Below are 144,179 nucleotides of genomic sequence, written 5' to 3' on the forward strand. Positions count from 1 at the left end.
GGGTGTTGTTATCATGACCAGTGAGCTGAGATTAGGCGGAGCTTTACCTAACAATGACTTATAGATGACCTGGAGCAAGTGGGTCTGGCGACGAATATGTAGCGAGGGCCAGCCGATTAGAGCATACAGGTCGCAGTGGTGGGTGGTGTATGGAGCTTTGGTGACCAAACGGATGGCACTGTGATAGACTGCATCCAGTTTGCTGAGTAGAGTGTTGGAGGCTATTTTGTAAATGACCATGAGGTCAAAGGAATTGTCCATAGAGTTCCGAGACAGGATTGTTTTGAGGCACAGATCTGGGGAAGAGTACGAACAAAAATGCTGCAGCATTGAAGGTCCCCAAGAACATGGCCTCCATCATTCTTAAATGGAAGAAGTTTGGAACCACCAAGACTCTTCCTAGAGCTGGCTGCCTTTCCAAACTGAACAATTGGTCAGGGAGGTGACCAAGAACTTGATGGTCACTCTGACAGACCTCCAGAGCTCCTCTGTGGAGATGCAAGAACTTTCCAGCACTCCACCAATCAGGCCTTTATAGTAGAGCAGCCAGAAGGAAGCCACTCCTCAGTAAAAGCAACATGACAGTCCGCTTGGAGTTTTCCAAAAAGCACCGAAAGAACTCTCAGATCATGAGAGACAAGATTATCTGGTCTAATGAAACCAAGATTGAACTCTTTGGCCTGAACGACAAGCATCACGTCTGGAGGAAACTTGGCACCGTCCCTACGTTGAAGCATGGTGGTGGCAGCATCATGCTGTGGGGATGTTTTCAGCGGCAGGAACTGGGAGACTAGTCAGGACCGAGGGAAAGATGAACGGAGCAAAGTACAGGGAGATCCTTGATGAAAACCTGCCCCAGAGCGCTCAGGACCTCAGACTGTGGTGAATGGTCACCTTCCAACAGGACAATGACCATAAGCACACAGCCAAGACAACGCAGGAGTGGCTTCGGGACAAGTCTCTGAATGTCCATGAGTGACCAAGCCAGAGCCCGGACTTGAACCCGACCGAACACCTCTGGAGAGACCTGAAAATAACTGTGTAGCAACGCTCAACATCCAACCTGACAGAGCTTTAGGGGATCTGCAGAGAAGCATGGGAGAAACTCCCCAAATACAGGTGTGCCAAGCTTGTAGCGTCATACCCAAGAAGTCTTGAGGCTGTAATCGCTGCCAAAGGTGCTTCAATGAAGTACTGAGTAAAGGGTCTGAATACTTGAAATGAAATGTGATATTTGAGTTTTAATTTCTAATACATGATTTCTAGAAACCTGTTTTTTCTTTGTCATTAAGAGGTATTGTGGTATAGATTGATGAGGGGAAAAAACGATTTAATCCATTTTAAAATAAGGCTGTAACATAACAAAATGTGTGAAAAGTCAAGGCTCTACGGTTGTCACCAGTTACCACAACCACAAAGTAATAAACCCTGACGATTTCTAAAATGTCTCTTCCTCAGAGCGCGAGGCTTCCACCGAGGGTCAGGATGAAAATGAGTTTGTGACAGTAGGAGTAAAAAAAATATATTTTAAAGTGGACCTTTGCCTTTTGGCTGATCCATCTGTAGTTTCAGGGTGGGTGCTGTGGAATCAGTGAAGGTAACCAGATGTGGTCTTGTGATAATTGTTTGTGTTTCTGCTGGTCAGACGGAGCAGGCACTCCGCGTTAAACGAATGGGGACAAGAGAGGTGAATTGTTTTTCTCTCAAGGAAAGGGTGCCATTGAGATGAGTGATTACTGGGGTAGGGGTAAATATGAAAGATGACCAACTGAAGGGGAAGATTCCCGGTGTTTGTGATGCTCGTTGTTTGCTGCGACGGCAGACAGGGTGGCATGAGTGGTGTCTGTCATTTAGAGTTGTTTTTTTTGTTGTCTTTGCCCGACAAAGTGATGTTAGGATATATAGGTTATCCCATATGAGCTTTGTGTTGAATACATTACGCTGTTACAGGTGTCACGCTTATGGGTATGTGGCAACAGTGTGTAGGAGGGAGGTTCCTAGGTGGGAGCATTGTGCAGAAGAGCATGATACAAAGGAATGTGTAGTATTGGGGCAATTAGTGGTACAGTATCTGTTAATTGTAGGGGTGCCCATGGGGCTGGGGATCAGAAATGTCCAGCACCAGAGAGGCAGGATTGAGGTTTCCAGGGTTAGAATAGCGCAGAAGTTGTTGTATGCTGAGGCAGTGAAGAAAGTAGAGGAAGATGGATCAAGGGGGAGGGATCCTGAGAGGAGTGATGTGAGTAGTAGAGCTGTACCAGCACAGAGGGATAGGCCAACAAGTGATATATGCTTCAGAAAGATTGGATTTTTAGCATTTATAGCAATGGCTATCAACTGAACTGCAGGGATGGAACGTATGAGGTGGTGGTGTGCAGAGAGGTATTTGGGTGTGCGAGACTTGACGTCAGGAGAGTTACAGGATGTGTTAAGTGGTGGTATCCTATCCTTTCAAGCAGTTGTCCTGAGGTAACAGTACATAGATTTAAATAGTGGAGTATGGTGGTAGGTTTTAATTGAGTGTAGGGTTAATGGTAGGGTATTTGTTTTTTGTTTTTATTAATATTATTATTTTATTTGTTATTAGGCTTTTACTCTTATGTTCTAAACTCAACAAAAAAATAAACATCCTCTCACTGTCAACTTCATTTATTTTCAGCAAACTTAACATGTGTAAATATTTGTATGAAAATAACAAGATTCAACAACTGAGACATAAACTGAACAAGTTCCACAGACATGTGACAAACAGAAATGGAATAATGTGTTCCTGAACAAAGGGGGATCAAAATCAAAAGTAACAGTCAGTATCTGGTGTGGCCACCAACTGCATTAAGTACTGGAGTGCATCTCCTCCTCATGGACAGCACCAGATTTGCCAGTTCTTGCTGTGAGATGTTACCCCACTCTTCCACCAAGGCACCTGCAAGTTCCCGGAAATTTCTGGGGAGAATGGCCCTAGCCCTCACCCTCAAATCCAATAGGTTCGCTGGCCATGGCAGAACACTGACATTCCTGTCTTGCAGGAGATCACACTCAGAACGAGGAGTATGGAGGGTGGCATTGTCATGCTGGAAGATCATGTCAGGATGAGCCTGTAGGAAGGGTACCACATGAGGGAGGATGATGTCTTCCCTGTTACGCACAGCGTTGAGATTGCCCGCAAAGACATAAAACTCAGTCAGATGATGTTGTGACACACTGCCCCAGACCATGACGGACTCTCCACCTCCAAATTGTTCCCGATCCAGAGTACAGGCCTCGGTGTAACGCTCATTCCTTTGACGATAAACGCAAATCCGATCATCACCCCTGGTGAGACACAACCGCGTGAATGTGCCTTAGGCATGCGTCAGTGAAGAGCACTTTTTGCCAGGCCTGTCTGGTCCAGCGACAGTGGGTTTGTGCCCATAGGCGACGTTGTTGTCGTCAGTGAAGAGCACATTTTGACAAGCCTGTCTGGTCCAGCGACCTTGGGTTTGTGCCCATAGGTGAAGTTGTTGCCGGTGATGTCTGGTGAGGACCTGCCTTACAACAGGACTTCAAGCCCTCAGTCCAGCCTCTCTCAGCCTATTGCGGACAGTCTGAGCACTGATGGAGGGATTGTGCGTTCCTGGTGTAACTCGGGCAGTTGTTGTTGCCATCCTGTACCTGTCCCGCAGGTGTGATGTTCGGATGTACCGATCCTGTGCAGGTGTTGCTACACGTGGTCTGCCACTGCTAGGACGATCAGCTGTCCGTCCTGTCTCCCTGTAGCGCTGTCTTAGGCATCTCACAGTACAGACATTGCAATGTAATGCCCTGGCCACATCTGCAGTCCTCATGCCTCCTTGCAGCATGCCTAAGGCACATTCACGCAGATAAGCAGGGAGCCTGGGCATCTTTCTTTTGGTGTTTTGGTGTTAAGCAGCATGTCAAGTAAATTTGACGAATGTTCTGAACGGACAACAGTAATATCAAAAACTGGAACAAAGAGGATAATTGTCTGAAATTGGAGTGGATGATGCGTGCTTAAATGATAATGAATCACTTCTTGTTGGGAAGCGGTTGTTGAGTATGGATGCAGATGTGGGAAACCAGTTTGAGGTGTTGAAAATAAAGTTTTTGCTTGGAAAAACTGGAGTCTGTCAGAGTGACCAGGAGTGTTCTTATTTTGATTAATTGTATTTCTGACGAGCAGAGGCAGATTGCAGTTGGCCTCAAAAGAAATCCGGACAACAGAATATTGTATTTTGAACTGCGGAGTAGAGCACCCGTCAAAGGAGTCATCTCAGGAGTGACGACGGATGTTTAGGTTAAATACCTGAAGAGAATTCCTAGTGTGGTTGGTGCCTGGCATCTGACCCGCAGGCTGAATGGAGAAAAAGAAGAAGGTCTGTCGGTCCTGTCGTTTATTGATTAAGTGCAAATACCTAAGTATGTGAACCTTGGTTTTGAAAGATTTGCCGTAAGAGCTTTCGTCCCCAAACTACCGCTGTGTAAAAATTGTAAAGGATTTGGCCGTGTTTCAAGTGTGTGCAGACGAACAGAGTATACTGAAGAACGGCGTGTAGAAGAACGGCAGTGTTGCAGTTCTGGCGGAGATCGTGATCCTGGGTTCCTGGAGGGCCCTGTAAGGGTGAAGGAAATTGTGGTGGCAAAAGTCAGAGTGGTCAATCGAACTATAGCAAAAGTTTGCTGCCAGACAAAATATACCCTATGTGTTAAAAGTTTTTTTTGCTGATGTGAAGCGGAACTGAGGACGGGACGGAAGATGGCGGAAACTGAGGTTTTGTTTGCAACTGATAGTGAGTCAAGTGAAGCTAATAGTAAATAAAGTGAGAATGAGTGGGTTACATTGGCGATGAAAAATGAAAACAAGATAAGTTAAGAAAGCTGTGTTGGAAAATAGGAAACCACTAGACTCGTTTTTGGTCGGAGTCAGGGTTCTGGATCAATACTACTTGGAAAATCTGTTTAACGTCCCCAGGAAAATCTGGAACGTGTTGGAGGAAAGTGTGGATTTGGTGATACTAACAAGAACGGGTCTTATTTTTTGTGTGAATGTTTTGGAGCGGAAGAAGGGTGTTTTAAAGACTGAAAAAGACATTGGAGTGGAATGTTTCCTGCATGGATTTCCGTAGCAAGGTGCCTATCAAGGGGGTTATTTCTGGGGTGGCGCAATAAACAAAGGTAGAGGATATAACTGAAGATATCGATGGAGTGGTTGGTGCACGTCGATTGACCTGTATGGTGGATGAACATCCTACTGTTCTTTGATGAAGAGTCTCTCCTTTCTCAAATCAAGTTAGGATTCATGAGTTACCCTGTAAGAGCTTTTGTGCACAAGCCCCTTCAGTGTCATAAATGTAAAAGAGTTGGTCATGTGTCAAGTGTGTGCAGAAGGGAAGAATATCGTATGCCAGTTGAAGGGAATTGCTGCAACTGTGGATGTGAGCAAGCGCCTGAATTCTTGGAGTGCCCATTTAGGGTGAAGGAGAATGAGCTGGCAAGGGTAAGGAGTGTCCAGCGTGTGTCCAATTTGGAGGCGGCGAGAAAATTGGAAGGTCTGAGTGGCAGGGAAGAAACAATAGTAGTAGAGCCACCACGACCAGTGAAGGTTTCTCATCAACCGAGGGACAGTGAAATGCTACCTGTTAAAAAGGTGGACTTTGTATTATTTATTGCAATGGTCATAAACTGTACAGCACAAGTGGAGAAGAAGTCTAAGAAAATTGGAGTCACTGTGAATGCTGCTGAACGTTTTTAGTGTCTTCATGATTTCACTGCTGAGGTGATGCAAGAAATCCTGTCGGTGAATGTACCATCATCACAGGCCCCTGAGCCTGTTTAGGGATGTATTTTGGAGTGGAATGTTATTGAAGAAGTGTGATGGGTTTTCTTAGTTGATGTGCTTTATTTTGTATGATGTCCTTTACCCTTTTCCCGAAATGTTTTTTTTTTGTTTCTTATACAATACAGCGTCCAGCTGGTGGCGGTAGTGCGCAATTACAATTGGATGCCAACCGTCGTTAAACACCTATCGAAGAAGAAGAAGAAGAAGAAGAAGAAACGCTGTTTCCACGACGCATAGTAGGTGGTGGGATGTGTAATCGCCAATATACCATAGAAAATAAGTGTAGGTGGTGGTAATGCCACATTTATTGGATGCCAACCGCCGTTAAACTTCATCGAAGAAGAAGAAAAAAAAAAATCTTAAAATGTAATTTTAAACCTATCTACACGGTTAACCTTATGCCTAACTCTAAATTAAGACTAAAAAGCACATTTTTGTTTTCATACGTTTGTATAAAAAAAGTATACGATATAGCCCATTTTGACTTTGTGGCTGTGCCATCTAGTGGAAAGCATCACAATAGGAGTTAGGTTATGTAACTTGGCGATTTGTAAGTATCACAGCTAGGCTAAAGACATTAACATTACTTGTTGTATCTCGATGTAATTGTAATGCAAGTGGTGAAATGGGCGAACTTTGAGACGTTATATCAGCCTCGTTTCATTGATCGAGACTAGACTCTTTTCTGTCAACAATGCATTTGCTCTCGACAACGTTCCTTACACAACTATCTAGCTAATTAGCTAGCTACTAGCTCGGGAATGTAACTAGTTAGTAAGGTTGCAACTTGTAGTTTCTAAATAAAACAAGAGTGAACTGCTAACGTTATTGATACTAGCTATCAAACGTTACATAGCTAACTAACGTTAGTTAGCCAACTCTGCTAACGTTCAAATTATGAGTTTGTAATCTAGCTAACGTTAGCTATTGGACCTAATCTAGTAGAATAACTACAGCAGCTAGAGAGAGCTAAATTGATCATTTTCAAATCAAGTCATGACATATTCTATTTAGTTATCTACCTGTTGGTAAGTGTGTAGTTTAGTGCTGAAATAGTCTCTGAACTGGATAGCCATAGCTACAGATCAAAGAGCTATGTGTAATTTTGCAATCTGTTGACATCTCTTTCCCCGTGTGTATCTGTATTTGCACTGCAGTTGAATCAGATGGTTTTACCTTTCTGTCTCAAGATGCAACAGGATGCCAGTAGAAGATACTGAGAACCAGGTTCCTCTTATCCTCTCCAACCCGGCTAGTGCTGCTCTCACCCCGGGAGGAATGGAGGAGGATGGGGCCAACAGAGGAACTGCTGGATGCTCAATCTCCATCACTGGGACCAGCCAGGGGGACACTGAGCAGCCTGCAATGGCCTGCCCAGATAGCACTGGATCTGGGGAGGGCAGCAGTGGTAAGAAGACGGATAGTCTGGATTCACAAACTCAAATGTTCCAGTGAAGCGCTTACTTACAAGCCCTTAATTACCAACAATGCCGTTTTAAGAAAAATAAGTGTTAAGTAAAAAAGAAAAATGATAAGTGAAAAATAACAAATAAAGAACAGCAGTAAAATACCAGTCGCAAGGCTATATACAGGGTGTACCAATACAGAGACAATGTGCGGAGGCATAGGTTAGTCGAGGTAATTGAGGTAATATGTACATGTAGGTAGAGTTAAAGTGACTGCATAGATAATAACAGAGTAGTAGCAGTGTAAAAGGGGGGTACAAATAGTCTGGGTAGCCATTTGATCAGCTGTTCAGAGTCTTATGGCTTGAAGGGATAAGCTGTTAAGAAGCCTTTTGGACCTAGACTTGGCGCTCCAGTACCGCTTGCCGTGTGGTAGCAGAGAGAACAGACTAGGGTGGCTGGAGTCTTTGACAATTTTAGGGCCTTCCTCTGACACCTGTCCGGTATAGAGGTCCTGGATGGCAGGAAGCTTTTCCCCAGTGATGTACTGGGCCGTACGCACTACCCTCTAGTGCCTTGTGGTCAGAGGCAGAGCAGTTGCCATACCAAGCAGTGATGCTCTTGATGGTGCAGCTATATAACTTTTTGAGGATCTGTGGACCCATGCCAAATCTTTTCAGTCTCCTGAGGGGGAATAGGCATTATCGTGCCCTCTTCACGACTGTCTTGGTGTGTTTGGACCATGAGTTTGTTGGTGATGTGGACACCAATGAACTTGAAGCTCTCAACCTGCTCCACCTATAGCCTCGTCGACTAGAATGGGGGCGTGCTTGGTCTTCCTTTTCCTGTAGTCCACAATCATCCCTTTTGTCTTGATCACATTGAGGGAGAGGTTGTTATCCTGGCACCACACGACCATGTCTCTGACCTCCTCCCTATATGTTGTCTCATCGTTGTCTGTGATCAGGCCTACCACTGTTGTGTCATCGGCAAACTTAATGATGGTGTTGGAGTCGTACCTGGCCATGCAGTCATGAGTGAACAGGGAGTACATGAGGGGACTGAGCATGCACCCCTGAGGGGCCACTGTGCTGAGGATCAGTGTGGCAGATGTGTTGTAACCTACCCTTACCACCTGGGGCTGCCCATCAGGAAGTCCAGGATCCAGTTGCAGAGGGAGGTGTTTAGTCCCAGGGTCGTTAGCTTAATGAGTTTTGAGGGCACTATGGTGTTGAATGTTGAGCTGCAGTCAATGAATAGCATTCTCACATAGGTGTTCCTTTTTTCCATTTGGGAAAGTGCAGTGTGCAGTGCAATGGAGATTGCATCATCTGTGGATCTGTTGGGGTGGTATGCAAATTGAAGTTACGTTAGTCTTCTTGGGCACATGGACTATGGTGGTCTGCTTGAAACATGTTGGTATTACAGACTCCGTCAGGGTCAATTTGAAAAGGTCAGTGAAGACGCTTGCCAGATGGTCAGCGCATGCTCGGAGTACACGTCCTGATAATCTGTCTGGCCTTGTGAATGTTGACCTGTTTAAAGGTCTTACTCACGTCGGCTACGGAGAGCATGATCAAACAGTCTTCCGGAACAGCTGATGCTCTAATGCGTGCTTCAGTGTTGCTTTTCTCGAAGCGAGCATAGAAGTGATTTAGCTCGTCTGGTAGGCTCGTGTCACTGGGCAGCTCGCCGCTGTGCTTCCCTTTGTAGTCTGTGAAACATAAGATATTACAGTTTTTAATGGCCCGTTAGTAGGATATTTGTGATCGTAGCTCGTCTATGTTGTTATCCAAGTAAGTTGGCTAATAGGACTGATGGTAGAGACAGATTACACACTCGTCTGTCGGATCCTTATAAGGCACCCCGACCTACGTCCCCGATATCTGTCTCTTTCTCATGCGAATTACGGGGATTTGGGCCTTGTCGGGAGTCTGAAGTAAATCCTTCACGTCCGACTCGCTAGCACGAGGTTAGTAATCGTTGTCCTGACATCTAGAAGCGATTTTCGGTTATTAGAGACGGTGGCAGAAACATGTACAAAAAAGTTATAAATAACAATTGGTTAGGAGAACGTGTGGAGACCTACGGTGCCATTATATCATTACTCCTCTGTTGTTCTTAGTGACAGTGACTGTGTGTGTCTGTACTCCGTTCTTAGCCATTAAGAAGTCTGGAGCCCTGCTACACATTGACCGCCAGCTTATCCAGGCTGTGAGTGCCAGCTCCGGGGCTGCAGAGCTACAGGGTCTGGGTGTCGCTGTGTACGACCAGGATGTGTTGGAGCAGGGGGTCTTGCAGCAGGTGGACCAGGCCATACACGAAGCCAGCCAGGCTGCAGCCAAGGCCGAGGCGGAGAAGGAGTACCAGTCTGTACTAGACGATGTCAGGTATGGCCTTTGGCTAGGCTGGGTGACAATTAATCTAGCTAAGTCTAAGGGTTAGACCTGGGTTGGTAGAGCAGTAGATTACAGAAGAGGTGCTGGGGTATAATTGTAGTTGGAGCAGGTATCGGTCAGGCTGCACATGTGTCAGTTCTGTACTAATGTATGTGTGTGTGTTCCAGGTCATGTATGGCAGCTCTGAAGCATATTAATAAGATAATAGAGCAGCTGACTCCCTATGCTACTTCCAGTAAAGACATTAACAGGAAGATTGAGTCTGTCAGACGGCAGAAAGAGAACAAGGTGAGGAAAACTGCTGTAAGGAATGCGGCTGTGCTATGCAAGCCGTGATCCATTGTTCTTCAATGGATTAGCTCTTGTTAAGTTTACTAGTGTCCGCTTGTTGCAGATCCTCTTGTGGACAGCACATTCTGTCTCCTGATTTGATGCTCCATCTGCCCTTTATAAGTGATGATGGGGCTGGTTATGATGATGATGATGAGGATATTCAAGATGAAGATGTCTCTCTGCAGGAGAAGCAATTGAAGAAGATCAGAGCAAAGCAGAGGAGACTACAGGCCATCCTGGGGGGAGAAGACACACTGAAGATAGAGGCTGAGCTACTGCTGGAGGACGATGTGGACGAAGGTGAGTTACTTCTCACTAGAGGGATCTGGATTGCCCTGTCCCATTCTTTGCACATTTGCCGTTATTTTAAGAATATGAAATGTTAGAATAATAGTAGAGAGAATGATTTATTTCAGCTTTTATTTCTTTCATCACATTCCCAGTGGGTCAGGAGTTTACATGCACTCAATTAGTATTTGGTAGCATTGCCTTTAAATTGTTTATCTTGGGTCAAACGTTTCGGGTAGACTTCCACAAGCTTCCCACAATAAGTTGGGTGAATTTTGGCCCATTCCTCCTGACAGAGCTGGTGTAACTGAGTCAGGTTTGTAAGGCCTCCTTTCTCTCACTCGCTTTTTTAGCTCTGCCCACACATTTTCTATAGGATTGAGGTTAGGGCTTTGTGATGCCCACTCCAGTACCTTGACTTTGTAGTCCTTAAGCCATTTTACCACAACTTTGGAAGTATGCTTGAGGTCATGGTCCATTTGGAAGACCCATTTGCGGCCAAGCTTTAACTTCCTGACTGATATCTTGAGATGTTGCTTCAATATATCCATATAATTTTCCTCCCACATGATGCCATCTATTTTGTGAATTGCACCAGTCCCTTCTGCAGCAAAGCACCCCCACAACATGATGCTGCCACCCCTGTGCTTCACGGTTGGAATGTTGTCCTTCGGCTTGCAAGCCTCCCCCTTTTTCCTCCAAACATAACAATGGTCATTATGGTTAAACAGTTCTAGTTTTGTTTCATCAGACCAGAGGACATTCCTCCAAAAAGTACAATCTTTGTCCCCATGTGCAGTTGCAAACCGTAGTCTGGCTTTTTTATGGTGGTTTTGGAGCTGTGGCTTCTTCCTTGCTGAGCGGCCTTTCAGGTTATGTCAATATAGGACTCGTTTTACTGTGGATATAGATACTTTTGTACTTGTTTCCTCCAGCATCTTCACAAGGTCCTTTGCTGTTGTTCTGGGATTGATTTGCACTTTTCGCACCAAAATACATTCACCACTAGGAGACAGAACATGTCTCCTTCCTGAGCGGTATGACTGCTGCGTGGTCCCATGGTGTTTATACTTGCGTCCTATTGTTTGTAAAGATGAAGGTGGTACCTTCAGGCATTTGGAAATTGCTCCCAAGGATGAACCAGACTTGTGGAGACACATTTTTTTTTCTGAGGTCTTGGCTGCTTTCTTTTGATCTTCCCATGATGTCGAGCAACGAGGCACTGAGTTGGAAGGTAGGATGTATTTCAAGGTCTATCAGAAGCGTCTAAAGCTATGACACAATTTTCTGGATTTTTCCCAAGCTGTTTAAAGGCACAGTCAATTTAGTGTATGTAAACTTCTGACTCACTAACAGACTTGCCAAAACTATAGTTTGTTAACAAGAAATGTGTGGAGTGGTTGAAAAACGAGTTTTAATGACTCCATCCTAAGTGTATGTAAACTTCCAACTTCAACTGTATGTGTATATATATTATTACCACAAGTTTGGGCACCTACTCATTCATGGGTTTAAACATCAAAACTATGAAATAAAACATATGGAATCATGTAACCAAAAAGTGTTCAATAAATCTTCAAATTAGCAACCCTTTGCCTTGATGACACACTCTTGGCATTCTCTCAACCGTTCTCTCAACAAGCTTCAGCTGGAATTATTTTCCAACAGTCTTGAAGGAGTTCCCACATATGCTGAGCACTTGTTGGTTGCTTTTCCGTCACTCTGCGGTCCAACTCATCCCAAACCATCTCAATTTGGTTGAGGGCGGGTGATTGTGGAGGCCAGGTCTTCTGATGCAGCACTCCATCACTCTCCTTCTTGGTCAAATAGCCTGGAGGTGTGTTGGGTCATTGTCCTGTTGAAAAACAAATGATAGTCCCACTAAGCGCAAACCAGATGGGATGGCGTATCACTGCAGAATGCTGTGGTATCCATGCTGGTTAAGTGTACCTTGAATTCTAAATAAATCAGACAGTGTCACCAGCAAAGCACCCCCACACCATCACACCACCTCCTCCATGCTTCACTGTTGGAACCACATGTGGAGGTCATCCATTCACCAACTCTGCGTCTCACAAAGACATGGCGGTTGGAACCAAAAATCGCAAATTTGGACTACAGATGAAAGGACAAATTTCCACCGGTCTAATGTCCAATGCTTGTGTTTCTTGGCCCAAGCAAGTGTCTTCTTCTTATTGGTGTCCTTTAGTAGTGGTTTCTTTGCAGCAATTTTACAATGAGTCGAGTGGCGCAGTGTTCTAAGACACTGCTTCAGTGCAAGACGCGTCACTGCAGGACCTAGTTTGAATCCAGGCTGCGTCACATCCGGCCGTGATTGGGAGTCCCATAGGGCGGTGCACAATTGGTCCAGCATCGTTCGGCTTTCGCCGGGGTAGGCTGCCATTGTAAATACGAATTTGTTCTAAGCTGACTTGCCTAGTTAAATGAAATAAATACATTTATGGCCTGATTCACGCAATCTCCTCTGAACAATTGCTGTTGAGATGTTTGTTACTTGAACTCTGTGAAGCATTTTTTGGGGCTGCAATTTCTGAGGCTGGTAACTATTGAACTTATCCTCTGCAGCAGAGGTAACTCTGGGTCTTCCTTTCCTGTGGCGGTCCTCATGAGAGCCAGTTTAATCATAGCGCTTGATGATGGTTTTTGCGACTGCATTTGAAGAAATTTTCTAAGTTATTGAAATTTTCTGGATTTACTGACCTTCATGTCTTAAAGTAATGATGGACTGTCGTTTCTCTTTGCTTATTTGAGCTGTTCTTGCCATAATGCCAAGAATGTGCAAATCTGTCATCAAGGCAAAGGGTGGCTACTTTAAAGAATCTCATGTAAAATACATTTTGATTTGTTTACCACTTTTTGGTTACTACATGATTCCATGTGTTATTTCATTGTTTCCCACAATTTAGAAAAAAAATAAAATAAAGAAAAACCCTTGAATGAGTAGGTGTGTCCAAACGTTTGACTGCTAATCTATATACAGTGCCTTGCGGAAGTATTCGGCCCACTTGAACTTTGCGACCTTTTGCCACATTTCAGGCTTCAAACATAAAGATATAAAACTGTATTTTTTTGTGAAGAATCAACAACAAGTGGGACACAATCATGAAGTGGAACGACATTTATTGGATATTTCAAACTTTTTTAACAAATTAAAAACTGAAAAATTGGGCGTGCAAAATTATTCAGCCCCCTTAAGTTAATACTTTGTAGCGCCACCTTTTGCTGCGATTACAGCTGTAAGTCGCTTGGGGTATGTCTCTATCAGTTTTGCACATCGAGAGACTGAATTTTTTTCCCATTCCTCCTTGCAAAACAGCTCGAGCTCAGTAAGGTTGGATGGAGAGCATTTGTGAACAGCAGTTTTCAGTTCTTTCCACAGATTCTCGATTGGATTCAGGTCTGGACTTTGACTTGGCCATTCTAACACCTGGATATGTTTATTTTTGAGCCATTCCATTGTAGATTTTGCTTTATGTTTTGGATCATTGTCTTGTTGGAAGACAAATCTCCGTCCCAGTCTCAGGTCTTTTGCAGACTCCATCAGGTTTTCTTCCAGAATGGTCCTGCATTTGGCTCCATCCATCTTCCCATCAATGTTAACCATCTTCCCTGTCCCTGCTTAAGAAAAGCAGGCCCAAACCATGATGCTGCCACTACCATGTTTGACAGTGGGGATGGTGTGTTCAGCTGTGTTGCTTTTACGCCAAACATAACGTTTTGCATTGTTGCCAAAAAGTTAAATTTTGGTTACATCTGACCAGAGCACCTTCTTCCACATGTTTGGTGTGTCTCCCAGGTGGCTTGTGGCAAACTTTAAACTACACTTTTTATGGATATCTTTAAGAAATGGCTTTCTTCTTGCCACTCTTCCATAATGGCCAGATTTGCACAATATACGACTGATTGTTGTCCTATGGACAGAGTCTCCCACCTCAGCTGTAGATCTCTGCAGGTCATCCAGAGTGATCATGGGCCTCTTGGCTGCATCTCTGATCAGTCTTCTCCTTGTATGAGCTGAAAGTTTAGAGGGACGGCCAGGTCTTGGTAGATTTGCAGTGGTCTGATACTCCTTCCATTTCAATATTATCGCTTGCACAGTGCTCCTTGGGATGTTTAAAGCTTGGGAAATCTTTTTGTATACAAATCCGGATTTAAACTGCTTCACAACAGTATCTCGGACCTGCCTGGTGTGTTCCTTGTTCTTCATGATGCTCTCTGCGCTTTTAACGGACCTCTGAGACTATCAGAGTACAGGTGCATTTATACGGAGACTTGATTACACACAGGTGGATTGTATTTATCCTCATTAGTCATTTAGGTCAACATTGGATCATTCAGAGATCCTCACTGAACTTCTGGAGAGTTTGCTGCACTGAAAGTAAAGGGGCTGAATAATTTTGCACGCCCAATTTTTCAGTTTTTGATTTGTTAAAAAAGTTTGAAATATCCAATAAATGTCGTTCCACTTCATGATTGTGTCCTACTTGTTGTTGATTCTTCACAAAAAAATACAGTTTTATATCTTTATGTTTGAAGCCTGAAATGTGGCAAAAGGTCGCAAAGTTCAAGGGGGCCGAATACTTTCGCAAGGCACTGTATGGTGCATTTGGAACGTTTTCAGACCGCTTCACTTTTCTCACATTTTATTATGTTATAGCCTTGTTCTAAAATGTATAAAATTAAGCCATAAAGTCGAAGGAATTGTCCGTTGATCTCCGAGACAGGATTATGTCGAGGCACAGATCTGGGGAAGGGTACCAAAAAGGTCCCCAAGAACACAGTGGCCACCATCATTCTTAAATGGAAGAAGTTTGGAACCACCAAGACTCTTCCTAGTGCTGGCCGCCCGGCCAAACTGAGCAATTGGGGGAGAAGGGCCTTGGTCAGGGAGGTGACCAAGAACCCGTTGGTCACTCTGACAGAGCTCCAGAGTTCCTCTGTAGAGATGGTTGTCCTTCTGGAAGGTTCTCCCATCTCTGTAGCACTCCACCATTCAGGCCTTTATGGTTGAGTGGCCAAACGAAAGCCAGTTCTCAGTAAAAGGCATATTACAGCCCGCTTGGAGTTTGCCAAAAGACACCTAAAGGACTCTCAGCCATGAGAAACATGGGACTGGGAGAATAGTCAGGATCGAGGGACAGTTTAGCAGAGCAAAGTACAAGGAGATCCTTGATGAAAACCTGCTCCAGAGAGTTCAGGACCTCAGACTGGGGCAACGGTTCACCTTCCAACATGACAATGACACACAACCAAGGCAAAGCAGGATGGCTGATAGTCCTTGAGTGGTCCAGCCAGAGTCCGGACTTGAACCCGATCGAACATCTCTGGAGAGACCTGAAAATCCCTGTGCAGTGACGCTCCCCATCCAACCTGACAGCTTAAGAGGATCTGCAGAGAAGAATGGGAGAAATACCAAAATACACAGTGCATTCAGAAAGTATTCAAACCCCTTGACTTTTTTTCACATTTGTTTCATTACTGCTTTATTCTAAAATTGATTAAATTGTTATTTTCCCTCCCTGTGTAATGATCATGCTGTTTAATCAGCTTATTGATATGCCACACCTTTTTTAGGTGGATGGATTATCTTGGCAATGGAGAAATGCTCACTAACAGGGATATAAACAAATTTGTGCACAACATTTGAGAGAAATGTTTCTGGGATTTTTTTTATTTCAGCTCATGAAACATGGGACCATTTTATATTTTTGTTCAGTGTATATATAATGGTGTGTGTATATATAATGGTGTGTATAGACAGTATATGAATAGAAAATGTGTGTACAGCAGTAGTTATAGTAGGACGAGCCATGACTACAATACAGTATATACATAAAATGTGGGTAAAACAGTATGTAAACATTAAAATATTGAACCTGTTTTGTTCTAACAGAGCCCGGCCCATCTACTCTGGGCAGTATGCTGATGCCGGCTCAGGAGACGGAGTGGGAGGAGCTAATCCGGACGGGTCACATGACACCGTTTGGAACGAGGGTCCCTCAGAAGGAGGAGAAGAAGGAACCACGCAAGTTCATGCTGTCTGAAAACTCTGGCTTCGACGCTGTAGGTGGATCATTTTTTTCATTGATTGGTTGATTGGTTGATAGGTTGATTGATTGTTTTATTGTTCAGTACCTGGCGGACCAAGCTAAGATGGCGGTGGACAGGAAGAGACCTGCACCCCTAAAGCAGAAGAAGAAGACTGCTGTGGGCAAGGAAGGGAAAAAGACCAAAGAAGCGGTGGGTGATTTTGTGTGTGTGTGTGTGTGTGTGTGTGGAGATTTAGGTACCATTAATTCCTGAATCTGTGACTCTATGGCTACTTATGGTGAAAAGCATTATATCTTAATGCATTTCATGATTATTATTATTATTATTATTATTATGACTATGCTTATCATCATTCATACCATTACTAGGCTCTCCCCTCCTACTCTGTGGATAAGAAGCTCCAGAAGCGAATGCGTAAGCTGCAGAGGACCGCTCTGAAGGCCCACTCTAAGGCCCCGGCTAAGAAGGTCACGCCGATCCCCAAGCCCAGGACGAAGCTTGAAGCTGGAGGAGATGAGATGGACAGCGAGGGGTCTGAGTACCTCCCCAGTGATGAACTGATGGACCCCGAGAGAGAAGAGTGGGAGGACCGAGATGAGGGCTGGGGAGAGGAGGATGAGGTTGACTACTATGAGTTAAAGCCCTACAGGAAGAAGAGTGAAGAAAAAGGGGGGAAGAAGGGGAAAAGGAGAGAGTGTGACGAGGAGTATTACCCTGACAGCTCAGAGGAAGACAAGGGTACAGGGAAAAAGGGAAAAGAGAAGATGAAGAAAGACGACGGAGATGTGGAGTTCTACAAACAGAGGATACGGTAAAAACACACCTTCTACCTGTAAATTTACCTCATTTATCCAGGCTGCCAACACCAACTTTAGAACATTCCTATGAAAACGCATTCAAACATAGATGGGCAGGGCAGGGCAGTTTGTCCCATCTAAGTAACATAGGTTGTAGTGGAAAAACGGATGGTAAAGGTGTAGCTTAATCACTAGTAGGTTAGTCCTTACCTCTTAATTGCCCCCCCCCCCCGTGTCATAGGTTAAATTAATTGAATTTATTGAATTTCAAAGTAAATTCAAACTACAGGACTAACCTACCAGTGACTAGCTACACCTTTAACATCAGTGTTATTGTAATGTAGGCCTGATTGGGGTTGGGAGGGATGTTTTCGGAGAGACACGAGTATAATCTTTGAGCTTTTCAAATCAAAGCGGTGCGGTTTTATCAGTTAGGCTGTATGAATATGTTGAAAAGTAAGTCTAAATGAACGAGCTACGCCTTTATTGTGTTGCCATACTTATTTAATTACAATTTGACTTTAATATCGTAAATATGCACAAATTGCAGTCTGTAGTTATCTAGTCATGAACGGTGTGAAACGATTATATCGGATATCGAGATATTTGGAGTAGCATGTTGTAGAAGAGTTCTCCCCAAATATCCCCCAACCCTACTGCACACATTTAATATTAAGACGCTGCTAACAAGATGACGTATTTATAGACACTAACTAAATAGTGTTGGCATGTGTCCTTTCTCTGCACTACAAGCTACACAGTTGGAATGATAATTCAACATCACTGCTCTGGGTACTGATGGTAGGGGGGGGGGTCATTCCCTGTCATTTCAGCAAGCCATGACACCCAACCTCTCAGATTGTTCTGAAATAGTTTCTGTAGTTATTAACAAATACGATTAGCAGTCCTGAAAATATTATTTTGTTGAAATGTAATTTGATCTCTATGAAGTAAATGTATTGCACCCAAATTGTCCATTTAAACTTAGAATATTCATATAATCTTCAATAAATGGTACTGAACATTCGATTTGGACCATAATTCTTCATAACAATGAGTAAGCAGGGTTCTGCTCTAACGTTTTCCAAATGGTGGCACTGGTGTTACCAACTTTTTCAGTTGGTGGCACCAGCACATGGTTTGATAATGACTTGGCCTGTGTCCCATAATGTGCCTGCATTCCATACAGAACTGGGCTAATAATGACTGGCCGTCTTTTTAAATTAGCATGCCCTTGAGTTCTTACATTGATTTGGATAGATTTACTGTAACGGCATAGAAAATAGTGTTAAAATAACGTGCAAAATGTATTTATTTCAGATTTCTAAGTGCCATGTGTTAATTTCTGCGAAATCCTCTAGAGGGCAGAATTGGGGGGAAAATGCGGGTTTTTGCTCTCAAAACACAATTGAATGTTCTAAATCCACAATAATGCTTAAACCACACTAGGGGACCATTGTTTAGGTCTGGGGAAAATCTAAGAAATTTAAAAAAAAACAAACATTTTAAAATGGTGTAGTTACCCTTCGGTTAAGGTGTGCACCAGCCAGACAGTTGTGTTTGGCTAGCAGTGTTTCTGTAGCGCGCTTGTGATGGAGTTTTCAAAACAAATGGCCACTCGATTGATTCAAATGATCATGATTCTGCCAGTAGGGCATAGGATACCTTTCTAGTTCTTCTGCTGATGTGTGTGCGTCTGGGAGCGATACTCTATCTATTCTACCATGTTCCTTTCGGCAGGGTTAATACTTGCCTGGCCCCCGAACAAAACTCTTTATCTTTACCCCCCCTTTATCGTTCAGTTGCGGGCTGATCTAGTAGCCTATGCATGGTTCATACAGACATTGGCAAGTCAAATTCAAGGACTTTAACAGACTTTTTCAAGCACTTCATTGTAATCTCCTATTGAATTGTTGTAATGGCCTATAATAGGCCCAAAATGTATATTTAAAAAAAACAAACATGCATAATAATTTTAATAGGCCTACCCGCCGCATTGACATTCACACTATTTTTACGTTCTAAAATATGTTGAAATAATGCTGGCATTGTCTGACTAAATCGACTGCATGCTCCCGACACACACACTAATGAAGTCTGTCCAGGTGGTAGCTAGTCAGTCTCGCCATTTGAGATGTTGAGGGAATACTGTATCATGTGTTAAAATGAAAAGCTATTAAAAACCCGATTCCCTTTGTAATGGAACGCATTGTATGGAAAACCAAGTTGAAGGCAACATTCGATGTTGTCTTGCTTATAATAACCACATATGGTTTTTACCGCAACAGACTAGGGAAAACACCCTTCATTTGAGACGGCGAGAAACAAACAGAAGTGCCAATATCTCTCATAAAATCTGATAGAAATGAAATTGCAGAATAATTATATTGGAGCAGTAAAACTTCTAAATTGGATACGATAACTTAAATTACTTCAAGGACCAAAGAGCCTAGAGGCAATGTCGGATTTTCAAGATAGGCTATTCCATGATGACTGAATTGCGCATTGCAAATATTCTAACGAGACGGAACTTTTTAAATTCCTGATTTGCATACACATTCTCGCCTTGGCATTTACTGGTAGATATCAGAACTTGGAACGTCTTTCCTACCCCTACCGCTCTCGGTCTTCGCTCCACGCAACAACCAACTGCCCGACAGAATATCTATAGGCTATATGAGTGCAGCGAGCGTGTGATAAGTACTCGATATAACAAACTTTCTAGGCACAAACTGTGTTCAACATCGAGTCCTGACACACACTGCCATAGGCAGTCCCGTGCTGTTGTTGGTTTATTTTTGGTAAATTGCACATTACTGTTTAAATAAATCATGATGATTAAAAAAGTAAATTGTGAACCAAAAACTAACCAGATTATCAATGTTTGTCGCATTGCCAAGTCAAACTGGTCTCAGTATCGAAACCTGGTAAGACATTAGGAATCCAATAAAATGGTCAAAAGCTATCCACGGACCCCCACCCCCCCACACCAATCCCACCCCAATCACCAGTATACAGTATCAGTTTTCTATGTTTAACAAGTATACTGAACAAAGATATAAACGCAACATGCAACAATTTCAAAGATTTTACTGAGTTACAGTTCATATAAGGAAATTAGTCAATTGAAATAAATGCATTAGGCCCTAATCTATGGATTTCACATGACTGAGAATATAAATATGCATCTGTTGGTCACAGATACCTTTTTTAAATAAATAAAAAGTAGGGATGAGGATCAGAAAACACACCAGATACTGACTGGACCACCATTTGCCTCATCCAGCGCGACACATCTCCTTCACATAAAGTTCATCAGGCTGTTGATTGTGGCCTGTGGAATGGTGTCCCACTTCTCTTCAATGGCTGTGCGACGTTTGTGGATATTGACAGGAACTGGAACACACTGTTGTACACGTCGATCCAGAGCATCCCAAACATGCTCAATGAGTAACATGTCTGGTGAGTATGCAGGCCATGGAAGAACTGGGACATTTTCACCTTCAGGAATTGTGTACAGATCCTTGTATCTCTGTGCATTCAAATTGCCATCGATAAAAAGCAATTGTGTTTGTTGTTCGTAGCTTATGCCTGCCCATACCATAACCCCACCGCCACCATGGGGCACTCTGTTCACAACATTGACATCCGCAAACCGCTCGCCGACACGATTCCATACACTTGGTCTGTGGTTGTGTGGCCAGTTGGATGTACTGCCAAATTCTCTAAAACAACGTTGGGAGAGAAATGAATATTACGTTCTCTGGCAACAGCTCTGGTGGACATTCCTGTAGTCAGCATGCCAATTGCACGCGCCCTCATGTTTAGTCATCTGTGGTGTTGTGTGACATAACTGCGCATTTTAGGGTGGCCTTTTATTGTCACTAGCACATGTGTAATGACCATGCTGTTTAATCAGCTTCTTGATATGCCACCGCAGTCAGGTGGATGGATTATCTCGGCAAAGGAGAAATGCTCATCAACAAGGATGTAAACAAATTTGTGCTCAACATTTTTGAGAAATAAGCTTTCTGTGCGTGTTGAACATTGTTGGGATCTGTTATTTCAGCTCATGAAACATGGGACCAACACTTTACGTGTTGTTTGTATTTTTTGTTCAGTGTGGTTTAAAGATGTGGTTTGCAGTATTGCTTCTTCATCCCTTGTGATGTATTTCCTGTGAATCTGGTTGTTATTTCCCCCCGCATTTAGAGAAATTAGCCATTGAAGTCACTTGCATTATTTACCATAATTGAGTGTTTAAGTACCAGGTTTTTCCCACTAGATGCCGCTTTCCCTGCTGCTGCCAGCACACCCTTTTATACATTTATCTGGTCTCATGTGTTTATTAAATGGATCGCAACATTTTCTTTGCAACTTTGGGTAGAAAACCAATAGCTTTTGCTCATGATGAAAATAAATTGTGTGGTCAAGCCAGTCCTCTATGAAAGCAATTCAGTTTGTCCTTTTCTGAGCAACCTAATGCTTCAACCCAACACTCCTTAAATAGTCCAAATGGCAGTTCATATGAAGGCTTTTTCTACAAGCCCAAACCTTTGATGGAGAAATGGGCTAGTGTCTCTAAAATGTTGTGAGTCCTAATAAAATAATACAATTATAAACCATTGCATGGCAGTTGTATGTTTTTCAATACAATTATTAGAAAACATCTCTATATGTAGTGTGATTTAGTGACATTTACCTTTACACCCAGCCAAATACAATTACCCTTGCAGAAAACTATACAGTGTATACAGTGTTTGGGACTTTAACTCTTTGAAGACCATTAGATAACATAACATTGAAACCATTAGAACTGCTGTTGGTCTAACTAATCCATACCTTTTTTTTTAAAGAGAAGGACAAACTGAATTGCTTTCATAGAGGACTGGGTTGAATTGTGAGGATGACAGCACAATTTATTTTCACCATCAGCAAAATATATATATATATTTTTTACTTAAAGTTGCTAAGAAAATGTTATATCCATTTAATACACACAGGAGACCAGCAAAATGGGTAAAAGTATCAGGAACAGCAGCATCTAGTGGGAGAAACTTTGTACTTTCACACTAATTTCTGGTAAATAATGAAAACACTGTTTTCCATTCGTGCCGGCTGCGGCTAATCAACCGGTTACTTACTCGTTTTCAACCGGCTACCTTTTCCACTTAATATTAACTAGGCTATTTAGAGAGAGCCGGTGAGAGGGCCGCTCATTTGGCTCCCTAATTTGCATAGGCTGCTGGTAGGACTACCTTTTTGCAATTATCTGCAGATAAATTATGAAAATATTCGATGACGACAGTGAATCATCACTGCAGCAATAAGTAGTGGAGAGACTCATACTGGTCCATGATAATTAGGGCCCTCACAGAATCCAGGTATTAAAAAGGAATAAAACAAAAACGTCTTTTTTTTTTATTTTTTTTTTTTACCTTAGTTACTGCTGGGCGGTATACCGGTATTGATGCACGGACAGGTTTGTGTTTTTTACTTTACCTCCTATACCGGTATTTGAATTTTTGGTTTGTTAAATGTGATAGGCAGTGTGTAACGTCATTTTTTTTTACAGTTTACTTCGCTACTTGGGTCATCTCTATGCCGCTTTCCACTCAGACCTAGCCACGCCCCCTGTCACTCAAGGAGCGCATTTGATGTTCCTCAACCACGAGACTAGTGATGGGCATTCCAGCTCTGTTCAGTGAGCTGGCTCAGCTCACCAAAAAGTGCCGGCTCTTTTGGCTCCCAAACGGCTCTTGAAAAAATACAAAACTTTTTTTTTTTTTAAAGTCAAACAGTTTGCAATGATTTTAAAACAATTCTAATGATATTATTAAATGAAATCAAACTCTACCTTAACCACAATTTATTTAAAAATGCATTGGTTCGTTGTTAAAAATAATGCTATTAAACATTTGCATTTACAGTAAAAAAATTATACTTTATATAAACAAAGTGCATATAAATCTAACCATTCAAAACTAATACAATCTGAACAGCATAATAATAGAATATTGCACCATATCAGAGAGAAATAAATAAGGTGCAAAACTGCAGCATCCCACTTTAAACATTAAACTGGTCCCTCTTTTCTCTCTTCTTTATTGCCATGTTATAACCAGCAGCACACAGCTATGCTGGCCATATTTTGCTTCTGAGAGATTGGCATTCAGAAATGCAAGCTGCCTCACTTTCGAGGGGCTGATTCAGTTTCTTCTCTCGGTAATTATTTGTCCCGTTTTCGAGAAGACCCTCTGAGGGAACGGATGTGGCCACTATGCAGTCACCCTGTCATGATTTTAGTAAGCATTGGGTAGACAGAGGCCTTGTTCTTCCACCAACTCAGAGGATCTGCGGATCTTTGGAGGAGTGGCTCCTCCAAATAGTATCGTACCTCCATTATGGCATCTGCTGAGGGATTCCTTCATGCTGCATCCCCAGTTGCTCTCTCGTCAAACAGCATCCAAACAGCAGACGTTTGTGGCACTACTGCTGGTGCTTCTGCTCCATCTGATCCCTCTTCTTCCTGTTGCCCTGGTTGTGATTCGCTGCAGACCCTTACACAGGAGTATAATTTTTTAGGCTGTCACATAGTTGACAAGAGAGAACAGTAACTTATTAGTTCAGGTTCATGTTTTGTCCACTGATACTACATTATCATCTACTGCTCATATACATATATAAAACAGGGTTAAATAATGATGTAGTAATAACTGCTTACTGTACCTCTCTCCACTGATCTCCACAGTGACCTGCTCAAAGGGTTCCAGGACTCTGCACACCTCCTCCACCACCTCCCAATCCTTTTGGGTCAGAGCATCAACAGGTGCATTGGCAATGGCCAGGGTATAGATGATGGCATATACCTCTTCAACATATACCATGTTGAATTCCACCTTGTAGTGCAGTCTTGTTTAGGCCTCAGCTCAGGCATCCCCATCTGGCATTTTTCAGCACCTAAAAAATTATACTCTTGTGTAAGGGTCTGTGTAAGGGACTGTCTTGTTCTGACTGTCTGCTCAGACTAACAGCCTCACCTGTTGTTCCTGTCAATCAGACACGCAGTGTCAACCAATGAACCAGAGATGCGTGAGGGAGGGCCGAGCCAACTCACTCACAGTCACACACTTAGCAGCTGAGGAGAGGAAGGACAGCTGTGAAAACAGCTGGAAAATGAGTTGGAAGCAAAGTAGCATTTGGGTGCATTTCATTAATGTAGACAATGTTAGAGCACAGTGTAGAATTTGCCAAAACAAGATCTCATATAAAGCCGGTTCTACGTACAACCTACACCGGCAGATGCGACCTGTGCACCCAACTGTGAAGCTAGCTGTAGTGGAGCGTCGAGAAACTAGCGGGCCTGCTAGTGATAGTGGTGGAGCCAGCGTTTCCACTCAGTCAAGCAGGCCTACTCCGCGACCCACAGCAACGCAGTCTTCTATGGACCAGTTTATACCAAAGTCTATGTCTGAGGCAAAACAAGGCCAAATTGATATTGCACTGGCTAAAATGATTGACACCGATTAGCAGCCATTTTTGATTGTGGAGGACAGAGGTTTTAGAAATTATAGCAATAGTCCAATGTACACAATTCCAAGCAGGAAACCCTTTCAAAATCACTTATTCCACAACTGTATGAGAGCACACAGGCTTCAGTGCGGGAAAGAGTCCAAATATCTACTGCAGTTTGCCTTACCACTGACTGCTGGACATCAAGGGTAACCACTTCTTACATGTCGGTTACATGTCACTTCATTGAAGGTTTTTCGATGTCTAGCTGTCTTCTGGACTGCTTTGAGTTCAGCGACAGACACACCTCAGAGAACTTGGCAGAGGAACTGTTGAGAGTGGCCAGAGAACGGCAAGTAGATGGAAAAGTGGTCTGTTGTGTTAGCGACAATGCAGCTAACATAACCAATCAGCCTGATTGTAAGAAATTCTCTGAAGGTGATGAAGCCTACTGTGGACAAAGTGAAAGCAGCTGTGGAATGCTTCCACAGGAGCACATTAGGTGCTGAAAAATGCCAGATGGGGATGCCTGAGCTGAGGCCTAAACAAGACTGCACTACAAGGTGGAATTCAACATGGTATATGTTGAAGAGGTTTCTTGAGTCAAAGGATGCCATCATCTATACCCTGGCCATTGTCAATGCACCTGTTGATGCTCTGACCCAAAAGGATTGGGAGGTGGTGGAGGAGGTGTGCAGAGTCCTGGAACCCTTTGAGCAGGTCACTGTGGAGATCAGTGGAGAGAGGTACAGTAAGCAGTTATTACTACATCATTATTTAACCCTGTTTTATATATGTATATGAGCAGTAGATGATAATGTAGTATCAGTGGACAAAACATGAACCTGAACTAATAAGTTACTGTTCTCTCTTGTCAGCTATGTGTGCGCTTGAGCATTTAGGCCTATATTATTATTATTATTATTATTATTATTATTATTTATTTATTTTATTTTATTTTTTCGTTCTTTGAATTAGTTATTTCTATTCATTTAAATCTTTTGATTATTCATATCTTTATTTTTTTTATAAGTAGATTCGGCTCTTCTGATATACAAGCCGGCTCTTAGAGCCGACTCGTTCTCAAAAGACCCATCACTACACGAGACACTTGCGTTCAGTCTGCGTGGTCAGTGCAGCATATGCAACACTGTTGATGACAACGATGCAGTTGTCACTTTGCTTCTTAATATAAATCTACTAGCATTCTATAATTACACTGTTAGCTTGTTTCTTACATCTGCAAAGAGCTAGTTTGTCTTTTCTTAGCAAGTTGTTCCTAAATCTTGTTAGCCGCTAATGCTAATCTCTAGTTAGCTAATACATGTACTGAGTAAGAGCAAGCGTACTTAGCTATACTGCCTGATGTAGACCTAAATCAGCATGTTTGTGCAACAGTGTCTTCTAAATTAAAGAGGTAAACACAAAGAAAGAATATTTTACCTACATGAAGTTGCTAAGAGAGAACATTCAATGTAGCCAAAGATTATAGGGTTCCCTAAGAAACAGCTATCCTAACCTGTCACAATAACTCCTCCCTGGCATTTTCATTCATTGTAATTTCAAACAACACTATTAAAAGTGCCCACTATTATATTCTAACTATATAATTAGAATAGACATTCTATTCCCATGATTCCAACAGTTAACCCAAGTGTTTTGCTCTAAATTGCAAGACAAATTGCAACATTTGGTTAAAAATAAGGCCCAGATTACTTGCCCATATCGTGCAGCCCTATGTGGCAGTGTGGAAATTATCTCAAATGCAGGAATTGATGAAAATTATGACTTTTTGTGGGTTGAAGTTGAATTGAACGCTATAAAACAATCAGAATGGAGAAAGACCCATTGAAATCACTTAGAATGTATGTGTTGCCACCCTAGAGTCACGCACTACTCATAAAGCACATTTAGAACTTTTATTATAAAAAATAAAAAAAACATAAAATACGTCATACTGTAAAAAAATATATTTAAAAAATACGGTGATATAATATTTTGGCCATATCACTCAGCCCTAACCTTAGTAGGGAATCAACTAAATGCATTAAATGAATTATCCCAAGTTTATCATAAGACTTGAACAGAATGCATCCGTATTTCCTGCAACTTTTTGAAGAGGCAACGAGAGTGTGTGTGTCTCAACAACTTTGTGTAGCTTTTAGTGTTGATGCTAATGAAAACATTATTCTGGCACAATTTAATGATTATTTTCGTTAATCCAGTGGGTATTTGGTTTGAAAACTCTACCATCACATGTGCTCTACAAAAACACATCTAAAAAAAGGTTTCTTGTTAGGTGCACACTTCAATTAAAAGGTTTCTACACCCAAAAATCGAAATTGGAATTAGGCAAAAAATATAACTCATTTTATAGGGCCCTACTTAATGATAATTTTAAAATAATTTTACCTTAAAGATGCAGTCAAACGTGATTTGCCTGTGTTTGATATACATTTCGTCACTATGAAGGTGGAATAGTATTGTGAAAATTATGATAGCCCTTTTAGTGTAAGCGCTGTTTGAAAAGACTGCCTGAATTTTCAGCATGTTTTGGTGGGATGGAGTTTTGGCCTGCCCAGTAAATGAGTTAATAGACCAATAAGAAATAATTCTAAACCTCTCTGCCAATGACAGCTAGATTTCAGTTTCCCCTCCCCACTCAGACTACTCCCCGACAGTCCTAGCGAAATTCTTGCTTGAGAAATTGCTCTTTGCTAAGATAAAAAAAAAAATGTTCTTCGCAAGTCAGCGAAGAACAAATTCTTATTTACAATGACGGCCTATCCCGGCCAAACCCTTGCCCGGACGACGCTGGGCCAATTGTGTGCCGCCCTATGGGACTCCCCATCACAGCCGGTTGTGATACAGCCTGATATCGAACCAGGGTCTGTAGTGACGCCTCTAGCACTGAGATACAGTGCGTTAGAACGCTGCGCCACTTGGGAGTCCAGTAAGAAGCACATTTTTTTCCATTTTAATTGAGAACAATCACAGTAAGGTACTTAATTGTTACCCATGAAATGATTTCATATTGAGATAAAAACAGCTGCATTGGACCTTTTTTAAGATGTGTATGTATAGCCCTTTTATTTTAAAATTTTACCTTGAATTTATTTTTCAAGATAATGTGGGCTGTTTACTTCATTATTCTGTTTTAATAAAATCCATAATTTGAACAAACATTGTGGCATTTCATATCTTAAATAAATAAGACTTTAATCTCAAGAGAAGACCGGTTAAAGGTGTAATATTCTCTTAATTAGAAAATAGTCCTGGTCATATAGACCTAGACGATATTCAAAATGACTAACTATTTGTATTTATTATGGATCCCCATTAGCTGCTGCCAAGGCAGCTTCCTGGGGTCCAGCAAAATTAAGGCAGTTTATACAATAGATTGAATTCATACATTCTCAGTAATTTAATTTGTAAAATCATGTCTTACACAATACCACAAATGAGAGGAGGCTGCTAAAAACACAGCTCCTTCCACAATTTTGTTTAAACCGAGTGGAACACACTGATGCAAGCGGCTTCATTGGCTAATTTCTCTAAACAGGGGAACAGCACCAAATTCACAGAGAATATGTTATAAAATATGAAGAAGCAATACTCCAAGCAGCAGCGTGTCAAAGCTGATGGTATACTGGTTGATGGAGTGGGATTGGCATGGGCTGTGGGTGGTTCGTAGGTGGCTCTTGACAATTTTTTATTAGATTCCCCATGTCTTACTCATTGTTAGGAAGAATTATGGTCCAAATCAGATTCATTGACTATATGAATCCTATCAATTTAAATTGACAATTTGGGTGCAATCAAATAGCTTAATTTCTCAGATCAAATTATATTTCAACAAAATAATGCTTCAGGAATGCTTATCTTATCCGTTTCTAACTACAGAAACGATTTCAGTACAATCTAAATTGGTGGGTTTCGAAATCCTCTTTCTTGTGCTTTTTGAGGTGGAATGACTCAGGAGGCTGAGAGAGCGGTTAAGAAGAGCGAGAGGGACGGGAAGGGAGTGAGAAAGGACAAGAGAGGGACAGGGGGAGAGAAAGAAGGAAAGGAGAGAGAGGAAGGGAAGTGTGTAGAGAGAAAAGCGTAATAAACTGAGCCGATGCCTTGACTTAATTAGTGTGGCTGGTCTCAGCAGGCCAGCAAAGAGCAGCAGTCTCCCAGCCTTAGTGACAGTACCAGGACCAAATGAAGATGGATTCCGGTCCTCTCCCTCTCACACCTTTCCTAGGGAACCCACTCCACTAATTGTCTGTATCAATCTTCATTTGCTGTGTGACGACTCTGCCACTAACTGCCCTCTCGCTCTATGCAGCTAGTCTATTAAAAATACACGTGTCCTGGCTGGTCTAGTGGTAATCCCGTAGCCTCCGGCACACGTCTATGCGTTTGAATCCGGCCTACTGCACTTTGACACAGGCTCTAGCTTTCCTCACTATCACCTTTTCTCTCTATCTGTTCAAGAATGTCAGAAAAGACCATGTAAATATATATATATAAAAATTCAACTGCCTTAGATTGCCCTCCTTAAAACGGCTTAAGAATTCCCTATGCTAACTGATAGTGATTACACCAATTACTCACACATCCCTTTGGGTTTTAAAGAGCAAGGTTCGGGCCGCAAATGTTTAGTGGTCTTGTTTCAGCATGGGACATCTCTGCTGCTCAGATGCACATAAGGGTCTGGGCCCATATTCATAAAGCGTCTCTTAGTAGGTGTGCTGATCTACGATCAGTGTAATGAAATTAGAGGTGGGACCTGATCCTCGATCGGCAGTCCTACTCTGAGACACTTTGTGTTGTGGGCCTAAGTGTTGTAGGGGGAGAGATCCAGATGGGACTGTTGGGCCTTGGGGAGATTTTGCTGAGTCAATACAAGAGTGTGTAGAGGGGGGTGGCGGGGCTATAGTGACTTATGTGACAGTAGCACCTGCTCCCCTGTAGGAGGAGGAAGAGGAAAGGGAGAGGATGACAGTAGTGATGACTGTTTTCTCTTTTTACAGGCGGTGGAGGCGGCTGCGGCTGAGAGAGAGGGAGGAGAAGAGAGAGAGAGGAGAGGAGGAGAGTGACCAGAGTGATGCTGAGTTTGATGAAGGATTCAAAGTGCCTGGATTCCTCTGGAATAAACTCTTCAAGTAAGTAACAAACAAAGTAACAGCTTTTCCCAATTGTCACTGTATTTTGTAATGTTTATGACTAATGTTTATGTTGATACCTGTTGAATATGAACTCTGATAGTGTAAATGATTATATACATAAAGTATGTCTATAATAAGTTGTGTGTGTGGACCAGTTTATAAAAAAAAAAAAAACACATTCAGTTTTAGATTTGGTTTTATCATCACCACAGAACATCATTGTAAGTATAAGTGAAGCGTATTGAACTCAAAGCAGGCAGATTGTTTTGGACTGTATTCAGTTGAGTAACTTGAGTCTGAGTTGAGTAAAAAAGTACTCAAGTAGAAAGTGAGCAAAGTGGCTCACAGCTGATCAGTCTCTACACTTCCGGTCTCTTTATCTGGAATCGTTACTGACAATGACCTAACGATTAATTTACCACCACACACACTGTGCTCTTTGTGTTTGGGCGGGGGTGGATTTTTGACAGACGGGGATGTTTGTGTGTGTGTGTGTGTGTATATTAACAGCTGTGTGTGCACGTATGTGTGTCTTTTGTCTCTTTCTGTGTGTGCGTGTGTTCCAGGTACCAGCAGACAGGTGTGAGGTGGCTGTGGGAGCTACACTGCCAGCAGGCAGGGGGAATCCTGGGGGATGAGATGGGTCTGGGTAAAACCATCCAAGTCATCGCATTCCTGGCTGGCCTCAGCTACAGCAAACTACGCACACGAGGGTCCAACTACAGGTACACGGGCATGCACACACGTACACCTGACCTGGGTTAAATTATTATTTGAAGTCTTTCAAGTACTTTAAGCATTTGCTCTAGCCTGCCGAGAGGGCCAGGTGGGTGGGGTCTGCATTATTTGAGCTTTTATATTAGTTCCATTGCAACAGGCAAGCTCAATCAGGCATAGATCAAGTATTTGGATCCTAGAGATAGATGGAGGTCACTCCTTGGAAATAACAAATTTTTGCATGGACATTGCCATTGAGGACTTTTTAAAGTAGTCTTCTGGGTAGAACTTCCTATGGGTTAATGAAGGATCACACAATTCCATCCAGCTCATCAGCAGGGATCAGCCAAAGAATTATACTTGTGAGCAAACATTACATTACCGCAGGTGGTTTAAATCGCCAACCATGGCTTTATACCTGTTCAAACAACAGACTCCAGGTGGCAGTATGCACCCTTTCAGTTTGTTTACCAATTCAGTAGTAGTAGTAGAAGAAGAAAATGAACTACTTTATAATGGAGATGGCCTCAATTGTGCTGCTCATCCCCACAGATGCCATAATGGAACAGTTACAAAGATTTGTCGTCTAACTAAGTCTATGATTTGGACCCAGGTCTGACGCTCGCACGAACACACACAAACTCTAGCCGTTATGGTGTGTTCAGACTGGGAGTCTGTGTAGTAATGAATATTTCATTAGGGTGATTTGTGCTGGAGAGTTTTAGTCTGAATTATTAAACATGTTTCAATTATTAGACTCCTCTCATTCTCTACTGCAGACACCAAAGGAAACGTGGACATGACACGTGTGTGTGTGTGTGTGTGTGTGTGTGTGTGTTTCTTAGTGGACGTGGTCACAGGGGCAGAGGGGGCCAATTAAACGTGAACCACATTAAAGCATGTTGAAGGCGGGGCCCACTGGTTCCATACACACACTCCAGAGGGATTGAACCTCTCTGATGGTCAATACTCTGTCTGCTGTCAACGTCCACAAATTGATTGTTTGCAAACTCAATTATGCCTCTATCAATGGTTTCCACCAAGCAGAGGTTCATGGCAGTTAGGGCTGTGACGATAATTTAATAACCGTGTAAAACCGTTTCAACGTTATAACGTTCTTTATCCATAACCGTCAAAATAGGCCTACATCATTTTTCGGATAAAAAAAAAAAATCGTATTTACTCTGTTGTTAAGGGCACTGTACTGCAGCGCCAGCTGTGCCACCAGAGACTCTGGGTTCGTGCCCAGGCTCTGTTGTAACCGGCCGCGACCGGGAGGTCCGTGGGGCGACGCACAATTGGCATAGCGTCGTCCGGGTTAGGGAGAGTTTGGCCGGTAGGGATATCCATGTCTCATCGCGCACCAGCGACTCCTGTGGCGGGCCGGGCACAGTGCACGCTAACCAAGGTTGCCAGTGTTTTCTCCGACACATTGGTGCGGCTGGCTTCCAGGTTGGATGCGCGCTGTGTTAAGAAGCAGTGCGGCTTGGTTGGGTTGTGTATCGGAGGACACATGACTTTCAACCTTCGTCTCTTCCAATTGGATACCACGAAAAAGGGGGTAAAATTTAAAATAAAAAAAATTATTAGAAAGCTCTATTGTCGTGTAGCTAAACTTTGCCTAATAGTGGGGGTGTTTACTAATGACTATAATCAATTGTTTTGCTAACTTAGTCTATCCATTAAACGTTCTACATCCTCCTCTTTTTAACTGTCCTTTTGATGCTCAAGCAGCTTTAGAACACTATAGGCTATGACACTTCAATAAAAAGTGTTTTGATTTGTCGACTTTCTTTAATACAATGCACGTTTTCATTGCTTGCTAGTAAATAAATAAATACATATATATTTTTTAAAGCAGTCGACAAGGTTGTTCTGGCTCTGAGGCCTATAATGCGGTAATGTTATGTCAAATGGACAATGTGCCAATCCTCATATCTGCCCGGTCCTGGCCAATATACCGCCCTATGCGAGTAAAATAAAATTGCCGCCCCTCTTAAGTAGAATAGTAGTCTAGACTATACAGTGTTGGCCCGCAAAGCACTTTTATGAATGCCCATGTGGTAGCCTACCATTTGTAAAACAGACAATTTATTGATAAACCCTGTCATTCATTTATAGTTCTCATTCTCGGAGTGGAAATGTTGTTTGCTACATTTATGGAAAACACATTTTGGTTTATTACATAGCATAATTGACATGCTCCATGTAAGCAATGAGCGTGTGTCTTGTTTCTCTTTCCTGGTAATTTTTACGCAGTGTGCGGCCTGAACGCACACACAAGTACCTGGACGGCAAATGTAGGAAAGTGCCCATTTGGGAATGTCTGATTTCTGATTGTCTTAACTCACCACCACTAATAAGCTGGGCTTCTGTCATTTTTTTTCTTCCCGTCACACAGTAAGTCAACAAAGTCATTTTTAATTGTATTATTATTTTTTACATCCATTCACACTGAACGAAAATATAAACGTGACATGCAAAGTGTTAGTCCCGTGTTTCATGAGCTGAAATAAAAGATCCCAGAAATGTTTCATATGCACAAAAAGCTTATTTCAATCAAATCTGGGGCACAAATTTGTTTATCCCTGTTAGTGAGCATTTCTCTTTTGCCAAGATAATCCATCCACCTGACAGGTGTGGCATATCAAGAAGCTGATTCAACAGTATAATCATTACACAGGTGCACCCTGTTCTGGAGACAATAAAAGGCCACTCTAAAATATGCAGTTTTGTTACTCAACATAATGCCACAGATGTCCACTAGAGCTGTTGCCAGATCATTTAATGTTAATTTCTCTACCATAAGCCGCCTCCGTTGTTTTAGAGAATTTGGCAGTACGTCCAACCGGCCTCACAACCGCAGACCAAGTATAACCATGCCAGCCCAGGACCTCCACATCCGGCTTCTTAACCGGATCGATCATCTGAGACCAGCCACCCTGATGAAACTGTGTGTTTGCATAGCCAAATCATTTTTGCCCAAACTGTCAAAAACCATCTCAGAGAAGCTCATCTGCGTGCTCGTCATTTTGACCTGACTGCAGTTCGACTTCGTAACTGAATTCAATTGGCAAATTCTCACTTTCGATGGCCACTGGCATGCTGGAGAAGTGTGCTCTTCACAAATGAATCCCGGTTTCAACTGTACAGGGCAGATGGCAGACCATTCATCTGCTGCCATCACCTCATGTTTTAGCATGTTCATGCACGGCCCCATGTTGCAAGGATCTGTACACAATTACTGGAAGCTGAAAATGTCCCAGTTCTTCCATGGCCTGCATACTCGCCAGGCATGTCACCAGTTGAGCATGTTTGGGATGCTCTGGATTGATGTGTACGACAGCGTGTTCTAGGTCCCACCAATATCCAGCAACTTCGCACAGCCATTAAATAAGAGTGTGACAACATTCCACAGACCACAATCAACAGCCTGATCAACTCTATGCAAAGGAGATGTGTCGTGCTGCAGATACTGACTGGTTTTCTGACCCACTTCCCTATGACCAACATATGCATATCTATATTCCCAATCATGTAAAATCCTTAGATTAGGGCCTAATTATTTTTATTTCAATTGACTGATTTGCCTATGAACTGTAATTCAGTAAAAAAAAAAGTTTAAATAGTAGAATGTTGGGTTTTATATTTTTGCTTAATGTATATTCCTCACAGTATTTGAAAAATCTTTCCAACACTCTCCCCCTCGATAATCGGCATCGCTGATAAATAGGCAATGGGCATGTTGCATGTATTTCTTTCTATTTTAATCGTTGTCAATTACATCTTCATACTATAGCTTGTGGCATCAACACATGTGGCATTGATTGACAGGTGCTTTTATGGGGGGGGGGGGGGGGGTGTTTCTTTAAGAATCAAACGCTCCTGTCATGATTTAATCTTGGCTTTTTCAGTAGCTTAGGCTACTTTGTCTCATTACTGCGTCCTCTCTTTGAAGGACATATTTCTATGCCACTGCCATCGAATGGATTTCGATGGCAGGGTTTGTGACATTATGTGAATATTTTGGGAAAAGTAGAAAACCCATCGGATTTCATTTGAATGGTTTTGTGCGTCAAAATAGGATCTGTGTTGTTTTTTTATTTTTTATTACAGGAAAGTCAACTGATAGGCATACAGTACCGGTAGAGACACACTACCGGGTCAAAAGTTTTGGAACACCTACTCATTCAAGTTTTTATTTTATTTTTTTACTCATGACAGCTTTGCACACTCTTGGCATTCTCTTAACCATCTTCATGAGGTAGTCACCTGGAATGCATTTCAATTAACAGGTGTGCCTTTTAAGTTAATTTGTGTAATTTCTTTCCACAATGTGGGTGGCAGGCAGCATAGTGGTTAGAGCATTGGGACAGTAACCGAAAGGTTACTAGATCGAATCCCCGAGCTGACGAGGTAAAAATGTGTCGTTCTGCCCCTGAACAAGGCATTTAACCCACTGTTCCTAGGCCGTCATTGTCAATAAGAATTTGTTCTTAACTGACATGCCAAGTTAAATAAAGATTAAATAAATTAAAATGTGTTTGAGCCAGTCAGTTGTGTTGTGACAAGGTACGGGAGATAGCCCTATTTGGTAAAATGCCAAGAACAGCTCAAATAAGCAAAGAGAAAATACAGTCCACCATTACTATAAGACGCAAAAACCATGTGTAGCTCTGTGATGAAACTGGCTCTCATGACGACCGCCACAGGAATGGAAGACCCAGAGTTACCTCTGCTGCAGAGGATAAGTTTATGAGTTACCAGTCAGAGTTCAAGTAACAGACACAGCTCAACATCAACAGTTCAGAGGAGACTATGAATCAGTCCTTCATGGTGCAAAGAAACCACTACTAAAGGACACCAAGAAGAAGAAGAGATTTGCTTGGGCCAAGAAACACAAGCAATGGGCATTAGACCGGTAGAAATTTGGCCTTTGGTCTGGAGTGCAAATTGGAGAGTTTTGGTTCCAATCGCCCTGTCTTTTTGAGACGCGGTGTGAGTGAACGGATGATCTGCATTTGAGTTTTTCCCACCATGAAGCTTGGAGGAGGTGGTGTTATGGTGTGGGGGGGTGCTTTGCTGGTGACACTGTCTGTGAATTATTTAGAAATCAAGGCACACTTAACCAGCATGTTTACCACAGCATTCTGCAGTGATACGCCATCCCATCTGGTTTGGGCTTAGTGGGACTATCATTTGTTTTTCAACAGGACAATGACCCAACACACCTCCAGGCTGTGTAAGGGCTATTTGACCAAGAAGGAGAGTGATGGAGTGCTGCATCAGATGACCTGGCCTCCGCAATCCCCCGACATCAACCAAATTGAGATGAGTTGGACCGCAGAGTGACGTAAAAGCAGCCAACAAGTGCTCAGCATATGTGAGAACTCCTTCAAGACTCTTGGAAAAGCATTCCAGCTGAAGCTGGTTGAGAGAATGCCAAGAGTGTGCAAAGCTGTCAAGGCAAAGGATGGCTATTTGAAGAATCTCAAATATAAAATGCATTTTGATTGGGGGGGGGGGGGGTTACTACATTATTGAATGTGTTATTTGATAGTTTTGGTGTCTTCACTAATATTCTACAATGTAGAAAATAAAGGAAAACCCTTGAATGAGTAGGTGTTTCAAAACTTTTGACCAGTAGTATACAGTTGACTTAGGTTGGAGTCATTAAAACTTGTTTTTCAACCACTCCACAAATTTCTTGTTAACAAGCTATAGTTTTGGCAAGTCGGTTGGGACATCTACTTTGTGCATGACACAAGACATTTTTCCAGCAATTGTTTACAGACAGATTATTTCATTATTTCCAGTGGGTCTGAAGTTTACATACACTAAGTTGACTGTGCCTTTAAACAGCTTTGAAAATTCCAGAAAATGTCATGGCTTTAGAAGCTCTGATAGGCTAATGGACATAATTTGAGTCAATTGGAGGTGAACCTGTAGATGTATTTAAAGGCCTTCCTTCAAACTCAGTGCCTCTTTGCTTGACGTCATGGGAAAATCAAAAGAAATCAGCCAAGACCTCCACAAGCCTGGTTCATCCTTGGGAGCAATTTCCAAACGCCTGAAGGTACCACGTTCATCTGTACAAACAATAGCACGCAAATATAAACACCATAAAAAAAAGCCAGACTACGGTTTGCAACTGCACATGGGGACAAAGATCATACTTTTTGGAGAAATGTCCTCTGGTCTGATAAAACAAAAATGGAACGTTTTGGCCATAATGACCATCGTTAAGTTTGGAGGAAAAATGGGGACGCTTGCAAGCTGAAGAACACCATCCCAACCGTGAAGCACGGGGATGGCAGCATCATGTTGTGGGAGTGCTTTGGAGCAGGAGGGACTGATGCACTTCACAAAATAGATGGCATCATGAGGCAGGAAAATTATGTGGATATATTGAAGCAACATCTCAAGATATCAGTCGGAAAGTTAAAGCTTGGTCGCAAATGGATCTTCCAAATGGACAATGACCCCAAGCATTCTTCCAAAGTTGTGGCACAATGCAATGGCTTAAGGACAACAAAGTCAATGTATTGGAGTGGCCATCACAAAGCCCTGACCTCAAACCTATAGAAAATTTGTGGACAGAACTGAAAAAGCGTGTGTGAGCAAGGAGGCCTACAAACCTGACTCAGTTACACCAGGTCTGTCAGGAGGAATGGGCCAAAATTCACCCAACTTATTGTGGGAAGCTTGTGGATGGCTACCTGAAATGTTTGACCCAAGTTAATCAATTTAAAGGCAATGCTACCAAATACTAATTGAGTGTATGTAAACTTCTGAACCACTGGGAATGTGATGAAAGAAATGAAATCTGAAATAAATCATTCTCTCTACTATTATTCTGACCTTTCACATTCTTAAAATAAATGGTGATCCTAACTGACCTAAAACAGGGAATTATTACTTGGATTAAATGTCAGGAATTGTGAATCTGAGTTTAAATGTATTTGGCTAAGGTGTATGTAAACTTCCGACTTCAACTGTATATCTTTCTTTTGACTCCGTTTAATGTTGTGTCAATATGCAACAGATCCTCCATCCTGGCATTTCCGTATTTGTAATAACCTGAATAATAAGAATAAAATGCCATGATAATAGGGAAGTGTTAATTGCTTGTTTCAAATGGGTTTTATTAAGCTGCATGTCCATGTAACAAGTGTACGAACCGGAACGGTTATGGCCAACTACCGTAACCTCATTTTCCAAGTCTGTCACAGCCCTAATTTGGCTATTTATGTCGGTATAAACACCATGTGAATGAACCATAACATGCCAGCAGCCTGACTGAAACACAAACCCTGAACTTTACCTGATCCTGTGTGTGTGTGTGTGTGTGTGTGTGTGTGTGTGTGTGTGTGTGTGTGTGTGTGTTCCAGGTACCAAGGACTAGGTCCTACAGTGATAGTGTGTCCAGCGACAGTCATGCACCAGTGGGTCAGTGAGTTTCACACCTGGTGGCCCCCATTCAGAGTGGCTGTCCTACACGACACGGGATCCTTCACCCAAACAAAGGTAGGGGGTGTGTATTCAGGTGTTTTTCTTGTGCTGTATCTTTTCTCCTGTCAGCATTTTGTGGAGGATTCCGCTCTGAGGGAGATGTAAATTAATTAGTGGTACACTGGTAGATATTAATTACTTTACACTGTAGATCGCACCCAGCAAGTTGTGTGGGTGTGACACAGTGATTAATGGGTGATGCAGTCTGGGCTGGGGGGGGATACCTGCTGTAGTCAGTTGTACAACTGAATGCATTCAACTGAAATGTGTCTTCCACATTTAACCCAACCCCTCTGGGGGCGCAAGTTTTTTATTTATTTTTTTAGTATTTAAAAAAAAAAAGGGGTTTCCTTTGGGGGGGCACCAAAGAACGGTTTATGCAGAGTTGGCTCCTCATGCCTCCCCCTTCTTTAATAGTGAAGAGCTACAAACTCCACATGCACCTTTAATTAACCAGTCTCTATGGTACTGAGAAGTAATGCGTCACCATCAGCTGGCGGTGTGAGGACTGGAGTTCAGTGAAGGTGACATGATAGAAATGTAATGAGTAGAGCTGACACAATTCCCTCTTCTTCCTGAAAGACAAGCATATCTGTTCTACACAATACATACATTTTTATTTTTATTCTCTGTAATACCAATTTACCCCACCGAAAACATTATTTTTAAAGGGCAAATAAAAGTCACCGAATTAAGTAGCGTTTTATATCTTCCTAACATGCTGACCACACTGCTCGCGTCGCAAAATAAATGGACACATACATGTTATTCAATCATTGCACCCACACTGCTCCCGCGAGACAGCGAGCGAAAATAGGTGGTTCTATTTGTGACACTCAAGTCCAGCCTCTCAAATCTCCTCATTGGTTTTTAGGAGACCACGTGGGTGATTGAAAGATGAACTGATGTCCACACTCCAGTCGGTTGTAGTAATGCTGTAAAGTTGGTTGCCAACTGCCAAATTAAGTCCAACGAAGAAAAATAAGCCTGTAGGATGGAGGAGCAATGATAAGAAACAAATTCGGTTAAGGTTTTATCTGAATTAATTATCGGAGTAGAGTACCTTGTGTATTTCAGGTAAAATAACCCAATGTTTATATCCCAGCACAAATTAGCTATCAACAGCAAGCTAGAATGTCATAAATGTTTAATGCAAATTTGACCTGTCCACAAATTATTATAATTGGTTCAGAGTTTGAAATATCAAAACAATCTGCGTGTCCTAATCGCTTCTGATGTGGCTGAACAAAGTCAACGTGCGCATGCAGACGGGCGCGTCTGGTTTGGCCAGCACGTAAGTCTGAGGGTGGTTCCAGACTTGGAATTGTATTAACACACCACCCAGGGCTTTTGCTTGCGACATGTACACTCAATAAAACAAAAGAAACGTCCCTTTTTTAGGACCCTGTCTTTCAAAGATAATTGGTAACTTCACAGATCTTCATTGTAAAGGGTTTAAACACTGTTTCCCATGCTTCAATGGTTCAATGAACCATAAACAATTAATGAACAAGCACCTGTGGAACTGTCGTTAAGACACTAACAGCTTACAGACGGTAGACAATTAAGGTCACAGTTATGAAAACTTAGGACACTAAAAAGGCCTTTCTACTGACTGAAAAACACCAAAGGAAAGATGCCCAGGGTCCCTGCTCATCTGCGTGAACGTGCCTTAGGCACGCTGCAAGGAGGCATGAGTACTGCAGATGTGGCTAGGGCAATAAATTGCCATGTCTGTACTGTGAGACACCTAAGACAGCGCTACAGGGAGACAGGGAGGACAGCTGATTGTTCTCGCAGTGGCAGACCACATGTAACAACACCTGCACAGGGTCGGTACACCCAAACATCACACCTGCGGGACAGGTACAGGATGGCAACAACAACTGCCCGAGTTACACCAGGAACGCTCAATCACTCCATCAGTGCTCAGACTGTCCGCAATAGGCTGAGAGAGGCTGGACTGAGGGATTGTAGGCCTGTTGTAATGCAGGTCCTCACCAGACATCAGGCAACAACGTCGCTGGACCAGACTGGACTGGCAAAAAATGCTCTTCACTGACGAGTCGCGGTTTTGTCTCACCAGGGGTGATGGTCGGATTCGCGTTTATCGTCGAAGGAATGCGCTTTACACCGAGGCCTGTACTCTGGAGCTAGATCGATTTGGAGGTGGATGGTCCATCATAATCTGGGTCGGTGTGTCACAGCATCATCCAGCTTGTTGTCATTGCAGGCGATCTCAACGCTGTGCGTTACAGGGAAGACATCCTCCTCCCTCATGTGGTACCCTTCCTGCAGGTTCATCCTGACATAACCCTCCAGCATGACAATGCCACCAGCCATACTGCTCGTTCTAGGCGTGATTTCCTGCAAGACAGGAATGTCAGTGTTCTGCCATGGCCAGCGAAGAGCCCGGATCCCATGGAGCACATCTGGGACCTGTTGGATTGGAGGGTGAGGGCTAAGGCCATTTTTGCTGAGTTTATTTAAGTGCACTAAAGAGGAACACTGGGTACATATAGAGGATGCTCATCCCCAGAATCGTTTTACGTGTTTATTTTCAAAGGATAAAGCTAAGCACATTAACAACTTCATAGTTAAGAACACTATAACAATATGGAAGAAACTGAAACGTGTTCTACAAGCACCAATATCACTCCCTAAAAACACCCCCATGGAACAATCCTTGTATAGCTTTTCAGAATTCACAGATAAATTGGTCTACATGGAAAACTAAAGGCATAGGAACCTTTTAATGACTTGATAATAGGAAATAAATGTATTTCCATGACAGAATTAAAAAGCACTTTTGGACTGACCAATGTAGATATCTTTTCAACATTGAAGGCAAAAACGTGGATGTCGATTTAAAGCACCACCCCCGCACCTCTCAGATTCAGAGGGGTTGGGTTAAATGCGGAAGACACATTTCAGTTGAATACATTGTTGGACAACTGACTAGGTATCCCCGTTTCCAGTCTTGTGGGATCCCTATTTGAGTCAGAATAGGATATTCATGTGATGGGTAAGATATACCAAACCTTATAGAGTGCCTGTACTACTGACGATCTCCTAGGAAAAAATACTACTGGAACCAAGACTTAAAAATAACTGACATTGGCACAAGAGGGGAATGTTGGAACATAACACAATTACAGTTAATGAAAATGTATGCTTAATAAACTCAAATTTACACGTGACAATATTCTCATTCTACAGTACAACTAACAATAACTCAATAATCCATGCCTTCTGGGAATGCTATAAAGTCCGAAAGTTAGTGAATGTCAGAAGTATTACATTGTAAATTTACTTTTAATATGTCTGCATATTTCAAGACATGGCATATGAGGGTGCAGGGAGATACCTGATTGGTTGGATGATACTTTTCTGTACTTAACTGGAAATCAACCAATCCACCATCGTTAACTCAATGGAAAGGTGAAATGGTTTATTATCTAAATGTTGAAAGTGCGTGGGCACTCCGTGTGGCGGAGAGTCATTTGGGCGCTTGAGAGTGATGCGGGGGCTGATTTTTCTCGCTCTAGGAGAAGTTGATATCAGAGATGGCAGCATGTCATGGTGTCTTGATAACGTCGTATTCAGCCGTGAGGATCATGCAGGAGACCCTGCAGAGATACGACGGCTGGCACTACGTTATACTGGACGAGGGACACAAGATCCGCAACCCTCACGCTGGAGTTACCACCGCCTGCAAACAGGTACCCTCACACAGCTCAATAAACTGTTGGTCAGCAACCCTGGTCCTGGATAGCTACAGTATAAGTATGTGGTATAGTGTTTTGTTCCATCCAAGCTGCTAATCAAGATTTTTTCTTCCCTTTTACCCGCTTGCTCTCTATCTCACCCTCTTTTTCTCTCTCACACACCCCCCTCTCTCTCTCTACCTCTCCCTACCTCTCTCGCTCTTTCACTCCCTTTCTCCGTCTCTAGTTCCGTACTCCTCATAGGTTCATTCTATCTGGCAGTCCTATGCAGAACAATCTGAAGGAGCTGTGGAGTCTATTTGACTTTGTCTTCCCTGGCAAACTGGGCACGCTGCCTATTTTTATGGAACAGTTCTCTGTACCGATCACCATGGGGGGCTACAGCAACGCTTCACCTGTACAGGTAACACACGGACACACAATTTGGCATCAAAGACGCTCTCGTCATTTTCGGGTCATTTCTCAGGATTTGACATCAGGATTTGATTCACATGGAGGGGATGGAAGAGAGGTAGGGGATGGATAGAGGGAAAGAGAGGGGTGGGGGGGGGGGGGGGCGCGTGAGAAGGGATGGACAGAGAAAGAGGCGGTGAGCTGCTAAACGATGATCCTCAGTCATTAGTGTCCAGTCATTAATAACTCACCGACTGGATTTAATTATTTAACTGGCTCTAGAGGTAACACACACACATTGACTGGATTTAATTATTTAGCTGCTTTTAGATGGCCATCCGTGTTTCCGCTGTCGATAATAAAAAACCTTTACTAATTATTGAAGTTATTAAATGATGAGCGGGCAAAGCACTCTTTCTCTCTATAGCTCTACCCCTTTCTCGCTCCTCTCTTTCTCTCTCACCCCCATCTGTGTCCATCTTCCGTATCCCCACCCTCAACTCGCTCTCCCTCGCTCTTTCTTTCCATAGTCCTCTCTCTCTCTCTCTCCCTTTCTTCCTCCCTCTCCTCTCTAGCTCTGTGTTATATAGTGCCCTGCAGCTATAACACTTTTTGCCCCCTGCTGGCTGTCCCTCTGATCTCACCCCCCTCCCCCCCCAAGTGAGGTGGATGACTGATGAATGAATGGTCAACAAACGGTTTAAAGGGTTAAATCGTGACCCTGGGCTGAAGCCGTTTACTGGATCACACACTATAGGCAGCTGATGAAAGGGAGAGAGTTCCCCCTCAAGAGACCACCATAAGCACTCTGATCAATGTTTAATGGCCCAATCTGCTGAGAGGGGAGGAGTGGATAGAGGGAGGTGGGGGGGCTAAACGACAAACATGCCCCAGGACAAATGTTCCATTATAGGTGTCGTGGTCAAGTGTTTGTTCATCTGACCCTTCAGAAGGCGCGTGTGTGTGTCATGCATGTTTACCCAAGGGGCTGTTGAACCATTGTGTTGGTGTCTTTGCTGTCATTTGTTGTAACTGTTTGTTGTGCGTCTTGGTTGTTATAGGTCCAGACTGTGTAAAATTGTGCGCGTGTCTTGAATCGTTGTCTTTTTGTGTTTTTCTAGGTCCAGACAGCGTATAAGTGTGCGTGTGTTCTGAGGGATACCATTAACCCTTACCTGCTCAGACGGATGAAGGCTGACGTGAAGGCCAACCTCTCTTTACCTGACAAGAATGAACAGGTGCGTGTCTCTTTCTGTCACTCATGTAGTGGATACCAGAAGAGGCTGTAGTCTTTTTGCAATTATTTTTACAGTTTACTGTTCTACGTTCTTGAGGAACTGGGAAATAAGAATACTAGCATAAAGAACAAGGCAGTATCACACTGCAGACCTGTTCCTGCACAATGCCAAGCAAACCTCAACGAACCACAGGTATGTAGAATGTGTCCATTAATGAGTTGTACCGGGCGTGCCGCGTCTAGATCGGCGCTGTCCGCCCGCCGTAACTGAACCCGTAGTCGGCTCCGTGTTCCTGTGCGCCATTTTAATAGCAAGGCTCAAGCCACGCCACCTGAGAATACACCATTCTTAACCATTATTTGGCTGTGTTTGAGAAGTGGATAATACATTGGACAACTGACTGTCAGTTGACCGATTGCTTTCAAAATAAAAACTGACAATATTCATACCTGTGCTAAACCACCTTTTCTGCTGGACTTTCCACTATCGGGGGGGAAAAAGGATGGCGGTACCATCAGATATTGTAGACGTAGAACAACATGGGTTTTGACCCACGTGTTTTTCAAAGTTGATGGGCAACTACAGAGATGAGAGAATAGAAAACGGTCTCTTTCCAGTAAGTGTTCCCCTTTGCCGATTTAGAAAATTGTTGATGTTTGTTTAGATGATAATGACAACAAAGCGCAATATATGGATTAATAACGTTGGCATGTGTGGTTACAAATAACATTTTTATATTTGACATTCAATTAAATACCTGAATTCCCAACAAAATGTTGAGATTTTAATTTATTTTTCTCATTATACAATTGTCTACGTGCAATAAAAGTCCATATTTGATGGGTTTTTACAAATTGAGTTGTCTTACTTAATTATGTAGCTGTTACATTTATCAGAATGTGTTTTTTACCTTCTCAATTTTGACGACCGTTGCTAGTTTTAGTGGGTACATCTTGGGGTTTACCAGAGGTTTTATACAGTTGAAGTCGGATGTTTACATACACTTAGGTTGGAGTCATTAAAATTTGTTTTTCAACCACTCCATGTTTTCTTGTTAACAAACTATAGTTTTGGCAAGTTGGTTAGGACATCTACTTTGTGCATGACACAAGTAATTTTTCCAACAATTGTTTACAGATTATTTCACTTATAATTCACCGTATCACAATTCCAGGTGGTCAGAAGTTTACTTACACTAAGTTGACTGTGCCTTTATACAGCTTGGAAAATTTCAGAAAATTATGTCATGGCTTTAGAAGCTTCTGATAGGCTAATTTGAGTCAATTGGAGGTGTACCTGTGGATGTATTTCAAGGCCTACCTTCAAACCCAGTGCCTCTTTGCTTGACATCATGGGAAAATCAAAAAAAAATCTGCCAAGACTTCAGAAAAAACAAATTGTAGACCTCCGCAAGTCTGGTTCATCCTTGGGAGAAATTTCCAAACGCCTGAAGGTACCACGTTCATCTGTACAAACAATAGTACGCATGTATAAACACCATGGGACCATTCAGCAACCACTCATACCGCTCAGGAAGGAGACGCGTTCTGTCTCCTAGATATGAATGTACTTTGGTGCGAAAAGTGCAAATTAATCCCAGAACAACCGCAAAGGACCTTGTTAAGATGCTGGAGGAAACGGGTACAAAAGTGTCTATATCCACAGTAAAATGAGTCCTATATCAACATAACCTGAAAGGCCGCTCAGCAAGGAAGAAGCCACTGCTCCAAAACCGCCATAAAAGCATACTTCCAAAGTTGTGGCATAATGTCTTAAGGACAACAAAGTTAAGGTATTGGAGTGGTCATCACAAAGCCCTGACCTCAAACCTATAGAAAATTTGTGGGCAGAACTGAAAAAGCATGTGCGAGCAAGGAGGCCTACAAACCTGACTCAGTTACACCAGCTCTGTCGGGAGGAATGGGCCAAAATTCACCCAGCTTATTGTGGGAAGCTTGTGGAAGGCTACCCTAAATGTTTGACCCAAGTTAAACAATTTAAAGGCAATGCTACCAAATACTAATTGAGTGTATGTAAACTTCTGACCCACTGGGAATGTGATGAAAGAAATACAAGCTGAAATAATTATCTTTACTATTATTCTGACATTTCCCATTCTTAAAATAAAGTGGTGATCCTAACTGACCTAAGACGGGGACATTTTACTAGGATTAAATGTCAGGAATTGTGAAAAACCGAGTTTTTAAATGTATTTGGCTAAGGTGTATGTTACCTTCTGACTTCAATTGTATATGCGTGTGTCTTTTAGTCGGGGCTTCTCCTAATTAATTACAACACCACCCGCCCTCCCTCAGCCCTTTTCTCTACTGGCTCCCCGTGAATAGTGCTGGCGGTGCTGCAGCACCTGTGCGCACACTGTTCATTAGTGTAATCACTCGTTTCTCCATTGACTAGAGGAGCAGGTCTTCATTAGGGTGGCTAGCTAATATCTGGTTGGATCTCAGACACCTACACCAGTGTTTCCATTGGCCGGATTTTTACAGATAAAAAAAAAAAATTATAATATAAAATGTTTTAGCTGATAAATAAAACTGGAGCTGGAAAAATACAGATACAGAGCCTATGAGCGGAAAATCTGTCGGACAGCTTCTCAAAATCTCATTCAATGCTACTGGACTGAAGTTTGTGCTTTTATAAGCCCAGTCATTCCATTACAAATCTAAATGCAATTGTGTGTTTTATACTATTTGTATTTCTCAACTGGTAATTGTAGCGCGCTTCCCGGTCACCTTTCAAGTGCATATAAGGCTTCAGCGTGTCACACAGCACTTTGCAATAACCTGGAGGAAATATGCATTTTGAAAATGGTTTGAAACCTGAACGTTTTACTTCGTATTATGAGGCATGTCTTACCTTGGTTCAAAGTAAAAAATCTGACCATTGAAGCTTGGAGGCAATTATTTTTTATAAAGACTTCCATATGCTATTGAAACCAGTAGGCTTTTTCTCTCATGTTCTAAACTCAGTAAAAAAAAAAGAAACGTCCTCTCACTGTCAACTGCATGTGTTTTCAGCAAACTTAACGTGTGTAAATATTTGTATGAAAATAACAAGATTCAACAACTGAGACAACTGAACAAGTTCCACAGACATGTGACTAACAGAAATTGAATAATGTGTCCCTGAACAAAGGTGGTCAAAATCTAAAGTAACAGTCAGTATCTGGTGTGGCCACCAGCAGCATTAAGTACTGCTGTGCATCTCCTCATGGACTGCACCAGATTTGCCAGTTCTTGCTGTGAAATGTTACCCCACTCTTCCACCAAGGCACCTGCAAGTTCCCGGACATTTCTGGGGGGGATGGCCCTAGCCCTCACCCTCCAATCCAACAGGTCTCAGTTGTGCTCAATGGGATTGAGATCTGGGCTCTTCGCTGGCCATGGCAGAACACTGACATTCCTGTCTTGCAGGAAATTACGCACAGAACGAGCAGTATGGCTGGTGGCATTGTCATGCTGGAGGGTCATGTCAAGAGGAGCCTGCAGGAAGGGAGGAGGATGTCTTCCCTGTAACGCACAGCGTTGAGATCGCCTGCAATGACAAGCTCAGTCCGATGATGTTGTGACCCACTGCCCCAGAGCATGACAAACCCCCCACCTCCAAATTGATCCTGCTCCAGAGTACAGGCCTCGGTGTAACGCTCATTCCTTCGACAATAATCGCGAATCCGACGATCACCCCTGGTGAGACAAAACAGCGACTCGTTAGCGAAGAGCACTTTTTGCCAGTCCTTTCTGGTCCAGCGACGGTGGGTTTGTGCCCATGGGCGACATTGTTGCCGGTGATGTCTGGTGAGGATCTGCCTTACAACAGGCCTACAAGCCCTCAGTCCAGCCTCTCTCAGCCTATTGCGGACAGTCTGACTACTGATGGAGTGATTGTGCGTTCCTGGTGTAACTTGGGCAGTTGTTGTTGCCATCTTGTACCTGTCCCGCAGGTGTGATTTTCAGATATACCGATCCTGTGCAGGTGTTGTTACACGTGGTCTGCCACTGCGAGGACGATCAGCTGTCCGTCCTGTCTCCCTGTAGCGCCGTCTTAGGCGTCTCACAGTACAAACATTGCAATTTATTGTCCTAGCCACATCTGCAGTCCTCATGAGGAAAGGCTGAGGAAAAGTACATTGTGGCAGTTATTCCAACATCTTCAAAGTGCGCATCGGAATTCGGTAAGAAGTGCACACCGTTGCATGTTCTGTTAAGATGACTAACCATGGGCTTCCTGAGTGGTGCAGTGGTCTAAGGCACTGCATCACAGTATTGCTGCGTCACTACAGCCTGGGATTCAATCTCGCAACTGGCCGTGAGCGGGAGTCCCATAGGGCGGCACACAATTGGCCCAGCGTCATCTGGGTTATGGGAGGGTTTGGGCGATGGGTGCCTGCAAGCTGACTTCGGTCGTCAGTTGAACGGTGTTTCCTCCGACACGTTGGTGCTGCTGGCTTCCGGGTTAAGCGGGCGGGTGTTAAGAAGCGTAGCTTGGCGGGTCATTTTTCGGAGGACGCATGACTCGACCTTCGCCTCCAGATCCCGTTGGGGAGTTGCAGAGATGATACAAGATCGCAATTGGATATCACGAAATTGGGGAGATAAAAAAAAGATGAGTACCCATAACCTAAATGTGATTTCTGTCATTCTGAGCACCGTGAGTGGACGCCCTAATCAGGTAACGCACCCAATGCATGTGGGTCTGGGAAATTTCTCAAATGTCCATTAAATTCAAATGCTGCCGGTCAGATTTCCCCACGCGCGCGCACACACACACACTATTCTGTTCAGTTCATTAATTGTCTCCCTCGGGACAGAGCCTCTAGGCTGAAACCTCTTGTCTTTGATTTCCGCTCACACACTTGTTTCATCAAGGGGTTTTAAAGTGAAGGCTTGTGTTTCTCCAGGTTTTGTTTTGCAGGCTAACAGAGGCGCAGCGTGAGGTGTATCAGGGCTATCTGGACTCCAAAGAGGTCTACCAAATACTGAATGGAGATATGCAGGTGAGTCTCTCCCTCCTCTCCATTTCCTCTCATCTACCTCTTAGCTGGCTCTCCTCCTCCTCTTTCTGCACTGAGGCTCTTTTGTTATTGATCAGAGAATTGTATCTATCAACATTTTTTGATTGATTGACCTTTTGGCTTTGAACAGTCAAGTCAATTGTCTGTCTATACAAATTATTGTGCTGTAACCACAGGCTGATTTTATTTTCATTTTAAGGCCCATGTAAATATATTGTTTTGTTCGACCATCCTGATCTTGCGAGCTTACATTCTGTTTCACTGTGAAAACGAAACAAAAGTGCAGTGGTCAGGATGGTGGATCAGGGCTAATATATCTCAAGTTATGATCTGGATTGGAAATGCACGTTCTGGCATCCCACTGAAAGACGAGTACCTAGTTCAGGTTAAGTCGGTTATTCTTCCAGGAAAAAGATGGGCCTTATTCATTATTTAACACAAACACTGGAGTACTACCCGAGATGGTCTATAATGTTGAGATATGCCATTCTATGGGTTTTGCTCGACATGATGCATGCTTAAAGCTTTCTATAGGGACCTGTATGTTATCTCGGTGTGTCATTCACATTAGGATATGTAAGGTCAGTGGTATGATAACTGATGCCTGGTCAGAGGAATGCTCTACAGTGGTTTTTGAGTGTATCTCTGACCCGAGGAAAGGCTTTTACACCAACCGTTCTTCATCACTGCTCTATATTTCCTTGTGCGCGCGCACACACACTCTCAGTGGTCAGTCCTCTCCTTGATGTGGTCTCTGAATCCATTAACCCACATTACTAATGCAGCACTTGGCTAGTGCACTGCAAACACACAACGCACTCTTTGCCTTCTGCAGGGAATTAGTTATGTCGGATCATTCATTAGGACCCTTATGGAAATAATTAGTCTGAAAATGTGTTTGTTTAAAGGGACCATCAATATGATCATGGAAATATAATCAAATGTAATGTTGTTGACTGGAAAGCATATTATTTTCTAGCTTGCTTCTTTCTGTAGATCCTAACAAGGTAGATGCAACAAATCAATCAATGCTGTGTTTACCAAATGTTTTTGTGCTATGATCAACCTTAAGTTTTGTGAGCTATCTTGTGACACATCGACTGACAAATGAAACAGTTCTACCACAAAGTTGGGGAACACTATCCTCCTAGTTCACAGTGACTGTTTTATTTATTAATGCATTTATATATTGTGTTTTTATACTTCATTTCCAGGTGTTCTCGGGCCTGATAGCACTGCGTAAGATGTGTAACCACCCGGACCTGTTCTCTGGGGGTCCCAAGATCCTGAAGGGTATACCAGAGGACCAACTGACTGAAGAGGAACACTTTGGCTTCTGGAAACGTTCCGGCAAACTGATGGTGGTGGAATCACTGCTCCGACTTTGGTTTAAACAGCAACACAGAGTCCTGCTGTTCACACAGTCCAGACAGGTATGTGTGTGTTGGTGGTGGGGGGGGGGGGGGTCTCAAGTTCCATAGAATATTAATATGACAATCCTGTTAGGCCTAATCCATAACTCTTTCTTCCTCTCTCTCGCGCCGTCTCTTTCTAGATGTTGGGGATATTGGAGGTGTTTGTGAGGGAGAATGGCTACACCTATGTGAAAATGGATGGTACCACCACCATCGCCTCCAGACAGCCTCTCATCGCTCGATACAACGAAGTAAGGGTCTACAATTCTACCCTTTTCACACTTTCTTGCAGACCTGAACCAAACTGTGCTGGCTCAGATATTTCCTTTTCACATTGTCTTTTTCAGCATGCTTCCAGCAACTATGGTTGACGCGTAGTCAGGCCTGTTCAGTATAGCTTAGGTTTGGATCGTCTCGATTCGGCTCAGTAGTGTGAAAAGACCTTTCAGTAAAAAATCTTAACGCTGGGGGCTAGTGTGGAAACGGCATATTGTCTAGCCTGCTGCCCAGTCTCTTTGGGTATCTTTGCATATGGTCCCATGATCAGACGTGTCCTGATGAGTGATTTTTAAAAAGTAGTATAAGAAATTGTTCTGTATATGCTTTGACCACCATTATATCCCAATTTGTCCTCTCCTCCTCTCCAGGACAAGTCTATCTTTGTGTTCTTGTTGACCACCAGAGTGGGGGGGCTGGGAGTCAACCTGACCGGAGCCAACCGAGTCATCATCTATGACCCCGACTGGAACCCTAGCACTGACACACAGGTACACACACCGCTGACCATAGGGTCGACAGACTCCATGGTACACATACATATCTGTGACCAGTCAGTCGTTGCCTAACTATGAATCTCCTGCTATTGTCTTGTCCCCTAGGCTCGATGCGCGTATGTGGAGGATCTCTCACACTCACACACTCTTATCACACTCTCACCCCCATGTCCCTGTGTTGTTGTCCCCTAGGCTCGATGCGCGTATGTGGAGGATCTCACACACACACTCACACACTCTTATCACACTCTCACCCCCATGTCCCTGTGTTGTTGTCCTCTAGGCTCGATGCGCTTATGTGGAGGATCTCGCACACACGCACTCACACTCTTATCACACTCTCACCCCCATGTCCCTGTGTTGTTGTCCTCTAGGCTCGAGAGAGAGCTTGGAGGATCGGTCAGAAAAAGGAGGTGACTGTCTATAGACTACTGACCGCCGGGACCATTGAGGAGAAGATCTACCACAGGTAGGAAGGGAAGGAGGGACACTATATTCATATCACTAGCCATTCACCAAGGTACAGCCCTCACTTCCTGAGGGGTTAAAATACAGACTTTGCATATATCTGAGCTCGCTGCATTTTGCCAAAGGCATCAAGAAGGGTAACATTTACTTTCTCAGGCCCCATTATGATATAATATGCCATTTTAGCAGATGCTTTCAATCCAAAGCGATTTACAGTATTGCGTGCATACAATTTCGTATATGGACTTCCCAAAGAAACTGCGACGCTGACGTTGCAAACGCTCTAGTTTCAAGTTTTATTTGTCACATGCACAAGTACAGTGGCATGCTTAACTTGCAACCCTTTCTCAACAGTGCAATATTCAATATCAAAATAGGAGAACTATAAAAACAAAAATAAGAAATACATTTTAGGTGCAGGTATACTGCATTAATTGAGGTAGATGTGTACATGTAGGCAGGGATTAGGAGAAAGTGACTGGTAGCAGGATGGATAAATCACAATAGTAAACAATACAGCAGCAGCGTAAGTGGTGGGTGTGTGCGTGGTGGTGAGTGTCAGTGTATGCGTGTGCCGGGTGAGACCTGTGAGCGTGTGCACTGTCAGTGCATACAGTCCACGGTGGGGGTAGAGGCTCTCGCTCTCTTGGAGCCTGTTGGTCCGAGACCTGATACTCTGGTACTGCCTGTTGGACGGAAGCAGAGAGAACAGTCTATGGCAGGGCTGGCTGGAGTCTTTGGCAATTTTTTGGGGCCTTCTTCAGATACTGCTTTGTGTGTATGTCCTGAATGGCTGGGAGCTCGCCCACAGTGATGTGCTGGGACGTCCGCACCACCCTCTGTAGGGCCTTGCGGACAAGGGTGGAGCAGTTGCCACACCAGGCAGTGATGCAATGTGTTCAGTCCCAGGGACCCAAGCTTGGTGACAATCTTGGAGGGGGCTATGGTGTTGAAAGCTAAGCCATAGTCGATAAACGGCGTTCTCACATAAGATTTTCCCCTGCATGTCTAAGTGGGAAGGGCAGTGTGGAGTGCAATTGAGATGGCGTCGTCTGTGGCTCTGTTGAGCCGGTATGCAAACTGGAGTGGCTCCAGGGTGTCTGGGGTGATGGTGTGGATGTGTCATGGCCAGCCTTTTCTAAGCATTTCATGATTACAGATGTGAGTGCTACAGGGCACTGTGGCAGGTTACTTTAGATTTCTTGGGAACAGGAACGATGGATGGTCATTTTGAGGCATGTGGAGATTTACAGACTGGAACAGGGGGAGGTTGAAAATGTCCGTTACGACACCTGCCAGCTGGTCTGCTCCTGCCCTGAGGATGTGCTCTGGTATTCTGTCTTGCTCAGTGGCCTTATGAGTGTTGACGCGTTTAAAGGTCTTACTCACGTCAGCCTCGGAGAGCAAGTAATCCGGAACAGCGGGAGCCCTTATGCAAGGCTTGCGGTATTGTCAATGAAGAGTACATAAAAGGCTTGAAGATCATCTGGTAGAGTGGCATCGTTGGGTAGCTCACGGTTGGCTGGTTTGTCCTTTATAATCCGTAATGCATTTTCGTCCTTGCCCAATGCATTGAGCATTGGAGCCAGTGCAATAGGATTCCACCTTATTCCTGTATCGTCTTTTTTGCATGTTTGGTGGTTCTACGGAGGTTGTAGCGGGACTTCGTCATGTGACCGTGGCTACTTCCTTAGCCTCACGGTTAACTACGTTGGCTGCAATAGCCCTATGTGTAGTGTGACTCTGTCCTTTAGTTGAACATGTGTCTCAGTGTTAACCCAGGGCCTTTGGTTGGGAGAACATCTGACCTTTACTGTAGGGACAACGGTGCAACGTCATCGGTGCACTTTCTGATGAAGCCGGTGACGGGGTGGTGAAACTTGCGATGTTGGCAAAGTCCCGAAACACATTTCTTGTCCCGTAAAATGTAGCCTCTGCTTCATTGGACCACTTCTCCACTGAGTGTGTCACGGGCACTTCTTGCGAAGGGAGGCCAAGGGAGTGTCTTGTAAGCGTGCTTGTTGGTCGTATAAGAGTAGTTTTAGAGCCCCTAGTGGCATAGAACACTTGCTGGGAAAATTTAGGCAGAAAGAACCATGTCTGAGTTTAATGCATCAATGTAACAATTTATGTTAAATGGAGAGTTGAAGTTAAAGAGAAGCGAGGGCCAGAAAAGTCATGTTTGGGAAAGATTTGGTGAAGTGGTTAAAAAATATATATTGATAGCAGTGCCAGCTATGTTATGTGTGTCGTTGTGAGAGCACTATACAAATTCCACAGTCACAAGACAGGTTGTCAAATAGGCCTATGGCACGTCAAGGGGAACTGTAGCTTACTATTCAGACGGGTTAAATGGACACTGAAATCTGGACACTAACTGTTGATCTATAACCTCTCGCATATTAACTCCTGCAGAATGAAGCATTTCTTGCAGTAAAATTATACACCAAATGTTGGCAACATTTTGACTCCCAAATAGCCTACCAAAAAGTTGGAAATTATAAGCAGTAACCTGTCTCAAAATCATCCCACCATCTGACTGTAGCCTACAGCGCATTTTCTATATTATCGGGTTAGGGTCGGGGCTTCAGATTTTCACTTTGTCACATATAGTCGGGCGATTGCGGATAGGTTATTAGCAATTGTGTGTGCGGGTGAACAAACAGCTGACCGACCACAGGGCTTCTGGACCTTTTACTGTGTCCACGTTTCAAGTAGCTCTTCACCTGTGATAAACTGAACTATTTAGATTCTCCTCCCAACACCACCAGGGAGAGACTGTGTTAATATTCACCTCTGGTGTTTTTCCCTTCAGGCAAATCTTCAAACACTTCCTGACCAACCGCATTCTGAAGGACCCCAAACAGCGACGCTTCTTCAAGTCCAACGACATCTACGAGCTGTTTACCTTATCTAACCCTGACGGGACGCAGGGCACTGAGACCAGTGCTATATTTGCAGGTACACACACACACACGTGGTTCCGCCTGTCTATTCCTATTGGTTTTGTGTTTGTTTTTATTTCCACTCATTTTTATTTCCACTCATTGTGTAGGCACGGGTTCTGATGTCCAAGCTCCTAAGAAGCCAGTCAGACCAAGGTCTAACCATAGACACTCTGTAACCAATCACAATGTTAGCTCCACTGGAGGTGGAGCCATCCCTTCCCCATCGCCCCAGCCTGGAGACAGGACCACCCCCCTTCGCAGTAACATCTCTCTCAATAAGAACAACAGGCTGACGGACAGCGAGGAAGCCAACCAGGGCGAGGCAGATATTCCTATTGGACAGTCCCAGACAGAATGTGACACACAGCATTCTAGGGAGGAGGGAAGCAATGCTCATATACTCACAGACCCAGACAGAGACCAAAACTCCATTCTGACCCACAAACACAGAGACTCACCCGTGACCAGCCCAAACCCACACAAACATTCACACACTAACTCTGTCAGTCCCAGCACACAGAAACAACGAGACAAACACAGTCCACACAAACACAGAGAGTCTCAAGGACCCGGCCCCAGTCCCTACAAACACCGGGAGAAGAGGAAGCACTGTGACTCGACAGTAGAAGGACCTAAAAACAAACACGGGAATCAGAAACAGGCCAAGGTCGAGGGTCATCGCATCTCTTACCTGGTGAAGAAGAGGAGCTACAAAGGACAAGAGGAGCGTGAGGAGCAGCCAGAGAAACAGGACCAGAGACAGAGCGACGACTATGTACTGGCCAAACTCTTCAAGAAGTCGGGTATGTTTTTATGTTAATACATGTTTACAAGTAATGAAATATATTTTTGTTGGTAGTTATGTCGCTTTAATGCTTATTCAGGAAAGTTATTATAAAGTGTTATCGTACTTTCCTTTACGCGTTTCAAGAAATTTTGTACCTCTGCACATGAGGCATTATTTGCCAGGTGAAGTTTTGTTGGACTGAAGGTGAAGCTCTTCGTTTAAACTGTAGAAGATGAACTAACATGAACCAAACTGTTTTTGTGTGTGTGTTTTTTTGTTTGTGGTGTTTAAACCACAATTTGTGTTAATGATTTTGTCCTACAATCACAGGGTAAAGTAAAGCTACACAGTGCATCTTTAACCTTCTTCTCTCGGTCTCTCCTCTCTAGGTATCCACAGTGTGATGCAGCATGACTCCATCATGGAGGCGTCTAACCCAGACTTTGTCCTGGTGGAAGCTGAAGCTAACAGAGTAGCTAAAGACGCTTTGAAAGCTCTGAAGGTCTCCAGACAACACTGTAGACTGCCCTACAACCAACCTGCCCCAGCTCCAGCCAGGTACACGCACACACAGGCTATCACTGTAGACTTCCACATTGAGTGGAGGATTATGGGTATTGTAGTTTGAATATGTGTGTGGGTGGTTGTGTGTCTACAGGAAGAGGTTTGGTCAGAAGAAAAATCCTTTGCTATCTGCTCCTCCTACTACAGTTGTCCCAGCTCAGGACAAATGCAAGGTAACTACACACCTCAACACCACTGAGGTAGACAACATATTTGTATAAGGGCACACAAAATAAAATGTTTTTCACAGGGTGTCTGCTGATCCTTAAAATGTATTTTTTTAAATTAGTTTAGCTAAATGAAAGGCCTTTAAAATGTCTTAATGTCAGTTTTCAATGGTCTTAAAAAATTCAACCGGAGACGACTGTGTTTCCGCAATGTTGTGCAGCTGCTTATTGTTGCCACCACAGCAAAATAAACAGTATAGTGCATTGTCTTCATAATTCCTCTAATGAAAGTGTCTGCCCATGTTCCTGTTTCGCCAGGACCTGCTGCAGTGATAATGAGCGAGCCACTTTTAACTTCCTTTTCCACTGCACTTATTTTGGAGAAAAAAAAAGTGTTCTGATTCTAGCTATAAGAAAAACACAGCAATCCTGTGTAATATTCAGGGCATAAAATTAACACCCGCCACCTGACAAATGCAGGTAGATTTTGGTATTGGTGGGTAATAATGTCTAATTCACCAGCCACGTTGGCGTGTGGTAACTCTCCGGGCTCTACAGTGTGAGTGTTTAATTTTTTTTAAAGTGTGTGTTGTGATTTTATAGCAAAATAAATGCTGCAGTAGCTGTTTTCAAAGTATTTCTGCCATTTTGTTTCATATCTACTAATACACAAAGAAATCTGAATCCTAAGGTTATAGCTATCCCACCTTGCAACAGCAACTCTGCCTGTCTGGGGGGCTGTGAGCACTGAAAGATTTGTTTTTAGAATTATTGGGCACAGGCATAAAAGTTGGTCTAATGTACTCTGAAGTCTACTAAAGTGAGACTTTGTCCTCGTGTTTCTTGGCAATTTACATTGTTTTGTTCACAAGCTAGGTTGCTTTTCGATGTTTGAGTTTGCTCTCGCTGCTAGCAAAAAGAGACATTGTTGGCCTCAACTAGTGACGTTCTCACGGGAACATGTGATGACTCCAGCAGCCCTGTTACCAAGGTTACCTTAAAGGGGCAGCTAAAGTGTTTTGTCAGATTCTGTGACTCAGGTCACAGAATATTATATTAAATCAAGCAATATACCACATTATTTCTTACTAATAATGTCTTGTTTTAGAAACATTACTAAGCATGCTCATCATTTTTTGTGTATCTTTGTGTAATTATGCCAAAAACAAATCAAAGTTGCTGCGAGATTTTTTTTATCTACCAACCACAGTGGCTGGTATAGAAAAAAAGTTTGTTTAAGGCCCTGGTAATACTCATCACAGTTGAAGAGAGGATGTTCTCAGCTTTGTGCAGGTATATTGTTTTTTTATTTCTCAGCTGTCTATTTTACAACCGAGATATGGATCTGCGATACGGAGCACGCAAAATTAGCATTGTCCATTGCGAGCTCATCGGCCTCTGCGAGCGCATTGGCCTCACTGGGTATTAGGCTATGACAGCGACGTTTTTTGGGGGGGAATTAATCATTACTTTACTGTTAGATTAAAACATGGTTACTTCCAGTGAAAATTATACTTCGAGGTAGTGATCTAGCTAATGTGTTTTTTATTTTCCACTTACCCAGGTGAATTAACACCAAATATATTAATCTGTGATTTTAGTGCACGTAAAGATGTAGGAAAATTAATCTCTATTGAACAAAAAATAGAGACCTATTTTAACTGTAAAATATGACAATGGACTAATTGTCAACCTAAAATGCATTACAATCACAGGATTAGGTTGCAGTGCACATCAAAATATCTTGAGTCATGCATTCCTGCCTAGATGAAAAAAGCTATTTGAATACCATCTCAGTAGTCTATTGCACATCTTTATTAAAGCACTGTGAATGCCATCAGAAGATGGTTAGCCTACACATTGTTTTTTATTAGTGACGGTGTGAAGAAATATGGGAATATTAGCAGGTTTGTAGCACACGTAGACCTCAATTGGTATTAAATTGCATTTCAATTGGCATTGAACAGGTCTTTAAAAAGTCTTAAATTCAACTTGATGGAACCTGCAGATGGAAATGGAAATGTGTGTTTCTTATTGGACACGTCCTGGTAGTCACTCCATGTTTCGGTCTGTTTACCTCTGTTGGGTGCCTAATGAACATGACCCTGCTGAAACATATAGTCAGATATTCTCTGTTCTCCATGTTCTTCATTATTCTGTTCTCTGTTGTAACCCGGTATGTCTGCTTTATCTGTGTAGGACGCTGCCATCATCAAGAAAACCATCGCTAGGAAACCCATCCCGGGGGGTCACTTCAGTGGAGAAGGGGTAGAGGTGGGAGGCTCTTCCTCTACTACGGCCCCCCTCTCTTCCTCCACTCTACTGGCCTGCATGAAAGCTAGGAACCACCTCAGCCTGCCCCAGAGAGAAGGGGATGAAGGAGAAGAGGAAGAGGGGGGTGCCCGTATCCCCTCAGGCCCTCCTGCCCCCCCTACGGAACACGATGAACTCCTGGTGGAGCTGAGAAACTTTGTGGCATTCCAGGGAGCTGTGGATGGACAGGCCAGCACCAAGGAGGTCCTGGACCACTTCACCCCCAGACTGACCCACACCCAGACCCCTGTCTTCAGAGAACTACTCCGAAACATCTGTAACTTCCACAGGGCAAAGGGGCAGGAGGGGACGTGGAGACTTAAACCTGACTACAGATAATGGGAGTAAGGAGAAGGGGAGAGGAGACTCACATCTGACTACTTGTAGTGAGGGTGAGGCAGAGGAGGAGAAGTCTGGGTTGATGGAGAGGAACTTGAGGCTAAAAAAAAAATAATTTTGACTGATGGCGAGGAGATAGGAAAAAGAGGGAGAAGGGGACCTGAGTTACTGTAGTAGTTGGGTTGGGGGGGTGCTATTAATGAAAATGTCATATTTATTTGTTTATACCTGGGATCTACTTGAATTCAGACATTTTACATGTAACTGACATTGTAGCTAGAAATCGAATACTGTTATTGTGGCAGCAGGAAATTATGCAGATGTTTTTAATTCAAAATAAGAGTCCCCCTACAAAGACACGTTAAACTTGGGGAATATGCAGTACAACGGTTTTTCACGGCATTGCAACCACCTTTTAAGAAAATGTCTTGATCATTTGACGTACTTTTATTTTTAACCCCATAGAGACGATTTTCACGTCTTAATCCGCCGATGTCGCACTTCCGCATCTGCGGTGAAAGGTGGCAGAGCTAGAGCTGTGTTTGTCAGACCATGAGACATTCCAAAATATCAGTCTTCTCACGAAAATGTCTGTAGCGTCTGAACGCCCTACAAACTGTTACCCCTATATGGATAGATGAAACTCTCACGAACACAATGTTGTGCTCTACGACCCCCACAAGCGTCTTGGGACTCGTTTGAAGTCGGTACAGATGATCTGCCAACTTCTGTCTGTAGCGTCTGAACAGTTTGGGCTACATGCTAATATATCTCACGAACACTTACACTACCGTTAAAAAATTTGGGGTCACTTAGAAATGTCCTTGTTTTTGAAAGAAAAGCAACATTTTTTTGTACATTAAAATAATACAGAAATACAGTGTAATTACAATTGTTGCTGGAAACGGCTGATTTATTTTATGGAATATCTACATAGGCCCATTATCAGAAACCATCACTCCTGTGTTCCAATGGCCCGTTGCGTTAGCTAATCCAAGTTTGACATTTTAAAAGGCTAATTGATCATTAGAAAACCTTTTTGCAATTATGTTAGCCCAGTTGAAAACTGTTGTTCTGATTTAAAGAAGCAATAAAACTGGCCTCCTTTAGACTAGTTGAGTATCTGGAACATCAGCATTTGTGGGTTTGATTACAGGCCAGAAACAAAGACCTTTCTTCTGAAACTCGTCAGTCTCTTCTTGTTCTGAGAAATGAAGGCTATTCCATGGGAGAAATTGCCAAGAAACTGAAGATCTCGTACAACGCTGTGTACTACTCCCTTCACAGAACAGTGCAAACTGGCTCTAACTAGAATAGAACGAGTGGGAGGCCCCGGTGCACAACTGCAAGAGGACAAGTACATTAGTGTCTAGTTTGAGCAACCGATGCCTCACAAGTCCTCAACTGGAAGCTTCATTAAATAGTACCCGCAAAACACCAGTCTCAACGTCAACAGTGAAGAGGCGACTTTGCTGAGAACGCCACCTGCCCGGATGCATATAGTGCCAGCTGTAAAGTTTTCTGAAGGAGGAATAATGGTTTGGGGCTGTTTTTCATGGTTCAGGCTAGGCCCCTTAGTTCCAGTGAAGGGAAATCGTAATGCTACAGCATGCAATGACATAGAAGATTCTGTGCTTTTTACTTTGTGGCAACAGTTTGGGGAAAGCCCGTTCCTGTTTCAGCATGACAATAGAATAGAATAAAACTTTATAGTCCATCCAGGATGGACATTTTTCTTTGGTATCACCTTCATTAAAATAATCACATACATTCTCACATCATACACATTTAAACCAGTCAGTCCATCATGTTGCATACACTAACAACATGGAAGACATTAATTAATTCACTCACAAACGAGCACTGTCCCAACTGCACTCGATAGATAAGTACATGTACCGATACAATTGACTTTGCATTTAGTAGTTCAACAGCACAAGGAATGAATGAATGTTTGAACACGTTCTTCTTGGCTGCCCCTGTGCACAAAGCGAAGTCCATTCAGAAATGGTTTGTTGAGATCAGTGTGGAAGAACTTGCCTGGCCTGCACAGAGCCCTGACCTCAACCCCATCGAACACCTTTTGGATGAATTGGAACGACGACCACGAGCCAGGCCTAATCACCCAACATCAGTGCACGACCTCACTAATGCTCTTGTGTCTGAATGGAAGCAAGTTCCTGCAGCAATGTTCCAACATCTAGCGGAAAGCCTTTCCAGAAGAGTGGAGGCTGTTGTAGCAGCAAAGGTGGGATCAACTCCATATTAATGACCATGATTTTGGAATGAGATGTTTGACCAGCATACTTTTGGCCATGTAGTGTATTTATACCAGCATTTCTTTAGAAAGTTTACACCAACACTGGTATGTTGAAAGCTATACGTAAAGAAATACACTTTTAGTAAAATACAAGTATATGTAATTGGATTAGTCGTCTACACAACTTAAATTGGTCTATTGAGCTGAGCAATGAGTTTAATACAGAGTGCTGGTGAGTCCTTACTCCACCCACTCCATTCACTGCAATGCAATACACAGCAAATGAGTTACATATTGGCTTATAGAGAAGAAATAAAATGCCACCGTAAAAGTGGGGTAGGGATTACTCAATATGGTCTGTAGAATCTAAATAGGGTTTTATTTCTTGGGGGGACTGAGTCTACATACCCAGCCAGCACTTTTACTCCACCCATTCCAACAGTCCCAACGCAATACACTGTTGGCCTATAAATTACATATTGGCTTAGAGGGGTAAAAAAGACTGCCGATGTGCATTGTGTCCTATGGAATGGGTGTAGTAAAAGGCCAGCAACGCTCCGTATTATTCAATGCCCATGAAATTATACCATACAGATTCTACAGACCCTACTTTTTTCACTGTGAGACCCATATTGTAACTCATATGCTGTGAATTGCATTGCAGTGAATGGAATGGGTGGAGTAAGGACTCACCAGCACTCTGTATTAAACGCGTTGCTCAGCTCAATTGGCACAAATAATGTTTTTTTCACTGTAAGACCAATATTGTCAACATACCAGTCTGAACATTGTATTTTTCAAGTAGCCTTAAAATAATGTAAACATTTAACAAATATTCCATAAATTCTTTCTTGCATTTGAAGCACAATAAAAATCGACATTGAATAAAATGTCATATCTTTTGAATGAGTATCCATCCACCTTGCAATGTTAAGAAATGCGTGCTTTCATTTAGGTTTCTTCATTACCATAGGAAAGTGATGTCATGCTTAGTGCTGTTTGAAGGATAGTAGTCAGAGATTGACTCTAAGGAAAAATACAATATACATGGAGTGTACAAAACATTTGGAACACCTTCCTAATATTGAGTTGCACATCCTTTTTCCCTCAACAGCCTCAATTCGTCGGGACATGGACTCTACAAGGTGTCAAGCATTCCACAGGGATGCAATCCTATCCTTGTGGCATGGGGCATTATCGTGCTAAAAAAAAATCAATTTGAAAATGGATAAACCTGATTCAGATGTCCTGAAATGTTGCTCCACTTTTACCAATGGGCCCATTGTGTGCAATGTTGACACGTGGCATAATGGATGCATGTACTCGTTGTTTTCTCCATACCCTAGTCCTCCCATCAGCATTAAATGGCAGGAACCGGATTCATCAGACCATGCAATGTTTTCCAATTCTCCAGTATCCAGTGTTTTTGTTCCTGAACCCACTGCAGCCGCAACTCTATAAGGTTGTCTGTCGGCTGTTCTACCCAATTCGTATCAATGTACGACGAGTTGTGCATTATTTTATTGGTCTTTGGGATCCAATGTTGTACTGGACTGTCAGTTGACTAACTGTTTCCCGCCCGTCTGTTGCTCTGCACAATTCGTGTCAACCTTCTTTGTCCTCTTTCATCTGTGACCCATTTTAGACCACTGGCCTGCCATTGGCTGGATGTCCTTTGGGTGGTGGACCATTCTTGATACACACAGGAAACTGTTGAGCATAAACAACCCAGCAGCGTTGCTGGTGCTCCCGGCACCTACTAACATACCGCGTTCAAAAGCACTTCAATATTTTGTCTTGCCCATTCACCCTCTGAATGGCACACACACAATCCATGTCACAATTGTCTTGAGGCTTAAACATTTTTGTAACCTGTTTCCTCCCATTCATCTACATTGATTTGAAGTGGATTTAACAGGTGACATGAATAAGGGATCATTGCTTTCACTTGATCAGTCTGTCATGGAAAGAGCAGGTGTCCCAAATGTTTTGTACACTCAGTGTATATTAGTAATACAATGGATATTTGTGGTATTATACATTGCTATGTTGTCGGATTTTGAAATATTCCAAAATGAATATTTGTGCTGCTCTTGGAAGAATGAATATTGAAACAAAAGTTGATGCGTTCATTCATACATTTCCTTGGGAGTATCAAGGGGGGAGGTCAATTGAAATGCTCTCCGATACTATCTTCTCTTGTATCGACCCAAGATGTAACGACTTGATTTTTCCTGTTTTTTAAGGCTGTTGAACAACTTGATTTTCTAAAACCAAGGGGAGATTGTGGTGAAATATTATGACATTGTAATAACTGACATCGTAATCAAATCTGATCTACCTCAATACCACAAGAAGCTGCTGAGGGGAGGACGGCTCATAATAATGGCCAGAATGGAGTGAGTGGAATGGTGTCAACCACATGGAAACCATGTTTTTGATGTGCTTGATACCATTCCGTTGATTCAGTTCCAGCCATTAGTATGAGCCCGTCCTCCCCAATTAAGGTGCCACTGGCCGCCTGTGCTCTATACCCAGCATGGTCTCATAGGCTAGACGTAACATAGTAAACGTAAATCCGGGACAAGCAAATTAGTGTGATTTAGTTTTGTTTGGTATGGTTACATAAAACAGAAGGTTAATTAAGGCCAAAACTAAAGATGGGTGAGCGTGTAACACAAAAAATAGCAGCCCAAAGGTTGCGTGTTCTAATATTATCACGGACAACTTTAGCATTTTAGCTAATTAGCAACTTTAATACATCCTACGAATTGTAATTCATAACATACCATATGAAATGGAAGATGGACATCCACAAATTAATACATACCAATACGAAACATAACATATCATAGCAATTGCAGTGTCCCGGATTTACATTTACTCTGTTTTGTCTACACCCGAGTCCAGATTGCTGTATCTGTCAGTTGTGTAGATAGATAGAAATGTGTAGATGCCAGCTTTTATAGACAGACAACATGACTGCATTTCATAATGAAGGAATAAATCATCCATGAAATCTAGTGAATAGTGTATTTATTTGTTTCTAAGTCTATGGAGATCCCTATTTTTTTCTAATTGTATAATTCCAACCACATACTTATACTGTTTTGAAAATATTTATTCATAATTTATCTTTCAAAATAGCTTTTCTTTTCAAATCAATTCATCCCCCTTTCTACGACACTCATGAGCAGTAGCAGCTCACAGGGGCTTCCTTAAATCACACCTGCCTTTTACAACCGCTGAGCAATGACTTTACCCAATCACTATTAACCTATATTAGTTATTATGAACAGTGCATTTGACTATCAACGGTAGAAACACTACACACAGCTTTTTTTTTCCCGTGTCGGCATACATGGGAGAAATGTATTGATTTGTCCAAAATGGAATCAGATTGACCGCTTTAGTTCTTTTGAGCTCAAATAATTAAAAGCATGCACTATTATACTTTACTTTAGGATTTTCTTTTGGAGCATAGCTTTTCCTGTGTACCAAATGAAGCTCGGCAAAAACCTATGGCCCAATTCCAAAAACAATAAGTAGACCTGCGCAACTATGCTGAACAAAAACATAAATGCAACATGTAAAGTGTTGGTCCAATGTTTCATGAACTGAAATAAAAGACCCCAGAAGTTTTTCATACGCACAAATAGCTTATTTCTCTCAAATTTGGTGCTCAAATTTGATTACATCCCTGTTACTGAGCATTTCTCCTTTGCCAAGATAATCCATCCCTCTGACAGGTTTGGCATTTTAAGACGCTGATTAAACAGCATGATCATTACACAGGGGTACCTTGTGCTGATTACAATAAAAGGTCACTCTAAACTGCAGATCACAACATTTGTTACACAACACAATGCAATAGATGTCAAGTTTTGCGGGAGCATGCAATTGGCATGCTGGCTGCAGGAATGTCCACCAGAGCTGTTGCCAGAGAATTGAATGTGTATTTCTCTACCATAAGCCGCTTCAATGTCATTTTAGAGAATTTGGCAGTACTGGACTCACACCCGCAGACCACGGGTAACGTGTAACCAGAAAGGGAAGCTCAAGTGCGTGCTCGTGGAGAAGTGTGCTCTTCACGGATGAATCCCGGTTTCAACTGTACCAGGCAGATGACAGACAGTGAGTATGGTGTTGTGTGGGCAAGCGGTTTGCTGATGCCAATGTTGTCTGCGGTAATCCTTGAACAGAGTTCCCCATGGTGGCGGTGGGTTTATGGTATGGGCAGGCATAAGCTGCGGACAACGAACACAGTTGCATTTTATCAATGTCAATTTGAATACAAAGTGCTACTGTGGTGAGATCCTGAGTCCCATTGAAGTGCCATTAATCAACAATCAACAAGCTGATCAACCCTATGTGAAGGTGTGTTGCGCTGCATGAGGCTAATGGTGTTCACACCAGATACTGACTGATTTCCCTATATGAACTAACCCAGTATAATGTTTGAAATTGTTGTGTTTCTATTTTTGAGAGTGAGGGTTATGCTAATAACCATTCTGATTGAAATATGTTCTATTCATGACCATAAATTCATATGAAGTTAGTCAATTATTTTCTGATAGTCTACTTTTTTGCTCTTGGGTTCTAGAACAAGTTAACAACAACGTGGAATAGTCTTCCAGTCTTTGCCCTAATGCTAGTTAGCATTGGCTCCCAGAACTACCACTAGTTTCCTTCAGATGTCCAGATGTTCAATGTCCGGAGACATTAAAATGGTATCCAGGAGTTCATCTGAGTCTGGGCATGTAAAACAAGGGCTTAAACGCAGGGAAACTCACAGTATCCTTGGCACATCACAATGAACGTGGTTCTAGCATTCTTCAGCCGCCAATCATCTAGCACGCTGTGTTTTAGGCACCACCTGCTTGCTGTAGGCCTTGACATCTGACTGCCGACATTTTTTCCACGCGATTCTACATGTAAAATCGTTTGGCACTCAGTTCGCAAATGATGTTCAGAGGGGCTAAATAGCGTACTCTTTGCCAGATAACGCTATTGTTGTGTTTGAGTCCTACTGTAAGTGAGTGACTGGGAGAAAGCTGCAGTTTACACTGACAGACTTCACATGATAAAGAGGGTCGTTACTGACACACACACACACACACACACACACACACACACACACACACATAGATTAAATATCTCTATACTATTAGAAAAAACAATTCTAAGAGTAATACACTTGATTTCAATTTTCTCCTTCCCTTTAGTCGAAAGTCGTAATAACAACTTTATTTTCAGCAGTGCATAAATTAATTACATGCATTTAATAACCAAAATATCATTATTATTCCCCCTTTTAATATAATAAATGCTGCACACAGGGGATGCACTTAATAGCGCATGGGCCGTAACTGCCCATTACCCGACTGTAACGATATTACAGACCCAATTACCTGCCATTAGACCGGCTTCTCCACCTTATGTGCGTTGATCCAATCCCACCCTCCTCTTTCAAATTTCAGGTGCAGTTTGGAGCCTCATTTCGTCTCTCCGTGGAGACTCCAGCGTCTGTGCTGTGATGTCCCAGATGCGCTTTAAAACTAATTGAAATGGTCCCGTGGTATATCGTTTATCCGTGGAAGCGATATAAATCGTGGGACCCCTTGCTGTGAAGAAAATCAAAATTCTGGCCATTGTGAATGTTATGATATGCGCAGCCCGTTGTAAAGTGGACCCGGTAACCCACCTAAGGAGCAATTAACGGCCTGGCAGTCAATCTCAAACCCAACAGAAGTCATCTTAGATTTTTAATATAGAAGCAACCAAATAAAGTGTGTGTGTGTGTGTGTGTGTGTGTGTGTGTTTATGGTCAGGGAATAACCACTGACATAACAGCGGAATAATCTGCAGGGGAAAATATTTGAATTCTCAGATACCTGGGAGAGTTGATGTTTCTCTCACACACACGGAGAGAGAGAGAGTGAGGGAGGGAAAGAGGTCCCACTCACAGTGAGAAGACAAAGCCGCGGTAATCCGATTAGAACCAATTAAGCGTGAGATTCTAAAGGCAGCAAGAGCTGAAAGCCTCAACTCGCCGAAGACATCTGGACACTCCCAGAGAGAGAGAAAGGCAGAGTAGATACACTCAGATAGGGATGGTGTGGGGGAAAGAGGGGAGTGAGTAAGAGAGGTTGTAGAGAGAGATAGTGACTGTTAAAGTGGATTTGCCGGTCCCTCAGACATACAGGAAACTCTTCGCGTCCTCAGCATCCTCTCCTCCTCGCGCCCTGGACCAGCACAAGACAAATACACAGCAGGTATGACAGACAGATGGAATATTCTATCATAGACAGGCTACATGTTTCATACAATTTACTATAATTTATTACATTTTTTTGCAAGAGACATCTAAGCATTATTTCTGATGTGTCTCTTTATAACATTTGGTGAGCGCTACCCTGTCCCATCCTTATGGACAATTTTGTTGAGGATTCATCTCCGCTAATAACTTTGGTGTGAGCACATTGCATGCTATTTCATGTTTTATTCCAGTGTTTTATAGCCTAGTAATTTGTTTTGTTACGCAAACTACTTATTGTTCGTTAATTTCGGGGGAAGAGTAGGGAGTTTTGCGGAGTTTTTTTCTTCTATTTTGTCATTAATATGAACATTGTAATAATTACACTGTTTAGGCTTACAATGGTTGTATTTTGGCCCGTTCCACTGTCAAATATTGATGCAGACCGCTTGGACACATCTTGACTCGTTATTCTCTGATTTGCGACTGAAATTATTTGATTTCTTTTCAGATTTCTCAGTGACATCGGGCTTTCGTACACAGCTCCATAGATAAACAAAGCCCATAAAACCATCATGTTTTACTTTCATTGTCCCCCTCAGCTGGATGGAGAATGCTGTCGGACTAATACGTGTAAGTAGACCATAGCCTAATACTGCAACTTTTGGGACCGCTTCTCCATAGATGGGCTAGAATGTGTTGACAGTTTTGATTTGGAAATAATAAATGTAGGCTACATCCTATAACTTCTATTTCCTTGCAATTGAGTTCAAATATTTGCAGCTTGACGCTACCTCGGAATTCCCTGTAAGAAGAGTGGTTTAAGGGTTATGACTCATGAAAACTGTAAACATCTGATTAACATATTTGTATCCACTTTTTTAATTGTGGTAAATAAAGTATGTGTGTATTTATGTGTTAGCATCATTTCGTGTAAAATACTACACAACTGTTAACTTGATATATCAAGTTAACAGTTATATAGTATTTATATATATATAAATATATTACTGCATGTTCCGTAAATGTTTTAAGCGGTTGTCGCGAGTTTTTGCTTGCCTTTTAAGATTATACTTGTTTTTGAAAAAGCATGTTTTAATAGCGTATTTTTGTTTGTTTTATGAGCCCACCCTAGTTTAAAGTGTGTGTGTGTGTGTGTGTGTGTGTGTTAGCCCCGGGGCTGAGGCGGGTGTGTTGTCCCGTCTGCGGCCACAGATGTTGGGTGTCATGCCTCTCAGACCGGGACATCAATGTTTCATGGGTCTAATAAGAGGAATATACAAGCAGATTATAGTCCGTTTCAATGGGCCATCCTATTTACTGACATCCGAAAAAATGAACTCCTGCTTGATCCTTTCATTTCGATGTGTTCGTTGCAAAGTGTTTCTATGTCAGGTTTAGACTGAAAACAAACACAAATGTATTCAATTTATTTCTCTAAACAAGTGTTTTTATTGAAACATTTCTTCGATGATTTATGTTTTCAGTGAACACCAACGGGTTTGCCAACCATGCCTCAGCAGGTGATTTTGATGACGGCTTTCTGCGGAGAAAACAACGTAGAAATAGGACAACATTTACTCTACAACAGGTAGCAATCAATTATAAAACTCTGGACTGCTTAAAAATATCACTCTGTACATTGGTTATAACGAATTTAATCTTATGTGAGCAAAACCATGCATTAGTCTAGCTAGTTTATACAAATGTAGGCCACATATTTCCATAATATTGTTGATTATTATTAACGATTATTATAATGATGCTTCTCATTATTTCCGCCGTAATAATAAAATGTAGCCTATCACTTCCGTATTACTTGCACTTATTCTAGTTAATAGCATTTTGTTGCCTAGTTACGCTATTCACAGGCCAATATATAGGCCTATCGCTTCTGAAAGTAGGCTAGGGCACTTACCAAAACAGGAATCTTTTGTATATTTCGTTCGAAAACCAACACACACACATAAATATACCATTGTGTGTAGTGTCGTGAATAATAAACTCACATCACTTTAAAAGTCTTAATCTCACATTTCTGTCGTTCTCAGTTGGAAGCTTTGGAAGCTGTCTTCGCGCAGACTCACTACCCGGATGTTTTCACGCGCGAGGAACTGGCCATGAAGATCAACCTGACGGAGGCGCGTGTCCAGGTGAACACGCACGCTCACGCACACACCGAAATGAGGCAGTGGGCTCCGAGAGCACGTTTGACCAGAGAGAGGAGGGTAAATTAAGGCACTCTGTCATTCTCCCGATGCTCTTTAATAACATCAACATAATGGTGAATATTAGATCAGGTTGATTAATCGGTCATTCATAATTAACCAGTGATAATGTTCTTCACTAATTTGTCCGCGTCTCAAAACAAAGGTACATTTAAAAAAAACACATCATACATGTGCGTCCATTTCCGCAGCTCAGAAGAAGAAAACAAAAGAAAAAGGGATGCTTTTAAAGAGGGCAGTTGATACAAATGTTAAAACAGCATTAAATACGCGCTCACACACACCCACCCCTTTACATTGTTATTATTATTTTGGGGGCAATTTATAACTGCCCTGCCCTCCACATATGTGTGGTTATAAACTTGGCAAGTTGTAATTCAATTCAGTTTGTCCTGTATGTAATTTCCTGCATTCCAGATTTGCTTTTGGGTTTTGTTGTGAGCGCAGATCTAATTGTAGGAAATATAATAGTTCGGCTTTGCTTCCCCTGGGTCATCTTACTATTGCTTAAAGCCGACAGCGCGCGGGATAATGGAATCCCGAGCTGTAAATTAGGGATTGTAAACAAATTATTCCGGTCTAATCCGATTACAGCATTCCTATTATTAAATCTGAACATGAATCGGCTGCAGCATGCAGGGATATTAAACTTACATTATTATTAGAAAATAAATGTCCTTTCTGTTGTAGTGTTGTTGGCCCGTCTTTATTGTATCGTGTCAATGGGTTTCCCCCTCCTTAAAGCAGGTGCCAAATGGAGATTAATGTAGCAATTACCAGCCATTCAGAGAGACGGGATCACGACTCTTTAGCTGTAAGGTGCAGGGGTGAGATAGCCTGCCTCACAATCACAACAAGCAGCGGTATTGTTGTCCTGACACTAAACTAAACTGTTGTCCTTTTTTCGTACATTGACTGAATGGGATTCGTTTTTTTGGTTGTTGACGTCCTTGTACCTAGGCTTTTGCACAATGGTGACTGTTCTGTCCCGCACAGTTGCTCCACCCCATTCCATTCACACACATCATGATTAATGCGTGTGGGAGTGCAGTCTTAATCGAATCTGATGTTGTCAAACAATCACTAAATAGGGGAATAAACGACTTCATCACAGCTCTCTCTCTAAAGCGCCCTGACTGTCAGTGGGAAGTCATTAAAATATGAGAATGAAAAATTGCTCAATTAAATGTTGTTATAGGCAATGACCTTCTTTCAATTAGGATATAGAAGTTGGCAGTATGTGGCGGGCTGGAGACTATGGGTGGGTGAAGTTTGGGAGAAGTCGCAGTGCAAAGTCACTCAGGCAGAGAGCTTCGGTCTGACACACACACACACACACACACACACACACACACACACACACACACACACAGCGACATCTTTATCTTGATATTATCATGATCCAAAAATGACATATCCTTTTGATGGATTTGATGACAAGACACAATAGACCCTGTCCATATTTCGGTAATGAGACATGGTTCATAAAATCTGTCTGTTTTCTGACCAACTGAATCTTACCTTCTGCTCCTGTGTGCATAACTACAAAGATGCTGGTCTGGGTTTGTAACATGTCAATCAATATACATCACAAAAGCAGGTATTCATTGGACTACTTTAGATTGTACACGGGAGAGAGATTGCATGGCGCAACAGTGAGTTTTTGACTTCCTCTCCTGTTTAGGTGTGGTTCCAGAATCGCAGGGCCAAGTGGAGAAAGACAGAGAGAGGGAGTACAGACCCTGACGGAGGGAAGGAGCAGATGAACGAGGGAGGCACTCCTCCGTCCAGGAGTCTGAACTCCCAGTCTCCTGTGGATCAGAGCAGGAAACAGAAGGAACCTTTGGAGATGCAGCAAAGGTAAGAGAACAGGGACAAGGACATAGGTGTATGAAGACAGGGTTGGCTGTATAGTCTAGCATAGAGTTTGTGGGGAGGCTTCCCCTACAGAGTTAGGCCTCTTCTTTTCCCATTGGCCAGTGATGTTGAAGCAGTCCATTGTCATGTGATGCTGAATGTCTCCAATTTGGGATCCTGATTTAGCAACAGTCCACTGTGCTTAAATCCCTCTCTCCCAGTGGCCAGTAACAATACAGCCGCTGTCCACTGTTATGTGGTGCTGAAAAGCAGGGTGCTGAGTGTACAGCTGTCTGTGCTGAAGTCTCAGACCAGCCCCTATTTGCTTGTTGTTTACTTCGGACCTTCCAAATGTGATTAAGTCACCACAAATGCTAACCCACTCCTCTTCCCCTCCTCTCACTCCTCTTCCCCTCCCTACTCCTCTTCGCTTTCCTTCAGTTGCAGGATAACCATAATCTCCTCTCGAAGTCATTTTAAACTAACCTCCCTCCTCTCTCTCCCTCTAGTATAAACCGAGCGGTGGGTCCTGGTGGTCCGTTCTTCCCCTCCTGTCTACCAGGAACCCTCCTGAACTCAGCCACCTATGCCCAGGCTCTGTCACATGTTGCCACAATGAAGGGTAAGTTAGCACAGCTAACAGTTAACATGACTAACACACTTGATGGTTAGAGGAGGAGGGTAGTGATGATGGACATACTCTACTGTAAAACAATATCCTGACCCTGTGTGTGTGTGTGTGTGTCTTACCAGGAGGTGGTCTGTGCTCATGCTGTGTTCCTGACCCCATGGGCCTGTCCTTCTTGCCCCCCTATGGTTGTCAGGGCAACCGTACGGCCAGTGTGGCAGCCCTGAGGATGAAGGCCCGGGAGCACTCCGAGGCCGTGCTACAGTCAGCCAACCTGCTGGGGGCCGGCCACGGGCATGGGACTGGAGTAGGAGGCATGTCGGTGCTTGGGGTGTCTGGTGCTGGGTTGACGAGGCCTGGGATGGGCCCTGCCCTGGGAGTAGTATCTGGATCAGTGTTGGGAGTCTCTGGAGCCGTGGGGAGAGGCTCCAGAGACGAGGCTCCCAGCCCAGGCTCCAAGACCCCGACTCAGGGTACCGGGTCTGACAAACACCCCCTCTGCCCCAAGGAACCACTGGAGAAAAAGTGAGTGTGTCTGTGTCGCCGCCCAGAGGAGACAGACGTGCAGACAGTGTGGATGTACAGACGGAAGGACTGGGACTTAAAACTCCTGTGGTGTGAATGTGCCTCCTGTTACAACTACTCTCCCTCTACCTACTCCTCCTAAAGCACAACTATGGACCTAGTCCTATTACTACTGGAGCAGGGAGAGGAGTGGCTACCCAGATATCATACTCTATGGATTCAACTATCAAGATATTGTATGACTGTGATTTATTTATTGTGGGTGAATATTGCTGAATATCGTGGGGCCGTTGCGGTCCCCTTATAAGCACACGTACTGTACGTAGCTCATGGACTCTACATGAACTCTGAATAAACTGTGTGTGATGGAGACTACCACCCTGGCTAATAATGTGAATCTGAGGCATTTCCCCTTCTCTCTCATCTTGGCCACACGCTCTCCCCTGTGTATTAGGGTATTGTGTTACAGAAAGTCACCAGACAATGTAACATGTTATGTTCCTCTTTTTTTAAAACATATGTAAAAACACAATGTGAAATATTGACACTTCTATAGTTTTCACTGGAGTCATGGTCATCCGTGTTCAGGTTTTTAAGCCAGCGGCCAGAGAGAACGCTAACTACTGATTTATTTATGTCTCGTTTAACTGACAGTGGCAGTGTACATGAATCAACGTATTTGCTTTCACATCGATGTTAAAGTGCCACAGTTGAAGCTAATGTTGCTCTGTGGTCCCTTGGCTACGCTAACAGGGTAGGCTAACAGATATGATGACACAACAGTGGTGTTGATATCAGGGCTTTTGCTAATAGCAGTCTGTTAGCACGTCTGTGGCATTACTAGCGTTAGCCGACCCTGGATCACTTTAGTCCTGTTGTGACATGTTCTCTAAAACAATTAAAGATGTAGTCTCTCCTGTTGCCTACCGCCACGGCCATCTGCTCCTATCCATTATTCATCAGTTTCCCTTAAAACTGGAGAAACTAGAGAACACCACTCATAACCTCCTCTCTCTCTCTCTCTCGCTCGAGACGCATCGCCAGGTTACAATAGCCCATTAAACATGATACATGCTATTTATTAACACTAAAATGTATATTTACAAAACGATGGGCCTTTAAACCCAGAGGCTCATTCATGGTTCATCAGTGATAGTTGATTTATTAATTTAGCCTTTAAAAAATATATTAAACCTCTTTTCTGTGTTGTCTTTCACCAGATCGGCTAATAAGACATAAACCAATCAGATTGAGAAAACTTAATCGCATGAAGAGAGAGTACACAGAGACCAGGATTTAGGCTGATTCAATTTGAGTCCTTGAGGATTTTCAGGAAATTACTTTTGATAATCAATAACACAATTAAGTCAACTACACACACATTAGCATGAATAATTGATGGTGAATTATGTATTACCACAAAGTACTGGGTTAATAATTAATGATGAGGGAGACACCCCGGTGACATGGAGGAGGGAGATAATGTCAGAAGTCCTGGCTCGAGCACTCACACTCTTTTATTCTCTCTATTCCTCTATCTTTCTCTCCCCCTATTTATCTTGTTCTCTATCTATTTGTCTCTATATTTCTCCCTGTATCTTCTTTTTGTTTCTCTCTCTTTATTCATCTGTCCTCCTCTCTCTTCTCTATCGCTCTCATCTTTCGCAATTAAATGTTCTGCATGCTGTGCATAGTTCATATATATGAATAAAGTGAAGACTTAATTGGATCTTTGAGTCATCGAGTTATACTGTTATAAAGTGAAGACTTCATTGAAGCTTTGAGTCACTGGGTTAAATTGTTAGTGTGCTTATATCAGCAAGACCACTCATGATCTGTGGAGGCTGCTTCTTCTTCTTCTTCTATCTTTATGGGTTATTTTGTTCTATCACTCTTTAAACAAGACAAGCAAAATCTTCCACGAAACAAATAGCCGTGCATGTAGTTTGAGTTTGCATGATTATACTCTAAAATCGGAGTAAAACGTTTGACCATTATTTAGTGATTGAGTTTTCCAAACCATTCATGTAACATTTAAATCTTGGCCAGGTTCGTATAGTGAGGAAAGGCAAGTTCAACAATTTTTTTGTATTTTTGATTTACGCCAGTATTGTTTTCTTTTTCAGAATATAAATAAATATATATACAGTACCAGTCAAAAGTTTGGACACATATACTCATTCAAGGGTTTTTCTTAATTTTTTTTTTACAATTTTCTACATTATATATTAATAGTGAAGACATCAAAACTATAAAATAACACATAGGGTATCATGTAGTAAACAAAAAAAAGTGCGAAACAAATCCTTCTTTAAATAATGTAGATTCTTAAAAGTAGTCACCCTTTGCCTTGACAACAGCTTTGTACACTCTTGGCATTCTCTCAACCAGCTTCACCTGGAATGCTTTTCCAACAGTCTTGAAGGAGTTCCCACATATGCTGAGCACTTGTTGGCTGCTTTTCCTTCACTCTGCGGTTCAACTCATCCCAAACCATCTCAATTGGGTTGAGGTCGGGTGATTGTGGAGGCCAGGTCATCTGATGCAGCACTCCATCACTCTCCTTTGTCAAATAGCCCTTACACTGCCTGGAGGTGTGTTGAGTCATTGTCCTGTTGAAAAACAAATGATAGTCCCAATAAGTGCAAACCAGATGGGATGGCGTATCACTGCAGAATGCTGTGGTAGCCATTCTGGTTAAGTGTGCCTTGAATTCTAAATAAATCACAGACAGTGTCACCAGCAAAGCACCCCCACACCATCACATCACCTCCTCCATGCTTCATGGTGGGAACCACACATGCAGAGATAATCCGTTCACCTACTCTGCATCTCACAAAGACACAGCGGTTAGAACCAAAGATCTCAAATTTGGACTCATCAGACCAAAGGACAAATTTTACCGGTCTAATGTCCATTGCTCATGTTTCTTGGTCCAACCAAGTCTCTTCTTCTTATTGGTGTCCTTTAGCTGTGGTTTCTTTGCAGCAATTTGACCATGAATAACTGATTCACGCAGTCTCCTCTGAACAGTTGATGTTTTGATGAGTGTGTTACTTGAACTCTGAAACATTTATTTGGGCTGCAATTTCTGAGGCTGGTAACTGTAATGAACTCATCCTCTGCAGCAGAGGTAACTCTGGGTCTTCCTTTCCTGTCATGAGAGCCAGTTTAATCACAGCGCTTGATGGTTTTTGCGACTGCACTTGAAGAAACTTTCAAAGTTGTTGAATATTCCGTATTGAATGACCTTCATGTCTTAAAGTAAAGCTTATTTCAGCTGTTCTTGTCATAATATGGACTTGGTCTTTTACCAAATAGGGCTATCTTCTGTATACCACCCCTACCTTGTCACAACACAAGTGATTGGCTCAAATGCATTAACTTTTAAATAACAAATTAACCTGTTAATTGAAATAATTCCAGGTGACAACCTCATGAAGCTGGTTCAGAGAATACCAAGAATATGCAAAGCTGTCATCAAGGCAAAGGGTGGCTGCTTGAATCTCAAATATAAAATATATTTTGTTTAGCACTTTTTTGGTTACTACATGATTCCATTTGTGTTATTTCATAGTTTTGTGGTCTTTACTATTATTCTACAATGTAGAGAATTGTAAAAATAAAGAAAACCCCTGCAATGAGTAGGTGTGTCCAAACTTTTGACTGGTATTGTATAATATATACAAATATATATATTTAAAAGTATGTGAACACCCCTTAAAATTAGTGGATTTGGCTATTTCAGCCACACCTGTTTCTGACAGGTGTATAAAATGAACACACAGCCATGCAATCGCCATAGAGAAACATTGGCAGTAGAATGGCCTTACTGAAGAGTTCAGTGGTTTTCAATGTGGCACCGTCATAGGTTCGTCAAATTTCTGCCCTGCTAGAGCTGACCCGGTCAACTGTAAGTGCTGTTATTTTGATGTGGAATTGTTTAGGAGCAACAACGGCTCACAGAACAGGACCATCGAGTGCTGAAGCGCGTAACGCATAAAAATTGTCTGTCTTCAGTTGCAACACACATTACCAAGTTCACATAATTTTGGTCATGTAGTGTGTGTGTGTGTGTGTGTACAGTGCATTCGGAAAGTATTCAGACCGCTTGACTTAACACATTTTGTTACGTTACAGCCTTATTCTGAAATGGATTCCCCCCATCAATCTACACACAATGCCCCATAATGACAAAGCGAAAAAAGGTTTTTAGACATTCTTGCAAATGTATCAAAACTTAACAGAAATACCTTACTGACCTACGTATTCGACCCTTTGCTATGAGACTCGAAAATGAGCTCAGGTGCATCCTGTTTCCATTGATCATCCTTGAGACTTGATTAGAGTCCAGCTGTGGTAAATTAAGTTGATTGTACATGATTTGGAAAGGCACACACCTGTCTATATAATGCCCCACAGTTGACCATGCCTGTCAGAGCAAAAACCAAGTCCTGAGGTCAAAGGAATTGTCCGTAGAGCTCTGAGATTATTTTTTCGAGGCACAGATCTGGGGAAGGGTACCAAAAAATTTCTGCAGCATTGAAGGTCCCCAAGAACACAGTGGCCTCCATCATTCTTAAATGGAAGAAGTTTGGACCCACCAAGACTCTTCCTAGAGCTGACCACCTGGCAAAACTGAGCAATCAGGGGAGAAGGGCCTTGGTCAGGGAAGTGACCAAAACCCACTCCAAAAACCCATTCTGGTCACTCTGACAGAGCTCGAGAGTTCCTCTGTGGAGATGGGAGAACTCTCCAGAAGGACAACCATCTCTGAATCACTCCACCAATCAGGCCTTTATGGTAGAGTGGCCAGGCGGAAGCAACTCCTCAGTAAAAGCAACATGACAGCCCGCTTGAAATTTGCCAAAAGGCACTCAAAGGACTCTCAGACCATGAGAAACAAGATTCTCTGTTCTGATGAAACCAAGATTGAACTATTTTGCCTGAATGCCAAGTGTTACGTCTGGAGGAAACCTGGCACCATCCCTACGGTGAAACATGGTGGTGTCAGCATCATGCTGTGGGGATGTTTTTCAGCGACAGGGAATGGGAGACTAGTCAGGATCAAGGGAAAGATGCTCCAGAGCGCTCATGACCTCAAACTGGGGCGATGGTTCACCTTACAACAGGACAATGACCCTAAGCACACCCAAGACAACACAGGGATGGCTTCGGGACAAGTCTCTGAATGTCCTTGAGTGGCCCAGCCAGAGCCCAGACTTGAACCCGATCGAACGTCTCTGGAGAGACCTGAAAATACCTGTGCAGCTACTCTCCCCATCAAACCATGCAGAGCTTGAGAGGATCTGCGGAGAATAAAGGGAGAAACTCCCCAAATACTATCATGACACAAGGTGAGACCCAGATGCAGATGGTTGGAGGCTTACAATATTTATTAATCCAATAGGGTAAGGCAAGAGAATGGTCGTGGAAAGGCAAAAGGGTTAAAACCATTTCAGAGTCCAAAAGTTACCAAAGGGCAGGCAGAATCAAGGTCAGGGCAGGCAGGATGATCAGGCAGGCGGGAAAGTAGTCCAGAGTCAGGCAGGGGTCAAAACCGGGAACACTATCAACTATCACTATCACTATAAACACCCACTCTGATTTCCCGGAATGAGGCTTTGCAACAGTGTGAATGTAGTTAGCAAGATCAGTCACATTTGATGACACATCTGGGATAAAAGTGCAGCATTCATCACCAAACAGAGAGAACAGAGAGAACAAGTACCCCCTTGACCAGCCAATAAGTAGTCGGCTGCCTCCCTGTTTTGCAGGGCCACCTTGCGGAGTGGTTTCACCTCCTCATTCAGTAGCATTTCTAATTTTCGTAACTTTAAAAGCCAAATCTTTAATTTGATCTAAGGCACATGCAACTCCATATTGAGGCAGTAAAACACCAGTGAATCAGGAGAAGAAGGTCTGAACCTGATTGACATCGGCAAGGGATCGCTTATTAAAATGAGGGTTCGGCTGACCTTAGTCCCTGAACAGAACCTTCAATTCTGTTTTAGTGTTTCCATGGACTCTCATGGCCGGCACCACAAACCCAACAGTACACGCCCCTTCCCAAATTAGTGGTAAACTGTAATAAGCAAATTGGCCACACAACCAATAGGTACCATTTGGGTCTCCTTTCAGTGCGGTAGACTTATTGTAAACATAAATTGTATTACTCACATTTCCTGGTGCTCTTGTAACAGAATCATGTACTACAAGAGAGCAGTTGTTGCTACCATTAACCAACATAGAGCAGTCACAGAACATCCTAACACAATAACGAGAAACAATATGCTACATGTAGTCACGCATTTTCAGTGAAAGAGAGGACACAAAACATCTCCACTACACTAGTTACCCGTTGTAAAATTGACTGGAGCTCTGTGTTAAGTGTCTAAGTGATTTGTTTTACTGTTGCAGCTGACGTCTATACTGTTGAGTTGTCGGCGTACATAGACACACAGGCTTTATTCAAGGTCAGTGGAAGGTAATTTGTAAAAACAGAAAAACAATAATGGCCCTAGCCGGCTGCCTTGCGGTACAACACACTCAACTGAATTTACACGAGAGAGGCTTCCATTAACGAAAACCCTCTGTGTTTTACTAGACAGGTAACTCTCAATCCATATTAAGGCAGAGGATGCAAATCCATAACGCCTACGTTTTTTCAGAAATAGGTTATAATCAATGATATCAAAAGCTGCACTGAAGTCTAAACAAAACAGTTCCAACAGTCTTCCTATTATCAATTTCTTTCAGCCAAGTCATCTGTGTCAGTGCCGAGCATGTTGAGTGCTCGGCCTATTGCACCCTGAGAGCAGAGATGCCTCGTAGTATTACGAGTGCTGAAGGGAGAGCATCCCTTCAGAGCTTCTGACAGACTTGTACTTTGAGTATTACGTTTGTTGTAACCTCTCCGGCCGTGATAGTAAAGATCCGTTCATTTAACTTTGTCTTTGAGTCCTTAGGTGGTCATTTCCATGACAATTTGGCGTCACAAACTGGATAATTGATTCTACCTGTGGAGCTCGGCAGTGAGGGTCTGTGAGGGAACACCGGTGACTCATTCCATTTGAAGGCGTGCAAGGGAAATTCCCGTCTGACCAAAGACGACGAGGACGCACTCAGACCAGATACTCACTGTGGGCTGCCCTGGAGAAAACACATCATCTGCGAAACCTGGAAAGACTGACAAGTGAATTTCAGTAAGTCGACTTAAAAAAACTGGTTTGAGAAGCTTAGAATAGGATCCAGAGTCCCAAAAGGGGACTAGGTGGGGGTAGAGAGACCCCATCGTCAACGTTGTCTGTAGGTTTTCAGGGATTACTTACATAGTTCTGGGAACACCATTTTAGGATTTAGAGAATAGTAAGTGATTGAGTGGAAAAATTTTTTGTATGATCGACTAATTTACGGAAAAAGGGAAATTAGTTCCCAGAATGATTGCGTTATGACTAGAGTAATGCAAATTGGATATACGGAGACTTGATTACACACAGGTGGATTGTATTTATCATCATTAGTCATTTAGGTCAACATTGGATCATTCAGAGATCCTCACTGAACTTCTGGAGAGAGTTTGCTGCACTGAAAGTAAAGGGGCTGAATAATTTTGCACGCCCAATTTTTCAGTTTTTGATTTGTTAAAAAAGTTTGAAATATCCAATAAATGTCGTTCCACTTCATGATTGTGTCCCACTTGTTGTTGATTCTTCACAAAAAAATACAGTTTTATATCTTTATGTTTGAAGCCTGAAATGTGGCAAAAGGTCGCAAAGTTCAAGGGGGCCGAATACTTTCGCAAGGCACTGTATGAAGACCCAGATTTGTCAACAAAGGGACCCAGTAAAGTGATGGCAAAGACATTTGGTAAAGGGGTACTGTGTCAGACAGAAGATTGGACAGCATGGAATGACCCCACGAAAGATGCTGTGAAGTTTGAAGAAGAGGTGAGAGCAATCATTGCCATGGATAACCAGACCACCCGTGAAATTGAGGAAATACTCTGTCGGTGTTTGAAGTTCAAGTGGAACCAGTGTAAGGGAGGCCGGAACAGTGATGCAGTCAGAGCCAACCGTGCTGACCAACTTACTTCTGTGTTTGATCATGTAAAGACAACATATCCAAAGGACACAGACGGGCAGAAAATACATTCTACCATGATGAAGGCCGATGAGAGCTTTGAGGACTATCAGGAACGAATGGAGAAGAGCTTCCTCCAGCATCCTGGTCTGGCCCCTGACCAAGAACCATATGTCAGCCTGCTGTGCCATGCCAAGGAAGACCACTACATGCATTGGGTGGGAGACAAAGAACCTTGCTGATGTCAAACCTCACAACACCCATGCAGAAAGACAGATCAAGTCAAAGACATCCAAGACTGGTGCTAAACTACAAGCTGCACAGTTGTTGTTTTTTGCTGGAGGAGGAGGAGGAGGAGGAAGAGGATACCGTGGAGGTCAAGGACGAGGTCGAGGAGGAGGTAGAGGAAGGGTAAGAGGCAGAGGGCGAGGAGCACAAGGCGCCTCTGTAGGGAGAGACTGGAGCTGCTACAACTGTGGCGGGGGTAGAGAGACCCTGTCGGCAACGTTGTCTTTAGGTATTCAGGTAGTATTCATATTAGGTATTTAACTTACATAGTTCTGGGAACTACATGCAAGTTCTGGGAACACCATTTTAGGATTTAGAGAATAGTAAGTGATTGATTGGAATGATTTACGTATGACTGACTAATTTACTGATAAAGGGACATTTTTTCCCAGAATGATTGTGTTACTCCAGACCTAATCTCAATTGAGATGTTGCGGCAGGACTTGAAAAGAGCATTTCATGCTTGAAAATGTCGCTGAGTTAAAGCAGTTCTGCATGCAATAATGGGCCAAAATTCCTCTACAGTGATGTGAGAGAACAACTACAGGAAGCATTTAGTTGTGGCACAACCAATTATTGAGTTTAAGGGGCAATGACTTTTTCACACAGGGGAATTGGGTGTTGCAAAACTTTGTTAATTAAATGAATAGAATAAGTATACATTTTTCTTGTTATTTGTAAACTCAGGTTGCCTTTATCTAATATTAAGTTTTGGTTGAAGATCTGATAACATTCAATATTAAAAATATAGAAAATCAGAAAAGGGGCAAATACTTTTTCACAGCACTGTGTGTGTGTGTGTGTGTGTGTGTGTGTGTGTGTGTGTGTGTGTGTGTGTGTGTGTGTGTGTGTGTGAATATATATATATATATATATATATATATATATATATAGATATATATATATCCAATCAAGCCGAATCAAGGATTACTTGATTAATCATCTCCTAATATGTAAATGTAGGAGTTCCAAAAATCCAATGACATGGCAGCTAATGATAATATTGTGTATAGTTATTATAACAATACTTATATAGTGTATACGTATTATAACAATACTTATTATAAGAAATGTACACTGCTTCCCAAAATGGAACATTTATTATATGTGCGGCTGACATTGACATACGGTCTAAAACTCACACAAAAGATTCAGACAACACATTTAAATCTCTCCAAATTGAATACAGTAGATTTGGAATTTAATCATTAACAAAAACAAAAGATTCGGGGGTTATAATGGTTCCGATCATTTAAGTTTTGTATGGCACCCATAATTCACTGCTTTAATATCCCATAAACAAGTCAAGTTGCTATTGACATCCCCGCTGTGCATGTGGCATCTGTGATAATTCTCTGTCACCTAAAATAAGTCCTGCAGCAGTTTTGTGGAGCATTGTTGTATTAAATTAACTGGAGGGCAGCCAGAAACAGAAAGAGTGAATATGGAGGACAGGCATTTTAACTCTCTTCTACACAGCCATGTTAATGGACTTCTATTGTTGCAGTAATGGAAACATAATACTGTGCTGCAGAAAGAGAGAGATGTCCTGGACTCTTCACACTGAGAGACAAGCAGCAGGATGAAGTTTACCCTGGAAACTGATCTGAGGTCATGTTTTCCCTCCCTAATGCTAACGAACAGGGGGGGGGCGCATTAAAGCTGATCCTAGATCTGTGTTTATAAGGCTATGCTAACTTCTATACAACGGCAGAGAGACAGTGCAGACAGTATTCAGAGAAGAGACTGAACCTCCACCGTCATCATCCCTGCTTTTAATTCCCGCATTAGAAATTATCGATAAGCCAATCAATTAGATCTGTTAGAGTCATCTCTGATGGAGGTTATACCAGCATAGCATATTTTAACTCAGCAGAGTAATGCATTTGTTCATCAGACGTCTGCCTGCTGTAACCACAGGCTGCTGACAGCGACACAACCACAGGGAGGCACCTGACTCAGCATGGAGAGGACCAGGACCAGCTCTCTGCTCTGGACCAGACTCCTGTCTCATATCAGACCCAGAGGTGGCTCATTATATTATACTAGGCAAGTCAGTTAATAACAAATTCTTATTTACAATGACAGCTTACCTCAGCGAAACCCGGACAAAACTGGGCCAATTGTGCACCGCCCTGTGGTACTCCCAATCACGGCCAGATGTGATGCAGCCTGGATTTGAACAAGGTACTGTAGTGATGCCTCTTCCACTGAGATGCAGTGCCTTAGACTGCTGCACCACTCAGGAGCCCCAAAGCCATCAACATGACCGTCTTGGCCAGGTCTCCTAAACTCAATGGGACGTTATTTAACCTAAATAAAGGTTAAATTAGAAACATTCTTTCAAATTTTTCTCCCTTGAAAAATAGATTTATTTGATACACAAAATTAAAAAATTATATCTCATAGATCGGGGTTGCCTAGTGGTTAGAGCGTTGGGCCAGTAACCGAAAAGTTGCTGGATTAAATCCCCGAGCTGACAAGGTAAACATCTGTCGTTCTGCCCCTGAGAAGGCAATTAACCCACTGTTCCCCCTGTTCCCCCGCCACTGTAAATAATAATTTGTTCTTAACTGACTTGCCTAGATAAATAAATAAATGAAAATTTATGTATTTTTTTCAAGTTTAGGCTTGAGATCAATGATCAAAGTCAGAGCAAAGGGTGCATCTCAGTATGAGGGCATTTCACCAGTGATATGTATCCCTAGGTTTAGGGAAGTAGGAAGTAGGAAGTTTACATACACTTAGGTTGGAGTCATTAAAACTCATTTTTCAACCACTCCACACATTTCTTGTTAACAAACTATAGTTTTGGTAAGTCGGTTAGGACATCTACTTTGTGCATGACACAAGACATTTTTCCAGCAATTGTTTACAGACAGAATATTTCACTCATAATTCACTGTATCCCAATTCCAGTGGGTCAGAAGTTTACATACACTAAGTTGACTGTGCCTTTCAACAGCTTGGGAAATTCCAGAAAATGATGTCATGGCTTTAGAAGCTTCTGATAGGCTAGACCTCCACAAGTCTGGTTCATCATTGGGAGCAATTCCCAGAACAACAGCAAAAGACCTTGTGAAGATGCTGGAGGAAATAGGTACAAAAGTATCTATATCTACAGTAAAACGAGTCCTATATCAACATAACCTGAAAGGCCGCTCAGCAAGGAAGAAGCCACTGCTCCAAAACCACCATAAAAAAAGCCAGACTACGGTTTGCAACTGCACATGGGAACAAAGATTGTACTTTTTGGAGAAATGTCCACTGGTCTGATGAAACAAAAATAGAACTGTTTGGCCGTAATAACCATTGTTATGTTTGGAGGAAAAATGGGTATGCTTGCAAGCTGAAGACACCAACTCAACCGTGAAGCACGGGGGTGGCAGCATCATGTTGTGCTTTGCTGCAGGAGGGACTGGTGCACTTCACAAAATAGATGATGATGATGATCATGAGGGAGGAAAATTATGTTGAAATATTGAAACAGCATCTCAAGCTTGGTCCCAAATGGGTCTTCCAAATGGACTTTGACCCCAAGCATACTTCCAAAGTTGTGGCAAAATGGCTTAAGGACTACAAAGTCAAGGTATTGGAGTGGCCACCACAAAGCTCTGACCTCAATCCTATAGAAAATGTGTGGGCAGAACTGAAAAAGCACGTGCGTGCAAGGCCTACAAACCTGACTCAGTTACACCAAGCTCTGTCTGGAGGAATGGGCCAAAATTCACCCAGCTGGGAAGCTTGTGGAAGGCTACCCGAAACGTTTGACCCAAGTTAAACAATTTAAAGGCAATGCTACCAAATACTAATTGAGTGTATGTAAACTTCTGACCCACTGGGAATGTGATGTAAATAAAATAAATAAAAGCTGAAATAAATAATTCTCTCTACTATTATTCTGCCATTTCACATTCTTAAAATAAAGTGGTGATCCTATCTGACCTAAGACAGGGAATTTTTACTCAGATTAAATGTCAGGAATTGTGAAAAACTGAGTTGAAGTATATTTGGCTAAGGTGTATGTAAACTTCCAACTTCAACTGTACATAAATGAACATAAATGCACCATAAGAAATGACTGGAGCCTTTTGCAGGCTATGTGGGAGGACAGTGTCCTGAAAAGGCTACAAAAAGTGTGATTATGAAGGCTCTGGACACCAAATCTACTATTATATTGAAGGAGAAGAGGAATGGAGAAGATCGCGGTTATGTACTTATCACGTCCACTAGGTGGTATCTTAGTCAGCTACTGAGTTCATTATCAGAGAACTAATTTAGTCAACAACAAAAACAAAAAACAACAAATAACACATCATTTGTTTATTTGCTTCTTTACAAAGTGCTTCTGAAATACATCCAAAATACTGACAAAGAAAGTTAATACAAAGTGATAAATTGTGCTTTTGATAATAAGCCACACTATATTATTCACAGCAAGGGAGAAACGCTGTACACATTTCTCACTTCAGAAATGTGGATCTATTTATTGAAATCAAATCTGCTAAACGTTCATATTGAAATCAGTGTTCACATCTACACAATGTGGCTGCATATTTGCATAAATACAGGTTTTGTGTTCACTTTGCATAGACCTTTCAGTTTAGGTGACATACAGTATAATGGTTAAATTCCCCATATGCCACTATTCTGACATATTCTAATGAGACCTTGTTGCAGAACCGCCACCACATTCTTTGACAATATTTCATGCACACCAACCAAACTGAGGTCTAAATAATAATCCAATCCATTTGATGTTTACACTGGTAACAGATGTAGCTCATGAGAACTTCAGTTTCTACAACATGTTCAACTGCATCCCCAGAAGTACTATCAGCCTGAAAAACGGTTAAATACTGTAGATATCTATTGTGTTGTATTCTTATTCACTATTCACTGATATTAGTAAACGTTCTAGGTGACCATGACATATCGATCAAATGCACCACGAGAATATCCTAGACAGCATATCACATTCAAAATATGGAATGGTAAACATTTCTGTGAAACTGTTAATAATAAATAGCCTTTAATCTAATTCATAATTCCACCACAAAACGACAAAAAGATCAACATCAGCAATGTAACAGCAAGCTTTACAAAATGTCTCAGAAGAGGGATACTTTTCAAAAGAAAACAAAACAAAATAGTCAATTTCAGCAGACAAAGATCTTAAATAAGTCACATATAAAGCCACATCGCTTCACTCGCAACACGCACACACACACACACACACACACACACACACACACACACACACACACACACACACACACACACACACACACACACACACATACTGCGGCTACTGTCTATTATCTATCCGGTTGCCTAGTTTATTCTATTTATTTATTGCCAGACAATTATTTTATTTTATTTAGTATCCAATCTTTAACTCTGCATTGTTGGAAAAGGACCCGTAAGTAAGCATTTCACTGTTAGTCTACACCTGTTGTCTATGAAGCATGTGGATTTTTTTATTTGATTTGTTCTTATAACTATGTATTGGGCTTCTGTGAAATCTGTATTTGTGCATGTAAATGCAATCAAATGCTTTAAAACACAGCTGTTTATTCAATTACATGAAATGCTATTCAGCCTTTATAAGTCTCTTTGATGCTTGAACCGCTGCTCTAGAGAGACCAGGGCTGTGTTCATTATCAGGGCACGTAACGGAAAAAGTCAATTTCAGTCCATTTCCTTCTGTTCGGTGCCTAATGAACACGACCCTAACAGGACTTGTGAAACAAAAGCTGTCAATCAGTGTCACCAGTCACCAGAATCCATAGCAAAGTCCTCCAGCTCGCTCATGGTGATGATATCACGGTGGGGGGCGGAGTTAGTATCATCACCGTCCACTGCGCCTTTGTCCAGCTGGTTGTGTGTGACGTACGCAGCGTGTGTGTCATGGACAGTGTGTGTGTCATGAGCTGTGTCCATGTAAGGTGTCTGCTCTTGGCTGTAGCTCTGTCCATATGTCTCTCTCCCAATTATCTCCTCCTCTCCTTCATAACACTGGCTGCTCCAGCCCTCTCCATGCCTCTCTCCCTCCTCTGCCCAACCCTGACTCTCCTCTGTGGGCTGTGGGTCCTGGGTGGGAGACACCAAGGCAGACATTTCAGAGAGAGACCTGTGAGTGGGCAGGGATGATACGGGCATGGGCTGGTATCTCTGGGGGTATCCCTGGTAGAGCACATAGGACCGGCTGGCTGGAGGAGCCTGGGGCTGGGTGTATGGGGGATATGTTTGGGGTTGGGGCTGGGTGTATGAGTCTTCGGGAAGGGACTGGGGATAACACTGTGGCTGGGGCTGAGACAGAGAGCCTCCCTGGCCTGGCTGACGGACATTCAGTTGGACGTACTTCCTCGTCTCTGGGTCAAAGAAGGTCTTGGTCTTCACCTGGACAGGCATGTCCACCACAAAGTACTGACCAGACCCCGGGTCCTGTAGAACCTTCTTCTGGGTTAAACCTTGGGTGAAGTGCTGGGGGAGGTTGAGGGAGGGTGGGGAAGGGTAGTAGGGGTCGACGTGGTACTGAGGGACATTCAGGTGGGAGGTGAGGGGGGAGGGCAGGGGTGAGACAAGGTGTCTGGGGGGAGCGTGGTGGTGGGTGGGGGAGGAGGGCACACTGGCCACTTGCATTGTGACTCGGGGGTGGGAGACAGGGGGTGAGGCATGGGGTGAGGCGAGGGGAAGGGAGGCAGGGGCTTTGGCGTGGGGGGAGGCATGGAAGGATGGGTGATGAGCGGATCCTACATCAGTTGGAGAACAGGGGACACTGGAGATGTGAGTTGGGGCAAGGGGCAGGGAGATAGGGGCAGCGAAATGGGGGGAGGCACGAGCGTGACGGTTGGAGGATCGAAGCTCTGAGGGTGAGGAGGGGACACTAGCGACCGCATGGACCGGTTTCTCCACTAGGTCAGCAGTGCTGTCTGTCTCAGTCTTCGACTCTTTCTTTATCCTGCGGGTTGTGAGCCTCTTGGCTCTCCGTAGAGCTTTCTCACTCTTAGGAGGAACCGTCGGGGGCTTCCCCAGTGGCCGTCCTACGTCGCTGATAAAACTACAGGCTGAATCTGGCCTGCCATAGCCCCCCCTGCTGGCGAACTCAGAATCAGACAGGTCGGCTACACTGGTGGCATAACTCTCAACATCCCCAGACATGTTGCTGATCATCGAGCGAGAGTCATCGTCGTCCAGAGCCACATTCCTCCTGGATAGGAGCCTGGAGTAAGGGTGTGTGTAGGTGGTCTCCGAGGGGGCGGTGAACTCTTTCGAGAGCTGAGTCTCTCGGATGCGGGGGAGTCGGTGTGACGAGATGGCAGAGTCGTGATACACAGGAGTCCCGGCGCTCTCTCTCAGCCTTTCATTTATGCTCTCTCCTGTCCTCTCAAGCTCCTCGTCTCCCATATCTGATCCGCTCCAAAGGGCTGATCCCACCCTGAACTCTTCTCCAAAGCTCTTGTGGAAGAGTGGTTTGACTGACTTGGTGAGTGAGGAGCCTCTGAAGGTGTTGTCTTTGACTCTGAACATGGTGGGCTTGCCCCCAAGGGCAGGGGAGGAGGTGTTGGAGCGGGTGGAAGGGGGGGCAGGGGAGGTAGGGAGGTGAGGTCTACCATAGGACTCCCAGTCCTCAAGGTCCCCCCTGCGTGGGGAGGGCTGGGGGGAGAAGAGGGGTATGTCCCTGGGTCTGGTTTGACCCTCAGGGCTGCTGATGGAGTAATACTGGAGAGCATCCATCTTCTCCTTCTCTCTCTGTCTCGCCCTCTGCTTCTCCTCTGTCTTCTCCTCCTCTCTCTGTCGCTGTGGGTCTCTCCTCTCCTTCTCTTTCCTCTCTTTCTCTTTCCTCTCTTTCTCTTTCCTCTCTTTCTCTTTCTGTCTCGCCATCTTTTCCTCATCTCTTTGTCGCCGTTGCTCTCTCCTCTCCTCTTTCCTCGCCTCCTCTTTCCTCTCCTCCTCTTTCTGTTTCACCATCCACTCCTCCTCTTTCTTTTCCTCCTCTCTCCGTTGCTGCTCCTCTCTCCTTTCCTCCTCTTTCTGTCTCGCCATCGTCTCCTCTTCTCTCTGTCTCGCCTTCCTCTCCTCTTTCTTCTCCTCTCTCTGTCGCTGTTGATTTGTAATATCCTCCTCTATCTGTCTCGCCCTCATCTCCCCCTCGTTCATCCCGTCAATCTGTCGTTGTTTCCCTATCCTCTCCCCTTTCTTCTCCTCCTCTTTCTGTCTCACCATCCTCTCCTCTTTCCTCTCCTCCTCTTTCTGTCTCACCATCCTCTCCTCTTTCCTCTCCTCCTCTTTCTGTCTCACCATCCTCTCCTCTTTCCTCTCCTCCTCTTTCTGTCTCGCCATCCTCTCCTCTTTCCTCTCCTCCTCTTTCTGTCTCACCATCCTCTCCTCTTTCCTCTTCTCCTCTTTCTGTCTCGCCATCCTCTCCTCTTTCCTCTCCTCCTCTTTCCTCTCCTCCTCTTTCTGTCTCACCATCCTCTCCCCTTCTCTCTGTCTTGCCCTCTCCTCCTTTTTTCTCTGTTGCGCTCTCCTTTCTTCCTCTTTCAGATCCTCCTCTTTCTGTCTTGCTATCCTCTCCTCTTCTCTCTGTCTCTCCCTCCTCATCTCCTCTTTCCTCTCCTCTTCTATCTGTCTCACCCTCCTCTCCTCCTCTTTCTTCTCCTCTTTCTGTCGCTGTTGTTCTATTCTGTCCTTCTCCTCCTCTTTCTGTCTCACCACCCTCTCCTCCTCTTTCTTCTCCTCTGTCTGTCGCTGTTGCTCTCTCCTCTCCTTTTCATTCTTCTCCTCCTCTTTCTGTCTCGCCATTCTCTCTTCTTCTCTCTGTCTTGCCCTCCTCTCCTCCTCTTTCTTCTCCTCTTTCTGTCGCTGTTGTTCTATTCTGTCCTTCTCCTCCTCTTTCTGTCTCACCACCTTCTCCTCCTCTCTCTGTCGCTGTTGCTCTCTCCTCTCCTCCTCTTTCTTCTCCTCGTCTCTCTGTCGCTGTTGCTCTCTCCTCTCCTTCTCATTCTTCTCCTCCTCTTTCCGTCTCGCCATTCTCTCTTCTTCTCTCTGTCTTGCCCTCCTCTCCTCCTCTTTCTTCTCCTCCTCTCTCTGTCGCTGTTGCTCTCTCCTCTCCTTCTCCTCCTCTTTCTGTCTCACCATTCTCTCTTCTTCTCTCTGTCTTGCCCTCTTCTCCTCCTCTTTCTTCTCCTCCTCTCTCTGTCGCTGTTGCTCTCTCCTCTCCTTCTCCTCTTTCTGTCTCGCCATTCTCTCTGCTTCTCTCTGTCTTGTCCTCCTCTCCTCCTCTTTCTTCTCCTCCTCTCTCTGTCGCTGTTGCTCCCTCCTCTCCTTCTCATTCTTCTCTTCCTCTTTCTGTCTCGCCATTCTCTCTTCTTCTCTCTGTCTTGCCCTCCTCTCCTCCTCTTTCTTCTCCTCCTCTCTCTGTCGCTGTTGCTCTCTCCTCTCCTTCTCCTCCTCTTTCTGTCTCGCCATTCTCTCTTCTTCTCTCCGTCTTGCCCTCCTCTCCTCCTCTTTCTTCTCCTCCTCTCTCTGTCGCTGTTGCTCTCTCCTCTCCTTCTCCTCCTCTTTCTGTCTCGCCATTCTCTCTTCTTCTCTCCGTCTTGCCCTCCTCTCCTCCTCTTTCTTCTCCTCCTCTCTCTGTCGCTGTTGCTCTCTCCTCTCCTTCTCCTCTTTCTGTCTCGCCATTCTCTCTGATTCTCTCTGTCTTGCCCTCCTCTCCTCCTCTTTCTTCTCCTCTCTCTGTCGCTGTTGCTCCCTCCTCTCCTTCTCATTCTTCTCTTCCTCTTTCTGTCTCGCCATTCTATCTTCTTCTCTCTGTCTTGCCCTCCTCTCCTCCTCTTTCTTCTCCTCCTCTCTCTGCCGCTGTTGCTCTCTCCTCTCCTTCTCATTCTTCTCCTCCTCTTTCTGTCTCGCCATTCTCTCTTCTTCTCTCTGTCTTGCCCTCCTCTCCTCCTCTTTCTTCTCCTCCTCTCTCTGTCGCTGTTGCTCTCTCCTCTCATCCTCTTTCCTCTTCTCCTCTTTCTGTCTCGCCCTCTCCTCCTCCTCTTTATTTTCCTCCTCTCTGCGACACTGTTGCTCTCTCCTCTCCTTCTCTTTCTTCTCTTCCTCTCTCTGTCTCGCCATCTTCTCCTCTTCTCTCTGTCTCTTCCTCCTCTCCTCCGCCTTCTTCTCCTCTCTCAGTCGCTGTTGCTCTCTTCTCTCTTCCTCTTTCCTCTCGTCTTCTTTCTGTCTCGCAATCACCATCCTCTCCTCATCTCTCCATCTTACCTTCCTTTCCTCCTCTTTCCTCTCCTCTTTGTTTCTCACCATCCTCTCATCCTCTCTCTGTCTCTCTCTCCTCTCCTCTCTCTTCTCCATGCTATATATGTCTCCCAGAGAGGCTTGTGTTGCATGTGTTTTCTCCATATATTGCGTTGCCTCTGTAGGGGAGAACGGGTCTTTTCCAGGCCTGTCAACATGGGTGGGTTGGGTCGGTTGTTGTGAGAAAGAGGGGTTTCTGGTCTTAACATCAACCTGTGAGGGTATGGCGCGAGCTGGCAGAGGAGGATTCTGGGATTGATAGAGCCTTTGGTTCCAATCAATCCCAGATTGGTACCCAAGTTGGTACCCTGAAGTGGTTGCATGTTCTGGCTGTGGCACAGTGTCGTGTTTAAGAGAGTGTGTCTCTGTGAATCCTTCAGTAGTTTTTGCCTCATTGAATGAGATTGGCTGTTTTTCCTTTTCCCTCAGTTTGATCGTCCCTTTCTTTCTCTGTTCCGGCTCCATGGAAGACAACACTCCTATCTTAGCCTCCGTGTTTAGTTTGGAGGGAATCTCTGGTCCTTTCACAGATACTTCTTCTTTCCTCGACACCCCTCCGGTCACTGGGTGGTCTTGTTGTTCAACTGTAAAGACTGGACATCTACTGCGGTGAGTCTGTATCATGGGGAAATATCCATCCTTTCTGCTTGGACTGTCCACATTAGGAGGGGAATCTTCTTCTGTAGAGATCACCTTTAGTCTGGCGTAGTCTGCGATGGCAGTAGGGACAGTAGGTAGCGCCTTCTGTCTTGGTTTCACCTCTGATTTCTGCGACACTTTTTCACTTGGAAGTGCTGGGTTATGCTCTCTCTCTCTTGCTGTTGTCTCCCCGTTGTCATTCTCACTCACACCTGACACAACACGGATGGCTATACTATCAATGTGAACATTGTTGTCACCAGTGGGTTTCTCTGCTCCTGAAGAAACCTGTTCGGTAACTGAGTGACCTTCAGTAGTTTTGTGGTTGTCAATCTCACTTATTAATGACACAACATGGACTGTAATACTTCCTATGTGTAAATTATCCACTTGGCCATCTTGAACACTGATGTCTTTGCCACCTTGAATGACACTGCTCTTTTCCATTTCCACTGCTGCAAGGTCGGCCTTGCCGATGCTTTCATTAGAAGGATGGTTGTTGTTTGCGTAGTCGTTAGGGTTTCTTGCGGTGATGCTATGTTTAAAGAGGAGAGGTTGAGTTTCAGCCAACTGTTTATTTTTAGCCGATTTGACCTCTGCTGAGCGTCCATCTTTAACTGCAGAGGTGTCATGGAGTAGAGTTTCCCTCTGAGACTGATCTCTCCCATACGATTTAGGAATCTCCCGTGAGTAATTCTCGTTCCTCACAGATTTGTCATTTTTCTCTGGATTTTTCCTTGTGGTTTCAGGTGCACTTCTAGCCTGCTTACTCCCACTCATAACACATTCTGTTTTAGGTTCACCTTTCCCTTCTGGCAACTGTGTTTGCTGTTTAACTCTGGTCTTTTCTGTAATTACAGGTTCAGCAAATGTAGTGTCTTCCCTTTTGCTTGTTACAATTGATTTAACTGCATTTTCCGAAACTCTTTCATCTGCAATGGGAGCCATGGCTGGAGGAGTCTCTTGTTTCAAATGGCCTGAATTGTTGCTGGGAAGTTGACCTGAGCTGAGTTCATTTCTATTGGAAATAATTGCCTCTTTTTCCATGTTTATCTTATCTTTTACCGGGGTGGGATGATGTGGAGTAAAAACGTTGTCTTCATTCACTGAGGGTTCTCTTATGGTCACCATTATCCCCATGATCTGCAAACTGTCACCGGAAATGGCCTCATTTGCACTTTCCTCCCTCTTTGACTGATGCACTTCCTTTTCAATTACATCACTGACCTTTGACCCGTTTATGGCCTGTTCCAGTGATGCTCTTGACTGTTGACCATCACTGACAGCCGATGCTTCAGTTTTAGCTGGCTCTTTATGTTCTGATTGAGGTGCTTCCTTCCTGACGCTGAGTTGGCTGTTTGTTTGTTTTTCAACCCTGGATGGATCATTTTTAACGCTCGTCACTTCCTGTCCGTTCTGTCCTCTCTCTCTCTGTTCCTGGTGCTTGGTGGGGTTTCTTGATAAGAGTCTGTCTCGTTTACCAAAACCTTTCTCTTTGATGGCTGAGATCTCCTTTTCAGCGTGGGCCTTCAGTTTTGACGTCAGTATCTCTTGCTTGGTCTGGCCTTTCTCTTTTAGTGACAGAGCTCTGAATGAGGACGGATGGACGTCTTTCATCATTGCTACAGTGTGGTCAGCAGGCTTCGTCTTCCTCTCAATCTGACTGGCCAGTTTGAATTGCTTGGATGACTCGCTGTACACCCATTGACCCTCATTCCCCCGCTCATGTTTATTAGTGGCAGGTGCATTATTCGGAGTCTTTTTACTGTCATCTGTTGCAGCTACATCCTTAGAGGGCTGTTTGTTTTCCTTAGCTGAAATTGCATGACTGAACCCGTATTTCTCTCTCAATCTGTTGTAGTCATCTACCCCCCTGTCTACCCTTTCATACCTGCTGGTGGGAGAGACATCTTTCTGTTGGAGTGTTTTGTTCTCTGCCTTTGCAGATATGTTGAGATTGGTGTCATCTGCTGCTGAAACGGCTTCGTTGACAGTGTGCTTTCTCTCTCTCAGTCGCTCTCTCTTCACCTGTTCATAGTCTCTGGTAGTGAGGATATCATTTATACCGTATCTGTCCTCACTGGCTGACCATGAACTGTACTGAGCAGGTTCATCATTCTTTGCTTTTGCCAGCTCTGCATTAGCTAACTCTGCTTTAGCAGTTTCTGCTTTAGCTTGTTCCGTTTTAGCTAACTCTGCTTTAGCCAACTCTGCTTTAGCCAACTCTGCTTTAACCAACTCTGCTTTAACCAACTCTGCTTTAGCAGTTTCTGCTTTAGCTTGTTCTGTTTTAGCTAACTCTGCTTTAGCCAACTCTGCTTTAACCAACTCTGCTTTAGCTAACTCTGCTTTAGCCAACTCTGCTTTAGCTTGTTCCCCTTGAGTTTTAGCTAACTCTTCTTTATCTTTCTCTGCTTTAGCCAACTCTGTTTTTGCTAGCTCTGATTTCACTTTCTCTGCTTTAGACTGTTCTGCTTGAGCTTTAGCTAACTTTGCTTTAGCTAGTTTAGCTTTAGCAAGATCTGCTTTTGCTTGTTCTGTTTGAGCTTTTGCTAACTCTACTTTAGCTATTTCAGCTTTAGCTTGCTCTGCTTTGTTTTGTTCTGCTTTAGGTAACTCAACTTTAGCTTTGTCTGCTCTAGCGCTCACTGATTTAGCTTGTTCTGCTTTAGCCAACTCTGCTTTAGCTATCTCTGGTTTCACTTGTTCTGCTTTAGCCTGCTCTGCTTTAGCTAACTCAGTTGTAGCTTTCTCTGCTTTTTCTAGTTCTGCTCTAGCTTGCTCTACTTTAGCATGTTTAGCTTGAGCTAACTCCGATTTAGCTTGTTCTGCTTTAGCTAACACTGCGGTAGCTAACTCTGCTTCAGCTATATCTGCTTGAACTTGTTCTGCTTTATCTTGCTCTAATTTAGCTTGTTCCGCTTTAGCTAGCTCTGCTTTAGCTAACTCTGCTTCAGCAATACCTGCTTGAACGTGCTCTGCTTTATCTAGCTCTGCTTTCACTTTCTCTGTTTTAGCCTGTTTTGATTGAGCTAACACTGCTTTATTTTGCTCTATTTGAGCTTGTTCTGCTTTAGCTAGCTCTGCTTTAGCTAGCCCTGTTGTGTGCATCTTATTGGGGTCATTTGTTGTACTTTTGGGATATTGGTGACTGTTAATTGCACTAAATTCTCCATTTGTCTGTTGCAGTATTGTAGCAGTCCTGTCGGTATACTGGTTGTGATCTTTTGCACATTGTGCTGTTGTAGCTGCATTGTCTCTGTATTGTCTGTTCTCATTCTTGTATGAAGAATTCCACTGTATATCCTGGTCATATTGTTGTTTATCTACATATCCTTCGTGTCTGGGTAGTTTGTTGTCTTCCACCCATGGGGCATGTGGTTTTCTCTGAACAGGTTGCTCTCTTTCTGTCAGGGTGTTATGGACTGTATATGCTCTTTCACCTTCCGAATACAGACTCTGTTTTCTGTGGTCTTGTCCTGTACCCCTGTACAAGTGATCATTTTGGTTCTGATACTTCTCTTTGGTGGTGAGAGATTCCTCATTGACTCGATACTGATCTACAATTCCATACTTGTCCATGAAAGTCCCAGAATAGTATTGCTCTTTTACAGTGTCTCTGATGATCTGCTGACTAAGAGGGCAGACTGTGTTTTGAGTGAATCTGTTTGACAGTTCCTCCTGATTGGCCAGTGTGTGGTCAGGAACTGGAAGCATGTCCTTATATGGAAGGATATTTTGACCTATTAAGACTTCACCAGCTGGATGCAGCCTTCCATCAGATGCATTCTGCTCTCCCTGTTCTCTCTTTTCTTGTTGTCCATATATATTCCACTCATTTCCATATTTCTGGTTTGGGTCCTGCTTCATTGTAGCTGCTCTTTGTGAGGGTAGAGACTGTTTGTCTTTCTCTATTAGCGCAGCGATCTCCCCTTTCCATGGAGGCACTTCTGTTGTAACTCTGTCATTCACACCCAAACCATATTTGTTCTCTCTTACGTGCTCACATCCACCTGCCTTTGTGTATCTCTCTACTGTAGTCTGGTTTGTATTGGGCTCAAAACTTTGTTTGGATACTAGTGCGTCTCTGGTTACAGTGTTGGTTTGGTTTGGAGGGATTCCATCTATCCTGTAAGTGTCTGGGACTGCTGGGGGTGGGTTAGCGGTAAAATTGGGGCTAGGGTAAGGTTTGGGCTTAGTGCTAGGGAGGTGTGAGCTCACTGTGGGAAGGGTGATGTCTAGACCTGGTTTTGTGGGGCTGACTTGCTCATACATATCATTTTGGAGGAGCTCAGTCCTACTTATTTCATCGGATTTAATAAATTGTGATATCCCACCTTGGCCGTTCTGACTGGTAGTGAGCGGATCTCTGTTTCTGCAGTTTCCACTGTACTCCTGACGGTAAACCATCTCCTCCTGAGTCTGAGACGACTTCACGGACTGATGGGCCTCGGGTTTACTAGTGTCTGTGTAATCCAAGTGTTGGTCAGAGTGTGCAGTGGTTGGCTGCAATGAAGGGCTATACTGTGGGTTGGTATGGGGGTGAAATGAAGTGTCTATTGCATTGGGCTCCTCCTGTACTACCACCTGGGGAACAGAGATGTCTAAGATAGCTGGCATATCTATCACTGTGTCTCTGGGCTCATAGCCGTCCAGGTTAGATTTACTCCTGCCAGTCACCTCCAGGCCTTTGAACTTGGTGGGACTGTATGTGCTTTTCACCCTCTTCCTATTGTCTTTCAGGTTGAAGAGGAGACCGGAGGCTCTGGACTTGTAGCTGGACATCCTCACCTCTGGTGTGGCCCCCCTTCTCTCCCTCTCTCTCTCGCCCCAGACGGTGGGCTGTTCGAGAGGGAGGGAGGGTGAGAGGGCGTACTGTTGCACCTCTGAGGTGGTGTCAGTGTCTTGAGGATTGTGGATGACAGGTGTTAACTGCTGGGTGAAGTTAAAGGGAGTGGTGCTGGTGTTGCTAGCGACTACACCCGGATCCACTGCTACTGTGGCGGGGGGTTGCTCGATGGCGACGGAGGGTGAGAGGGCGTACTGCAGAGCTTCTGAGGTGTCCTGATGGTTATGGATGACAGGCGTCAGCAGCTGGGTGATGTTAAAGGGCGTTGTGCTGGTGTTGCTAGCGACTACACCCTGCTCCACTGCTACTGTGCTAACCTTGTTGTGAAAGGAAATGACACTGTTCTTGTTGCCTTTCACTGCACTACTCTGCTCGGCGCTGTTTAGGACTGTTGTAACACTCTGCTCTGCGGTCAATTTGGTAAACCTCTCAGTGTGCTGGAACTCAGTGATGGCGCTGACAGCATCGTGGCCACGCCGGGACCTCTCACTGGTAGGAGAGACCGTCGAGGGACGGAGTGAGGGATATCTGTTTGACCCCACGCTCTGGGTGCGTTTCCATGGTGGGTGGTGACCGACCAGCTCAGACTCAGAGCGTTTCTCCAGGGCTGAGGCTTTCTGCAGCACTGTGGAGCCTCCCTCCAGGGCCTTACGTTGGGGTCCGTACACTGTCTCCTTGATCCCAGGGTGGGCGTAGAACTGCTGTTCGAATGTCAGCTCCTTGTACATGGGTGAGTCGTACCATTTAGGGAAGTCTGCAGGGGACATGAACCCGGAGACACCCCCCTGCTGGAAGGGGAACCTGTTATGGTCTCTCCACAGGGGCTGGAAGGGGCTGAACTCACTATGGAGAAAGAAGTTAGAGGTTGAGTTGAGCTGTGCAAACATGCTTTGTTTACTACAGTGTTTTCTGTGGGAGGATCTCATAAAGGAGGATGTTTTGTCCATCTGAGACACAGCAGAAGATACCTCAGAGGGGTACAGGCTGTTCCTACTGGGCGGTAAGGGGCCTGTCTGCTGAGAGAAGGTGCCGGCCGCGGGGAAGGCGCCAGTGTTAAAGTTATGGGGGTATGCCGTAGAGAACTCAGACAGCTCTCTCTGGATGCTCATCAGAGCTGACTTGTCCCAGGAGGACTCATTGTTCCAGTCCCTGAGTTTCCCCTCCATCCACCCGTCCCCACCTCCATAACCCTCCGAGCTAAAGGCTTTGATGAGAGAGGAGACTCGGGAGCGACTGCGACGCTGCTGCCAGCTGGTGTCAGACCCTCCATAACTCAGGAAGGATAGTCTCTCCTCCCTCAGAGTCTTCTCCTGCTGAGACACGTCTATGAAGGAGTGCTGGAATGTGGTAGACACCCTTCCCTCTGTTCTCCCCTCCCCTTGCCCCTCCCACCCTGAATAACCCTGGTTCTCTAAACCATACTGTCCTGTCCACATCCTCCCCTCCCCTTCCCAACCCGCCTCACCCCCTCCCTGGCCATATTGCTGGAGACTGAGGCTGAAGCTCTCGTGGGCGGCTCTCTTGAGAGCATCCCTTTCCCTGTCCTCCTTCTCCTGGGCAGCTATGATATCTTGGCTGAAGGCCTGGTGTCTCTCCCTCTGAGCTGACGGTGAGGAGCCCAGGTCAGAGTCATTGTAAATGGCTTCTTCCCCAATGCAGAGGCTCCTGAAGGCTCGGTCAGTCAGGCTGCTGACCTCACGGTCTGTGTCATCCAGGATCGAGCCTCCACTGGATGTGTCGCTCAAGCCGCCGCTGCTGTGCTTCCTGTGGCTGCTGCCCCTCCGGCTGAAGTGGCGCTTCTCCACCGTCGTCATGGGTAAAGCTCAATCACACACCTCACACACACACACTCACATTCACTCAGACACAGCTCATGTCTACTGCTCAGTCACACACCCAGACAGCAGTGTTTAGCTGGGGCTGGGTTAGGAAACCTCAGAGGGGCCCAATCAGTCTCTTTGGAGGGCCTTAGCCCCAAAGGCGTGGTTGTATTCCAGGTGGGCCCCTAAGGCGTATTGCATTTCTGCAGCAGAAGGAGCCGTGACATCCTGTGTGTCCTGCAGGAGGAGAATAGACGAGAGAACAGAGTTAAAAGTAGAAAAGGCCTAAAATTCTTCTTTAACCTAAATCTATTGAATGAATGTTTGACTGTGTCTTCATGACCATCAGGCTTTTTCTTTGTTGCCCTAAAAGGGAACATACAAGTAAGTTGTCCCATATAACTTCATATCAAGCTACTATTAAGTGCAAGGGGATACTGGTGGTCGTTTAGCATTTGAACAAGAGCTATATTTATTTAAAGCGATTTTCTGTTCATTAAGCAGCGATGGAAAAGGAGATTCATGGTTTCTTTTTAGTATTTATTTCATTCAGGTGTAGATAGATAGACAAGTGATTCGGCCTAAGCCTTCATCAGTGTCATGAAAGCCATATGAAAATAAAGCTCTTTGGCCACACACACCAGCGGTGGGTTTTGCGTTGAAAAGAAAGATGCATATGCAGAAACTAACCCCCGTAACTACTGTAAAATATGGTGGTGGATCTATTTTGCTTCCACTGGTGCTGGGGCCCTTGCTAAGGTCAACGCCATTATGATTTTTCCCAGTACCAGGATATTTTAACCAAAAACCTGGTTGCCTTTGCCAGGAGGCTGAAACTTGGCCGCAAGTGGATCTTCCAGCCAGACATTAACCCCAAGCACACATCAAAATCCACAAAGAAATGAATTGACCATGGCCATCTCAGTCTCCGGACTTGAACCCCATTGAAAACCTGTGGTTTGAAGAGGGCAGTCCATCAGCGCAAATGAAGGACATCAAGGATCTGGAAAGTTTCTGCATGGTGTTCTCCAATCTCATAAAACATTTTTAGAAAAAGGCTCAGTGACCTTATCCTTGCAACCCTATCTTTTTGGTCATTAATATGGAGTTGATCCCACCTTTGCTGCTATAACAGCCTCCACTCTTCTGGGGAGGCCTTCCACTAGATGTTGGAACATTGCTGCGGGGACTTGCTTCCATTCATCCACAAGAGCATTAGTGAGGTCGGGCACTAATGTTGGGCGATTAGGCCTAGATTGCAGTCTACGTTCCAATTCATCCCAAAGGTATTCGATGAGGTTGAGGTCAGGGCTCTGTGCAGGCCAGTCAAGTTCTTCCGCACGGATCTCGACAAACCATTTCTGTATGGACCTCACTTAGTGCACGGGGGCATTTTCATGCTAAAACAGGAAAGGGCCTTCCCCAAGTTGGAAGCACAGAATCGTCTAGAATGTCATTGTACGCTATATGCATTAAGATTTCCCTACACTGACACTAAGGGGCCTAGCCCGAACCATGATAAACCGCCCCAGATCATTATTCCTCCTCGACCAAACTGTACAGTTGGCACTAAGTTTTGGCGCAGGTAGCGTTCTCCTGACATCAGACAAACCCAGATTCATCTGTCGGACTGCCAGATGGTGAATCGTGGTTCATCACTCCAGAGAATGAGTTCCACTGCTCCAGAATGGCGGCGAGCTTTACACCACTCCAGCCGATGCTTGGCATTTCTCATGGTGATCTTAGGCTTGTCTGCAGCTGCTCGGCCATGGAAACCCATTTTATTAAGTTTCCAACAAACAGTTATTGTGCTGACGTTGCTTCCAAAGGCAATTTGAAACTCGTTAGTGAGGGTTGCAACCGAGGACAGTCCCGTTCTGTGAGCTTGTGTGGCCTACCACTTTCTGGTCGAGCTGTTGTTGCTCCTAGACGTTTCCACTTCACAACAACAGCACTTACAGTTGACCGGGGCAGCTCTAGCAGTGCAGAAATTTGACTAACTGACTTGTTGGAAAGGTGACATCCTATGACGATGCCACGTTGAAAGTCACTGAGCTCATCAGTAAGGTCATTCTACTGGCAATGTTTGTGTATGGAGATTGCATGGCTGTGTGCTCGAGTTTATACATCTGTCAACAACGGGTGTGACTGAAATAGCCGAATCCGATAATTTGAAGGGGTGTCCACATACTCTTGTATGCATAATGTAGCTCTGTATTTGTATATATTTTATACCATATTTTTTGCTCATCTTTATCAGGGTGCCAATCATTATGGACCTAACTGTATACACTATCTAATATAAAGTTCATGCATCTGGCTTCTTGAACTTGACCAAGTCATCATTAGCAATTTCATGTGAGATTTTACTCAATGTTTGTCGAGTCGTTCATAAGAACAAGATCAGCAGTTCAATGGCTTAAATCTAAAACTGAATAGTGATGTTGCATGGAGTGGTAGGGTGAAAATAATGATAGATTGCTTTCATTAGACTAAATCTTTTCTTGATACTACATACACACATACTTTGGTGCCATGCGTCCCTAATAGGTATGTTATTACGTGTTAGTTACACAGATCAAAATGTAAACAGATAATTACATAAACTGCAAGAAAGCTATAAAACCTGTAAGTAACAATTACGTACCTATACACTGTAAATACACTATACCTGCCTATGTAACTACCATGTAAATACCAGAGGAGGCTTGTCCTGGGAGGAAGAGGAAGAGGAGGATGGTCTTTCTCACAAATTAATTGCTGCTTGTTCAAGGATTATACAACATTGTACCTGAGGCGGCCAAACGTCAGTTCTCAAAACTGAAAAGAAGACATTAAATGGGACATAAGGCTCTATACGATGAAAACAATCACCTGATCATTTCATTTGGCAAATCAGTTAAAGTCCTTTCCTTTTCCTTACCCACTACAGTATTTCCCATCAATGAATGACATATCCTGTGTCTCTAAAGAATAACTGAGATCTGTAAATGGTTAAAGTTGCCAACAGCGCTACAGTATTGTGCACATTCCCTTGGGAATTTAAAGGAATGTTCCATTCAAATTTTTGGAGGCGATGTTTTGTTTGCTTATTGAATTACTTAATAGACATATTTTGTTGAGTTAGAATGGCATATAAGCGTACCATTCACCCTGAATGGTACGAGGAGTGTAATACAGGGCGATCATCATGGGTGATTCATTTTACTGCAGCTGCCAGGCAGTCTTTACCCTGCCCAGAATATCTACTGATGGGCCATTAATACCTCCTGACCTGACTGGGAGGATCACACAGCACTCATTACATACCAGACACACTACAGTAACCAGATGCAGACCACACTACAGCAATACCAGTCAGATACAAGACAGACCCGGGATTTTGATTGCACTGACCTGGGATTCACAGAAAAGCTGCATTCAGTATCGCAGAATATCCATCATACATCCATCATACCAGCCCAGTCTTAAAATGCACTATACAAAAGTATGTGGACACCCCTTCAAATTAGTGGATTTGGCTATTTCAGTCACACCCGTTGATGACAGGTGTATAAAATTGAGCACACAGCCATGCAATCTCCATAGCTAAACATTGGCAGTAGAATTGCCTTACTGATGAGCTCAGTGACTTTCAACATAGTGCCAGCTTTCATCAAATTTCTGCCCTGCTGCTTCGGTCAACTGTAAGTGCTGTTATTGTGAAGTGGAAACATCTAGGAGCAACAACGGCTCGTTTCTGAATGCATAGTGCCAACTGTATTGTTTGGTCGAGGAATAATGGTCTGGGGCTGTTTTTCATGGTTTGCGCTTGGCAACTTCGTTCCAGTGAAGGGAAATGTTAATGCTACAGCATACAATGACATTCTAGATGATTCTGTGAATTCAACTTTGTGGCAACAGTTTGGGGAATGCCCCGTGCATAAAGCGAGGTCCATGCAGAAATGGTTTGTCAAGATCGGTGTGGAAGAACTTAACTGGACTGCACAGAACCCTGACCTCAACCCCGTCACACACCTTTGGGATGAATTGGAATCCTGATTGCGAGCCAGGCCTAATCGCTCAACATCAGTGCTTGACCTCACTAATGCTTTTGTGGATGAACGAAAGCAAGTCCCCGCAGCAATGTTCCAACATCTAGTGGAAGCCTTCCCAGAAGAGTGGAGGTTGTTTTAGTAGCAAAGAGGGGACCAACTCCATATTAATGCCCATGATTTTGGAATGAGATGTTAGACGAGCAGGTGTCCACATACCTTTGGTCATGTAGTTCACCTCATTAAACTTACAGATTGTCTCTAGTCCTAGCTCCACGGTCTTTGATGCCCATAATCTTATCTCTCCTGTCATAAGGTGATTTCGTTTCATCCGTGCATGCGGCAGGTTTATTTTTAACCAATGAAGGTCCTCTAAAACCTGATACCACTGGGCCTCCAGTTAAAACGGCTGGTGGTCAGTTACAGTTACACCTTACTGAACCTAGCACGATATAACAGAAACCGTTAGTGTACTTTTGGTCATGTAGTGTACCTATTCCAGTCCCATGTTCACAGGTTTCAATTGCAGTCAGTCCAATGCAGTGAAAGACTGTGCAGCAACAGCTATTTTCAGTGAATGTGTCAACCATACAGTACCCAGGGGAGATAAGCGCACATGCGTTCCTTCATACAGTATCTATCTACCCCTGTTCGTGAACAAAAAAAAAACACAAAGCAGTGGGTGGAAAGAAACCGGCGTACTCTCTTACCTTCTGCTGCTGTATTCCATATTCGTGTTGTGATCTTTTAGTAAATCCTCAAACACAAGTCTGTCCTGAGGAGAGCCTTGGCATGCTGCACCAAGCCAGCAGCTGCAGAAAGACAGGCCCTTTGTTGCCCAGAGCCCTCTCAGACAGCACACTGACCGCTCTGTGCCTCTCTACTCAACATGCTGCTCCAGCCCAGTCCTCCATCCATACAGTACTCTCTCAGGCCTCGGAGCGCTGGTCAGAGGCTTGGTTAGACGAAGGGTCTGAAGACCAGGCGGAGAAAGACGAGCCGTCCAGGAGAAAGCTAGTGTGGTAGGCTGGGGACGGTTACCAGGGCCTTCAACTAGTGCACATAACCAGCTATCTGACAGACGGTCGGTGTCGAGTGTCAGACAGATGAAACAAACAGGCCCCTCAAACTATTTATAAATCTTCTCCGCTAACGGCTAATGCTAATGGATAGTTGCTAACAGCACCTCGAAAGACTATAAAACATAGAGGGAAAAACATGGGTCTAAAGTTAGAAGAGAACCCTTTTCCTCCAGTTCTGTTGTTGTGGTAAGGGGATGGGGGTAAGAGGAGGGGGTGCTTGGGCACATGTGCCCCCTTGGGAAATAAAAATAGCCTGTTGAGCTCACTTCTGAGCTCACCCTTTTCATATGGCTACAGAGAGAAGAGCTACAGCGCATCAACAAATAGTTTCTGAGCCTCCCACAGATAAGGACAAAGATTTCAACTGCGACAATTATTCTAGATTACTCTGGGTTATTCTAGAAGTTGTTCATTGTGTTTTTGACCATAGATAGGACCATTATCTACCAACTCCAGACCATGTGCGCTGTAATTTCTCCTGTACAATTTTCAGCAATCAGCCAGCCTCTCTGTTTGTATTCCAGGTATTCTGTTTATAGTCTTCAGTTCTGAGTGTGTATTACAGCTCAAGGGAACATGCACCGCTAAAACAATGCCCTGCACGGTTTCTGGATCTTTTTTCCTGGCAAGATCCGCACTAGCTGAAATCCACATGGTTGTTGTTTTGGCAGTGTAAGAGTTGGAACTGCTTTAGAGCTGTCAAATCTACAAGCGGCTCCTTGCGCGGACACTGCCAACGGATGCAACGAAACCACACCAACTTTATGTCTGACAAATCCCACGCTGCCGCGTTTGAAGTTCATGCAGTTCAAAACACTCAAGTTGCAAGTTCAAACACTCAAATGCATGATGTTCTGTTGTCCACACCTCGATTAGACTGATGGCCTATCCCTATCCAAATTAACATAAAATACCACAGTTACACCTGTAGACCCATAAAGATGGTGCCGAAGAACATGGCTGACTTTTTATTTTTTCCCGAATAATTGTGCAGTATTGTAATTTTTTTCAGCGTTTTCTGTAACTTATTTTTTTTTTTACTAATTGTGTACATAATGTTGCTGCTACCATCTCTTATAACCGAAAATAACGTCTGGACATCAGAAAAGCGATTATTCACCGCGGACTGGAAGACACTTTTTCCTTTAATGTGTCTGACGGGGGGATATCCTGCTTTCACTGGAACAGGTGCAGATCCACACCTTTGCGTGAAGAAAAGACGCCGGAAAAGGGAAGCAGATCGGGGATCCTTCTGAGAAGCGAGTAAACTCCCAATGCCTTCCATTCTCCTTGCTAACGTGCAATCGTTAGAAAATGTAATTGATGACCTACTATTAAGATTATCTTACCAACGGGACATTAAAAACTGTAACATCTTATGTTTCACCGAGACGTGGCTGAAAGAAGAAATGAACAATGTAGACCTGGCGGGATTTTCCATGCACCAGCAGAACAGAGACACTACCGCTGGTAAGACAAGGGGTGGGGGTGTGTGTCTTTTTGCCAATAGCAGCTGGTGCGCGATGTCTAATATTAAAGAAGTCTCAAGGTATTTCTCGCCTGAGGTAGAGTACCTTATGATAAGCTGTCGACCACACTATCTACCAAGAGAGTTCTCATCTGTATTATTCGTAGCTGTTTATTTACCACCACAAAGCAAAGCTGGCACTAAGACTGCTCTCAACCAACTCTATAAGACCATAAGCAAAGAAGAAAATGCTCACCCAGAAGTGGCGCTTCTAGTGGACGGGGACTTTAATGCAGGAAAACTTAAATCAGTTTTACCAAATTTTTACCAGCATGTTACATGTGCAACCAGGGAGAAAAAAAATCCTAGACCACCTGTACTCCACACACAGAGATGCATACAAAACTCTCTTCGCCGCCCTCCATTTGGCAAATCTGACCACAATTCTGTCCTCCTGTTTCCTGCTTACAAGCTAAAACTAAAGCAGGAAGTAGCAGTGACTCGCTCAATAAGTGGTCAGATGACACGGATGCTACACTACAGGACTGTTTTGATAAGACAGACTGGAAAATGTTCCGGGATTCATCCAATGGCATTGAGGAATACACCACCTCAGTCATCGGCTTCATCAATAAGTGCGTCGATGATGTCGTCCCCACAGTGACTGTACGTACATATTCCAACCAGAAGCCATGGATTACAGAAATCATCCGCATCGAGCTAAAGGCTAGAGCTGCTGCTTTCAAGGAGAGGTACACTATAATCTGGAAATTTATAAGAAATCCCTCTATGCCATCAGATGAACCATCAAACAAGCAAAGCGTCAATACAGGATTAAGATTGAATCCTACTATACCGGCTCTGAATCTCATTGGATGTGGCATGGCTTGAAAACTATTACGGACTACAAAGGGAAACTCAGACGCGAGCTGCCCAGTGACGCGAGCCTACCAGACGAGTTAAATGCCTTTAATGCTCGTTTCGAGGCAAGCAACACTAAAGATCCACAGATGACGCAATCTCAATTGCACTCCACACAGCCCTTTCTCACCTAGACAAAAGCAACACCTATGTGAGAATGCTGTTCATCGACTACAGTTCAGCATTCAACACCATAGTGCCCATGAAGCTCATCACTAAGCTAAGGACTCTGGGACTAAACACCTCCCTCTGCAACTGGATCCTGGACTTCCTGACGGGCAACCCCCAGGTGGTAAGAGTAGGCAACAACACGTCTGCCACGCTGAGCATTAACACTGGGGCCCCTCAGGGGTGTGTACTTAGTCCCCTCCTGTATTCCCTGTTCACCCACGACTGCGTGTTCAAACACGACTACAATACCATCATTAAGTTTGCTGAAGACACAACAGTGGTAGACCTGATCACCGACAACGATGAGACGGCCTATAGAGAGAAGGTCAGAGACCTGGCAGTGTGGTGCCAGGACTACACCCTCTCCTTCAATGTGAGCAAGACAAAGGAGCTGATCGTGGACTACAGGAAAAGGCGGGCCGAACATCGGCAGGGCTGTTGTGGAGCGGATCGAGAGTTTCAAGTTCCTTGGTGGTGACATCCTCAAACAAACTATCATGGTCCAAACATACCAAGACAGTCATGAAGAGTGCACAACAAAACCTTTTCCCCTTCAGGAGACTGAAAAGATTTGTCATGGGCCCTCAGATCCTCAAAAGGTTCTACAGCTGCAGCATCGAGAGCATCCTGACCGGTTGCATCACCACCTGGTACACCTGCACATTGTAGAGTGGCTTTCTTTGTCCCCAGCACAAGGTGCATCTGTGTAATGATCATGCTTTTTAATCAGATTCTTGATATGCCACACCTGTCAGTTGTATGGATTATCTTAGCAAAGGATACATTCTCACTAACAGGGATGTAAAAAAAATTGTGAACACCATTTGAGAGAGTTAAGCTTTTTGTGCCTACGGAACATTTGAAACATGGGACCAAGACTTTACATGTTGTGTATATATTTATGTTCAGTGTAAATTAATTAGAATTATTTAATAGCTTTTATCCCTGCAGACTCTCACCTCTGAGGTAAAGGCCAGAAGACCAAGGAGAAGGGGGAGAGCAGAGGTTTGGGAGGTGTCATACTGCCTAACACCCTTATGACCAAACCCCCTTTCCCCCATTTCCCATCCCTAATACTGCAACGTTAAGAGGAGTCCTCTCCACTACAATCCCTCTCCCCCTTCTCACGTCTTCCTTACTGCCCCACTGCCTTCCCCTGCAGTCCACATCTATAATAGGAAATAGGCCCTCTCACAGGGCTGGCCTGTCTGGGTGATGGACAAACACACATGGGCTGGGCTTTAATGGAAACACACACACACACACACACACACACACACACACACACACACATACACACACACACACACACACACACACACACACACACACACACACACACACACACACACACACACACACACACACACTGTTACTATGCCTCAGGAAAGGCAAAGAGGTCCTCCCACTCAATCCCCCCTCACTGTTACTATGCCTCAGGAAAGGCAGAGGTCCTCCCTCTCAACCTCCCTCCCTCTTACCCACCTCTCACCCACTTCCCCTTCTCCTTCATCCCCTCCCTCCATACCAACCTGGTCTCAGAGCATTGCATATTATTTCGAGACACTCCACTGTTACGTTTTGTATTGGTATGTAAATCACATAACGAAACTAAACAAAAAGAAGAAGAAACTATACTACGGAACAAATATAAATTATTTGAAGAACGATAGTAAAAAGGTCTGGAATACTTTAAATGAAATTCAATGCAAAAAAGCAAACTCGGCTCCATCCTTCATTGAGGCAGATGGCTTGTTCATAACAAAACCCTTTGATATTGCTAACCACTTTATTAACTTTTTTTGTTGACAAGATTAGCAAATTTAGGCATGACATACAAACAACAAATACTGAGCCTTCATATTCATGCCACAATGGACTAAACAATGAAACACAAGCGCTGTAGTTAAGTTCCACAAAGTGGGACAAACCACCTGCTACCGACAACCTGGATGGTAAATTGCTGAGGTTGATAGTGAAATACATTGTGACTCCTGTTTGCCACATCTTCCATTTAAGCTTAGAAGACAGTGTGTGCCCTCAGACATGAAGGTAGGCAAAGGTTATTCCACTACCCAAGAATAGCAGAGCACTCTTCAATGATTCAAACAGCCGACCAATCATCCTGTTACAAGTATTTAGCAAACTTCCGGAAAGAAATGTGTTTGATCAAATACAAAGTTACTTTACAGAAAGCAAATTAACAACAGACTTTAAGCATGCTTATAGGAAAGGGCACTCAACATGCTCAGCACTGACAGAAATGCCTGATGATTGGCTGAAAGAAATTGACAGTAAGAATATTGTGAGAGCTGTTTTGTTAGAGTTCAGTGCAGCTTTTGATGTCATTGATCATAACCTATTGCTGAAAAAACGTAGCTGTTATGGATTTGCATCCTCTACCATATTATGGATTGAGAGTTACCGATCTAATAGAACACAGAGGGTTTTCGTTAATGGAAGCCTCTCTCATGCAAATTCAGTTGAGTGTGGTGTACCGCAGGGCAGCTGACTAGTGCCATTATTGTTTTCTGCTTTTACTAATGACCTTCCACTGACCTTGAATAAAGCCTGTGTGTCTATGTACGCTGACGACTCAACAGTATACACGTAGGCTACAACAGTAAAATAAATAACTGACACCCTTAACATAGAGCTCCAGTCAGTTTTAGAATGGGCAACTAGCAATAGGCTGGTGCTAAATATAAAAAAAATGGAAGCATCATTTTTGGGACAAAACACTCACTCAACACTAAACCTCATTTAGATCTATTATTGAATAATGTGGCGAATGAGCAAGTTGAGGAGACTAAACTGCTGGGTGTAACCCTAGTTAGCACGCTGTCATGGTCAAAACATATAGACTCAATGGTTAGTAAAATGGGAAGAGATCTAACCATCATAGGGCATTGCTCTTCTTTCTTGACATCTCGATCGACCGGACAGGTCCTACATACCCTAATTTTTTGCACCTGGACCCCTCCCCAGTTGTGTGGTCATATGCGGCAAAGAGGAACATAGGTAAATTGCAGGTCATCCAGAACAAAGCAGCAGGTAGCCTAGTGGCTAGAGCATTGGGCCAGTAAACAAAAGGTTCCCAGATCAAATCTCCGAGCTGACAATCTGTCTTTCTGCCCCTAAACAAGGCAATTAACCCACTGTTCCTAGGCCATCATTGTAAATAAGATTTTGTTCTTAACTTAGAAGACTTGCCTAGTTAAATAAAGGTTAAATAAAAAATGTCAAAAATTAGATGTACACGGAGTGCAAGTGTCAGTAACATGCATGTCAATCTCTCCTGGCTCACTATTGGTCTTTGTGCGAGGTATTGATGTGTTGAAGGTACTGAAATGTCTGTTCAAGCAGTTGGCACACAGTTTGGACAATCATCAAAAAACGCAAGACTTGCAACCAGAGGTCTCTTCACAGTCCCCATGTCCAGAACAGAGCCTGGTAAACACACAGTATTAATTAAATAGAGCCATGACTACATGGAACTCTCTGGCACCACAGGTAAGTCAAGCTAGCAATAATAACAGATAAAAGAGCACCTTACTGCACAACGGGGATTGTGAAGAGACACATCCATTCTATATATCTTGTATTGTAATTTGCACTGTATTATGTATTAGATCTAGATATTGTGTGTATGTAATGATATGTAGGCTATGTGTGACGTTTTAAATGTATGTACACCACCAGTCAAAAGTTTTAGAACACCTACTCATTCAAGCGTTTTTCTTTATTTTTTAAAAACTATTTTCTACATTGTAGAAATGCCAAGAGTGTGCAAAGCTGTCATCAAGGCAAAGGGTGGCTATTTGAAGTATAAATATAGAAAGTATTTTGATTTAGTTTTGATGTCACTATTATCCTACAATGTCGAAAATAGTCAATATAAAGAAAATCTCTTGGTTGAGAAGGTGTTCTAAAACTTTTGACCGGTAGTCCTTGACTAATAATCTTCTGTAGTATGTATTATGTCATGTTTCATCTGGAACCCAGAAAGAGTAGCTGCTGCTTTTAAAGCGGCTAATGGAGATCCTAATAAAGATCAACACCAATATCAATGTATTCATTTGTGTATGTCCATCACCCATTTCATCTGATATGTTACAAATTACAATTCGTACTATACTATATGTTACACATTTGCTAAAGGTACAATATGTTATGAATTTGCAAAATGTACAATATGTTATGAATTTGCAAAATGTATGATATGTTACAAATTCTAGCTAGATGGCTAATGTTATCTAGCTGGCTAATGTTAGCTAGGCTAGAGGATAGGGTTAAAGTTAGGGTTAAATTTAGGAGTTAGGTTAAAGGATTAAGTTTAGGGTTAGGGGAAAGGTTAGCTAAAAGGGTTAAGGTTAGGGTTAGGGTTAGCTGAAAGAGTTATGGAAAGGGTTAGCTAAAATGGTTACGGTTAGGGGAAGGGTTAGCTAACATGCTAATCAGTTGCAAAATAGCTAAAAAGTAGTAATTAGTTGAAAACTTGCTAAAATGCTAAAGTTGTCCGTGATGACATTCGAACTTGCAGCCTTTAGGTTGCTAGACGTTTGCGTTATATGCCCACCAATCCACACCGACAAACCACCATAATTTCATTTTTGCCTTAAAACCTCTTAAGGATCCGCCCCTTTTTTTTCAATTTTTGCCTAAAATGACATACCCAAATCTAACTGCCTGTAACTATTCTTGGTAAAATTTGAAAGGAAACACTTTGAAGTTTATGGAAATGTGAAAGGAATGTTGGAGAATATAACACAATAGATCTGGTTAAAGAAAATACAAAGAAAAAAACAACCGTTCTTTTGTATTTTTTTGTAACATCATCTTTGAAATGCAAGAGAAAGGCCATAATGTATTATTCCAGCCCAGCTGCAATATGTATTTTTGCCACTAGATGGCAGCAGGGCTGTCCAGTGGAAAGTTTTAGACTGATCCCATGAACCATTGCATTTCTGTTCAAAATTTTGCTTCAAGACTGCTCAAATGTGCCTAGTTTGTTTATTAATAACTTTTCATGTTCAAAACTGTGCACTCTCCTCAAAAAATAGCATGGTATTCTTTCACTGTAATAGATACCATAAATTGGTAAATGCAGTTAGATTAACAATAATTTAAGCTTTCTGCCAATATAAGATATGTCTATGTCCTGGGAATTTACATTTACTATGTTAAGTCTAGTCTATGAGACCTGGCTGTCCAGTTTAGTAAAAATGTGTGCCGTAATCAAAACATTTCAAAATACTATGCTGATCCATTATAAGAAGGTGGCATCTTATGCACAATTGGGTTGTTCCCCGCCATCGTTCATATTGGAATAAACCCATTCCCTTGTCTGAATGATCAGCTGTTGTCAAACACACGTGTCTGAAAAGACGATTTTCTTCCTCAATAGTGTACAGAGAATTCATTCTAGACGAGTACGACATCCTGGCATTTAAAGCATACTACATTTTTGAAATTTAACATACTATAAAACTTTCTATTTTCACACACCTATAAAGCCTACTACTTAGAACACAAGTACGGGTATTTGGACACGGCCACTAGACTGTGGGACACCTATATATCCTCTTCTGACTGTGGGTGGAATCTGGTTGATCACTTTAATCTGCAGCATACTCTTATACAACCTACAACCATTATCTAATTACTGTGTCTAGAAAAAATACATTATTTCCTTCTTCAAAGGGTAGAATCATTAATGAATAGTATGTAAATACAATACATGATTAAAAGGTCCTGGATTTGGTACCCGTAGCACCCCATGCTAATCATTGAGGGTGATCAAGAGGTCTTCTTACATCTTCTAAAGAAAAATATATGGACTGAGACCCTCTTCGCTAGTCCCTGTTTCCCTCCCTCATTTTCCCCTCCCCCTCTATGCCCCATGTCTTAGAGGCAGGATTGGGACTGTCTTTATCACACAGATAATTACCACAGTTCATTAGGGAGGTTTAAGTAATCACATTCTACGCTGCTACTCTCTCTCTCTTTCTTCCATTAAATCAACAACATCACTCTCTTTCTCTTTCCCTCTCTTTATTTATTGTTAGTGTGTGTGTGTGTGTGTGTGTGTGTGTCTTTTCAGTTGCTATATAACCACCCAAACGAGTTAAATGAATGTCAACTGCCCCCAGAGGACTGGAAGCATCAACTGCTTTGAAAACGCCTTTCCTTTGATTTCCCCTGATCCACAACCTCACAACACACACACCTCACCCTATCGTCATCCCTCTACGTTCATAATATTGAACGGTCCCACCTAATATTATTGGAAAGATATACTACTTGCTATGTGTACCACATTTGTGTCAGCGTCAATAAAACAAAGGAGCTGATCGAGGACTTCAGGAGACAGCAGAGAGAGCACGCCCCATACTCTTCGGCAGGCCACAGTGGAGAGGATGAAAAGCTTCAAGTTCCTCTGCGTGCACATCACTGACAACCTGAAATGGTCCATCCACACAAACAGTGTTGTGAAGGAGGCGCAACAGCACCTCTTCAACCTCAGGAGGCTGAAGGAATTCTGCTTGGCCTCTAAGACCCGCACGCACTTCTACAGATGCCGCATTGAGGGCATCTTGTCAGGATCTGGACAGGGAAAACAAAACAACATTAATGCTGACACGGGGAACAAACTGAGGATCAGACAGATATAGAGGAGGTAATCAACAGTCCAGCTGAGGCGTGGGAGCCTGACGAGCCGGCTGAAGTGTGGAAGCCTGAAGAGCCGGCTGAGGCATGATGTGGTGTGGGAGTGTGCCGAGCCAACCGAGGCAAGTAAACCTCTCGAGCCAGCTAAGACGTGGAAGCCCGACGAGCCACCTGAGGCACCCCCGTTCCTTCGGCAGTGGCACCCGGACCCGACGTCACCAACTAAAACAAAAAACAAAACAAACTCCCTGATGCTTCCAACATTGGTGTCAGCATTCTGTGAGGACAGACGCTGGGAGATGAGAAGGAAGTACAAGGAGTGAACATTTAATAAATAACGGACATGAAACAAACATGGACAGCGTCTGGACAGGGAAAACAAGATTACATGAATTAATGCCGACAAGGGGAATAAACTGAGGAGCAGATAGATATGAGAGGGCAATAAACAACGTGAAGGAGTCCAGGTGAGTCCAATGAAGCATTGATGCGCGTAATGATGGTGACAGGTGTGCTGAAATGATGGGCAGCCTGGCACCCTAAAGCGGCAGAGAGGGTGAGCGGAAGCAGGCATGACAGTATGTTTGTGAGACTTATGGATTATGGATGGTTGAATGAGGCTAGTTCCTAGTCACGTAGTGGCTGGAAGCCTTATTGTTTTTGTTAGATTGTTCTTGCATGGGAACAATATCTCAAGCCCAGATTGTCAAAAAGTTATACAATGGGCATACAAGTAATTATAGGACCAAACCATGAACTGAATCGCTCATCGTATCAGACCCAGATGCAGACAGTGTTGAAGTAACAAAAGTTTATTACTAGAACAGGGGGCAGGCAAAACGAAAGGTCAAGGGCAGGCAGGTCAGTAGTCCAGATCAGAGTCCAAAAGGTACAGGACGACAGGCAGGATGGTGGTGTTGCCATCAGATGAGGGGGAGACCTATGACAAAGTCCATTGATACAGTTGAAGTCGGAAGTTTACGTACACTTAGGTTGGAGTCATAAAACTCGTTTTTCATCTGCTCCACAAATTTCTTGTTAACAAACTAGTTTTGGCTATAGTCTAAAGTTTTTTCGCAATTCGGTTGGAACTACTATCTACTTTGTGCATGACACAAGTCATTTTCCCAACAATTGTTTACAGACAGATTATTTCACTTACAATTCACTGTATCACAACTCCAGTGGGTCAGAAGTTTACATACACTTAGTAGATTGTGCTTTTGAACAGCTTGGAAAATTCCAGAAAATTATGTCATGGCTTTAGAAGCTTCTGATAGGCTAATTGACATAATTCGAGTTAATTGGAGGTGTACCTGTGGATTTCTTTCAAGGCCTACCTTCAAACTCAGTGCCTCTTTGCTTGACATCATGGGGAAATCAAAATAAATCAGCCAAGACATCAGAAAAAAATGCCTGAAGGTACCACGTTCATCTGTACAAACAATAGTACGCAAGTATAAACACCATGGGACCACGCAGCTGTCATACCACTCAGGAAGGAGATGCGTTCTGCAACATCTCAAGACATCAGTCAGGAAGTTAAAGCTTGGTCGCAAATGGGTCTTCCAAATGGACAATGACCCCAAGCATACTCCAAAGTTGTGGCAAAATGGCTTAAGGACAACAAAGTCAAGGTATTGGAGTGGCCATCACAAAGCCCTGACCTCAATCCTATAGAAAATTTGTGGGCAGAACTGAAAAATTGCGAGCAAGGAGGCCTACATACCTGACTCAGTTACACCAGCTCTGTCAGGAGGAATGGGCCAAAATTCACCCAACTTATTGTGGGAAGCTTGTGGAGGGCACCCGAAAAGTTTGACCCCAGCTAAACAATTTAAAGGCAATGCTACCAAATACTAATTGAGTGTATGTAAACTTCTGACCCACTGGGAATGTAATGAAATAGATAAAAGCTGAAATAAATAATTCTCTCTACTATTATTCTGACATTTCACATTTCTTAAAATAAAGTGGTGATCCTAACTGACCTAAGACAGGGAATTTTTATTAGTATTAAATGTCTAGGATTAAATGCATCCCTATTCCCCAGCTGAGTGCCGTTGCCAGGAACGAGGTGGGAAGGATGGTCTCGGGTTCTGGTGTTATAGCCGTAGGGCTATAATGGAGTGACAGTGCATCTGTCTTGACATTCTTGGATCCCGGTCAATATGAGAGGGAGAAGTTGAACCAGGTGAACAGCAGAGCCTACCTAGCTATGGCATTGAGCGATGGGAGACGAAGGCGCAGGGCTGTAACTTGAGGTCCCCCATTCCAACATTCAAAGCATCAGCCTCCACCACGAACTGTCAGGACAGGTCAGGATGAACCAAGATGGGAGCTATGGTGAAACGGTGTTTGAGATCCCGGAACGCCTGGTCAGCAGCTGGGTACCACGTGAACATAACCTTGGGAGAGGTGAGTGCAGACAGGGGGGAAGCCAGGGTGCTGTAAACCCTGGATAAAGTGGCAATACAATTGAGAGAATCCCAGGAAACGTTGCAGCTGCACCCTGGATATTGGCTGGAGCCAATCCTTCACCTCACTCACCTTCCTGGGAGCCATCTGTACCCTCCTTGCAGCAATTATGTAACCCAGGAAGGGGATGGTGGAGAGATGGAATTCACGCATCTCTGTTTTCATAAAAATCTGGTTCTCCAGGAGGCGTTGGAGAACCTGTCGCACATGGAGCATTTGTTCTTGGGCTGAGTGAGAGAAGACGAGGATGTCGTTGAGGTAGACGAAGATGAACCGGTTCAACATGTCGCGGAGAACATCATTAACCAGAGCCAGGAACACAGTTGGAGCATTGGTAAGGCGAAATAGAATGACCAGACACTCGTAGTGACCGCTGGCCGTGTTGAAGACAATCTTCCACTCGTCCCATTCCCGTATCTGCACCAGGTGGTAGGTGTTCTGTAGGTCCAGCTTGGTGAACACGGTGGCCCCCTGGAACGGCTCGAAGGCCAAGGAGATGAGTGGTAGCAGGTAGTGGTTCTTCACCATGATGTCGTTGAGGCCCCGGTAGTCGATGCACGGACGCAGGGTTTTGTCCCTCTTCTCCACAAAGAAGAACCCTGCACTGGCTGGGGAGGCAGAAGGACGGATGAACCCTGCAGCTACGGAGTCCTCAATGTAGGTCTCCATAGCCTTGTTCTTCAGACCGACAGAGAGTACAGTCGTCCCCGGGTGGAGTGGTGCCTGGGAACACCCAGTCAAGAGCCTGGTACCACGTAAACAGAACCTTGGGAGAGGTGAGTGCAGACAGGGGGAAGCCAGGGTGCTGTAACCCAAGGTGCTGTCAATTCCACAGTCATAGGGTCGGTGTGGCAGAAGCGATGTGGCCCGGGCCTTACTAAACATCTCCCGGAGGTCTGGGGCAACTTCCGAGCACCCAGAAAGATGTCCAGTGGCAAGCTGTGCTGACTTCAGACAATGAGCATGGCAGAATGGGCTCCAGCCCATGATGGCACCAGCAGATCAGTCAATAAGGGAATTATGTCGCTGGAGCCAAGAGAATCCCAATACCACGGGAACCTGAGGAGACTTAATGAGCAGGAATTGGATTGTCTCGCTGTGGTTCCCTGACACACGTAGGTTGATGGGGTTGGATTTAGTAGGAGACCCAGCCTATAGAGCGCCCGTCCAGCACTCTAATGTCAATGAGAATAGAGAGGGGCTGAGTGGGGATGCCCAGTTTGGACTCCAGGGTAATGTCCATAATCCCAGAGAGATTTCGACTGGTTCCCCCGCAGAACAATTGAATAAAATAGGGGTGCAAGTAAAGGGAGAGGAAAAGTTCTCCATATGTACTCGCTCCTACTGGTGAGCCTGGTCTTTTAGAGGACAGGTGGATAAAAAATGACCAGTAGTTCCACAATACAGGCAAATCTTAGTGTGAAGCCTGTATAGCCGCATTGGCTAGGGAAGAGGTGAATCGGCAGACTTCGTAGACTCTCGGGGGAACTTGGGCAGCCTCGGGTTCTCTCAGCAACGGAGCTGTCGGGGACTTCCGGGATGCCTAGGATGCGAGGTTGAATCCTTGGGCGGGCGAGTGAAATCGAATCTCCTCTCCTTCCTTCGTTCCCGTAGTCGCCCATCGATCCGAATGGTCGTGGCGAAGAGCGAGTCGAGATCCGTCACTAGTTCCCGGACTGAAAGCTCCTCCTTTACTTCCTCCTCCATGCAGGAACATGTTGAACAGCACTTCCGGGTTCCAGGCACTTTCAGCTGCCAATGTACGAATATCCACTGCATAGTCTGCCACACTGCGGGAGTCTTGCTGAAGCTGGAGTAACTTCCGGACAGCCTCTCTCCTGGAAAATGGAGAGTCGAAAACTTTCTTTACCTCCGCCACAAACTCCTCCAGACTGAAGCATACGGGCCGATTGTTGTTCCCATACTGCCGTAGCTCAGGCAATGTGTTCAATGCTCGGTCATGGCATCCGGCCAAGGTCTGGAACCCTTCCATAAGACCACGAAGCAACTCCTCGTGCCTTCCAATGGTGGCTCCTTGGGAGGAGATGGCGTTGCGAAGCTGGTCCGAGTCTGCTGGGTCAGTCATGGCCAGTTCATACTATCACATTTTAGGGAAGACCCAGATGCAGTGTCGAAGTAACAAAAGTCTATTACTAGTACAGGGGCAGACAAAACCACAGGTCAAGGGCAGGCAGAGGTCAGTAATCCAGATCAGTCCAAAAGGTACAGAACGGCAGTTGTTCTCAGGGCCAGGGCAGGCAGAGGTCAATAATCTAGTGTGGTGTGACAAGGTACAGAACGGCAGGCAGGCTCGGGGTCGAGGCAGGCAGAATGGATATAATAGGACATTTTCTTCAATTACTCGCACCCCTTTTCATGACATTTTGCTGTGGGGGAACCAGTCGAGATTGCTCTGGGTCCTCATCGACTCAGCTGCCGATGAGAGCTTTTTGGACTATACCCTGGCTTCCGAGCTGGGCATCCCCACTCAGCCCCTTTCCATTCCCATGGACGTTCTGCCATGCCATTTCCTGAATTCAGCCTGACCTGACCTGACCTGCGACTTCTTCCTTGGGGCTCAGGAAGTCGCCCCGGACCTCTCTGCCGAGTACCAGGACCTCTGGGAGGAGTTCAACAAGGCCCGGGCCACTTCGCTTACACCGCACTGACCTTCTGTGGGATTGACCTTCCCCCTACCACGACTCCGCCTCAGGGATGACTGTACTCTCTGTCGGGACCAGAAACGAAGGCAATGGAGACCTACATAGTTGCAGGATTCATCCATCCTTGTTCTTCTCCCACTGGCGCAGGGTTCTTCTTTGTGGAGAAGAAGGACAAGACCCTCCACCCATGCATTGACTACCGGGGTCTCAACGACATACCCCTCATCTCCTCGGCCTTCGAGATGCTCCAGGGGGCCACCGTGTTTTCCAAGCTGGACCTACGGAACACCTACCACCTGGTGCGGATACGGGAAGGGGACAAGTAGAAGACCGCCTTCAACATGGCCAGTGGTCACTACGAGTATCTGGTCATGCCAGTTGGCCATACCAACGACCCTGCTGTGTTCCAGGCTCTGGTCAATGATGTTCTCTGTGACATGTTGAACTGGTTCGTCTTTGTCTACCTCGATTACATCCTCATCTTCTCCCGCTCCACCCCAGAACATACGTTCCATGTTCCACGTACGACAGGTTCTCCAACGCCTCCTGTAGAACCGGCTGTTTGTAAAAGTAGAGAAGTGCGAGTTCCATCGCTCCACCATCCCTTTTCCGGGTTACATCATCACTACAGGGAGTGTACAAATGGATCCCGGGAAGGTGAGAGCGGTGGTGGATTGGTCCCAGCCTATGTCCAGGGTGCAGCTGCAACGTTTCCTGGGGTTTGTGAACTTCCAACGCCGCTTTATCCCAGGTTACAGCACCCTGGCTTCCCCCCTGTCAGCACTCACCTTACCCAAGGTTCTGTTCACATGGTCTCCAGTCATCAAGGCAAAGATTGGCTATTTGAAGAATCTCAAATATAAAATGTATTTTGATTTGGTGAACACTTTTTTGGTTACTACATGATTCCATGTGTTATAGTTTTGATGTCTTCACTATTATTCTACCATGTAGAAAATAGTGAAAATAAAGAAAAACCCTTGAATGAGTAGGTGTTCTAAAAATGTTGACCGGTAGTGTATATATATTTAAAATTCTATATATACAGTATATTAAAAATGACCCGGTTAGAAAGAACTCTGAGATTTGGCTGAAAATATGTTAGCACTGTCAGAAATGCTACAAAACGTAGGAAGTACATAGTTTGTTTTTAATGGGCGGGAATGTGCACGTGAGAGCAATACATTATAAATGTAATAAAAGCTGTTGCACCTATAAACTTAGGGTGTTTTGCAGATACAGATTAAATACAGATTAAATTATGCTTTAATTAAAAAATGTATACTCAAAATTGTACCGCCAATCTGCACATCATCTTTTTGGGGTTTGTGGCACTAATGTGAGGGGCTATGGCAGGGGAAACGGTGTTGCAGTAGCTTATAGTGCTTGGTGCGTCAATAATGATAAGTGTTCACATTGTTCACATTTCACTAAAAAAAGGGAACCTAACTACAGACTTCAAGTGAACCGATCTCAGACTACTTCTTCAGATGGTCTCAGTTCGGGGGCTCTTTTGAGAGGTCTGAGTTTATTTTTTGAAGCATTCACACTGCACAAAATTTAAAGGGAACCGCAGTGAGTTCCCCAAAATTGGCTGAAAGGAACTATGAGTGAAAACACTCTTTGTCAATATGACATTTTTAAAATCCAAATGGTCACTTTATGAATGCTGTAGTCTCGTTTTAATCCGACATCTCAAATTTGAGCTAGGTACCCAGAAAATGATTCTGGCTCAGCTGTGGACCGCATACTTTGTGTTTTTCTGGCCCAGTATATGCCTGGGTCCCCAGGCTGGCATACTTTGTGTTTTTCTGGCCCAGTATATGCCTGGGTCCCCAGGCTGGCATACTTTGTGTTTTTCTGGCCCAGTATATGCCTGGGTCCCCAGGCTGGCATACTTTGGTCAACACACTGTAAAATTATTATTCTAAAAGGTATGGCCCAGATCTGGCCCATATAGTAAAAAATAGATGTAAAATCAACAAGAGCGGCCTAGGTATGGCCCACATACTGCTCCAATAAGGAAGGGCACTCAACATGCTAGGCACTGACACAAATTACTGATGATTTACTGAAAGAAATTGATAGTAAGAAGATTGTGGGAGCTGTTTTGTGTGGCTCTCAGTGCAGCTTTTGATGTCATTGATCATAACCTAGTGCTAAAAAAATGTAGGTGTTGTGGATTTGCATCCTCTGCCTTATTATGGATTGAGAGTGACCTATCTAATAGAACACAGAGAGTTTTCGTTAATGGAAGCATGCATCTCTCATGCAAATTCAGTCATGTGTGGTGTACCGCAGAGCTCCAGTCAGTTTTAGAATGGTTAACTAGCAATAGACTGTGCTAAATATATCAAAAACTAAAATAATATTTTTTCGTGTGAGGTATTGATGTGTTGAAGGTACCGAACTCTGTGTTTTAGCAGTTGGAACACAGTTTGGACACTCCTCGGTACAACACAAGATATGCAACCAGAGATCTCTTCACATTCCCCAGGTCCCGAACAGAGGCTGGGAAACGCACAACATTAAATAGAGCCATGACTACATGGAACTCTCTGCCACCACAGGTAACTCAAGCTAGCAATAAAACCAGTTTTAAAAAAACAATTTGCACTGTACTATGTATTAGACCTGGATATTATGTGTTGGTACTTATACAGTCTGAAGTTTACATACACCTTAGCCAAATACATTTACACTCAGTTTTTCACAATTCCTGACATTTAATCGTAGTAAAATTTCTCTGTCTTAGGTCAGTTAGGATCACCACTTTATTTTAAGAATGTGAAAGGTCAGAATAATAGTAGAGAGAATGATTTATTTCAGATTTCATTTCTTTCATCACATTCCCAGTGGGTCAGAAGTTTACATACACTCAATTAGTATTTGGTATCATTGCCTTTAAATTGTTTAACTTAGGTCAAAAGTTTTGGGTAGCCTTCCACAAGTTGGGTGAATTTTGGCCCATTCCTCCTGACAGAGCTGGTGTAACTGAGTCAGGTTTGTAGGCCTCCTTGCCCACACACACTTTTTCAGTTCTGTCCACAAATGTTCTATAGGATTGAGGTCAGGGCTTTGTGGTGGCCACTCCAATACCTTGACTTTGTTGTCCTGAAGACATTTTGCCATAACATTGGAAATATGCCTGGGGTCATTGTCCATTGGGAAGACCCATTTGTGACCAAGCTTTAACTTCCTGACTGATGTCTTGAGATGTAGCTTTAATATATCCATATCATTTTCCTCACTCATGATGTCATCTATTTTGTGAGTGCACCAGTCCCTCCTGCAGCAAAGCACCCCCACAATATGATGCTGCCACCCCCATGCTTCACGGTTGGGATGGTGTTCTTCGGCTTGCAAGCCTCCCCCTGTTACCTCCAAACATAACGATGGTCATTATGGCCAAACAGTTCTACTTTTATTTCATCAGACCAGAGGACATTTCTCCAAAAGTACGATCTTTGTCCCCATGTGCAGTTGGAAACTGTAGTCTGTCTTTTTATGGCGGTTTTGGAGTAGTGGCTTCTTCCTTGCTGAGCGGCCTTTCAGTTTATGTCGATATAGGACTCGTTTTTACTGTGGATATAGATACTGTAGATACTTGTACCTGTTTCCTCCAGCATCTTCACAAGGTCCTTTGCTGTTGTCCTGGGATTGATTTGCACTTTTCGCACCAAAGTATGTTCATCTCTAGGAGACAGAATGCGTCTCCTCCTGAGCTGTATGATGGCTGAGGGGTCCCATGGTGTTTATACTTGCATACTATTGTTTGTACAGATGAATGTGGTACCTTCAGGCGTTTGGAAATTGCTCCCAAGGATGACCAGACTTGCGGAGGTCTACAATTCTATCTCTGAAGTCTTGGCTGATTTCTTTTGATTTTCCCATGACGTCAAGAGGCACTGAGTTTGAGGGCAGGCCTTGAAATACATCCACAGGTGCACCTCCAATTGACTCAAATGATGTCAATTAGCCTAAGAAGCTCCTAAAGCCATGACATAATTTTCTGGAATTTTCCAAGCTGTTTATTCTTCCGATTTTAACTGTGTGTATGTCACGTTCTGACCTCTATTTCTGTTGTTTTGTATTTATTTAGTATGGTCAGGGCGTGAGTTGGGTGGGCAGTCTATGTTTGTTTTTCTATGTTTTGGGGCATTTCTATGTTTTCGGCCTAGTATGGTTCTCAATCAGAGGCAGGTGTCATTAGTTGTCTCTGATTGAGAATCATACTTAGGTAGCCTGGGTTTCACTGTGTGTTTGTGGGTGATTGTTCCTGTCACTGTGTTTGGTGTCACAGGATAGGACTGTTTTGCGTTTTCACATTTCTTGTTTTTGTTAGTTTGTTCATGTGTAGTGATTTATTAAAACATGAATAACCACCACGCTGCGCTTTGGTCCGCTTCTCTTCCTCCTACAGACGAACGCCCTTACAGAATCACCCACCCACCAAGGACCAAGCGGCGTGGTAAACAGAGGCTGCAGCAACAGCAGCAGCGGGAGAAGCGACTGGTGCAGCAGGAGCAACAGCAGCAGCAGCAAAGGCAGCAGCAGGAGGAGCAACAGCAGCAGCAGCAAAATCATCAGTGGGAGAGGCTGCACTACTTGGAGAGATGGACTTGGGAGGAGATTCTAGACGGGAAAGGACCCTGGGCAGAGCCAGGAGAATATTGCCGCCCCAAGGCCGAGCTGGAGGCAGCAAAAGCAGAGAGGCGGCATTATGAGGAACTAGCACGGCAGAGCGGATGGAAGCCCGAGAGTCACCCCCAAAAATTTCTTGGGGGGGGGCACAGGGGGAGTGTGGCAGAGTCAGGAGTCAGACCTGAGCCAACTCCCCCCGTTTATCGTGAGGAGCCAAGGAGGAGCTCAGAACCAGAGCTGGTGTTGGAGGTGAGCGAAGCAGAGACTGTGAAGGAGTTAATGGGGAAATTGGAGGAGAGTGATATGAGGGACTTGCTGGTTTGGTGCGTGAGGCACGACATTCGCCCGACGGAGCGTGTCAGGGATTTAATGGCACCGGGGTCAGCTCTCCATACTCATCCTGAGGTGCGTGCGAGGGGTCTGGTGAAGACTGTGCCAGCCTCACGCACCAGGCCTCCTGTGCATCTCCCTAGCCTTGCACGTCCTGTGCCATCTCAGCACTACAGTGCTCCTAGCAGTGCTAACTGTGGCGGGCGTGGTGCTGGTCAGGCACCGTGTTATGCAGTTGTGCGCACGGTGTCCCCAGTACGCGTGCTTAGCCCGGTGCGCTACATCCCAGCTCCCCACATCTGCCGGGCTAGGGTGAAGATCCAGCCAGGGCGGTTGGTGCCAGCCCTGCTCTCAAGATCTCCAGTACGCCTTCACGGCCCGGTCTATCCGTCACCACCTCCACGCACCAGCCCTCCGGTGGCAGCCCCCCGTACCAGGCTGTCTCTCCGGCCCATCCTTACAGGGGCTTCCTCCTCTCCAGCGCTGCCGGAGCCTCCCACCTGTCCGGCGCCTCTGCCGGAGCCTCTCGCCTGTCCGGCGCCGCTGCCGGAGCCTCCCGCCTGTCCGGCGCCTCTGCCGGAGCCTCCCGCCTGTCCGGCGCCTCTGCCGGAGCCTCCCGCCTGTCCGGCGCCGCTGCCGGAGCCTCCCGCCTGTCCGGCGCCTCTGCCGGAGCCTCCCGCCTGTCCGGCGCCGCTGCCGGAGCCTCCCGCCTGTCCGGCGCCGCTGCCGGAGCCTCCCGCCTGTCCGGCGCCGCTGCCGGAGCCTCCCGCCTGTCCGGCGCCGCTGCCGGAGCCTCCCGCCTGTCCGGCGCCTCTGCCGGAGCCTCCCGCCTGTCCGGCGCCGCTGCCGGAGTCTCCCGCCTCTCCGGCGCTACCAGGGCCTTCCTTTTCTCCAGCGTTGCCGGAGCTTCCCGTCTGCCCAGCGCCAGCTGAGCTTCCCGTCTGCCCAGCGCCAGCTGAGCTTCCCGTCTGCCCAGCGCCAGCTGAGCTTCCCGTCTGCCCAGCGCCAGCTGAGCTTCCCGTCTGCCCAGCGCCAGCTGAGCTTCCCGTCTGCCCAGCGCCGCCAACGCCGCCCGTCTGCCCAGCGCCGCCAGCGCCGCCAGCGCCGCCCGTCTGCCCAGCGCCGCCAGCGCCGCCCGTCTGCCCGGAGCCGCCAGCGCCGCCCGTCTGCCAGGAGCCGCCAGTGCCGCCCGTCAGCCAGGGGCCGCCAGTGCCGCCCGTCAGCCAGGGGCCGCCAGTGCCGCCAGTCAGCCAGGGGCCGCCAGTCAGCCAGGGGCCGCCAGTGCCGCCAGTCAGCCAGGGGCCGCCAGTGCCGCCAGTCAGCCAGGGGCCGCCAGTCAGCCAGGGGCCGCCAGTGCCGCCAGTCAGCCAGGGGCCGCCAGTGCCGCCAGTCAGCCAGGGGCCGCCAGTGCCGCCAGTCAGCCAGGGGCCGCCAGTGTCGCCAGTAAGCCAGGGGCCGCCAGTGCCGCCAGTCAGCCAGGGGCCGCCAGTAAGCCAGGGGCCGCCAGTGCCGTCAGTCAGCCAGGGGCCGCCCGAGCAGCTGCCCCTCTGTCCAGAGCAGCTGTCGCCCCTCTGTCCCAAGCTGCTGCCGCCCCTCTGTCCCGAGCAGCTGTCCCTCTGTCCCGAGCAGCTGTCCCTCTGTCCCGAGCAGCTGCCGCCCCTCTGTCCCGAGCAGCTGCCGCCCCTCTGTCCCGAGCTGCTATCGCCCCTCTGTCCCGAGCAGTTGTCCCTCTGTCCCGAGCAGTTGTCCCTCTGTCCCGAGCAGCTGCTTCACCTCTGTCCCGAGCTGCCCCTCTGTCCCGAGCAGCCCCTCTGTCCAGTGGGGTCATTGAGAGGGGTGGCCATGGTGAGTAAGCCAGGGAGGCGGACAATAAGGCGGACTAAGACAATGGTGAAGTGGGGTCCGCGTCCCGCGCCAGAGCCGCCCCCGCGGACAGACGCCCACCCAGACCCTCCCCTATAGGTCAAGGTTTTGCGGCCGGAGTCCGCACCTTTGGGGGGGGGTACTGTCACGTTCTGACCTCTATTTCTGTTGTTTTGTATTTATTTAGTATGGTCAGGGCGTGAGTTGGGTGGGCAGTCTATGTTTGTTTTTCTATGTTTTGGGGCATTTCTATGTTTTCGGCCTAGTATGGTTCTCAATCAGAGGCAGGTGTCATTAGTTGTCTCTGATTGAGAATCATACTTAGGTAGCCTGGGTTTCACTGTGTGTTTGTGGGTGATTGTTCCTGTCACTGTGTTTGGTGTCACAGGATAGGACTGTTTTGCGTTTTCACATTTCTTGTTTTTGTTAGTTTGTTCATGTGTAGTGATTTATTAAAACATGAATAACCACCACGCTGCGCTTTGGTCCGCTTCTCTTCCTCCTACAGACGAACGCCCTTACAGTGTAGGCAATGCATGACGTTTTAAATTGATGTATTTCAGTACTTGACTAATAATGTTCTGTACTATGTATTATGTCTTGTTTCAGGTGGACCCCAGGAAGAGTAGCTGATGCTTTTGCAGCGGCTACTGGGGATCCTAATAAATATCAAATACCAAAGGTACGGCTGAGGTCTTTCCTAGGTCAAGAGGTAGGCGAGATGCAGTCTGCCACACAGACCTTATATGGGGCTACATTAAACCAGCTAAACCAGCATTAAACCAGCTATACTGCCCAAATTACAATCAGATCCTCTGCTATTAAATGCTGCATTTAAACAATAGAACGTAAAAAGAGAAGAGCAGTTGCAGATAAAGTCAATCAAAAAGTTGCAACAGGGAACAGGGAACATGAAAAATTCTAAAATAAGTATCACTTACTTGGATTTGTGCCATAACTGCTAAAACATGAGCATTTGAAAACATTGGCCAGGTAAACAAAAACAAAGCATGGACTGCTGCCATACCTTGTCCATAGACTCCTTACAGGGTAAGGACATTTTTTAATTACTGTTTCCCCTTCCCATGGGAAGCCTACTGGTGTTGATGGGATTCATGGTTTTTTCCCCTGTATTTAATTTCAGATTTTTGCACGGTTCCATTGTGCCCAGTGTAAGTAGAAGCAGGGCTTCAAAGCCAAAAATTATGTATTCTAATCCATTGATTTTAAACTGTGTCTGTTATTCTGAACATTCTATTTCATAATTTTAAGATTGCACACCATCAGTTAAACTAATAACAATTCATTAATAATAACAATTCTAATAACAATTCCTGAGAATTCTACCTGGTGTTGATAGGGTTAGAGTATATTTCCCAAGCTGCTGGATGGAGAGACAGGGAAGACGTGTCTACCCTCGGCGTCGGATTAACACATCCTCCCCATCTCTCACTCCACCAGCTGGTACTGAAGCATGAGTGTGTGAGGTCTTGCTGCTCGCCAGGAGAAGAAGGAGAGACGGAAGACGTGCCTATCCTTGGCGTCAGATGAACACATCCTCCCCCTCTCTTCCTCCACCAGCCGGTACTGAAACATGAGTGAGTGAGCGAGATATTGTTGCTCCATAAGAAAAGGAGAGACAGGTAGGGTTCGGCAGTAGCCAGATTTTAGTATCATCATACCATCCTTCTCTCATCCCGGGGTGTACGTTATTATCGGCTTAGTACACAAGGCTATTGGGTGTCTATTACCAGAATGCTAACAAAATTAGGACACGTAATAGAACCATGGAGACTGCTAGCTAAATATGTTAATGAGCGACAACGAAAATAAACTAATTGCAAAGACGAGCAATCCCGCTCATAAAGTTACACATACATGGGTTGGAACTACTGAATGTCATTTTTGGTGAATTTGGACATTAACAAGCAAATGTGAAGGAGAGACATAGTGCAAATGAACAAAGTTTTGCTGCATGCTTGTCTAAAGGAAGAACAGTACTGTGAACATGCTGTGTCTTTGTGGAGTCTGGAGTTGCTAGGACAATGGGCCTGCCTGCTCTGCTTGGAAAAGATGGGGGAGGAGCAGACAAGTCAAGAACGGAGAGGAGAAAAAACACAAGGAAATCAAGCTGCAGTGGCAGCTGTACAGATAACTCATCCAAAGGACTTTAACTTCTCAAACATGGCAGAAATATAACACAATATGATGCCCTGTTGCCTTATTATTCAGCCACTTCAGCCACTTGCTAGATAAGTTAAACTCCGGGGTTGTGTTGACAAATAAATCATTGTTTTTCACACAGGAAATAAAGATATAACACATAAAAAGTATCTTTCTGTAAATAAATAAATGCAGATCTAAAAATCTTCTTATTGTAATTTCTGCTTGGCATCAAACTGATTGTGTGCTTCAGTTGCACTTCTCCAGTCTGATGAGAATTCACAAACGCACATGCTATCATGTATCAGCAGACAGAACTCTGACTACGTAGCTGCTTTTCTCTGGTACTTTTCTTGGTGTAGCCAGCCTACCTTTCTCTGGTAAATGAAATATTAATTTAAGCAAAACAATATGAAATGAAGCTACCTACATTCTTTCCTAAGAAAACATTAGAAATATGATGGCCATGGACCGTTTTGGCAAAAAATACCTTTTTTTTTTATTGTAAACTCATTTACTTGTGTGGCTACCAGCCAAATAGCATTGCACTTCTGTTGTCATCAGGTGACAATTCTCTGCCAAATGTGTTGCACAAATACATTTTCTGTTAAGGAAAACTATAGTTGCACGTCCCAGACCACTGTACAGTCGTTGCCAAAAGTTTTGAGAATGACACAAATATACATTTTCACAAAGTCTGCTGCCTCAGTTTGTATGATGGCAATTTGCATATACTCCAGAATGTTGTGAGTGATCAGATGAATTGCAATTAATTGCAAAGTCCCTCATTGCCATGCAAATGAACTGAATCCCCCAAAAACATTTCCACTGCATTTCAGCCCTGCCTCAAAAGGACCAGCTGACATCATGTCAGTGATTCTCTTGTTAACACAGGTGTGAGTGTTGACGAGGACAAGGCTGGAGAACACTCTGTCATGCTGATTGAGTTTGAATAACAGACTGGAAGCTTTAAAAGGAGGGTGGTGCTTGGAATAATTGTTCTTCCTCTGTCAATCATGGTTACCTGCAAGGAAACACGTACCGTCATCATTGCTTTGCACAAAAAGGGCTTCACAGACAAGGATATTGCTGCCAGTAAGATTGCACCCAAATCAACCATTTATCAGATCATCAAGAACTTCAAGGAGGGAGGTTAAATTGTTGTGAAGAAGGCTTCAGGGCGCCCAAGAAAGTCGAGCAAGTGCCAGGACCGTCTCCTAAAGTTGATTCAGCTGTGGGATCAGGGCACCACCAGTAGAGAGCTTGCTCAGGAATGGCATCAGGCAGGTGTGAGTGCATCTGCACGCACAGTAAGGTGAAGACTTTTGGAGGATGACCTGGTGTTAATAAGGGCGACAAATAAGCCACTTCTCTCCAGGAAAAAGATCAGGGACAGACTGATATTCTGCAAAAGGTACAGGGATTGGACTGCTGAGGACTGGGGTAAAGTCATTTTCTCTGATGAATCCCCTTTCCGATTGTTTTGGCCATCCGGAAAAAAGCTTGTCCGGAGAAGACAAGGTGGGCGCTACCATCAGTCCTGTGTCATGCCAACAGTAAAGCATCCTGAGGCCATTCATGTGTGGGGTTGCTTCTCAGCCAAGGAAGTGGGCTCTCTCACAATTTTGCCTAATAACACAGCCATGAATAAAGAATGGTACCAACATATCCTCCGAGAGCAACTTCTCCCAACCATCCAGGAACAGTTTGGTCATGAACAATGCCTTTTCCAGCATGATGGAGCACCTTGCCATAAGGCAAAAGCGATAACTAAGTGACTCGGGGAAGAAAACAGACATGAGAACTTGTGGTCAATGCTCAAGAGGCGGGTGGACAAACAAAAACCCACACATTCTGACAAACTCCAAGCATTGATTATGCAAGAATGGGCTGCCATCAGTGGCCCAGAAGTTAATTGTCAGCATGCCAGGGCGGATTGCAGAGGTCTTGAAAAAGAAGGGTCAACACTGCAAATATTGACTCTTTGCATCAACTTCATGTTATTGTCAATAAAAGCCTTTGACACTTGTGAAATGTTTGTAATTATACTTCAGTATTCCATAGTAACATCAGACAAAAATATCTAAAGACACTGAAGCAGCAAACTTTGTGGAAATTAATATTTGTCAAAACTTTTGGCCACGACTGTACTGAAGCAAAGAAATATTTGACTTTCAATATAAAATGCGACCCCTGTCAATACACTGATGGACTCACCTGCTCCCGCTTTTTCCCATTGTGCTATTTACAAACAAACACGTGAGTGGCTCAGCTGTTCTGGGAAACTATGGTAAGCTTCATAATGTAAAATAATGTGGCAGGTGAAACTTAAGAACCCAATCTGCTTCATATCCTAACGTTTTGCACAAGTTGACTGCAGGTATTTACTTAAAAAGAAGCTACAAATACAAAAATGTCATGAAAAACTTCAAATACATTTTTAACGGTCTTGAAAAACCATCCTGTGGCCATTTCCAAATTCCCCAATGTAGTGTATTAGCAACACCTAGTGGTGCAATACCAGGGGGGCACTGTGAGGCACATGAGGAACAGATGGAGGCTGTGCTTGGGGTATGCAGTTGGATGGGTTTGGAGTACATGTCAATGATTCCGGTGAGTCTGAGTAAGTCGAGACATTACACCCGGTATATGGTATAAGCAATATACCGCTCAAGCCAAGAGAAGGGGAAGATATCCTCGGCATCAGATGAACAGATCCTCCCCATCTCTCACTCCACCAGCTGGTACTGAAGCATGAGTGAGTGAGGTCTTGCTGCTCACCAGGAGAAGAAGAGGCAGGGAAGATGTGCCTGTCCTCTGCGTCAGATGAACACATCCTCCCCATCTCTCCCACCACCAGCTAGCACCTACCACCCCTCACTACATACCATTCTCCCCCGTCAAATACACCCCTCTCACAGTTGTCTCCCTCACTTGACATACTTCTGTACATTTTCATTAAGTTTAATGATTTTTAGATTTGGAGAGAGGTTGGTCACCAAATATATTACAAACTCACAAGAGTTTATAGGGTAATCAAAGAAAGATTATTTCTGCACTAACTCCCTATAGACAACATAAGCCTTGTCCTGAGACAGAAGAATGTTCATTACCAAAGTAATGCAGTTGCTAATCTTAACACAGTTATCTCCCTCGCAAGACTTCAAATGGAACCCAGTCTTCGCCAGGCGTGACTCAAAGTTTCAGAGCTTATTCCAGTGTCTTCCCTTTAACAGTTGGCCATATTAATTTCTTTCTTTTTACCTTTATTTAACTAGGCAAGTCAGTTAAGAACAAATTTTTATTTACAATGACTGCCTACCCCAGCCAAACCCGGACGACGCTGGGCCAATTGTGTGCCGCCCTATGGGATTTGCAATCACGGCCGGTTGTGATACAGCCTGGAATCAAACCAGTGTCTGTAGTGACACCTCTAGCACTGAGATGCAGTGCCTTAGACCGCTGTGCCACTCGGGAGCCGAGAATGTACACACCATCCATCACCCACACTCCTGGCACCACATCTCCATTTTCACCTCTCTTCATAAATTCAATAACTTAGTAAATGGCTTTTGAGGAAGGTTTTGCATCCTCCCCATCTCTCACTCCTGGCTCATTTCTTTCTCCCTCCTTCACTGTCTGTTGACATTTGCAACCACTTTTTCATGACCGACTCCACATCCATCTCAGACACTCTAGATGTTATTGTATTCTTCCAGACAGCAGCTAATGAACAAGAGCACAAAATGTTGCAATGTCATTGTAATCACATTGCAGGAGGCTTTTTGTGTCGTGATGGGACATTTGTAAATATGATAAATCTTTACCAATCAAAAACTCCCTTATTCGAGGGATGTGTCCATCTCTCCCTCCATCAGCTGGTACTGAAACATGCGTAAGTGCTGCCCACCAGGAGAAGGAGGAGGAGAGCATCTAATGAATCCCTGGGTTTTCTTGTGGTGGTGTCTGCTGGGGCCAAGGTCTTGCATGGTCTTGAGAAATCTGGTGGATTAGACGTGGACAAGAACAAAGAAACTGTTATATTAAGAAGATGGTGGACTGTCAAAAAAATGAATGTGAGCTAGGAAAGAAGGAAAGGGATCTAAGAAAGGAAGAAAGTAAGGATGAAAGGAAGCTAGGGAAGAAATATAAATGTATCTGAACATGTCTACATTAATGTGGACACTAACATGATTATGGATAATTATGAATGAATTGTGAATGAGAAAGTTACAGGAGGACAAAGATCATACGCCCCAAAAATTATAATCTCTCCTGTTATTGGTAATGGTGAGAGAATAGCATGTTTTGTTGAAGCCTCTGTGACTTTCCCATTCATCATTATTCATGATACCATTCAGTTTCTATTTGGCAAAACATAACCCAAAACAAACTGCAAATGAGTCCAAAAAAGTGTGTAGTCACAAGCTTGATGTAGACATTGCATGCTCGGAATAATAAACCAAACACAACACTTTTGACTACTTTAATACACTTTGAGTGAATTTTTCCAAATATGCACAACTTCTTCAAAAGGGGGTAATAAATATTTGAAGTGATTTCATTTCTAAATGGTAAAACAGATTAAATTAAAGGTGACATTCTGGGCTGTCGCCTCATATGAAACATGTTAGAGTATAGAGCCAAATTAAAAACATTAGCTTCACTGTTCAAATACCTAAGAGGGGAGTGTATGTGGTAGGGAGATTAACCAAAGACAATAATATTAATGTTAATTTTAGTGAGAGGCCAGTGTTTTTAGTGACAGGCCATGCTGTGGGGACTACAGCTGGATACTATGAGGTTGGGCCACATGAAGTAAACTCACCCAATTCCGTACAAATGTGCGCAACCGCAACATTCAAGCGAGGCTACAAAGAAAACTAATGGGACTGTAGCGACTGTGTTGACTTCAAAATCAGGGATGTGAACTACGTTTCTATACAAGCGTTGATCGACATGGTAATGGCTCTACAGTATTGGACCCTCCGTAACATCGTGATGTGTCATGCCGTAACGTACAGCACGCATAAAGCAACTATTTCTGCTTACAATCTCTCTCCACCAGGTGTAGCACTTCTCTCATCCTTTAAAAACAAGAAATGGACAGTAAGGGGGGGATACCTAGTCATTTTTTGCGTCATCATTGCATGTGATCATCATTCTCAAAGCCGCTGTTTACTTCTAAGGTCACTTTAGCACCGCCCTAAAAAACGGATAAAAATTTGACACAAACCTTCAAATAGGTATGTAATGACACATTATATAAACTCTTTATAGTGTTTTATTTAAATTTTAGAGGCGATAAGGTGATAAGTTGGACAGATCGAGTGAAAAAAAGCAATTTTCCCACACAACATCTCTCCTTCTCACAATCACGCATTAGTTTCGCTTCCCCACCCGCCATTTTTAAAAAGACCCGACGGGGCTCATTGCCTTCTTGAATTATGCAGAAACGGGCAGTGTGGGAGTCATGTAATTGATTATGTTGGAAAGGGGAGAAATTGTGCTTTACAATGGTATTGATTTTACAGTTGATCTGGAAGTATTATGTTTTTGGGGCGCTAAAATAAGGTCCATTGTACGGACCAAGGCAATGTACAAAAGTGAGTGAGTTTATGTTACACCCTCAAACACCCTGTGCGGATCTAGCTAAATTTCGCCTTTTTTTGTGGAAGGCCAGCAAAACGGCTAGCATAGCACCCCTTATTATCGGCATATTCAACAGTATATTACCTTCAACAGTGTTATCTTGTGATCAAGCCATCAATGTTTTGTGATTATTGGTGTTGGAGAAATGTTAGCAAACGGTTTAGCTATTAGCATGTTTGACATTTCAATGGAAATACTACAATCAGCTTCTTTTTTTATTAATATCAGCGGTTTATCCCCTGAAGAATTATGGCCCGTATAATCGGCGTACGGTCCCCAGTTATTGGCCACCTTACTATTTTGTTCATTTACATATATATCCTTTTAATTTTAATCCTTTTAAAAAAAGAAACACCAACCTCATATCCAGAGTGTTTACTAGATAGTTGACAAGTTGGCTAGCCTTCCAGATAAAAAAAAAATACTTGCCTGAAATCAATTAGCTATATTTCAGAGGTAAAAAGTTGAATATTAAATGATGTGTGGTCTGGCACGCAGTCATATTCTACAATATACAGGGTGTCCCACAAAATGTATATATATATTACTTTTTAGAAACTCAACTTACATAAATTGCAATGAAAATCGGTGGTCAGCTAGCTAGAATGGTGTCTTTAGTCACAAAATTATTTTCCAGTCCATTTAAATATTGAGCTTGAGGTGATTTAATCCTCTAACTGCTAGAGAGTGTCCGAAGTTAGGAGGTGTCAGATGGCGGGGGGAAATTAGCTAGCTAGCTAGCCAGCTAACTTTAGCTAGAAGATACATTGGTTAACACCACGAATTCAACTCTTGCCTAAGTCACATTCGATTAAAATCATAATATAACTAACCTAGATATTATAGTCAAGTAGGTCATTGCATCACACACAAAAAAAACACATGTCTATAGTTCCGTGCTGCTGCTTAATTTGAAGCATTACTCAAGTAGCTAGCTACTTACCGATATTTGTTTTCAGGATGACGTTTCTCGTGCCTCACAAAATTTTAGGGGCTTGCATTGTCCACACGCAATGTACATATTACAACTGTGCAGCAAGCCTGGTAAAAAGTTCCTTGTTACATTTTCATGGTGATTTTTCATAATTCCAATAAGGTAACTTAAAATATATTTCTAAAGGAATGACTAATTCAATCTGGCTACTTACATGATTAATATCACTTTTTAGCTTTTTCAAGTCGTTCTTTGATGCCAATTCCTGTGCTGTGCTGCTCCCCAGATTTCAGTTCCACTGAGATACATATTTAATTGGTCACTAGAAAAGGGGATGTTTGCAAATGTATGGAAACATGCGAAACTGGGTCCTATTCCGAAAGACTGCAAAGAACCCATTACTCCTGCCAATAGTCGACCAATTAGTCTACTCCCTACACCCAGTAAGATATTGGAGGGTATTGTGAGTAGACAAATATAGGAGTACATGGAAAAGAATGATCTGATTACAGCCAATCAGCATGCTTATCGCAAAAACCATTCCACTACCACTGCATTGGTTGACATGACTGACCAGTGGCTCAATGCTATGGATAATGGCAAGTTTGTGGGTGTACTATTTTTAGATTTCAGTGCAGCATTTGATTTAGTGGATCGTGAAATCATTTTGACAAAATGAATGCATTATGGTTTTAAGGAGTTAGCATTGAATTGGGTACAGTCATATCTAACTGATAGGAAACAGTCCACCTATATCAATGGTTCATTTTCTTCCCCTCGTGTTAAACTGTGGAATACCGCAGGGCAGCTGCCTTGGGCCACTTCTCTATTTAATATATACCAACGACCTTCCCTATGACTTAGCTGAAACTCAAGCTACTATATTTGCAGATGATACTACAATTTATGAAGCAAGACAATCGGTTCAACAGGTACAGCAAGCTTTACAAGGAGATTTGGAGAATATTAGGGAGTGGGTTTGCCAAAACAAACTTGTTTTAAACACCAAGAAAACCAAAGTTAGGTTGGTCAGTTTCGCTAAGAAAAGGCCAAAACAGCATGGGATATAATTAAGTATGGGAGGAGTAGAAATTGAAGAAGTGGCAGAAACCAAACTATTGGGAGTGCAGCTAGACAACTGCTTATCATGGTCGTCTCAAATAACTAATCTATGTAAAAAAATAAATATTAAAACAGCAGGCATAATCAGAAGGATAGCTAAATATTTACCAGGTAAAATTCTTCAGCAAATAACACAAGCATTAATTGAGAGTCAGGTGAACTACTGTTCTGTGGTCTGGGGAAATGCATCATCAAGTGAAGTTAGGACGCTGCTGAATGCACAGAACAAAGCAGCAAGGATTGTTTTAAGGAGGAGATATGGTTCTTCTGTTGCAGTCATGCGCAATGTTCTTGGTTGGTCATCAATCGATAAGATAATTGAAAGGAACATGCTTATTTTATTTCCTAATATACATCATTTAAAACGGCCAAGTTCTATTCACAACGGTATTCAGTTGGTAAGAGACAGTTTGTAATAGTGTGTTATATGTGGAAATATGTTTGCATTATAAATTGTATTTTAATGTTTAAGGACTCTTGGAAGATTAGTCCAAAGGGGGACTAAAAGAGATCCAAATCAAATCAATTCCACCTGGGTACACACACTTCATACCACTTGTGGTCCAATCACTGTAATAATGATGTTCGGACACATAACACACAACAGACTCTGTGCAAAAGAAAAGCCACAACTCTAACCAAAAGCGGATGTCGCACAGTTTGTCTGTGTTGTGGCCCTACCTTCTTCTTCTGGCATATTGGCAATCGCATAATTTAATGTGCATCCCGCCACCTACTGTGCTGGATGTAAACAGGATTCCCCAAAATGGAACAAACACCCCCCCCCAAAAAAAAAATTTTTTTAAAAATAAACCACTCCTTGTCGACTCTGACAGACTCCACTGTTCCCAGCTCATACTTCACCATTTTCAACACCTCAAACGGGTTTCCCACATATGCATCATTACTCAACATACGCATCACAACAAAAAGTGAATCATTATCTTTCATACACGTATCCTCCAAGCCAATTTGAAGCAATTTCCTTTTTGTTCCAGTTTTCGCTACTGCTGTTGTCCATTCAGAACTTTGGTCTTCACCAACTTTGCTCGACGAGCTGCTTGACTCAAACTCAGCATCCACTTCCAGGTGCACGGTGTTTCCTCCAACACATTGGTGCAGCTGGCTTCCGGGTTAAGTGGGCATTGTGTCAAGAAGTAGTGCGGCTTGGTTGGGTTGTGTTTTGGAGGAAGCACAGCTCCTGACTTTTGCCTCTACCGAGTCCATGAAATTGAGGAGAAAAACAGGTAAAAGTAACAACAACAAAACATGTATATATATATATATATATATATATATATATATATAAAAATATATAAATATATGTTTTGAATGAACAAATTCATACTAATTACCTAAAACAAAAAACCCTGACCAAATTCACGCTACTGCCCTGAATGTCAAACAAATCAAAAACTGTACTCCTTCAGTTGGATTTAAATGTCTATTCAGATCCCTACACAGGCTCAGGATCTTGGGAGGGGGAACCTATTAATTCAGTACTCCCTGTAACATTTTGGAGGTGAAGTCCTGGAGATCAATAAATATATTTGCCGCCTTCACAATGATGTCTAGCTTCTTTGATTTTTCATTAGTTTGACTAGTCCAATTCATCACTTGCGCTATAAACGCAACACCTTCTTTGCTGTTAGAGTGTCGGGATCTTTCTCCTGCATGATATTCACTGCAGACTGTGGGACATCCACTACCATCTCATCTCTACTCAACAATTTTCCCTGCCGCCACATAGGAGACCTGCTGGATAGCCGTGATCCTAACTACTGCGACCTCCTTCATCCTTATGTGGCATTCCCTGATCACGGGAACAAAATCACAATTACAGCAAAACATGCTTCATCTGACTCTTCAACTACTACATATGTATTCCTACCACAAAAACTTGCCAGTGTCCAAACTTTTTACAATTGTAACACTTCAGCGGCTTCTGTACATAGGGTCTCACTGCATATCTCACATACCCAAGTTTTACATAAGTCAGAAGAACCACTTCATCAAATGACAGTAAAACCGATAGGCTTTGCGCCTTCTTCCCGTCTAAATTGATCGGTCATTTCAAGGAAATACTATAGCCACTCCCCAGCCACATCTAGCTAAGTGGATGGGTCACTATTGTCTAGACATGTACATATGTTCATGAAATACAATTGATGACCGTAATCACACCCAGACATCTGGCAAAGTGGAGTCTTTTGTTTAGACATGTAGCTAGCTCGCTAGCCAGCCAAACAATGAACCGGCATAATCCCAATTCATACTACTACCAATACAAACATTGTCATAGCTGTAGTATGAATCTGTACCCTCAATGCCATTCTGAAGTGTAATACATTCACAGTGCGATTTCACCAGATTTGTTCTTTTTTTGTGTCAAATTAAGGAATTATTATATTGATAATGCTAAAAATTCTTAACTTGTTTAGCATTATCTAGTCCAAATATGCATGATTCCACTATTTGTATCCGTTTGCATCGCTTTCAATAGGGGACTTTTATTTTGAAGCGAACCGCACATGACACCATTGTGGCTAATCCTTTTGTTGGCTAGTTTTACATGGTCAGTTGCTTCCCGCAACTGGAGCCAAAACGGTATCCACGTTTCCACCCCACTCGGTTTTATTTGAAGGATAGCAGCCAACACGAAAAAATAACGTGTAATATTGGTAGCAACAAACTGGATGTCACCGTGATAGTCTATTGCTCAATGGGGGGAGTATGCGCAACAAACCGGGGCAGATACTACGGCAATAACGTCTACATTTTTATAATAAAAATAAATAAAAACTCTTATCAAATCCCCTGCTGATAAATCTGGCAAATATTTGGTTGTCACCAATTACCACAGTACAAAGTCATAAAACCTGCTTATTTCTACAATGTATCTTCTTAAAATGTGATTTTAAACCTAACCTTAGCCACACTACTAACCTTATTCCTATCCTCAATTGTCAGCCAGTTTTGACTTTATGGCAGTGCTATCTAGCGGAAACCCATATATAATGTATTGAACAGGAAATGCCAGTCTTTCAATAAAGCCAGATACTGTTCCCTCATTGGTTGCTTTGATAAAAGTCAACGCGATCGAGTGTCGTTGTGTGGTTTGAAGTGTAAGGGTGGAGCTTATGATTAACAAACGATGCTCTTCCTACCTCTGTGGTAATGATGGGCATTCCGGCTCTTTTCAGTGAGCCGGCTCGTTCGGCTCAGCTCACCAAAAAGAGCCGGCTCTTTTGGCTCCCAAACGGCTCTTTTTTTAAAAAAAAACATGTTTTGTATTTTTTGAAGTCAAACATCTTGCGATAGGTTGACTATGATTGATGTTAAAACAATTCTAATTAAATTATTAAATGAAATCACACTCCACCTTAACCACAATGTATTTAAAAATGCATGAAAAAGAGTACTTATTAAACATTTGCATTTAAAGTATAACTTTTTAATGTATATAAACAAAGTGCATATAAATCTAACCATTCAAAACGAATACAATCTGAACAGCATAATAGAATATTGCACCATATCAAAGAAAAATAAATAACAATTTGCAAAACTGCAGCATCCAACAAATTGAAATAAGTGTAAAAAAGAAAGATTTATTTATTTCACCTTTATTTAACCAGGTAGGCAAGTTGAGAACAAGTTCTCATTTACAATTGCGACCTGGCCAAGATAAAGCAAAGCAGTTCGACACATACAACGACACAGACTTACACATGGAGTAAAACAAACATACAGTCAATAATACAGTATAAACAAGTCTATATACGATGTGAGCAAATGAGGTGAGATAAGGGAGGTAAAGGCAAAAAAGGCCATGGTGGCAAAGTAAATACAATATAGCAAGTACAACACTGGAATGGTAGATTTGCAATGGGAGAATGTGCAAAGTATAAATTAAAATAATGGGGTGCAAAGGAGCAAAATAAATAAATAAATTAAAGACAGTAGGGAAAGAGGTAGTTGTTTGGGCTAAATTATAGGTGGGCTATGTACAGGTGCAGTAATCTGTGAGCTGCTCTGACAGTTGGTGCTTAAAGCTAGTGAGGGAGATAAGTGTTTCCAGTTTCAGAGATTTTTGTAGTTCGTTCCAGTCATTGGCAGCAGAGAACTGGAAGGAGAGGCGGCCAAAGAAAGAATTGGTTTTGGGGGTGACTAGAGAGATATACCTGCTGGAGCGTGTGCTACAGGTGGGAGATGCAATGGTGACCAGCGAGCTGAGATAAGGGGGGACTTTACCTAGCAGGGTCTTGTAGATGACATGGAGCCAGTGGGTTTGGCGACGAGTATGAAGCGAGGGCCAGCCAACGAGAGCGTACAGGTCGCAATGGTGGGTAGTATATGGGGCTTTGGTGACAAAACGGATTGCACTGTGATAGACTGCATCCAATTTGTTGAGTAGGGTATTGGAGGCTATTTTGTAAATGACATCGCCAAAGTCGAGGATTGGTAGGATGGTCAGTTTTACAAGGGTATGTTTGGCAGCATGAGTGAAGGATGCTTTGTTGCGAAATAGGAAGCCAATTCTAGATTTAACTTTGGATTGGAGATGTTTGATATGGGTCTGGAAGGAGAGTTTACAATCTAACCAGACACCTAAGTATTTGTAGTTGTCCACGTATTCTAAGTCAGAGCCGTCCAGAGTAGTAATGTTGGACAGGCGGGTAGGTACAGGTAGCGATCGGTTGAAGAGCATGCATTTAGTTTTACTTGTATTTAAGAGCAATTGGAGGCCATGGAAGGAGAGTTGTATGGCATTGAAGCTTGCCTGGAGGGTTGTCAACACAGTGTCCAAAGAAGGGCCAGAAGTATACAGAATGGTGTCGTCTGCGTAGAGGTGGATCAGAGACTCACCAGCAGCAAGAGCGACCTCATTGATGTATACAGAGAAGAGAGTCGGTCCAAGAATTGAACCCTGTGGCACCCCCATAGAGACTGCCAGAGGTCCGGACAGCAGACCCTCCGATTTGACACACTGAACTCTATCAGAGAAGTAGTTGGTGAACCAGGCGAGGCAATCATTTGAGAAACCAAGGCTGTCGAGTCTGCCGATGAGGATGTGGTGATTGACAGAGTCGAAAGCCTTGGCCAGATCAATGAATACGGCTGCACAGTAATGTTTCTTATCGATGGTGGTTAAGATATCATTTAGGACCTTGAGCGTGGCTGAGGTGCACCCATGACCAGCTCTGAAACCAGATTGCATAGCAGAGAAGGTATGGTGAGATTCGAAATGGTCGGTAATCTGTTTGTTGACTTGGCTTTCGAAGACCTTAGAAAGGCATGGTAGGATAGATATAGGTCTGTAGCAGTTGGGTCAAGAGTGTCACCCCCTTTGAAGAGGGGGATGACCGCAGCTGCTTTCCAATCTTTGGGAATCTCAGACGACACGAAAGAGATCAGAGGCGAGTTGTTGTGGGGGGTGCAGTTCTGTTGACCGGGGTAGGAGTAGCCAGGTGGAAAGCATGGCCATTTGCAGGAAGCAAATTTCTGCTTGAAAAAGCTAGCCTTGGCTTTTCTAACTGCCTGTGTATAATGGTTTCTAGCTTCCCTGAACAGCTGCATATCACAGGGGCTGTTCGATGCTAATGCAGAACGCCATAGGATGTTTTTGTGTTGGTTAAGGGCAGTCAGGTCTGGGGAGAACCAAGGGCTATATCTGTTCCTGGTTCTACATTTCTTGAATGGGGCATGTTTATTTAAGATGGTTAGGAAGGCATTTAAAAAAAATATCCAGGCATTCTCTACTGACGGGATGAGATCAATATCCTTCCAGGATACCCCGGCCAGGTCGATTAGAAAGGCCTGCTCGCTGAAGTGTTTCAGTGAGCGTTTTACAGTGATGAGTGGAGGTCGTTTGACCGCTGACCCATTACGGATGCAGGCAATGAGGCAGTGATCGCTGAGATCTTGGTTGAAAACAGCAGAGGTGTATTTAGAGGGCAAGTTGGTTAGGATGATATCTATGAGGGTGCCCGTGTTTAAGGCTTTGGGGAGGTACCTGGTAGGTTCATTGATAATTTGTGTGAGGTTGAGGGCATTAAGTTTAGATTGTAGGATGGCTGGGGTGTTAAGCATGTTCCAGTTTAGGTCGCCTAGCAGCACGAGCTCTGAAGATAGATGGGGGGCAATCAGTTCACATATGGTGTCCAGAGCACAGCTGAGGGCAGAGGGTGGTCTATAGCAGGCGGCAACGGTGAGAGACTTGTTTTTAGAGAGGTGGATTTTTAAAAGTAGAAGTTCAAATTGTTTGGGTACAGACCTGGATAGTAGGACAGAACTCTGCAGGCTATCTTTGCAGTAGATTGCAACACCGCCCCCTTTGGCAGTTCTATCTGTCTGAAAATGTTGTAGTTTGGAATTAAAATGTCTGAATTTTTGGTGGTCTTCCTAAGCCAGGATTCAGACACAGCTAGAACATCCGGGTTGGCAGAGTGTGCTAAAGCAGTGAATAAAACAAACTTAGGGAGGAGGCTTCTAATGTTAACATGCATGAAACCAAGGCTATTACGGTTACAGAAGTCGTCAAAAGAGAGCGCCTGGGGAATAGGAGTGGAGCTAGGCACTGCAGGGCCTGGATTCACCTCTACATCGCCAGAGGAACAGAGTAGGAGTAGAATAAGGGTGCGGCTAAAAGCAATAAGAATTGGTCGTTTAGAACGTCTGGAACAGAAAGTAAAAGGAGGTTTCTGGGGGCGATAAAATAGCATCATGGTATAATGTACAGACAAAGGTAAGGTAGGATGTGAATGCAGTGGAGGTAAACCTAGGTATTGAGTGATGAAGAGAGAGATATTGTCTCTAGAAACATCATTGAAACCAGGAGATGTCATTGCATGTGTGGGTGGTGGAACTAATAGGTTGGATAAGGTATAATGAGCAGGACTAGAGGCTCTACAGTGAAATAAGCCAATAAACACTAACCAGAACAGCAATGGACAAGGCATATTGACATTAAGGAGAGGTATGCTTAGTCGAGTGATCAAAAGGGTCCAGTGAGTGGAGAGGTTGGTTGGGGGTCATGGCGATTTAGACGGCTAAATCGGTAGCAAACTAGCATAGGAGCAAGCTAGCATAGGATGGAGGTCTGTTGTTAGCCAACTCTTGCGTTCCGTCAGTAGATTAGTGGGTTTCCGTGTGGTAGAGGGGATTAATCCAAATCACACAACAACAACAAAAATAAAAACAATATATATAGTTATAGAGGCCCAAGAAGAAAAAGAAATAAATAAAAATAAAATTGTCCGATTGTCTATTCAGATAGCAGCCGATAAGATAGCCAACGGCTAGCAGGCCGATGATAGGCGCCCAGGCAACGTCGCGCCGGAGGAGCCAGCCGGACAACTCCCTCGGGTAGACAACGTCGGCAGTCCAGCTGTGAAGGCCCGGTGGGGCTCCGCGTAGGCAGCAAAACGGGTCCGGATAGGTGACTGCAGCCCAGGAGCGATTGATGGAACTCTTCAGCTGGCTAGCTCCGGAACAATTGATGTTAGCTCCGGAATCGACGAAAACCGATAGTCACACGGATAGCAGCTAGCTAGCTGTGAGATCCAGGTATGGATGTCCAGAGCCAGCGGCCGAAATCCAGGGACATGGAGAGAAAAATTGGTCCGGTATGTTCCGTTCCGAGCCGCGCTGCGCTGCACCGCGCCGTACAAAACTGGCGATAGATTCTCGAGCCAAAGGACAGCCGATGACCACAAACCGTGGTTAGCTGAGTACTAACGATTAGATAGTAAAGAAGCTAACTAGCTTCTGAACCAGCTTCTGAGTAGCTTCTGGACCAGCTTCTGGCTAGCTCCCGGCTAGCTTCTGGCTAATTTCTGGCTAGCCTCTCAGAGGATTACAGATCTGAGGTAAATAATACTTTTTTATATAAATATAAATTGGTGAAGCGGATTGCAGGAGAGTGTTCTGAAAATTAGTTTTTGGAAAATTAAAAATGTATGTGAAAAAAAAGTTGTAAATATCTATGGGACATGACAGGACGAGGACAAAAATATGACAAAAATACGTCTGAACTGCTATGCCATCTTGGGACGAGAAGATACTATCACACATGTGCATTTAAAGTGTAACTTTGTTAATGTATATAAGCAAAGTGCAACTATAACTATTCAAAACAAATTAAATCTGAACAACATAATCATAGAATATTGCTTCATATCAAAGATACATTTTAAAAAACAAGGTGCAAAACTGCAGCATCCCACTTTAAACATTAAACTGGTCCCTCTTTTCTGTCTTCTTTATTGCCATGTTATAACCAGTAGCACACAGCAATGCTGACCCTATTTTGCATTTATGAGAGATTTGCATTCAGAAATGCAAGCTGCCTCAATTTCGAGGGGCTAATGCAGTATCTTTCTCTCCGTAATTATTTGTCCCGTTTTCGAGAAGACCCTCTGGGGGAACGCATGTGGCCACTATGCAGAGTCACCCTGTCATCAGGCCTTGTTCTTCCACCAGCTCAGAGGATCTGCAGATCCTCCAAATAAGATCGTACCTCCATTATGGCATATGCTAAGGGATTCCTTCACGCTGCATCCCCAGTTGCTCTCTCGTCAAACAGCATCCAAACAGCAGACGTTTGTGGCACTACTGCTGGGGCTTCTGCTCCATCTGCTCCCTCTTCTTCCTGTTGCCCTGGTGCCTGAGCCAGCTGACTGCTGGGGCTGTCCCTCCCTGCTGCTGAGGTTATTCTTTGAAGAGCCTCATCAATCGCTCTGGCATCACTGAAGGCTAACTTTCTAAACCTGGGGTCAAGTGGGGCTGCAGGTAGCCTAGTGGTTAGAGTGTTGGGGCTGTTCTGCCCCTGAACAAGGCAGTTAATCCACTGTTCCTAAGCCGTCATTGTAAATAAGAATGTGTTCTTAACTGACTTGCCTAGTTAAATAAAGGTAAAACATTAAAAAATATGTATATATATATTATATTCCATTCTGTGGAACTTTCTGTCCATTGATGAACATAGGGTGTCCATCAACTCTGTCACATGTCCTGTGGTTACATTTGCTTCTCTCTGGTGGCTGGCTGTGATTCGCTGCAGACCATTACACAGAGAACAATAACTAAGTTCAGGTTCATGTTTTGTCCACTGATACTACATTATCATCTACTGCTCATATACATATATAATACAGGGTTAAATAATGATGTAGTAATAACTGCTTACTGTACCTCTCTCCACTGATCTCCACAGTGACCTGCTCAAAGGGTTCCAGGACTCTGCACACCTCCTCCACCACCTCCCATTACTCTTGGGTCAGAGCATCAACAGGTGCATTGACAATGGCCAGGGTATAGATGATGGCATCCTTGGACTCAAGAAACCTCTTCAACATATAACATGTTGAATTCCACCTTGTAGTGCAGTCTTGTTTAGGCCTCAGTTCAGGCATTCTCATCTGGCGTTGTGTAGACTTGAGTTTTTCAGCACCTACTGTGCTCCTGTGGAAGTATTCCACAGCTGCTTTCACTTTGTCCACAGTGGGCTTCATCACCTTCAGAGCATCTCTTACAATCAGGTTGATTGTGTGGGCAAGACATGGATGATGGGTCCATTTAAACATTTTCATGGTTTTGCTTATGTTAGCTGCATTGTCACTAACAAAACAGACCACTTTTCCATCTACTTGCCATTCTCTGGCCACTCTCAACAGTTCCTCTGCCAAGTTCTCTGAGGTGTGTCTGTCGCTGAACTCAAAGCAGTCCAGAAGACAGCTAGACATCGAAAAACCTTCAATGAAGTGACATGTAACCGACATGTAAGAAGTGGTTACCCTTGATGTCCAGCAGTCAGTAGTAAGGCAAACTGCAGTAGATATTTGGACTCTTTCCCGCACTGAAGCCTGTGTGCTCTCGTACAGTTGTGGAATAAGTGATTTTGAAAGGGTTTCCTGCTTGGAATTGTGAACATAAGCATGTGAAAAAGGTCATTCAAATAACCAAATTCAACCAGCTAATTTCCGATTTATACGAAATTGTTTGACTACAGAGGTAGCAAAACTGTACTTCAAATCTATGATACTCCCCCACTTAACATA

The 144,179-nt window shown here is 43.7% G+C and overlaps 3 protein-coding genes across 6 annotated transcripts; 2 read left to right on the forward strand and 1 right to left on the reverse strand.

Annotated features, from left to right (window-relative positions):
• The first annotated feature begins 5,961 nt into the window (after positions 1 to 5,961).
• On the forward strand, positions 5,962 to 59,076 carry ercc6 (ERCC excision repair 6, chromatin remodeling factor). Of its 3 annotated transcripts, none has more exons than XM_021606358.3 (24): positions 5,962 to 6,072; positions 7,027 to 7,244; positions 9,404 to 9,632; positions 9,809 to 9,929; positions 10,160 to 10,274; positions 16,177 to 16,346; positions 16,416 to 16,523; positions 16,703 to 17,145; positions 29,665 to 29,796; positions 30,366 to 30,524; positions 37,908 to 38,043; positions 41,577 to 41,750; positions 41,983 to 42,159; positions 43,271 to 43,387; positions 48,303 to 48,398; positions 49,631 to 49,849; positions 49,972 to 50,082; positions 50,479 to 50,598; positions 50,979 to 51,073; positions 53,888 to 54,033; positions 54,128 to 54,823; positions 55,197 to 55,365; positions 55,466 to 55,544; positions 57,738 to 59,076. In XM_021606358.3, the coding sequence occupies exons 2-24, from the start codon at positions 7,037 to 7,039 to the stop codon at positions 58,188 to 58,190; spliced, it is 4,473 nt and encodes a 1,490-aa protein (XP_021462033.3). In that variant the 5' UTR covers positions 5,962 to 6,072; positions 7,027 to 7,036; the 3' UTR covers positions 58,191 to 59,076. The 3 variants fall into 3 exon arrangements, with proteins under 3 accessions (XP_021462033.3, XP_036837050.2, XP_021462024.3); XM_036981155.2 differs by having other exon boundaries at positions 6,018 to 6,202; XM_021606349.3 differs by having other exon boundaries at positions 6,034 to 6,386.
• Positions 59,077 to 66,514: 7,438 nt separating this feature from the next.
• On the forward strand, positions 66,515 to 73,673 carry drgx (dorsal root ganglia homeobox). Its single transcript, XM_021606368.3, has 7 exons — positions 66,515 to 66,725; positions 67,218 to 67,339; positions 68,194 to 68,297; positions 68,758 to 68,859; positions 70,619 to 70,794; positions 71,301 to 71,413; positions 71,545 to 73,673. Exons 2-7 carry the CDS (start codon positions 67,282 to 67,284, stop codon positions 71,946 to 71,948), a joined length of 957 nt encoding a protein of 318 aa, XP_021462043.1. The 5' UTR covers positions 66,515 to 66,725; positions 67,218 to 67,281; the 3' UTR covers positions 71,949 to 73,673.
• A 10,949-nt stretch (positions 73,674 to 84,622) lies between these two features.
• On the reverse strand, positions 84,623 to 103,242 carry c1h10orf71 (chromosome 1 C10orf71 homolog). 2 transcript variants are annotated; one of them, XM_090235775.1, is made up of 3 exons: positions 102,669 to 103,242; positions 89,228 to 98,161; positions 84,623 to 89,164 (listed from the first exon to the last, which is right to left on the reverse strand). In XM_090235775.1, exons 2-3 carry the CDS (start codon positions 97,916 to 97,918, stop codon positions 86,084 to 86,086), a joined length of 11,772 nt encoding a protein of 3,923 aa, XP_090091901.1. In that variant the 5' UTR covers positions 97,919 to 98,161; positions 102,669 to 103,242; the 3' UTR covers positions 84,623 to 86,083. The 2 variants fall into 2 exon arrangements, with proteins under 2 accessions (XP_090091901.1, XP_090091891.1); XM_090235765.1 differs by having other exon boundaries at positions 84,623 to 98,161.
• Between the last annotated feature and the right edge of the window lie 40,937 nt (positions 103,243 to 144,179).

This window comes from Oncorhynchus mykiss, chromosome 1 (genome assembly GCF_057628025.1).
Source record: "Oncorhynchus mykiss isolate SJ-2025 chromosome 1, ASM5762802v1, whole genome shotgun sequence".
Classification (NCBI taxonomy): domain Eukaryota; kingdom Metazoa; phylum Chordata; class Actinopteri; order Salmoniformes; family Salmonidae; genus Oncorhynchus; species Oncorhynchus mykiss.

Coding starts and splice junctions, on each gene's coding strand:
- ercc6 (XM_021606358.3), top strand. CDS start 7,037: ATGCCAGTAGAAGATACTGAGAACCAGGTTCCTCTTATCCTCTCCAAC. Junction 9,930..10,159: donor GACGGCAGAAAGAGAACAAG/GTGAGGAAAACT, acceptor GTCTCTCTGCAG/GAGAAGCAATTGAAGAAGAT. Junction 50,083..50,478: donor TCATCGCTCGATACAACGAA/GTAAGGGTCTAC, acceptor CCTCCTCTCCAG/GACAAGTCTATCTTTGTGTT.
- c1h10orf71 (XM_090235765.1), bottom strand. CDS start 97,918: ATGACGACGGTGGAGAAGCGCCACTTCAGCCGGAGGGGCAGCAGCCAC.
- drgx (XM_021606368.3), top strand. CDS start 67,282: ATGTTTTACTTTCATTGTCCCCCTCAGCTGGATGGAGAATGCTGTCGG. Junction 67,340..68,193: donor ATGCTGTCGGACTAATACGT/GTAAGTAGACCA, acceptor TTATGTTTTCAG/TGAACACCAACGGGTTTGCC. Junction 68,298..68,757: donor CAACATTTACTCTACAACAG/GTAGCAATCAAT, acceptor TGTCGTTCTCAG/TTGGAAGCTTTGGAAGCTGT.